Raw genomic sequence first — 107074 nt, forward strand, 5'->3', positions numbered from 1 at the left:
TGTTTCATCTAATAAGTCAAACACAAAATTCAGCTCAGGTACAACATATGGATGTTCGGCAGCCACCTTGCAACAATGAGGATGTCAGCATGATATTGAAAACCCAAAAGCCAGAGTTGTCAAGCAGAGAGCCTGAGCCTTTGAGGGCTTGAGCAGCTGAAACAAGGCTGCAATCGTCAGTTCATTTAGGGAGCAGAAGAAAGTGCTTTCTGTTGTGTAAGCCAGTTCTATTTTTGCAGCAATGAGAACCCAGCACACACAACACGTTAATCTTGATGAAGCCTGATTTAGACGATATTGGAGAGAGAACTTTCTTCTCTCCAGCAAACCCCTAATATTCATTAGTCATCTTATACATGTAACTTATTTTATACAGACATCAAGAAAGTTCATCATTTCAGTCTTTTCCTTAATGACACAGGGTTTTGTGTTGCTTCATCTGGGTAATGTATCAAGGTGTAATTCGTCTGGGTATGGAAACTCATAGCTCTAATTTTAGCAAGAGGGTCACAAGTTTAAGGCCAGCCTGGAGTGCAAATAGTGAGACCTTGTCTCAAAAATCCTATAATTAGGAACGAGAGAGATGGCTCAGCATTTTAAAGCAGTAGCTAGTCTTCCAGGAGACCTGGGTTCAATTCCCAGCACCCACGAGAGAGCTCACAACCATCTATAACTTCAATTCCAGGGGATCTGACAGCCTCTTCTGGGCTCTGAGGGTGTCAGGCACAAACATGGTGCATAGACATACATGCAGATAGAATGTCCATACACATGAAAATTAATACAATTAAATTTAAAAAATTAAGTCCTATGACTAGGGAGGCAACACAGTGGTCAGGTGCTAGCCTAGCAGGCCTAGAACTACAGGCACAGGCCTTAATTCCCAGAGTTACCAACTCTCCTTCAGACTACTTATTTTTTTTATTTTAGACAAGATCTCACTGTAGCCTGGGCTAGCCAGCCTCAGACTTACTGAGATCTGCCTATCTCTGCCACCTGAGTGCTGGGATTAAAATCGTGTGCCACCACACCTGTCAGCTTCAACAATTTATCATTAGCACGTGTGTATGATGTGTTTGTATGTTTGTTTGTTGCGTGTGTGCATGTGTGTGTTCATGAGTGAGCTAGTACCAGCCTGCATGTGGAAGTTAGATAGAGGATGGCTTCTTCGAGTTGGATTCTCCTTCCACTTTGGGATGCAGGGATTGAGCTCGGGCCACCAGGCTTGCAGAGCAAGCGTTTTACCTGTTGGAGCCGCAGGGCTTGTGCCGAGTCCCCATCAACACTGCTGCGTTGCTGCTGTGCTCAGATCAGTGCAGCGTCTGAAGCTCCTGCGTGCTGAGCAGGCCGTCTATCTCGGCCCACGCACAGCGCAGTCACACATCTTCCTGGATTAGTCTCCACCCAGCAGTTACCCACCTTCGTGGATCAGTATCCACACGGTGCAGTGGCCCGTCCTCCTGGGTCCATCCATGCATGGCGCAGTGGCCCATCTTTAAAATTCCCAACCTAAGGACTGGAGAGGTGGCTTACCAGTTATGAGTGCTCAGTGTTGTGGCAAAAGACCTGGGTTTGGTTCCTGGCACCCACGTGGTGACTTGAAACTCCCTGGGACTCCAGTTCCAGATCTGACCTCCGCGGGCTCCTCCCCACACTCCATACATATACACTCCATGAATATATACTCATGCAGGTTCATACACATACATATTAAATAAACAAACAGTACAAAAAAAATCCAACCCAGAAGTGGATGGGAAGTCCTCTTCAAAAGACAACACCACACTACAGGATCGGTAAATAGTGCAAAATTTCCTGGGTCGCCAAGTCATCTCTGACACCTGCCGGAATAATAAAAAGGCAGGAAGCACAGCTGGGAAGCCAGGCTAGGCAAGATCTGGGAGATTCTTACAGAAGAAAAAGGACTCCAGCCGGGGTGTGATGGCTCGTGTGGCCGTAATCTCTTGTTGAGTGGCCTTTTCCGGGGATACAGGAATACACGTCTATTTACACTAGGCTGGCTACTAATGACAAACCCGAGAAATGATTCCACACAAGTCTAGTCTAGTGGATCCGGGAGTTAGTGGGGTTACTTACGGAGTAGGGGGTCTCAGAGGCAGCTTTGTCATTGAGAAGACCAGCCCAGACGACTATTGGAGCCCTCCAGTGTCTTTGACACTGTGGTGGTTTGAATGAAAATGGCCCCCATGAGCTCATAAGGAATGCTTGGTCCTCAGCCGAACAATTGTTTGAGGAGGATTAGAAGAATTAGGAGGTGTGCCCCCCGCCTTGCAAATCAGGATATGAGGCTCTCAACTGCTCCAGCGCCATGCCTGTCTGCTTCCTGCCATGATGACCGTGGACTAAACCTCTGAAATGGTAAGCAAGTCTCCAATCAAATGCTTTGTTTTATAACTTGGCTTGGTCATGGATGTTGTGATATTTTGTTTGTGTTCTGACAAATAAAGTTGGCCTGGAGATCAGAGAGTGGAGCTAGCCACTAGTTGGCCATAGAGGTCTGGAGTATAGACAGACAGGAAGTGATAAGGCGGGGCCAAGACAGAATCTCAGCCCTTTTGGTCTGATAATTTGTAGAGGTAAGAACTCTAGTGGCTGCTCTGCTCCTTTGATCTTTCAGCTTTCACCCCCTGATATTTAGCTCTGGGTTCTTATCGTTAAGACTAATTATGTTCGTGCTTCAACCGTATCTCTTCACAGCAACAGGACAATAACTAAGACAAGTACCGTGGAGAAGCTGAGGTGAAGCTAAAAGAGTGGTCATCTCTGTCCCTTCTGCGGAGTCCTTCATGTCAGAGACGGGCACAAACCAATGAAGTGCATCACTCTCAAGATTGACAGCCCTGGCCGGGCGGTGGTGGCATACGCCTTTAATCCCAGCACTCAGGAGGCAGAGGCAGGCGGATCTCTGTGAGTTCGAGGCCAGCCTGGTCTACAAGAGCTAGTTCCAGGAAAGGTTCCAAAAAGCTTCAGGGAAACCCTGTCTCGAAAAGCAAAAAAAAAAAAAAAAAAAAGATTGACAGCCCTGCCTCTTGTACCTCCAACCACTTAGATTGCACCCACAGCCAACATCATCCATAACAACTTTGGCATCATGGAGGAACATATGGCCACATTTCATGTCATCATTGCCACCCAGAAGATCATAACAACCCCTCTGAGAGAGATGGTGAGATGGCCATGGGGCTCCCCATTCTAGCATACCTGAGCTAATGAAGCAATCACAGAATTGGATGGGAAACCTGCTAACATAGCCTTCTATGTTCCTACTCTTACTGTCCCTGTTATGGATCTGACCTGCTACATGGAGAAAGCTACCAGATATGATGACATCAAGAAGTGGCAACTGCCAGAAGTGATGGCACATACCTTTAATCCCAGGACGGGAGAGGCAAAGACAAGCAGATCTTTGTGAGTTCTAGGTTAGCTGGGGCTATAAAAGGAGACCCTGACAAAAACAAAAAAAGTGACCCAGGCATCTGAGGGTCCCCTGAAATACATCCTGAGCTATATACCAAGAGCTGTGTTGTCTCCTGCAACTCTAACAGACACAACCATTCTTCTGTTGATGCTGGGGCCAGGATTGTCCTCCAGGGCCACTTTGTCAAGCTCATCTCCAGAGTGTGGCTAAAGCTACTGAATGGGAGACCTTATCGTCCATAAGGCCACCATGAGGAAAGAGCCCTGCAGGGACCACCACCAGAAAGAACACTAGAGGAAGGGGGTGCCCCTTGACTGATGGGGAGTTCCTGGTCCAACTCAATCCCCAACACTGAGCATTTCCCCTCACACTCCCCATCCCAGAGCCCCAGAAGAATGGGAGGGGCTTAGGATACCATCAATAAAGCTCGCTGCACTACCACACCCCCAAAATCAGACTTGGTCCTATGGACAGAAATCTACCTGTTTCTGTTTCCCAAGCAAAGGGACTAAAGGTGTGCACCACCACACCCAACAGACCTTGAATTTCTGAACCTCCCGCCTTTATCTTCCCAGTATTGGAATTATAAGTATGTAAACCACACCCAGTTTTAATCCTGAGGATTGAACCCAGGTCTTCTTGTATGCTTAGGCAAGTGTTCTATCAACTGAGCTAAGTCTCCAGCCCCATAGGTATCCTGCATGAAGGATTTAGAGGTTTCGGGTAATGGGTATATTTCCTCCAGTGTCTCTTTAGTGACCTGTTCCAAAAGTACTCCCCTCCAACGCTTTTAAGATTTTTTTTCTTTTCAATTCTCAAGGACAGGGACTGTCCTGGAATTTGCTCTGTAGACCAGGCTGGCCTCAGACTCAGAGACCTGCCTGCCTCTGCCTCCCAAGTGCTGGAATTAAAGCCACTACCATTCCCGGCTTTTTTTTTTCTATAAGATTTTTGCATTTATTTCATGTGCATGTGAGAGTAGATGTCAGTGTCTTTGGTTGCCAGAAAAGATGGGAGAAGGGAACTAGAGTTACAGGTAGTTGTGAGATACTCAAAGCCAGTGCTAGAAACTGAACTTGGGCCCTCTTCAGGAGCAGCAAGTGCCTGGAGGCCATCTTTCCAGCCTAATGCCAATACTTTCGATTTTAACTGTTGTTTGCTTTTCAAGCCCTGCCCTCTGGCATGTCTTCCATTTCTTTCTTTTTTTTTTTTATGTTGATATTCTAGGGTTTTGTTGTTTGTTTTTGTTTCAAGATTGGGTGTCCCTATGTAGAGGTCTCTCCTTCAGGCTGGTCTTAAAATTGTGGCAGTTCTCTGATCTCAGCTTCCCAGTTGCTGGAATCACAAGTGTGAGTCACTACACCCAGAGGCGTCAGCCCTGAAGGTCAGAAGTCTCACAGTGCTCCGCGGTTGTGTGTGGAGGCTCTAGGATGGAATCTATATCCTTTTTTGTTCTGAAATCCTCAGCTTTGCTTGGCTCGCCTTCAAAGTCACGATAATAAGTCCATCTTCCTCATATGCATCGGTCTGGCCTCTTCTGTCCTCTTTTCCACTTCAAGGGCTCACCAGGGCCCCTCTCTATTTTATATGCAGTTGTCTAGCTCTATGTCAAGAGTATGCTCTGTGAAATTCCACATTGGGCCAATCTGAAATGTAGACCACTGAGCACATATCCTGGTCCTTTCAGCATGGTCTGTAGGCCGTTATTATGCTATAGTTAATTCAAAGGCCAACAGTTTAAGTTTAGATTTGAGAATTTGTCTTTATGCTGGTTAAGTGAACGTAGATTTATGAGCCTTTAATTTTAGGGCTTCCTGATCTCAATTGCCTGTGGATCATTGTGATTATGTCTTAACTGATCAATTTACCTTCATCCTCAAATGCTTTTATTTCATGGTTGCTGGGAAGCAAGAGAAATAAGAAAGGACATGGGAGAATAGGTTGGGTCTCAATATCCACTTCAAGGGCACATCCCTAATGACCACCCTTCTTTCCAGCTGGTCCTGCCCCCGCAACGGCTCCATTCAATAGTACACAGGCTGGAGGCACCTAGCCCCTTTGGAGAACATTATAGATCCACACTACAGCAGACTGTAAGCACTTGATATGAATACCAGGCCTTCACCTCTGCAGCCTTCCCCTCTCCAAGCCATAGCCCTGGTGCAAGGAAAATTCTGCCAAAGACCTGCTTAGCATCCCTCAAAATGGCTTAGATCATTAAAAAGCAAGCAGGTAAAACCTCAGAGACAGTAGTAGTGTAGACGCACAAACCCCAGGAACAGCAGCAGTGTAGATGCATAAACCCCAAGAATAGCAGCAGTGTAGACACCCTTAACAGAGAAGTCACGCCGGGAGGCGGTAGTGCACGCATTTAATCCCAGCACTTAGGAGGCAGAGAGACAGGCAGATCTCTGTGAATTAGAGGTCAGCCTGGTCTATGAGAGCTAGTTCCAGGACAGGTTCCAAAGATGTTAAGCATAGGGGAGCTGGGACTGGAGATGACTCAGCAGTTAAGGGGTTACTGCTCTCGCAGAGGACTGGGTTCAATTCCCAGCACCCACACAGTAGTGGTCAACTGTCTGTAACTCCAGTTCTAGGGGATCCAGTGCTGTCTTCTGACCTTCACAGGCACATACATACATGGTACTCTTACACTCAGGCACACACATAAAATAAAAATAAATTGAATAAAAAGAATGGGGAAATTGGGTATAGGATATAGGAAAATAGGTACTTCTACAATTTTTCTGTAGGTCTAAAACTTTTTCTTAAGATTAATTTATTTATGTATTTTGTGTGCACAGTCTGCAGGTATGCCTGTGTGCCAGAAGAGGGCATTAGGCCCCATTACAGATGGTTATGAGATGCCATGGTGGTTGCTAGGAATTGAACCTGGGACTTCTGGAAGAGCAGCCAGTGATCTTAACCCCTGAGTCACCCCTCTTGCCCCCAAAACTGTTTATTTTTCAAAAATAAAGATTAAAAATTCCAAGTTCTCAGCTGGGTGCACACCTTTAATCCTAGTGCCAAAGAGGCAGAGGCAAGTGGAGCTCTATGAGTTCAAGGCCTGCTTCGTCTACATAGTGAGTTCCATGACAACCAGAGCTACACAGTGAGACCCTGTCTCAAAAAACAAACAACAACAACCACAAAATCCCAAGCTCTCATTTTAAAAGACAAAGACTCTTGGTTTATTTCAATGTCACTTATAAACTCTTGTTAAAAAAAAAAAAAAGGTGAGGGCTGGAGAGATGGCTCAGTGATTAAGAGTGTTGCCTGCTCTTCCAAAGGTCCTGAGTTCAATTCCCAGCAACCACATGGTGGCTCACAACCATCTGTAATGAGGTCTGGTGCCCTCTTCTGGCCTGCAAACACGCATACAGATAGACTATTGTATACATGAAAAATAAATAAATATTTTTAAAAAAGGTGATAGGAATTGTTTAGAATAAATTAATGAGAATGAAAGTAGAAACGGATACAGAAAGATGTTCAATTGTCACATGCCACAAACTCACGGACTAATTCAATGAATGTTCTGTAAATATGAGTTGTATGGCTTCTTGGCCTTTGGTTAAGGTCAAGCGTGGTAAACATGAGCTTCTGTTGCAGCCAGGATTGGTGGGAATTGTAGACTGAGCAGCTTTCCACACACTCTGCTTTGGGAGCCACGCTGATTTTTGTTTTTCCCTCTCATCTTCTATGACTGTTTCAGCCTCTACTCAACAGTTGAAAACCAATAGGTTTTTAGTAATTGCCATCAGCTAACTAAACCATACATAGGGAGTAGGACCTTGAGGAAAAAGGATGGAAAATGGATATGGTAAAGGCATCTTGGGTCAGTTTCTTTTCCTTCCTTTCTTTTTTTTTCTTTCATTTTTCAAGACAGGGCTTCTCTGTATAGCCCTAACTGTTCTGGAACTTGCTCTGTAGACCAATCTGGCCTTGGAACTCACAAAAACCCACCTGCCTCTGACTCCTCAGTGCTAGAATTTAAGGTGTGCACCACCACCACTGAGTATCGGGTCAGGAGAAGCAGAAAATACTGTGTTGAGGAATGCTCACAGGGAAGCCTGGACACGAGGACAGGAGGAGAGAAGGCCAGAGCACAGGCAAGTCCAGGTTCAGCCTGCCAAACTCTGTGGGGGCGGGGGTGTTTCTTAGCGGAGCCAGTATCAAACTGTGTAGCATACCTGTTATTCAGTGGCAAACCCTGGGTCAGTGCTTCTTAGCTTTCTTAATGCTGTGACCCTTTAATACAGTTCCTCATGTTCTGGTGACCCCCAAGCATAAAATTATCTTGTTGTTATTTTATACCTATAAATTTGCTATTGTTATGAACCATAATGTAAACATCTGATATGAAGGATATATGATAGTCAACCCCTGTGAAAGGGTCATTTAACCCCTCAGGAGTCTTGACCCACAGGTTGAGAAACTCTGCTGAAGGTGAAGGTACGTGCAGATATGAGCCTTCAGCAGCTTCACCTGTACCAGCTGAGACTGTAAAAGGGATCCCAGGGGAAGTGGGCTGGGTAGTGGCAGCATCTGCTACAAAGGATGACTAATCCTTCCCATGATTTATGACAACGATAAAAGCCTAATTTGCATGTGCACCTACAAGAATGGCTGAAGTGTTACACATGCACGTGAGTCAGAACGCTTCCCAAATGTGGGTGGAGGCGGCGCCTGAAACTATCGTAAGTCTCTAGCTCAGTCACTGGGGAAAACGATTTGGCTGAACTCACTATAAACGTACGGAGACCCCACGATAAAGCCATTCTACCCTGTGAATTTGCCCAATCAAAATGACTGCTCAAATCCACACATCAAAATTGGGCCTGGTTCTCTCTGCCTAAATCCCAGCACTTGGGAGACTGCAGCTGGATGACTGTGATTTCAAAGGGAGCCTGGGCAGCTTGGCCAGACCCTATCTCAAAATTCAAGTTATGTTTTAAAGGGCTGGCCATATACCTCGGTGGTGTAGTGCTCGACGGGTATGCTCAAGGACCTAGATTTGATCCCTAGCACTGTCCACCAAAGACACAGACTCCATCATCTACTGGTTATGTGTGATAAGTACATGAGTCCATAATTACGCAATTATTTTAATATTTTAATTTGTTATTTAATAATTCTTTTTGGTTTTTCGAGACAGGGTTTCTCTGTAGTTTTAGAGCCTATCCTGGAACTAGCTCTTGTAGCCCAGGTTGGCCTCAAACCCACAAAGATCCGCCTGCCTCTGCCTCCTGAGTGCTGGAATTAAAGGCGTGCGCCGCCACTGCCCGGCATATTATTTAATAATTTTAATTGAAGCATAATTACACAATTTCCCCTTCCTTTTCTTTCTCCAACCCCACTCATGTCCCCTTCTTCCATCCTCTCTTAACCCTCCCTCAAATTGATGGCCTTTTCTTTGATTATTATCTTCACATATATATGTGCACAAATATATAAATACAACCTGCTGGTCCCATTTAGTGTAACTTGGGTCTATATGATTGAATAACCAATTAGGGGGTTAGCCTTGGGAAAAGTTAATTCATTCTCTCTCTCTCTCTCTCTCTCTCTCTCTCTCTCTCTCTCTCTCTCTCTCAGCAGTTATTAATTGCCCATGGTTATTTGTCTGGGTGTAGGACACTGAAGTTTTCCCCTTCGACATTAGTATGCCTATTGATGTTATTGTTCAGGTCTTGTTTAGATGCCTTATCGATTAGGCATCATGGGTGTAGCTTCCCTGTCTTCTCCAGGAGATACAATCTCACAGACTTCTCAATCCTTTATTCTTATAGTCCCGTCACCCCCGCCCCCCCCCCACGCCCGAAGATGTTCCCTGAGCTTTCGGTGTGGGAGTTTGGTTGAAGATGTGTATCCATTGGGGGAACTTATTTATTTTTGATACAGGGTCTCCTTATGTAGCCTTGACTGTCCTGGAACTCGTTAGATCAGGCTGGCCTTGAACTCACAAACACCTGCTCGCCTCTGCCTCTGGAATCCTGGGGTTAGAAAGCATGCACTACCACACCCAGCTTAATTTAATTTTTTAGCTGTGTATATGTGTGCTCATCTGTGTGAGCATATGCCACATATGTGTGGGTTGCTGTGGGGGCTAGAAGAGGGCACCAGCTCCCTTGGAGCTGGGGGTATAGGTAGTTATAAGCTGCCCAGATAGGAATGCTGAGGAAGGAGCTCTGATGCTTTTTGGGAGCACATGCTCTTAACTACTGAACTATCACCCCATGTGCTCTTTTTAAAAACTTCCTAAGTCCGCTAGCACTGCCAGTATGTGCGTGAGAGTTGAGCTGTCTGCTGTGCTGAAGAAAACGTATTCTCCCTCCCCCATTTACAATCTTCTTAGATAGATCAGAGTTGAGTGATGGAGAGCAAAGAGATTGGAGTTAAAGGGAGGGAGCGCCCTAGGGAGCTTTCGCAGAGGATGAAACTATAGTTTCATAGGTTTTGTTTGTTTGTTTTTTTTGTAGAGATTATGTGCATCTACACATGCTAAAATCTGTAGACTTCTACAACAAAAAGATTGAAACAAATACTTGTATTTGTTTTATTTTTAAGATATAAATAAGGAGCTGGAGAGACGGCTCAGTGCCTGAGTGAACTGCTCTCTCAGGGGATCTGAGCTCTGATCCTGGTACCCATCTCAGTGTTCTAGCTCCAGACAAATGCCTTTGAGAACTTACAACCCCACTTTACTAAACTAGTGTGATCCCTAACTATATTGTGAATATTTGTCTTTATACACACAGCTAAGTATAGACTTCGCCCCTCATCAAGAAAACTCTTTGCAACAGAGACAGTTAGAGAAAACCACAGCCAACCCAATGCAGAATTGTGGAGTCCAGTCTCAATGGATACATCTACAACACAACTGTTCTTAAGCCTTAGGAACCATTGCAAAAGAGGAGACAGAAGATTGTGAGAGCCTGAGGTACAAGGAATTTAATGTGAGATTGAGTCTGCTAGGAAAGTTAGAAGCAACACCCACAAGTCTCACCAACACTGCTGTCTAAACAGGAGCTGATAAGGAGACACTAATAGACTTGCTAATGTGTGGTTGGGGGGTGGGGCATCACAAGGCCTCAATCCTACACAAAGAAGAACTGCGGTCAACTAAGAATGCAAGGAATGGGGGAAATGGTCTTCCCCAGGGAAGAGCACACCAGTTGATTTTCCAATATCAAATTGTCAGCCCTGAAAACATGTGCATTCAAGTAACATTATACAGACTGAACAGGTTGCATTTATGTTTTTAGGAACACACACACACACACACACACACACACACTCTCTTGCGTCACTAATTAGTGAAAACAAGGAGGCCCTGAATTTATTTTATTTGAAAGAGAACAAGAAGGTAAATATGAAAGGGCTTGAAGGGAACAAAGAGAGGAGGGAAATGATGCAATTATAATTTCAAAATTAAAGAAATAATTAAAAACAATAAAAGAGTTGAAGAGTTGGCTCAGTAGTTAAGAGTATGAACTGCTTTTCCAGAAAACCTGAGTGTTCTGTGCCCATATCCAATGGCTCCAATTCCAAGGATATCGCCTGCACTTATGTGCACAAACTCACACACAGATACATAACTGAAAAAAAAATTAAGAGCCTAGAGAGATGTCTCATTGGTAAGGAGTACTTGTTGCTCTTACAGAGGACCCAGGTTTGAGTCCCAACATCCACAAGGTGATTCACAAGGTCCTTCACTCCAGTTCCAGGGATTTAATGACTTTTTCTGACCTCTGTGGGCACCAGGCATGCACATGGTACACATACATCCATGCAAGCAACACAGACGCAAAAATAAAACTAAATAATAAACATAATTTCTAATAGTTATACCACAAGGACATGTGCTCAACTATGTTCATAGCAGCATTATTTGTAATAGCTGGAACCTGAAAACAACCTAAATGGCCCTCGACCAAAGAATGGATAAAGAAAATGTGGTATGTTTACACAATGGAGAACTACACAGTGGAAAAAAATAATGACATCTTGAAATTTGCGGATGGATCCAGAAAAAAACATAGTGAGGTAACTCAGATTCAGGAAGACAAATATAATATGTACTCACTCTGAAGTGGCTTTTAGACATAAAGCAAAGAAAACCAGCCTGCTGGGCAGTGGTGGCACACGTCTTTAATCCCAGCCCTTGGAAGGCAGAGGCAGGTAGATTTCTCTGAGTCCAAGGCCAGCCAGCCTGATCTACAGAGTGGTGTCACAGAAAACCAAAAAAAAAAAAAAGTTTACAATTCACAACCCCAGAGAATCTAGACAACAAAGAGGAACCTAAGAGAGACATACATGGTTCTAATCTATATGGGAAGTAGAAAAAGAGTAAATTGGGAGCATGGGGACCTTGGGGTGGAGTAAAAGGGAGGGGAGTGGAGAAAAAAATATAGCTCAATAAAAACAACAATAACAAAAAATAAGAATGTTCATAGTGAGACTGGAGAGATGGCTGAGTAGCTAAACACATTTGCTACTCCTGCAGAGGACATGGGTTCGGTTCCCAGAACCCACATGGTGGCCAACAATCATCTATAATTCCAGTTCTAGGAGATCCATCTTTCTTTTCTGGCCTTGTTGGGTACTGCACACACATGGTGCACATATATGCTTGCAGGCAAAACACGGATACACATAAAATAAAAATTAGTAAATTTTTTTATTTATTGAGCTCTACGTTTTTCTTTGCTCCCCTCCCTGCCTCTCCCCTCCCCACTTCAACCCTCCCCCAAGGTCCCCATGGTTGTAGTTAGAAGCTGCGGCAGGCCACTTCCCACCACCCAGCTAGCTTTACCCAAAATAATTACACGGAAACTGTAGTCTTTTTTTTTTTTTTTTTTTTGGTTTTTTGAGACAGGGTTTCTCTGTGGTTTTGGAGCCTGTCCTGGAACTAGCTCTTGCAGACCAGGCTGGTCTCGAACTCACAGAGATCCGCCTGCCTCTGCCTCCCGAGTGCTGGGATTAAAGGCGTGTGCCACCACCACCCAGCGGAAACTGTATTCTTTTAAACACTGCCTGGCCCATTAGTTCCAGCCTCTTATTGGCTAGCTCTTACATATTGATCTAACCCATTTCTAATAATCTGTGTGGCTTACCAGGGAAGATCTTAACCTGCGGCTGTGTCGGGTGGGAGAATCATGCCGACTCACTGACTCAGCTTCTTTCTCCCAGCATTCTGTTCTGTTTACTCCACCCACCTAAGGGTTGGCCTATCAAATGGGCCTAGGCAGTTTCTTTATTAATTAACCAACGAAAGCAACAGATTAGAAAGAAATCACTCCCACATCACCCCATGCTCCCAATTTACTCAGGAGATCTTGTCTTTTTATACTTTCTACTTCCCATGTAGATTATATCTATCTAAGTCTCTCTTAATGTCTGCATTGTTGTCTAAGTTCTCTGGGATTGTGGTTTGTAAGCTGACTTTCTTGCTTTATGTTTAAAAACCACCTATGAGTGAGTACATGTGATAATTGTCTTTCTGTGTCTGGGTTACCTCACTCAAAATAATGTTTTCTAGTTCCATCCATTTTCCCGCAAAATTCAAGCTGTCATTATATTTTTCTTCTGTGTAGTACTCCATTGTGTAAATGTACCACATTTTCCTTATCCATTCTTTGATCAAGGAGCATTTAGGTTGTTTCTAGGTTCTGGTTATGACAAACGAAGTTACTATGAACATAGTTGAAAACATGTCCTTGTGGCATGATTGTGCATCCTTTAGATATGTACCTAAAAGTGGTATGATTGGGTCTTGAGGAATGTTGCTTCCTAATTTTCTGAGAAATCGCCACACTGACATCCAGAGGGGTTGTACCAGCTTGCATTCCCACCAGCAATGCAGGAGTGTTCCCTTTTCCACACAACCTCTCCAGCATAAGTTGTCATCAGTATTTTTGATCTTGGCCATTCTTACAGGTGTAAGATGAAATCTCAGAGTTGTTTTGATTTGCATTTCTGTGATGACTAAGGATATTGAACATTTCCTTAAGTGTCTTTCAGCCATTTTAGATTCCTCCGTTGAGAGTTTTCTGTTTGGATCTGTACTCCATTTTTTTTATTGGAAAAATCAGTAAATCTTAAGATAAAAGAATTTGACAGGCATTGGTGGCACACAGCCAGGAGGTGGTGGTGCATGTCTTTAATCCCAGCATTCCAGAGGCAGAGGCTGGTGGATCTCTGTGAGTTCAAGGCCACCCTGGTCTACAGAGCTAGTTCCAGGACAGCTAGAGCTATGCAGAGAAACCCTGTGTTGAAAAACAACAACAACTAGAATGCTTGTAGCAGCTTCGTTTACAAGGTCTAAACTGAGAGCCTTCCAAATGATCAACAGGAGAACTGGAGCTAGAATGTACTACAAAATAGCGTAAGTATTGCCAAAAATCCCATAGATGAGTCTCATAGACATAATAGTAAGTTAAGGGCTATGCAATGTTTGAAAATAGGCAGAATTATCTTTTTATTTATTTAATTATTATGTATACAGTGTTCTGCCTGCATGTACCCCTGTAGGCCAGAAGAGGGCACCAGATCTCATAGATGGTTGTGAGCCATCATGCGGTTGCTGGGACTTGAACTCAGGACCTCTGGAAGAGCAGTCAGTGCTTTTAACCTCTGAGCCATCTCTCCAACCCCAGAATTATCCTAAGATAACACAAAGCAGGACGTAACTAGAAGGAGAAATCAACAAATGAAGCTCCGTGAGAAATAATACTACAACAAGGAAATAAACCACACATGGTCATGGAATTTTGTTGTAGGTTGTTTGTTTTCTTTTGTTTTTCTGCAAGGACCGTAATAATTCTATCTTCATTGTCAACTTAAGTGTGTTTAAGGGTCACCTAGGAGACATACCTCTAGACATGTCTATAAGTGTTTACATAAAGGTTTGATCGAGGAGGAAGACCTGAATGGGGGGAAGAACCATCCATCGCTAGGGTGCTAGACTGAATCTAAAGGGGAAAAGGAGGAAGCCTGCTGAGCACCAGCAGTCCCCTCTTTCAGCTTCCTGTGGCACAAAGTGTACAGGCTCCTCATGTTTCCCTTGCCACTACGCCTTCCTGCCTTCCTCACCGTGGTGGAATGTGTTCTCAAACTGTGAGTCAAAATAAGCCCTTTGGTGCTGAGGAGATTTCTCAAAGTTTAAGAGCACTGACTGTTCTTCCAGAGATCCTGAGTTCAAATCCCAGCAGTCACATGGTGGCTCACAGCCATCTATAATGAGATCTGATCCCCTCTTCTGGCCTACAGGCAGAACACTGCATCATAATAATATACATAATAGTAAAATGCGCCCTTCATTGTTTTTAATTTTTTATTTATTTCATTTAATTTTATGTGTATGGCTGTTTTACCTGTATGTATGTATGTGTACCATATGCATGCCTGGTGCCCACAGAGCCAAAGTAAGCCCTTCCTTTAGGGTTGGTTAGCTTTTGCTAACACAACCATAGATATACCTGGGAAGGGGAGTCCAAACCGAAGAATTGTGATTAGCCTGGAAGCGTATCCATGGGGCATTTTCCTTTTATAGATTTAGTTTATTTATGTGAGTGTTTTGCCTGCATGTAGATATGTGTACGACATGCTTGCTTGGTGCCTGCAGGAGTCAGAAGAGCGAGTCAGATGCCCTGGAAGTGGAGTTATGAGCTACCACTTACATGGGTGCTGGGAATTGAGCCCAGGTTCTCTGGAAGAGCAGTCAGTGTCCTTAACCTTTGAGTCATCTCTCTAGCCCCAACCATTCCAAAGTTGCTTTTGTCAGATAGTTTGTACAGCAATGAGAAAAGTCATTAACGGGCTGGAGAGACGGCTCAGTCGTTAAGAGTACTGCCTGCTCTTCCAAAGGTCCTGAGTTCAATTCCCAGCAACCACATGGTGGCTCACAACTGTCTGTAATGGGATCTGGTGCCCTCTTCTGGCCTGCAGGCATACATGCAGACAGAATACTGAGAATACTGTATACATAATAAATAAATAAATAAACAAACAAATAAATAAAATCTTTAAAAAAAAAGAAAAGTCATTAACAGTGATATTAGTAGATGAGGGGTGGTTAAGAGTTGTTCAGTGGGTGCATTCTTCTTCTTCTTCTTCTTCTTCTTATTATTATTATTATTATTATTATTATTGTAAAGAGGGAGGAAATATTTCATGTGCTTAAATATAATTAAAGCAACTCTGAAAAGATCTCTAGAAAACCAAAACAAAGCTAAGCAGATACCTAGATCCCCTATAGCTGCTTGCTGTCAATCATGGTCAACCCACGGTATTTAACATCATGTGCTTGCTGAACTCTTGGTGGCTTCTCATTGGAGTAGTTTGCAGAAAGAGTTTCAAGCACAGCAGATAACTCTACTGTTCTGAACACCGGCGAGAAAGGACCTGATTACAAGGGGTCCCACTCTTGCAGAATTATTCCAGGATTCAGGTGCTAGAATGGTAACTTTACACCCATACATGTGTCACTGGCGGCAAGTCCATCCGCGAGGAGAAATTTGAGAACGAGAACATCTCCGGAAGCATACGGGTCATAGCACTTTGTCTGTGGCAAAGGCTGGGCCAAGCACAAACGGTTCCTAGTTTTTCCGCTCACTGCCAAGACTGAGTGGTTAGATGGTAAGTGTGTGCGGGTAAGGGCACGCGATAGCACGAGGGTTCAGTGTGGAAGCCGTGGAGCACTTTAGGTCCAGCCGGCAGGTGGGTCTCCACTGTGGACTATAGACAGGACTAATGATTTTGGCGTGTGTGCATCTTCAGCACCACACCACTCCTGCAGCTCAGGAGCGCACCTGCCACCCCATCCGCGGCAGCACAGGAGTGCACCCACCGTCACACTGCTCCTGCAGGTCAGGAGCGTACCCTCCACCCCATCTACCGCGGTATCGGGTAATCTTTGTGTTCTCAGTACAGTCCTTTGTGTTCCACGTTTTTCCTCATTCCTCTTCAAGTCTAGCTGGATTGCAGAGTTAAGTCTATGATTATGAGTAAGAACTAAGTAAGAAAACAGAAAGAAAACCAAGACAGAAGCTACTCAAGGGCCGTGGGGACGAACTGGGTAAATAGGAGGAGGGTTTTCGCTGAGTGCTCAGAAGTCTTGTGAAGTGGGTAGTGTTTGTTTTAAAGTATACCCAAGAGCTTGTTTTAATCGGGTGACATACTGAGATGTTGAAACGGTTGTCACAAGGAAGATGTTTATTGGGCTCAGAAATAGACCATAGCACACCAGGCAGGAGCCTGTGAGAAAGCTGCAGGGTCTGTCAGGAGACAGAGGGAAAGAATGTGGTTCCTGTGAGTCGGGGCCTGAGAGTTTGGGATTGATTGGTGTGGAAAATTGTATGTAGCGTGTTCTGAGGCATAAGAGACTATTCCTAGTTTTCTGAGGTGCGCAGAGCAGAGCAGGGAACAGTAGTCGTAGGTGTGAAAGGCAGAGTGGGGGTGGAGGGGATGGAGGTGTGGGGTTGTGGGGGGAGGGACAGTAGGGGTAGCATCTTCACAAGTGTGAAAACGCGACAGTGACCCCTGTGTTTCCCAGCATCTTCACGTGTGTGCAAACTTAACAGGGGCTTTGTCTTGTTTTACTCTTTTTACATTTTAAAAGACTAATGCATGCAGGAAAAACAGCAATGAACACAAAATAAAAATAAATTACAGACACACACACACACACACACACACACACACACACACACACACACACGAGCATTTGTAAGCCAGGCATGGTGGCACATGTCTTTAAGCCCAGCAATTGGGAGGCACAGGCAGGTGGATCTCTGTGAGTATGAGGCTAGCCTGGCCTACAAAATGAGTTCCAGCATAGCCAGAGCTAATAATAAGACCCTGTCTCAATAAACTTACTGCCTAACCAGAGGTCCAAATGTCACCCATACAGATTCCACACTCATGTTTGGTAAATATAGTACCTTCTTGGACGAATGAATAAAAGACATGTACCCAGTACCACTATATCAGAAGGTATCCCTGACATTTGCACCTTCCATTCCCTGATCCCGACTGCGATGTGCTCATTGTCAGCTTGACAGAACTGAGAATCACCCGGGAAATGGGCATGCCCATGGGAGATTGCCTCGATTATGTTCACAGAGGTGGGTAGTTCACTGTGGGTGGTACAATTCCCTAGGCAGGGGATCCTGGAATGCAGAAGCGCGAGGAAGCCAGTTAGTACAGCAGACATTCATCCTGGCTTCTTCTTCTGCGGAGACGGTGTGATGAGCAGCCTCAAGCTCCTGCTCTGTGAGAGAACACGGGCTGTCAGGCTTGGTGGCTATTTTGAGGTTTATTGTTGGCCCTTGTCTCTACTTTAAAACCAGAAACAAGGGCTGAAGAGATGTGTCAGAGGTTGAGAGCATTGGCTGTTCTTCTGGAAGTCCTGAGTTCAATTCCCAGCAACCACATGGTGGCTTGCAACCACCTATAATGATATCTGGTGCCCTCTTCTGGCGTGCCAACATACATGCAGGCAGAACACTATATAATAAATAAATAACACATAAAAAACAAATAAAACCAGAAAGAAGCGAGGCAGAGGAGACAGGAAAGCAGAGGCAGAGGCAGGAGGATCTCTGAATTGGAGGTCAGCCTGGTCTACAGAGTCAGTTCCAGGACAACTAGGGCTACACAGAGAAACCCTGTCTTGAAAAACCAAAAATGAAAGAAAAAAGATTATGTAATCCAATGCATTGTTGCCATGATTTTGAATAAACTGTTTTCTCCTAAATCAAGTACATATAAGAAAAAAAATCTTATTTTTTTCTTTCAATTACTGTTTATTTCATTAGGCTAAAAAAACTGTGTTTCATTTAATGTGTGTATGTGTGTTGGTGGGTTTTTTTTTTTTCTGTCATCTTGACACAAGCTAGAGTCATCTTGGACGAGGTACTCTCAACTGAGAAAATGCCACCACCAGATTTACCCGAGGGCAAGCCTGTAGTACATTTTCCTGATTGATGGTTGATGTGCGAGGGTCCAGCCTACTGTGAGTGGTGCCACCCTGGGCTGGTGACCCTGGTATAAGAAGGCAGCCCAGCAATTCATGAGAAATGGGTTACGGGAACTGAATGAAAATTTAAAAACATACCCAAAGAGACAGACAGAAGGGACCTCGGGGGACATCCTTGAGACAAGAATGCCAACAATGTCCACTTTATTGTGCTCAGAGACAGCTTACACAGGGCTCTGGCCATGCCCCAGCTCTTGGGATCTTTCAGCTGCAGACTCATCAGAACCCACTCCCCTGCCATCAGGGTCAGGCCACTCAGAGCAGAGGAAAACAAGTTGCTTACAGGAAATTCAGGGTCTGGTGGTCTGCAGTCCCCAACAGTGACCGAGCGTGCCATGACGCACGTGTGGAGGTCAGAGGGCACCTTGCAGGGAATGGTTCTCTCCTTCCACTGTGCCAGTTCTGGGGGTCAGACACAGGACATCAGGCTTAGTGGCAAGTGTTCTTACCCACTGAGTCATCTTGTCAGCCTTTGCTCTTCTACAGAGAGAAGATTATTATACTCTCAAAATGGTAGTAGTAGTAATAAAAAGGCTGAGTGTGGCACCTGGGATCTCAACACTCAGGACACAGAGGCAGGAAGCTCAGAGGTTGAATGTCATTCTCAACTACATAATGAGTTTAGGGTTAGCTTGGACTATATGAGACCTTATCTAAAAACAAAACATCAGTATAATTCAAGTTTATACATCCCCTTTTAATTTTCTACAGGAATTAAAAATAAATACATGGACTAGAAAGATGCCTAAGTGGTTAAAGGGCACTTTTTTTCTGCTCTTGCAGAGGACTTGGGTTCAATTCCCAGTACCCACCCAGTGACTTACAATTGTCCCTAACTCTGGTTTCAAGGGCTCTGAAGCCCATAGCCACCAGGCACACACATGATACACACGCATGTGAGCAAAGCACTCCTACACATAAAATAAATAAATCTAAAAAACTACAGAACTATAAATTTATGTTAATGAGAACAAATTGTATAAAGTCATAATTTTTTGTTTGCTTGTTTTTGTTTGAGACAGAGTCTCATTATATAGCTCTGGCTGTCCTGGAACTTGCTCAGTAGACCACGCTGGTCTCAAACTCACAGAGATCCATCTGTCTCTGCCTCCAGGGTGCTGGGATTAAAGGCGTGCACCACCGTGCCGGGCTAAATTGTATACTTTTTAATAACAGTAACAAAGTGGAAAGTTTTCTAAGAGTAGGATCTCAGTGACCAAATTGATTGTATTAATCCAAATCATATAACTTAGGTAACCTATGTGGTCCTCATAGCAACAGCAGCAGCACTTACGGAATTTGCACAAAAGCAAATGTGATAAGAAGAAAAACGTATTACTACACAAAATGAATTCCACACACACACACAAAAACAAAAAGACAAAACATTTTTGGACCAACGGGAATGGTTGTCAGATCCACTTAAATAAAGGAGTAAGACAAAAGTAAATATAGAATTATGGTCACGGAACAAAGCATAAATATAAATGATGGTGAGGGCAGTTGGCTACCAGTCAGCATTCTTTGCTGGGGTAAAACGTTCCAACCGAAACCAACTCCGGGAGGAAAGGGTTCATTTGGCTTACAAATCCCAATCAGAGTCCATCATAGAGGGGAGTCAGCGGGGAGCAGAAGCAGGAACCTGGACATGGAAACTTAAACAGAGGCCCTGGAGAAACTCACTTCTTAACTACTTGCTCAGCTTTTTTTTTCTTTAATACAACCCAGGACTACCTGCCCAGGAGTGGCACCACCCACTTCCGGCTGGGCTTTCTCACATCAATCATTAGTCAAGAAAATGCCCTCAGACTTACCTACAACCCAGTCTTTTTTTTTTTTTTTTTTTTGGATTTTTTCGAGACAGGGTTTCTCTGTTGTTTTTGGTGCCTGTCCTGGAACTAGCTCTTGTAGACCAGGCTGGCTTTGAACTCACAGAGATCCGCCTGCCTCTGCCTCCTGAGTGCTGGGATTAAAGGCATGCACCACCACTGCCGGGCTTACAACTCAGTCTTGACAGCACCACTTTCTCAGATGAACTTTCCTCTTTCCAGGTAAATCTAGCTTATGGTTTTTTTTAAAAAATATTTATTTATTTATTATGTATATGTAGTAGTTGGAGCGGCGGGCTGCGTCCCTGCACCCGGCCGCCCGCCTAGCTTTACCTGAAATAATTACACAGAAACTGTATTCTTTTAAACACTGCTTGGCCCATTTCTATCTAGCCTCTTCTTGGCTAACTCTCGCACCTGGACTAGCCCATTTCTAATAATCTGCTGTAGCCCACGAGCTGGCTTACCAGGAATGATCTTAACCTGTGTCTGCCTGGAGTAGGAGAATCACGGCGACTCCTTGACTCAGCTTCTTTCTCCCTGCATTCTGTTCTGTTTACTCCACCCACCTATGTTTTAACCTATGAGGGGCAAAGCAGTTTCTTTATTGCTTAACCAATGAAATCAACAGATTGATATATGACACTCCCACATCATGTATACAATATTCTGTCTGTGTGTATGTCTGCAGGCCAGAAGAGGGCACCAGACCTCATTACAGATGGTTGTGAGCCACCATGTGGTTGCTGGGAATTGAACTCAGGACCTTTGGAAGAGCAGGCAATGCTCTTACCCTTTGAGCCATCTCTCCAGCTCTCCAGCCCCTAGCTTATGTTTTGTTGACAAAAAAAAAACAAAACTGAGCAGCAATATTATGTTATAGCTAACAAGAGTTGAGTAAGAAAGAGACACAGGCAGGAAGGTGGTTTTTTATCATCTTTGGCCTTTATGCTGGTATTTTTATGTCAACTTGATATAAGCTAGAGTCATTAGAGGGGAGGGAACCTTAAATTTCTCCATAAGGTCAGGCTGCAGGCAAGTCTGTTGGGCATTTTCTTAATTAGTGATTGATGCGGGAGGGCCCAGCCTATTGTGACTGGGGCCACCTCTAGGCTTGGGGTCCTGGGCTCTATAGGAAAGCAGGCAGAAAGCCAGGTGGTGGTGAAGCATGCCTTTAATCCCAGCACTTGGGAGACAGAGGCAGGTGAATCTCTGTGAGCTTGAGGACAGCCTGTCTACAAAGTAAGTTCCAGGACAGCCAGGGCTGTTACACAGAGAAACCCTGTCTTAAAAAACAAAAACAAAACAAAAAAACCCAAAAACAAAAAACAAACAAAAAAAAAGAAAGCTAGCTGAGCAAGCCAATAAACAACACCCCTCTGTGGCTTCTGCATCACCTCCTGACCAGGTTCCTGCCCTGTTTGAGGGTCCTGTCCTGACTTCCTTCAGTGATGAACAGTGCTGTGGAAGTGTAAGCTGAATAAACCCTTTTCTCCTCAGGTTGTTTTTGGTCGTGGTGTTTCATCACAGCAATAGGAATCCTAACTAAGACAGACCCGGAGAGCACAATAAAAAAAATCATTTCAAGCTGATAAATCAAGCAAAGAGGTATAAATATATTTAAGATATAAAATATATTTAATCCTTTAATCTCAGGAGGCAGAAGCAGGAGGAGCTCTGAGTTTGAGGCCAACCTGATCTACAGAGAAAGTCCCAGGACAACCAGGGATACACAGAGAAATCCTGTCTCAAAAAAAAAAAAAGTGTACCGAGTAAGAGAGGTTTGATGCATGCTGGCAGGAAGGAGTTCAAGCTATGACAAGATCTGTTTCACAAACAGAAGAAGAAACCTCAACGCAGGATGTAGGGAAACCATACTGATTCAGTAACTGAAGAATGAATATGAGCCACAAAACTTTAGAATGATGGGATCACAAGATAATAGCAATTGGAACCTCACACCAGCATGGTAGTTAGCTGATAAAATTCTTACCATGGGGTGAAGGTTAAAATCCCGAGACCCTCCTCCACACAGACTGATTTAACAATTCTGTAGTAGAAGACGATAGACAGAGCCACATTATTCAATGTGGTGTTTGAAGGAGAATGCCCCCACCCCCCCATAGGCTTTTGTATTTGAGTGCTTGGCCTCTAGTGTCATGGCCACTCTCGTCCCACAAGGAATGACGCGACCACCAGAGCTCTTCTCACTGCAGTTTATTCCAGGACCTTTATTCACTCTCTTTCTTTCTTCCTCTCCTCCCCTCTCTCTCCGTCTTCTCCTTCCTCTCTCCCTTCTTTCTTTTTTCCTCTCTCTCCTCTCTCCTTGGGCAAACCTCTCCCAGCCCTTAAGTAGGCATGGGCTGCCAACCCCAAACTGCCAGGTGGGCACTGCCCATAGGTTCACGCATGTGCAAGCAGCTTATAATCATTGTGTGATCATAGCATAGGTCAGACGTTAGCCATAGGAGTTGATTATACATCTCCATCAGGTGTGACACCATGCAGCTCGCTACACTCTAGTTGGTGGAACTGTTTGGGAAGGATTAGGAGGCGGGGCATTGCTGGTGGAAGTGTGTCACTGGGCTTGGGATTTGATGTTTCAAAAGGCCATGCTAGGCTGGAGAGATGGCTCAGAGGTTAAGAACATTGCCTGCTCTGCCAAAGGTCCTGAGTTCAATTCCCAGCAACCACATGGTGGCTCACAACCATCTGTAATGAGGTCTGGTGCCCTCTTCTGGCCTGCAGACATACACACAGACAGAATATTGTATGCATAATAAATAAACAAAAGGCCATGCTATTCTTGTTACCTCAAGGTGTAAATTCTCAGCACCACGCCTGCTGCTTACTGCCATGCTCCCTACCAGGATGACCATGAACTGTAACTCTCTGAAACTGTAAGAAAGCCCCCTATAATAAATAAACTCAGTTAGGCAGTGGTGGCACACGCCTTTAATCCCAGCACTTGGGAGGCAGAGGCAGGGGGATCTCTGAGTTCAAGGCTAGTCTGGTCAACAAAGCAAGTTCCAGGACAACCAGGACTATTACACAGAGAAATCCTGTCCTGAAAAGAGATAAACAAACAAATTCACTGCTGGAGCCAGAGTTTAGAGCTGGGGACAAGAGAACAACTTACGTTTTACTGACTGTAAATTCAAATGGTTGCATGGAGAGATCATAGGGGAAACACTTGTACATACACAGGTTAGTGTGTATATTGATTTCCTTTGTTAAATGAAATGGCCTAAATAAGACTGTTAGATCACAAAAGGGGCCCTAAAGTGGCAGTGCTGGTGGCAATGTTTTAGGGTGACAGCGCAGGTCCCATTGGAGAAATGGCTGGCTCCAGGACTAGGGTAGGAAGCCGATAGGTCTGGTGCTCCTTAGAGTGCCAGAAGTAGGGAAGTATTTAGAAGCATTAAAGTGCTCACTTCAGCAGCACACATATGAAAGTTGGAATAGTACAGACAAGATTGTCATGCAGGGATGACGAGCATGTTTATGAGGCAGCCCTCTTTATTATTTATTTATTTGTTTATTTATTTCTGTTTTTTCAAGACAGGGTTTCTCTGTGTAACTTTGGAGCCTGTCCCTTGCACTCATTCTGTAGACCAGGCTGGCCTCAAACTCACAGAGATCCACTTGCCTCTGCCTCCCAAGTACCTGGACTAAAAGTGTGTGCCACCACCGCCTGAGCCAGTCTTCCTTTTTAGTTGCTGTTAGGAATATTTCTTAATATTAGCTCCCTGACGATGCAAAAATTCCCAATCAAGCCAAATCAAAACAAGCCAAATTAAAAAATATCCAGGTTTAATGGGAGATCTGCGCTCTCGGGTGGCCCCGAGGGGGAAACTGGGAAGTTGCAGGCACGTGACCCCTGGGAGGAAGAAAAGGAGACCACGTGTTCTTCTTTTGGGGGGGGGTCACTTAAGCCCTGTGGAGTGGGGGTCAGGACCTGGCCTGCTGTTCTACTGTATCACAGGTCCAAAACAGCTTTTTTATTAACCAATTGTATTCACAACATACAGAGGGAATCCCATATCACACATGGGTGCTGGGAATTGAGTGTGGGCCCTCTGGAAGAACAGACATTGTTCTTTTTTTTTTAATTTAACTTAATTTTATTACTTTGCATGTGAGTTTTTTGTGTGCATGTATGAATGTATACCACATGAATGCAGTACCCTGGAGGCCAGATGTTAAGTCCCCTGGAACTGGAATTATATATGTTGTTAGGCACCATGGGTGGGATGAGAATTGAGCGTGGGTCTTCTGCATGAAGAATAAGTATGTGCACCATAACTTAACCACCGCACCATCTCTCCAGCCCTGCAGGCATTGTTCTTAAGCACTGATCCATCTATCCATCCCTTACCTATTTTTTATTTGTGTACACTTATTTATTCATTTATTTTGGGGCAGGGTCAGTAGTCCTGGCTGTCCTAGAGCTCATTTGCTGGGCAGGCTTGCTTCACATTCAGATTCTCCTTCCACTGCCTCTTGCATGCTGGCATCAAAGGCATGTACACTAAGCCTGCCTTGCTTTACCTTATCTTTTAAGGACATATGCCTGCAGCTCTGCTGGCTGTGTGAATTGTGTAACGTTTGCTGGATTATGGGTCCAGGTGTACAGAGAGTTCCGGCTGTTCCATGTGTTAGCCAACACAGAGTATTGTATGTCAGCTGAAGTCAATACTTAGGTAAGCAATGGTAGATAACTTTTAAGTATATTTAAATTATGTTTAAAGGATCTAAGCTCTCTTTTTATTAACACTGGTAAAATTAACATTGTTTTCTAATGCTGTGAGTGGATTCTGAATCTGAAATAACTTTGTCAAATCATGTACAGAAGGCGTCTGACTTAGGATGTTTCCACCTACCGGTTTTGGACTTCGTGATACTGTGACATCTGAGTGACATCTGCTCAGTAAGGAAGCAACTGCCTTGGAGCCTAGCGTTGAGCTAAACACCCAGTTCCAATTTTGACTTTTAATGTTTTCTTGCAATCCTTTCTCATGATGCTAGTCGGTGCAGCTGTGGGAGAGCCTCACAACCATGAGGGGCCACTGACACATTACAGCGTGCAGTGCTGCTGGGCCAGGATGTTGGGTAGGTGAGGTACTATGCCACATGTGGACACCCAGGTTTTTCTCAACACCGTTTGTTGAAAAGGCTGTCCTTTTTTTCCCTTAAACTGTGATTTTGTCCTTGGGGGTCAGTTCTTGAAATTTGTGAGTCTTCTCACTCCAAAATAGAGAACCCTGATTGTGTTTGGGTAGTCTCTTCTGCCTTCTTTCTTATTGATACAGTTGTGTTAGAAGAAAGCTCACTGCCTATATATAGCTTTCTCTCCTTTGAGGGATGTGGTCCCTGGGATAAGCCTGTTATGGGGAGCCCACCAGAGAAGACCACTGAGACACAGTGTATAGGCAACTGAGAGTCTTTATTCCAGTTGGCTGGGATTTCACTCTGGTATTTGGGACCCTAGTGCAGCCCTCAGTGTTTAGGGTAAGGGGTTTTTAAAGGCAAAACAGCATCCTGGTATTTCACATGGCAACTTCAGGGGGAGGTTTTGCATAAGCACGCAGTTTAACACAACCTAAGATAAGTTAGTTGGGGCATCTTGACCTTGGGTTTCTAGAATAGTGTAACTTTGCACAGGATTCTCCATCAAGGAGTTCAAATTCTAGCTAAAGCTAAAATGGACATAGCAAGAATATAAGATGGAAGAACCATGCACTCTCGGGCCCTGTCACACGCCTTTCCAGCATTTCAGATGTGCCTCAAACATAGGAGTGAGCCGAACACATAAAATAATAGTTGTTCATCAGTGATGCTTTCTCTGAAAGGTCTTGACATAAAAGAGAGAAAACAAGAAAATTTATTTAGTAGAAACCTCAAAAATAAATACACTGTTTTTTTTTTTGCTTTTCTGTGTCTGATGGCATGCAGTCATTCAGCCACTAAGCTGAATCATAATAATTATACAAAACATCTTGCTTTGGTTTGTAAACAGTAGTCTACATTTTAGATACATCTTATTTATTTATTTATTCGGTTTTTTGAGACAGGGTTTCTCTGTAGCTTTGGAGCTTGTCCTAGAGCTAGCTCTTATAGACCAGGCTGGTCTCATTGAGCACAACACTTTAAAAGTTTTTTTCTTTTCTTTTCTTTTCTTTTTTTTTTCAAGACGGAGCTTCCCCTGTGTAGTGCTAGCTTTCCTGGAACTTGTTCTGTAAACCAGGCTGGCCTTGAACTCAAGAAATCTGCCTGCTGTTGCCTCCTGAGTGCTGGGATTAAAAGTATGCAATACCATCGCCTGGTTTGAAAGATTTTTAAAAGACAGAATACATTTCAAGAAGATAAATTGAAAAATTAATCACAATAAAATGAAAGCCTTCTGACTTTCTGGTGTTACTCCAAGTTTATTTATAGAGGTTTCACTCACTAATTTACTGGATGAAAAAAATCAGGGGTTACAACAAGTGGAAAGTATCGTGGCATAATTTTTATTTCTTTAAAAAATATGCAAAAACGTTCTGAATTACTTCTCATTCCAAAATTTACTAGGTCCAAACTCTATTTTTATATTCAAAGATACAACCTCCGTAGGGTGCTAAAATGCTGTGGTCAGTTAGACTGACATTTGCAAAAGGGCATTTTTCATTTATTTTATTTCAGTTCATAAAGTAGTATTTTCTTCATGCCACTTAGGTTCACTTAACAGAGAATGGAAGATCAATACTTTTGGTTTGTTTGTTTTTTGAGACTGGGTTTCTCTGTGTAGCAACCCTGGTTGTCCTGGAACTCAGTCTGTAGACCAGGCTGGCCTTGAACTCAGAGATCCACCTGCCTCTGCCTCCGGAGTGCTAGGATTAAAGGTGTGCATTTCCAACCGAGGTGAACGCTGGAGAAGCCCTGGGAAAAGCAAGATTAGCCCTATCAACAACATCGTCTATGGCTGTTTTCACAGAAGAAAGAAGAAGAAGCTTTGCATATGTATTTTCGTGGGCAGGAGTGATATTTAGTGATATCAGTTCTTCATTGGCAGCTCGGTTAAATACTTAAGAGTTCTCAGAAACCAAGCTTCTTTTTAAGGGGGAAGTGCAAATGACACCATCCTTAGCTTCTTGTGAACTACTCTAGTCTCTAATTTTTCTGGTTAGTATGACATAAGGATCTTGCATTTCTGGCAGTCTTCAAGGGGAATCAAAGAAAAACAGGATACACACTTCCGGATCCTTGCCTGACCCTTCGCATTTCCCAACTGGAGTTGTGAGTAGGCGACATGGTGTAGCGGAGGCTGAGGCTGAGGCTGAAGGATTGCGAGTTTGAGGCCAGTCTGAGCGGCATAGCAAGAAACCAACGACCCAGCTTTTAGAGTCTAAGAAAATCCAGGCTCTGATCAGTCACCCCATAACGTTGAGTTGTCCTCGCATCTACCCCACCCCCAACTCTTTGCGTCTCCAAGGCTGCCCAGCACGACTTCCTGGCGGAAGCGGTCCCGAATCGGGTAACCCCCTTCCAGGCCCCCACTAGAAGCGGCAAAGTGAAGTTAGGCAGGGACTACGCTCGGCGCTCGATTGCTTGAGCCTGGCGACGACAGAGCCCTTGCGACGGCTCTGCGCTCGAGGGGTCGAGCCTGGCCCGTTGCGGCGGCAGCGGCGGCGTTAGCAGTGGGGGCGTACGCGGGAGCGAGTTCGCGGCCGGGAGCGGGAATGTCGAGGAGCTCGAAGGCGGTGCTGGGCCTCTCGGTGCTGCTGACGGCAGCCACGGTGGCCGGCGTGCATCTGAAGCAGCGGCAGGACAGGCAGGTCGGTGTCACATGACCGCGCCTTCCGGAGCGCCGAGCCTGCCGCGGTCCCCGCGCGCGTGGCGGGCCGCCGGGCTTCAAGGGCGCCTTCGGGTTTCTGACTTCTCAGCCACGAGGCCTCAGGCTAGGGCGGAAGCCTCGGGGCGAGGGTGTACCCCTGAAGTAGGGCGCTGGTAGGGCGAGCACGAGGCCCCCGGCACCACAGCCCACAAAGCAATACCCCAGCAATTAAATCCCGAGATAACGCAGCTCACACCCAGCACACTCCCGGCACCCTTTGCCAAGGCAACTTGAGATTTCTGTAATTTTTTTTTTTTGCGTTCATAAACAATCTGCTATGGAAAGTAGATTCTGAAAACGATACAGGGTAGCTAGCGCCTTCCATGTTTTCTTTTGATGCTTTTATTTCGGGGAATATCTGGCTTATTGATCAGCGACTGACCGTCAGTTCTTCCGTTCTCATTCAAGTTTGCAACGGTTAGTGCGCTACGCACTTTGAGAAGGCATAGTTAATAATGGCCTCTTTAGAGTCTGTTGTTAAAACGGAGCTACGCTCTGCTAGCCAGTATCTGGGATTTGGCCTATCTGGCAACACCTTGACAGGTGAATTAAATGCAAGAGAAAAACAGCCCCTTTGACTTTGGTATTCACAATCTAGAAATCGGAGAGGAATCTTGAAATGTCAGAAGAATTTTGAGGAGCAGGGTGGGATAAACAGTGGTTTAAAGGAACACAAGAACTTAGAGATTTAGAATTAAAAGTATGGTGTATCGTTTCATAGGGGTATCTTTTGGAGTCAAAGCAAGAAACTTCCTTCTGAGGTAAAGGAAAAGATGGTGGTTCTGATTAAACTTGGAGGCTAAGACAGGATGTCTCTCTCATTATGGTGTGGGTTTTTTTTTTTTTTCGAGACAGGGTTTCTCTGTGGCTTTGGAGCCTGTCCTGGAACTAGCTTTGTAGACCAGGCTGGTCTCACAGAGATCCGCCTGCCTCTGCCTCCCGAGTGCTGGGATTAAAGGCGTGCGCCACCATCGCCCTGAATTATGGTGTGTTTTGAAGGGTTGGAATTAGATCTTTGTCTCAAATCAAGTCCCCGAGAAGTTTTTGTAGTGTGGCTAGTCTAATGGAACCAGATCTCTCTGAGCGTGGAGGCTCCTCTTTGTTCTAAAGCTGTGCCAAGGGCTTGAATGCAACTTGGTTGAGAATGGAGGTGTGGAAGAACAGAAAGATTTAGGTATTCTGTGAAAGTTAGTGATAAAGACTGACCGGAAAGCCTGTCCATTAGATCATCATTAGCAGCGTGCTGTCTAACGTTGAGGAAGGAACAATTGGTATGATGGGTTTGCTGAAAACTTCAAGGCAGCTATAAATGAAATAACGACTTGTTTTCTGTCTACCCCACATCAGGCATGGTGTCTTCCCACTTTATAGACATTGTCTTTAAGCAACTTAAGTAGAATCCAAGTCCAGATGGGTCCTACCTTACAAACGGTTCAGCTTGGTTTTGACTACGGTGATAGGAGAGCAATGTGGTTTGTATTTAGTGAGACATTCTTTGAATATTGAATTTTGGTATTTTCCCAGGCTGGGGATAAATGGCACTAGCCTTTCGAGATGCTGGACAGCAGAACAAGCCACAGTCCCCAGGGAGCTGCAGGATGCTGATGTTCTGTGGTATCGTTGCTGAGTCCTGACATTCCATTGGTTAGGTGGACTCAGTATGAGTTAAGACTGTTAGTGATTCTACAGGAATCACAGCTCCAGATGTTAGAATTAGGTTAGTAAAGAGCTGTCTTAGCTAGGGTTTCTATTGCTGTGATTAAACACCATGACCAAAAGCAACTTAGGGAGGAAAGGGTTTATCTCAGCTTAGAGTTTTATATCATAGTCCATGAAGCAGGGACCTGGAAGCAGGAACTGAAGCAGAAGCAAGCCGTGAAAGAATGCTGCTCACTGGCTTGCTTGCTCCTGGCTTGCTCAGTTTGCCTCCTTGTACATCAGGACCACCTGCCACTTGTCTGTGGGTAGGACCACCTGTCCAGGAGTGACACCACCCACAATGGGGTAGACCTTCTTCTGTCAATCATTTATCAAGACAGTACTCCATTGATTTACCTCTAGGCCAGTCTTAGGATGCATTCTCTCAGTTAAGATTCCCTCTTTCAGGGGCTGGAGAGATGGTCCAGAAGTGAGGAACACTGCTGTTCCCCTGTGTCAGGTGACTCACAACTGCCTATAATTCTGGCTCCAGGGAATTCACTGCTGTGGATTGACTGCTCTCTTCTGGCCGCTGCAGGAACCTGCGCGCGCGCGCACACACACACACACACACACACACACACACACACACACACACACACAGTGGGGGGAGAGAAATAAGAAAATTCTCTCTTCAGATATGTCTAGGTTTGTGTCAGATTGGAAACAGCCAGCACAATTGACCCCTTGTCAACTTGCCACAAATGTATCACCTATTAAGCTGTGATCTTTCCTTTTTGTTTACCCTCAAAATATCATATTAATATCAATATTACAACATAAAACATTTCTAACTTTAAAAGTCCCTGTATTTAAAAGTTCAGGTTCCCTCTCCATCTCCCCCCTCCCCCTCCCGCTCTCCCTGGACAGGGTCTCTAAATCAGTGATTCTCAACCTTCCTAATGCTATGACCTTTTAATACAGTTCCTCTTGTGGTGACTGCAACCATAAAATTAATATTTTTTTTTTTTTTTGGTTTTTCGAGACAGGGTTTCTCTGTAGCTTTGGAGCCTGTCCTGGAACTCCCTTTGTAGACCAGGCTGGCCTCGAACTCACAGAGATCCTCTTGCCTCTGTTGGTGGACAGCTAGGTTGATTTCAGTTCTTTCTTAGGCCAATCTTTAAAAATAGAGATAGGTGGGAGGCAGAGGTAGGCAGATTTCTGTGAGTTTGAGGTCTGCATTGTCTACATAGGGAGTTCAGGACAGTCAGGATTATATAGAAAGGTACTTTAAAAAAAAAAGACATAGGGAATGGAGAGGTGGCACAGTGATTATGAGCATTAACTGCTCTTGCAGAGGACCTGGGTTCGATTCCCAGCACCCATGTGGTAGCTCATGACCATTTGTAACTCCAGTTCCAGGGTATTGGATACCCTCTTCTGGCCTCTGCAGGCACGGTACTGGCATAACTTGTAGACAGAACACCCATACACATAAGATAGAATTAAAGTTTTTTTTTTCTTTTTTTCTTTTTGGTTTTTCGAGACAGGGTTTCTCTGTAGCTTTGGTGCCTGTCCCGGAACTAGCTCTTGTAGACCAGGCTGGCCTCGAACTCACAGAGATCTGCCTGCCTTTGCCTCCCGAGTGCTGGGATTAAAGGCGTGCGTCACCACCGCCCGGCTTAGAGTTAAAGATTTTAAAGTGAAAAAATAAAAATAATAATCTCATGGAGCTTCTTTAAAAATGTACTCTTGTGGACTATGAACTATAAAATATTCGTCGTAGTAACTGAGTGGGCATTTTAGATTTCCTGTTAGGTACCAGGTTCACACTCTGAGATTCTATTTTTAGTGTTTATCAAGATAATGACCATTGAGAGCTTACTTTTTTCCACTGGTAATTGTTCCATTCTTTTTTTCCCTAATCTGATTGGAAATTTTGTGGTTTTCCCTTTTTATGATATAAGTCCTTTATTTTCTTACATTCTTATTGCCTTTTGTTGTTGTTGTTTGTTTTCCAAATCAGGGTTTTTTTTGTAGCTTTAAAGCCTGTCCTGGAACTTGCTCTGTAGACCAGGCTGGCCTCGAACTCACAAAGACCCACCTGCCTCTGCCTCCCGAGTGCTGGGATTAAAGGCGTGCGCCACCACTGCCCCGCCTCTTACTGTCTGTTTATCTCTTGATGTTTATTGTCTGTCTCAGGTAACTGCTTATAGGAAGGTAGTTCACAGTTTTGCTGGACTAACTGATCACATTGTAAAAGTATCACTTAGCAATTAAATTTATAAAATATAGCATAGGGCTAGTTTTTTATATTTTACTAATAATTAAGTTTTCTGTGTTCAGGGATTTTTTTTTTTTTTGGGTTTTTCGAGACAGGGTTTCTCTGTGTAGCTTTGGAGCCTGTTCTGGAACTAGCTCTGTAGACCAGACTGGCCTCAAACTCACAGAGATTTGCTTGCCTCTGCCTCCTGAGTGCTGGGATTAAAGGTTTGTGCCACCACCACCCGGCTAGAAATTTCTTTTTTCTTTCTTTTTTTTTTTTTTTTTTTGATTTTTCGAGACAGGGTTTCTCTGTAGCTTTGGAGCCTGTCCTGGAACTCCCTTTGTAGACCAGGCTGGTCTCGAACTCACAGAAATCCGCCTGTCTCTGCCTCCCGAGTGCTGGGATTAAAGGCGTGCGCCACCACTGCCCGGCCCGGCTAGAAATTTCTTAAAACATGGTAAGAAGTCACTTCAGTATTAACATAACATTACCAGATTTACTTGGTGGTTTCTTTATTTACATTGTACGGAAGTTAAAATAGTAGTTGGGTATTTGGAATCAGAACAGTTTGAGTATATTTTGGTGGCGCTGTTATTTAGATTTGGAGGCGCAGGATGGGAGCCACCTGTTCAGGGGTAACTAAAATCTGCTTCTTGCGTTTTTAGAGGCTTCGTGATGGAGTGATCAGAGACATTGAGAGACAGAATCAGAAAAAAGAAAACATTCGTCTTTTGGGAGAACAGATTATTTTGACTAAGCAACTTGAAGCAGAAAGAGAGAAGATGTTGGAAAGAGGATCTCAAAACACTTGACTTTGTGAAAATTGATGGGGCAGTGCTGGGTTAATGTGTATATATGTGGGTTGCACGCATGTGTGTGTTGATAGAGAATAGCTAGTGAGATCTGTTTCCCCCGAAAGTCACTGTCCATATAAACTTTATTAAATAAAGGACAGTGGATCCCGTCTGTTGAATCACTTTTACGAGTCTGTTCTGTCTGGATAAAGTACTTGTGGGCAGACGCTCTTCTGAAGTTGTCTGGGGAATTCTTGCAGCAGTCCCTGTCAGGAGTGCTTGTTGCGCAGGGAAAGATGGAGAGTAACATCCACCTGGGTGGACTGCTAAGTCGGCATGATGATGAAGCCACAAGAACATCCACCTCGGAAGGGCTGGAGGAAGGAGAGGTGGAGGGAGAGACTCTCCTGATTGTCGAGTCAGAGGATCAGGCATCTGTGGACTTATCTCATGACCAGAGCGGGGATTCCCTCAACAGCGATGAAGGAGATGTGTCGTGGATGGAGGAGCAGCTGTCTTACTTCTGTGACAAGTGCCAGAAATGGATCCCAGCCAGTAAGGAACTTCTCAATTCCTTTGATTGGTCAATCCCTGTGTGATGGTTTGTTTCCCAGTCTGAAAAACACTAATAAAATAGACTTGAATAAAAAGATAATTACTATATTTATTATTATTAGTCTAGTTTACCAAATATAAATTTATACAAAAACACATTTTTTTTTTTTGTTTTTAGCTTTTTAAAACATTCATTTTATTTATTTATTTTTTTGGTTTATCGAGACAGGGTTTCTCTGTGGCTTTGGAGCCTGTCCTGGAACTAGCTCTGTAGACCAGGCTGGTCTCGAACTCACAGAGATCCACCTGCAACATTCATTTATTTTATATGTATGTGTGTGTGCCTGAGTGTATGTGTACCATATACATGCCGTGCTTGCAGAGGCCAGAAGAGATGTCAGGTCATGTGACACTCAATTATACATGGTTGTGAGCCACGTGTGGGTGCTGGGAACTGAACCTGTGTCGCCTGCAAGGGCAGGCAGTAAGTGTCCCTAACTGCTGAGCTATCTCATCTCTCCATGCTCACAAAAACACATTTGTATTAATAAAAATTGTCAACCACTCTCTCATTGTTAAAGCATTCTGAAGGGTAGCCCAAGAAAAATTAGGGATCCTATGTTACTTAAGGAATTTATATTTTTCTAACAAGATTATGCTGTGGGTTGGGGGGACACATTCTGTTGCCAGTATAGAATTAAAGTTCAAGTTCACAGAACTTACTGTGTTGTATTTGACATTTGTGGAGTGCAGCTCTTGTCTTCTCACGGGTAGTCAGAACTGACGGTGCAAGGTGATTGCTTCCTGCCTTTACACCAGGCTTTATTTCCCACCGTGGACCTCTTTCATCTGCTGGAAGGAGTCACAATGCACAGACCTTGAGGGTCTCAGCCCTGTTTCATAGCATGTTCTGCCAGCCGTCATGGTTCTTACCACAGCACTGGCCTTTAGGCCAGAGACAGCAAAAGGATGAGTGCCGGAGGAACGCTCTGTGCAGAGTTCACAGCTAGTGCAATGGAACCATGGTACACGTAGTCAGGGTGGTCGTTTTCTGTTAAAAATGGACTCACTTGTTCAAAAATAGTTTAGTAGAAAACAAACCTGGAATTGATGGTTTATCTGGTTTTTGGTTCTCAGCTATCTAGTAGAGCTGGGTTCTACCCGAAATCTCTGGCTTTCCTGCTGTCCTCACAGGGTAGATTTTAAGGTGACTTTCTTGATGGGGCCCTGCTAACTTTTTTAGGGAGGTAGATGAACTTTTCATTCTTTCTAAATAATGCTTTGTGATTCCTAGGATGTTGTACATTTTGTTTTCTCTGGAATATGGGGCAGCTTCCCTGAACTTCTTTTCCACAGGAGCCTTCTAGCCATTTCTATTCTCCCCCGAGCCCAGTAGACCCCTATCCCTCCCTAATGGGATTGGGCATCCATTTTTTTGCTATGCTTTACTCTGCCCTGTGGTGCACTTTATATTTTACTTTGGGAGTTTACATGCTGCACAAAACATCAACATCACCTAGGAGCTTTAATGCAGAGTCCTCACCGGGCTCAGAGACTGAAGCATTTCACTTTGGGAAAGAAAACCCAGGCACTCTGATGCTCCACGAGATTCTAGCTGCAGTGTAGTTGTGTTCACCTGTGACCTCTACTACCTCCAGACTGATAGCCCACGAGAGCAGGTGTGGCTCATGTCTGCCTTGGACATCGCATATCCTGTTCCTAGCCTGGCGCATGGCTGGTGGTACAAGCTCAGGTGTACTCATTCTTCTGTGAAAGAATGTTGAAACCTGCCTGGAGGAGTCAGGAATGTGGCTTCTGGGAAATCCAGTTAAAGCAATCATACCTGCTTTTCCAGGACCTTTTTCCTTAAAAGCTAAGGAGCCACAGGTTCTAGGAGGGGCATGTGCCTGACTTTAGAAGGAGAGACAGCTTTTTCTCTCCTCTGCTACTGTTCTGGGTCGGCTGCAGAAAACAAAAAACCCACCATGGGAAACTTGGAAACCTGGTTGATTAACTGAGCCTTTGGGTTGCCACTGCATGTGCTACACCCATGATGTGACTTGTGTTTTTTCTCGTAGGTCAGCTGAGGGAGCAGCTCAGTTACCTTAAGGGCGATAACTTTTTCAGGTTTACCTGTTCCGATTGCTCGGCAGATGGCAAGGAGCAGTCTGAGCGGCTGAAGCTGACGTGGCAGCAAGTGAGTACCAAGCTCTTCTAGATGCAGCAGGTTGGGTGTCCAAGAGATTGGAGTGATCAGTGAGGAACTTCGGAGTGCTTTGGGGATGGGGTACTTTACACTTCGCAATAAAAATGGGTACGGTGTGTGGAAAGAGCTTCGTGGTTTAAAAAGAAAATGCTTGATGCTAATTTAGTGAGTTCTTGAGAGTCTGAATCAATTTCATTTATGTCATACCAAGCTTAGACTCAAAACCAGGCCCACATTTTCTGGCAGCCGTTTCTGGCGTAATAAAACCAGAGGTGGCTACACTGGAAATAGATTTGGCAGAAACAGTTTGACTTGATAACCAAGACAAAGGAACCAACCGGCTCCTGCCTTTGAAATTGGAGACAAGTCTTTGTTGACGGATACTCTTAGCTATTTCAAATACCAGCACTCAATAACCTTTTATTGATCATCGGGTTCTATTAAGTCATATTAAGTTGTTTGGTTTTATTTTAATTTTAATATGCCTATATATAGTAGGGGAACAAGGTATAGCAGTCCTTAAGTTAAAAATAAAGAGCTTTATGGTAACCTGGTTTGTATTGGTGTTTGTGATGCTGGTGTCAAGCTCATGGCCTTGCTTCCATTAAGTGCTGTATCATCTGTGAACTGTGTTCCAGACACCCTAGGTGCCTCGCTTTTTAATTTATTTTTATTTATTTGACATCTACTGAGTGCTTACGGTGAACCAGGTACTTACTATTTGAGGTCCGGAGAGTGCTCTGGAGGGTGAGCCAACTGAAGCCTCCACCCTAGGCCTTAGGGGCCACTGACATTCCACAGACAGATAAAAGTGATAATTACCCAGGTACTCTCTCCTTTGAAGAAAACAAACGGGGAAGATTTTAGATGTGCTGTATTGGGCACTTGGGGTGTTTCTTATAGACTGTGGTTGCCATAACAACCTGAACGTTGTCTTCATCACCAGTGCTTATTAGGTCACCCCAGGAGACCCGTCTGTTAACTTGGGATGCTGCTTTGACTTGCCAAGAATACATAGGTAGAGAGTGTATAGTCTTGTGGGGGTCACAACTGCACTTTTCCCCCCTGTTGATGGCATACTCTACATAGGCTAGGTGTGTTTCTAGGAAGAGAATTGCAAATACACAGGTGGACTAAAGCTGTAAAATGGTAGAAAGCAAATATAAGTGATCATTTTCAAGAATGTTAGCTTTCTAACTAACATGTTAGAAATACAATGTTTTTAAGAGAAATTAGTTCTTATATTCCTCAGAATATGTAATATTATGTACTATTGGCTCCGTGTATATACTTATCCAGGTTATCACAGATTGAGAAAACTTTTCACTTTTAGACGATATTTTGGATGTGGATAATACCCTGGAAGGGAGAAGTGATAAATTACATATCTTGGATAGACATATAACTTAGGTATATGTTCTCCTAAGCTATCAACCAGCGTTTCTGGCAGCAACTGGAAAAACCTGTCTTTTACTGGAAACCTGAATGAGAACCAACTAGTCCCCAGTAACTTCAGTGGGAGTTCAGATACTTAGAGCATTATAGTTTGTTTTCAGCTTTTGAAATCTCAAACTTTGATTTATTGAAGAAGCAAGAAAGATACTTGCAACACACAGCATTTTCTTTGCATTACAAAATCCTACCAGTAAAGATCTGCCCTCTAGATTTGAAGACCACTTCCCTTCATGTCCCTCTGTGTCTTCTTTCTGGTGACTCCGGACTTGCTGCACAGAGGAGAAACCGCAAAACACTTTGGGGGCTAGAGACATTCACACATTCTTGTCCTGGACCTCCTTCTGACACAGGCAGGCATTCCTTGTCTGCATGCCTCTTTCTGGGTCCTTCAGCAGGCAGCTCCCAAGTGACCACTGTGTCTCCAGTCAGATAGCCCGTCGGGCCCTGGAGATACTTTGTACAGAAGACCAGCTTCCTTACGGTGAGCTTGGTCTGGCATAGTGAGTAGAAAACTGATTTGACATTTAAGACCACATTCTGGAAGAGGAGGAACAATAGATCTCTTCAGGTTAGTATATAGTGTGTCTGATGAACACTGGTAACAGAAAAGCCGTTTTCAAGTACATAACTTGTAATTCATGAAATATGTTAAACTGGAAACAAAGGCAGGCATCTATGCTCGAGACTGGCAGTGAGTACATGTTTCTGAGTAGGAGGAGTCTGAGAATGACAAAGCTTATTCCATAACTGAGGTGTCTGTTGAATGATAATTTTTTTTGTGTGGTAAGAGATACAGAATGTAAGATGTACTCTTTTTCGTTGTTCATGTGTAATCATCTCCAAAACTTTATCTCCCCAAACTGAAACTTCATGTCCATGACTCTCGATGAGTTTTAACTGTTTAAAGGGAGTCACTTGTTGACTGTTGTTGCCCTAATGTAAAAATAAGTGGGAGACACTTGAACAGTGTGTTTGTGGGGGTAAAGTGGTGGCATAGTTCCTGGGGCCCTTTGTATGGTGTAGATGCAGACATAGCTCTTCTTGTAGAGTCGCTGGGGTGGGGAGGTGGGGGATTAATGTGGTGACCACACCTGATGGTGGCTTTAATTGCAGTTTATCAGACCTCCTTGTAGAAAGGATTATTTAAGAATTCTTTTCTAGACTCTGTTCTCTGTTTGGTTTCTTAGACTTGGTTAAGTTAGGATGTTTAGAAGATTTATTTTATGTGTATATGTATTGTCTGTGCACGTTTGAGAGTGCCTACAGAGGCCAGAAAAGGGTGTTGGGTCCCCTGGAGCTGGAGTTAAGTTACAGGCAATTGTGAGCCACCTGATGTGGATGCTGGGAACTGAATTTGGGTCTTCTGGAAAAGCAGCATGTCTCTAGCTCCTGTGATTTTCATCGTAGGAAAAGATCTGGTTTTCAGTCACTTCTGCAGTTTTGTTCACTTCTACAAAATTGTATATATAAACATCTGTATAAATATAGATGCCAGGAATTAATTGTCTGAAAGCATAGCCACTGAAATGCTAAAAACTGGCTTCTTATTCTTTGTTATTATTTACTTCTGTTTTTGTTTGTTTGTTTTACTATGTATGTAGGCTGTCCTTAAGTTCAAACCCTACCCCATCCTCTTGAGTACTACAGTAATAGGTACCTAACTACTCATAGCAAAAGTGCATGCTTCTTTTTTTACATAGAAACTTCAAAGGAATTAAGATTTTATTTTATTATTTGTGTGTGTGTGTTTGCACACATGTGAAGGTGTTTGTGGAAGTCAGGGCTGTTGGATGCCCTGGAACTGGAGTTAAAGGCAGTTAGTTGTAAGCTGCTTTGTGGGTGCTGAGAACTGAACCCTAGGAGAGCAGCATGGGCTGAGCCAGCCCTGCAGTCCCCATCGTTTATTTCCTGATGGTGGATTTCAGAAGCTTTTTACTTCTTTCTTGCTCTCTTCTGTGGTATTGAAATCTATATTGATATATGTTTTTGTATTTCTGGACCATACTTCCCATAGTAGGCCAGGAATCATTGTCTATAAAGGTAACAGGATTGGACTAGATAGGAGTTGGAACACTGAGCTTCAGGGTGTCTTGGAGCCCTCTGTGAATGGGATGAACAGCCAGGCCTTTTAGTTCCCTGCCCCTTGTTTAGTGCTGACTCCAAATGGCTGTGTCCCTGAGTAGATGCCTGTAACATTGCCCAGTTCTGGAATTTGGAGTCTTGTCTTTGCCCTGTAAAAGGCTTAGAAAAGTGTGCATTCAGAAATGAATTTTAAAGCCTTGGATAAAGGCTTGCACCATCAGTCAGAACATGCTGTGTGGAGTCGAGCTGCCGTGGATAGCAAGGTGCCTGTGCTAGAGCCTCCTGACCGGCCCAGCCGCACACCAGCCCTCGTGTGTGACACATCCTGAGCAGTTGTACTTCATGACTGCGCTAGTGAGAGCTTACACAAGCAAGAAAAGACAGCCTGGATTATTGCAAGAGCCCATTCTGTGTCCTCCGTTCCCCCATTTCTACTTGGAATCTAAAACAGACCAAACAGCTTTCCCCATGGATACCCTCCCAGCCCGTCTTCCTTTTGTGTTTCAGGTGGTCATGTTGGCAATGTACAATTTGTCTCTGGAAGGAAGTGGACGTCAAGGTTATTTCCGGTGGAAAGAAGATATCTGCGCTTTTATTGAGAAACATTGGACTTTTTTACTAGGAAACAGGTAACATGATTTTACAACGTCTTATACTGGAAGAAAGATGTAAACAAGATATACAAAAGCTGAGAACCTAATGTAACTGATAGGGGTTTACAGTGTAGCTCAAAGGGGAACTGTATAGCAGAAAATGTGGGTTCCCACTGTTTTCTCATTCTGCTTCCAGGGGAGAGTTTTCTCTTCTTATCTTCCTTTCTTCCTTTCTTCCTTTCTTCCTTCCTTCCTTCCTTCCTTCCTTCTTTCTTTCTTTTTTTTTTTTTTTTTTTTTTTTTTGAGATAGGGTTTCTCTGTGTAGCCCTGACTGTCTGACTGTCATGGAACTGACTCACTCTATAAACCAGGTTGGCCTTGAACTCAGAGATTCACCTGACTCTGCCTCTGCTTCTGAGTGCTAGGATTAAAGGCATGTGCCACCACTGCATGGCTTTCTTCTTAGGTTTTTAAAAATGAGTTTGAGTAACTAACTTGAGGAAACAGGCTTGTGATGTCCTTTTAAAATGGGGGACATAGAGGTCCGAAGAGAAACACAAAGGCCAATTAATACCTGTACCCATTAGGTTGCTTTTATTTTTTTATTTTTTTAATATTTTTTTAATATTTATTTATTTATTATGTATACAATATTCTGTCTGTATGTATGCCTGAAGGCCAGAAGAGGGCACCGGACCTCATTATAGATGGTTGTGAGCCACCATGTGGTTGCTGGGAATTGAACTCAGGACCTTTGGAAGAGCAGGCAATGCTCTTAACCTCTGAGCCATCTCTCCAGCCCCCATTAGGTTGCTTTTAATTCGAGTCTTACAGTTTTTTTTCTCTTATTAACTCTAGAGGCACACTACCCATACTTTTTGCCCACAGTGCTAAGCAAGGTTTGCCACATTAACACACATATGGCTCATTTATTAAGTGTTCTTGCAGTACGTGTGTGTGCGTGCGTGTGTGTGTGTGTGTGTGTGTGTGCGCGCGTGTGTAAGAGAGAGAGAGAGAAAGAATTTAGGTATACTGTAGGCCTGCAGGTACCCACAGAGGTTGGAGGGTGTTGGATCCTTTGGAACTCAAGTTACAGAAGGTTGCAAGTCACCTGATAAGGGTGTTAGAAATTGAACCTCTGCCAGAGCAGTAAGTGCTCTTAACTACTGATCCATCTCTGCAGCCGCAACAAAATAACATCTTATTTTGTTTGATATTTTCTTTATGTTATAGTTTAATTGGTAACTAGCTTCTTATTCTCCTTAGTTGTACATAAATAGTGTATCTTAGTCAATGGGTTTTAGAGTTAATAGAATATGATAGAACATAGTCATAATAGTTACATTTTTAAAAACTATCTGAAAGCTGTGTGGTGGCATGCCACTTTAATTCCAGCACTCTTGAGGCAGAGTTAGGAGGACATCTGTAAGTTCAAGGCTCGCCTCATCTCTAAGTTCCAAGCCAGAAAAGGCCACAGACAGAGACCTTCTCTTAAAAACAAAACAAAAAGTGAACAGCAGCGTCTGGAGAGTTGACTCAATGGTTAAGAACACTTGCTGCTCTTACAAAATACCCAGGTTTGATTCCCAGCACCACATGGCAGCTCCCACTCATCTGTACCTCCAGTCCCAGGGACTCTGAAGACCTCTTCTAATGTCATGAGCACCTGGGGCACATTGTACAAACACACATGGAGGCAAACATTCATGCACATAAAATAATAAATTTAACAAAACAAAACCTCAACTACCTGAAGATGCTCCTGGGCCAATACTGTCCCCACCTTTTACAGACTCACTTGTAGAACTAGTTTAAGGAACTATGTTTGAGCTCTGGAGTTTAATAAGACTTGTATCTTCTAAGGATTCAGCGGTCAGTTTCAGTTCTTAGCATCATAGCAAGTCACGTGCCACCTACCTCCAGCCTGAGGCAGGGAGCTGTCTACACCTGACCTGTGGCTGCTTGCAAATAAACTATAGGACCCAGGGCAGCCCAAAACAACTTTCTACAAAGACTGCGTATTTGTGTTGTGGTCACAGTTACAGCAGACAGAGGCAGCAGCCAGTGTCACTGCATCTCCCCTCACTGCGAGTGTGGGTAATGAAGTTACAGAAGTGGTGAATAAACACATAAAAAGATGCTCAAAGTCACTAATCACTAGGAAGATGCAAGTAAAACTGCTGTGAGCAACCACCTTACCTTACAGGGCAGCCGTCTGAAAATAAATGGGCATGGTGGTACATGCCCGTAATCCCCATTCAGGAGCATGGGGCAGGATGATCATGAGTGTGAAACTAAACAGAGGCTATGTGGAAGTTTAGACAGCTAGTGAAAGCCTTCTCCTGTCTGTCAGTGAATGATGCCTGTAATAGCACACCCACATACCCTGGACAGGAATGTAGAGTTGCATGAACATACAGTCTGGTGACTCCTCCGAAAGCTAAATGTATAATTATCATAGCTAGCAGCTCTACTCTGGTCCTCACAGTAACTAATGTGAGGACACAATACCAGTCTATCCACACCCGAATTCATAGTATCGTATGTCCATATAATGAAAAGAGTGGTCTTAGAAAGGAAGAAGATTCTGCCATGTGTTACAGCATGCGTAAATCTTGAAAACACTATGCTGAATGAACTCAGTCATAAACACACTGTATGATTCCACTTACACTAGGCAATTAAAGTAATGAAATATATAGATTCAGGAAGTAGAATGTTTGTCATCAGTTACAAAACAGGGCAGACTTTGAGAGTTGTTTGTTTAATGAGGGTAGAATTTGTTTTGTACCATAAAATGAAGGTGAGTGATGGTAGTGGTTGTAGGATACGAATGTGCTTAGGCTACTGGACTGTGCACTATCTCCAAAAACAACAACAAACCCTCCCCCCAAAAAGAAAGGGGTGGGGGATCCTGTCACAGGCTACAAGAATAAACCTTTAGGACATCATGCTAAGGAAAATAAACTCCTCACAAATAGACAAGAACTGTGGTCCCACACAAGTGAAATACTAGCATGGTCAAAAACACGGGTGTTTGCGGGGCTGGAAGAGAGAAGGGAGAGTTGAACAAAGTGTGCAGCACTTCAGATTTGCCGGGTCAGAGAGTTCCAGAGATCTGTGCACAACAGTGTGAATATTCTTTTTTGTTTGTTTTTGTTTTGTTTTGTTTCACAAGATAGGGTTTCTCTGTGTAGCTCTGGCTGTCCTGGAACTCACTCTATAGAGCAGGTTGGCCTTAAACTCAGAGATCCACCGGCGCCCGTGAGAAAGATGCTATGTGACAGATCTCACATGGAGGGGTTTTTTACTAGGGGAAAGAGAATGTAAAAGGGGAAGGGGAGACAGGAACAGCAGAAGAGCAAAAAGGCAGGGAGAGGGGAGGGGGATCAGATCAGACAGAGAAACAGAGAGCGATGGGAAGTGGGCAAGGCCCTTTTCAAAGGGAACACAAGGAATGCTCTTAGTGACTGCAGCTGAGCACCTATCCTGTCAGGACCCCAAGGGCAGGCCAGTACAGATGCCTGGATACTAACATTCTTCTCTTTTTATTTATTATAAAAATGTGAGGCGTTAGAAATGGGTAACAGGTGAGGTGGGGACGAGGATGCTGTGTTCTCATGCTTCATGCTGACCTGGGGGTGTTGCATTTTTTGGGGGGTCTGAGAAAGCTGGGACAGCTAGCTGTTCACTTCATTGTCCAGGCTTTGTGGAGCCGTCAAGTGCTGCATGGACCTAGCAAAATGTTGTTCAAGGTGGATCTAAGTTGACTCCCTGGAGCTCACAAGAAACATACACACAGAACTCAAGAACAATCGCAGTGGGTTTTTGATCCTACTGCATGTACTGGCTTTGGGGGAGCCTAGGCAGTTTGGATGCTCACCTTACTAGACCTGGATAGAGGTGGGCGGTCCTTGGGCTTCCCACAGGTCAGGGAACCCTGATTGCTCTTCGAGCAGATGAGGGAGGGGGACTTGATCGGGGGAGGGGGAGGGAAATGGGAGGCAGTGGCGGGGAGGAGGCAGAAATCCTTAATAAATAAATAAATTTAAAAAAAAAGAAACATACACACAGAGGTAAACAGGAGTTAAGTAAATTAAAAGAAAAGGAAAATCGGTGGGTGTATGCTGAACAAGAGGAAGCTGGCTTCTCCATCTGACCCACACCTTGCAGCAAACAGGATATTTAGAGAGGGAGAGCAGGTAAACACAAGCAGAATTTGGAGCTTGAAAGAAAAAGAAAGTGGAGAATTCTTTCTCTGTTCCCTTAGGTAAGGCGGCATGGGCTGGACAGGTTAAAACAGTGAGGATGTAGGAGAGATCTGTGGGGCCCAAAGAAGCCTTTGCACATGGCCTAGGGGACCCATGTAAGCTGTAGCTCTTGGCTGAAGGTTTCCCTTCATTTTCTAGAACATGTTTGTTCCTTTTGTCTTGTGGCTGTTAGATTGTCATCTCTTGTGAAAGAGTTAGTTTTTGAGAATTTCTGGTAATTGATTTATATTTGCAAAGTGGAAATTGTGGCCATTAAAGTAATTTTCAGCGGATGAATAGTTGACCTTTGGCATGTTTTGTAGCTGAATGTTTTTCTCTGTCCCTCTGGTCCCCTGAACCAGTTTCTTTCCCACTCACGAGCTCCTGCAGCCACTTATGAAATAACCATTCAGAGGCTCAATATCAATTACAATTGTTTGGCTCTCAGTTAAATTAACCCATTTCTAACAATCTGTATTGCCACTAGGCTGTGGTTTCCAGTGATGCTCCTTCAGCAGCCACATGGCGGCTCCTTGACTCCAGCTTCCTTCACTCTGCATCTCTGTTTGCATTTCCTGCCTACCTATATTTTTCCTGGTCATTGGCTGAAAAAGCTTTATTCATCAACCAATAAAAGCAACCCGTATTCGCCTTGTACAGGACATCTCACATCAATGTTTCTTCACTTTGTTAGATCTGCTGTGTCTGAAGCATGCCTTAGAACCACTCTAGTATGTCAGAGCACACTGAATCAGACAAAGATGTGTTCTTCTCCGGGTGAAGCAAGCTATTCACGAGGACTAATGATTAACTGTTACCAGTGCCCAGGCTCATAGTCAAGAAAGCTGGCTTGCATTTTTGATAATCCTGCCATAATGATAGATAAGTCGCTATTTTTTTTGTGTGTGTGTTGTTCATTGTTTTTTCCAGACAGGGTGTCTGTAGCTTGACTGTCCTGTCCAAAACTTGCTTTGTAGAACAGGCTGGCCTTGAACTCACAGAGATCTCTTGCCTCTGTCTCCTGAGTGCTGAGATTAAAGGCGTGTGCCAACATGCCTGGCTACGATACTGTGTTTTATGTTTGAATTACTTCATTTGATCCTCTTAGTCACCCTATAATTCTGTTACCCTGCTTTCACCAATGGGAAACCGAGGCAGCTGGAAGGTGAGAGCATGGACTTGGAGCCAGGTGGACCCCAGCCCTTTCTCTGGGTCGCAGTGCTCTGTCTCCATCTGACAGCCCGGCACCAGTGGGAGTTTAAGTACAATATGCTTGCTGTGCTGTGATCAAATTGACGTGTCGGTAGATTTTAAACTGTCTGTATTTTAGGAAGAAGACGTCAACGTGGTGGAGCACAGTAGCAGGTTGCCTCAGTGTGGGAAGTCCTGTGTATTTCCGTTCAGGTGCTCAGGAGTTTGGAGAGCCTGGATGGTGGAAACTTGTTCATAATAGGCCCCCAACAATGAGACCCGAGGGAGAGAAGCTGTCTGCCTCCACTTTGAAAGTGAAAGGTAAAGTGTGAGAGCTGCCCAGGGCCCAAGCTGGAGACTCACCCAGCCTTCCAGTGGTGTCTGGAGCTGGAGACTCACCCAGCCTTCCAACGGTGTCTGGAGCTGTGAGACTGGACACTTTCCGTCTCGGGGCTGGGGGGGGCGGGGGGCGGGGTTTGCTGTATATAAACATTATACAAAACATTTTATCATTTCAATAACTAATCAAGTTTCTAAGTCAGGAACTAATCAGGTTACTAGTTTTATCATTTCCTTTGGTGACTTCTCTGCCCCCTCTTCCTTTCTGTCTGCCTGTCTTCACATGGTCTCTGTAGCCAGTGCTGCCCTGAAGCTCACTCTGTAGCACAGGCTGGCCTCTAACTGTGGACAGTCCTCCTTCCTCTACCTTCCAAGTGCTGGGCTTACAGGTGGGAACCACAACAAGAACAGAAGATTGTTTTCAGTCTGATTACCTTTCAGCTTTACTGTGGAGGTTTAAACACGTGGAGGTGGAGAGCCGCATGATGCACCTGGTCTCCCTCACTTCAGCAGCAGGCACCCGGTGCTGCCCTCCTCCAGTTCTCTGGTACTCGCCCCACCCTTGGTGTATCTAGAACCAGGGCTCAAGTGTCAGCATTTTATCCATAAATATTTCAGTATGTGCCTTCTGTGGCTCTAGAGATAAGAGTTCTTTCTTCCTTGTTTTGTTTTTTTTGAAACAGGGTTTCTCTGTAACAACACTGGTTGTCCTAGAACTCACTTTTTAGACCAGGCTGACCTCAAATTCACAGAGATCCACCTTCCTCTGTCTCCTGAGTGCTGAGATTAAAGCGATGTGCCACCACAGCCCACTAAAAACCTTTTTATTTTTTAAATATTTATTTATTTATTTATTTTGTATGCAGTTAGCCAGAAGAGGGCACCAGACCTCAATACAGATGGTTGTGGACCAACATGTGGTTGCTGGGAATTGAACTCAGGACCTTTAGAAGAGCAGGCAAAGCTCTTAACCGCTGAGCCATCTCTCCAGCCCTAAAAACCTTTTTAAAGCTTAAAAATTAGCTGGGTGGCCGGGCGATGGTGGCGCACGCCTTTAATCCCAGCACTCGGGAGGCAGAGGCAGGCGGATCTCTGTGAGTTCGAGACCAGCCTGGTCTACAGAGCTAGTTCCAGGACAGGCTCCAAAACCACAGAGAAACCCTGTCTCGAAAAACCACAAAAAAAAAAAAAAAAAAAGAGCTAGTTCCGGGACTGGCACCAAAGCTACAGAGAAACCCTGTCTCAACCCCCCCCCCCAAAAAGCTTAAAAATTAAAAAAATATAATTGTTGTATATTAATGGTGTATGTCATAAATTCCAATATTCTGAAGGTATAGACAGCTGGATCTCTGTGAGTTCAAGGCCAGCCTGGTCTACAAAGTGAGTTCCAGGATAGGCTCCAAAGCTACAGAGAAACTAGTCTCGAAAAACCAAACCAAGCAAACAAAAAAACTAAACAGATATTCCACAGCATAAACGAATGTAACACATCTTCAACTAATATTCCACCTCAGAGGTGGGGGTGTTTGTCAAATAACATTGAAGAATGTACAGTCTCTGATAATCTCTTCCCAGAATAGCTACTGCTACCTCTTGTGAATATATTCTCTCTCTTTCTCTCTCTCTCTCTTTCTCTCTCTCTCTCTTTCTCTCTCTCTCTCTCTCTCTCTCTCTCTCTCTCTCTCTCTCTCATATATATATGTATATTATACACACATACACACACAAAGTGTAACTCGGTATGATAGTAATAATATAATAATCTAACTTGGTATAATTACACTTGTAATCCAACACTAGAGAGGCTTGAGGCATAATAGTTATGATTGCTAGGCCATTCTGAGCTACAGCAAGATTCAAAATAAAATGAATGCAAAGCAGAAATATATTATAATATTAATCCCTTACATTTCCCCTTAAAATGCCTTGGACATCTTTCAGTTGTAGTGTATGTAGATTGACCATATTTTCTTTCATTTCATTGACTGCATTATATGACCACTTTATGGTAACATCAAAACATTCCCCTGTTATCTTAGTTACGGTTACTATTGCTGTGTGGCCAAAAACAACTTAGGGAGAAAAGGGTTAATTCAGTTTGTGATACTGCAACATTATTCATCATCAAAGAAAGTCAGGACAAGAGCTCAAATAAGGCAGGAGCTGGTGCAGAAACCAGGGAGGGGTGCTGCTTTCTGGCTTGCTCTCCATGGCTTGCTCAGCCTGCTGTCTTATAGAATCCAGGACCACCCTACCTAGGGGTAACACTACCCACAATGGGAGAGGTCTTCCCATATCAATTACTGATTAAGAAAATGTCCTATAGCCCCTTCTATAGCCCGATCTTATTGAGCCTCCCTCCTCTCCATTGACTCTAGCTGTGTCAAGTTGACAAAACTAGTCAGGACAACTGTCTCACACATTTTGGTTGTTTTCTCCTTTGTTGTTATTGTGTGGTTGGTTGGTTGAGACAGGGTTTTATGTAGCCAAGGCTGGTCTTGAACTCCTGATCTTCCTGCCTCCACCTCTTCAGTTCTGGGATTATATGTGCCACCCTGCCTGAGCTTTTATTTTTAATTCTTATTTTTAAAATAAATTTGTGTATGTAGGGAGGAGGGTGTGCCACATCCTCCTGTGGAGGTGAGAGGGTGACTTGGGGGAGTCGCCCCAGGATGGAGCTCTGGTGGTCACTTTAGCAGATGTCTGGGCTCTTTGAGGCATAGTCTGCTGCTAGGTACTCAACTATAGCCCCAACATCTGAGGCAGTCTCGTGTGGCCAAAGCTGGCCTTGACTTCTGATCCTCCTGCCTCTGCCTTCTAAGTACTGCAATTATAAGCATAAACCACTGCCCTAAACTTCTGCCCATTTTCATTGTCATTATTTTAAACTTTTTTAAATTTTTGTATATGTACATAGTATGATAAGTTACTAAAAACAGTGTTGATGGGTCAGAGGGTATAGTTAGGTAAAGATGTCAGTGGTAATCCCAAATTACCCTCTACAATGTACAATTTATGTTCTACAAAAAAGTCAGGAAGGCACGCCGTATTCTTGGTGATCATTATGAAATTTCCCAGTCATAGCATATGAAAGATAGAATTGATGGTGTTAATTTGTCTAAATTTGCATTGTAGCTTTTGTTTAAGAAAGTTCTTCTGAGCTGAGCAGTGGTGATGCACGCCTTTAATCCCAGCACTTGGGAGGCAGAGGCAGGCAGATCTCTGTGAGCTCGAGGCCAGCCTGGTCTATAAGAGGTAGTTCCAGGACAGGCACCAAAGCTACAAAGAAAGACTGTCTCGAAAAACAAAACAAAACAAAACAAAAAAGAAAGTTCTTCCTAGATAGGCTGGTGTTAACTTTAACTCACTGTTTACCTCTGACTGACTTTCTGGCTTTGTTCTTAAGACTCTCGTCCCTTCACTACTGGGATTATGGGTATGCACCATCACACCCAGGCAAAACTTTTTTGAAAGTGAGGTAAGGTTTTTTTCGTTGGGGTAGTCATTGAACATTTCTGTATATTGAAGATGGTGCCAATAGTAAATTATGAAAGAAATAGTTAACATTAAGAAGAAAATGAATAGCTAAGGGGATGGTTTTGGCATTAGGAGCCCTCTAGGCTTTTGTAGAAGGCCCGAGGTCAGTTCCCAGTACCCACGTCAGGATGGTTCACAACCACCTGGATCCAGCTCCAAGGAATCTGGTGCCTTCTCTTGCCTGTACGTAAATGCCCAGAAGCACATACATGTACATAGAACTGAAACATATTTTAAAAAGAGCAGTTAACATAGAAATTAGGTATTCTTTTCTGGCAGCCTCAAAACCAGCGCTGGATCCCATCATCACTGTCGAGGGACTCAGGAAACGGGCAAGCAGGAATCCTGTGGAATCTGCCATGGAATTGAAAGAGAAGCGGTCTCGAACACAGGAAGCAAAAGACATCAGAAGAGCACAGAAGGAAGCAGCTGGCCTCCTTGACAGGAGCACCTCCTCTACCCCTGTCAAGTTCATAAGCCGGGCCCGGAGGCCAGACATGGTTCTGGAGAAAGGGGAAGTGATTGACTTTTCATCTCTGAGCTCCTCAGACCGCACCCCCCTCACAAGCCCATCTCCTTCCCCCTCTCTGGATTTCTCTGCCCCTGGGACACCGGCCTCACATTCAGCCACGCCTAGCCTGCTTTCTGAAGCCGATCTCATCCCAGATGTGATGCCACCCCAGGCCTTGTTTCATGGTAAGACTTGCTGTGTTTTCTAGCTTGGGGGTGAACCTGTGCTCTGCCTTCCTGTGTCTTGACAAGAGTCCATTCTGCTTTGCACAGATGATGATGAGCTGGAAGGAGACGGAGTTATAGACCCAGGGATGGAGTACATCCCACCCCCAGCTGGGTCAGCAGCTTCCGGGCTGGTTGGGAGCAGAAAGAAGGTCAGAGCTCCCGAACAGATAAAACAGGAGGTGGATAGCGACGAGGAGAAGCCAGACAGGATGGATGGAGATAGTGAAGACACAGATTCAAACGCTTCTTTGCACACTAGAGCTCGAGAAAAGAGGAAGCCACCCCTGGAGAAGGACGTGAAGCCCAAGGGGCCCAGGTATACACCTGTGAGCATCTATGAGGAGAAGCTGCTGCTTAAGAGGCTGGAGGCATGCCCCAGTGCCGTGGCTATGACCCCAGAAGCCCGGAGGCTGAAACGGAAACTGATCATCAGGCAGGCAAAGAGGGATCGGGGTTTACCACTGTTTGACTTGGACGAGGTTGTGAATGCTGCGCTTCTGTTAGTCGATGGGATTTATGGAACCAAAGACGGAGGAGCATCCCGGCTTCCAGCTGGACAAGCTACATACCGTACCACCTGCCAGGACTTCAGAATCCTTGACCGATACCAGGTGATGTGGGGTGGAAGAGGGAGTGGGACAGGCAGCACCAGGCAGTGGATATTGTTGCAGTGTGGTATTTGATATCGTGAGTAATCTGGGGAGAAGAAAGCAATGCAAAACTTGGTGGGCCTCCTGTTCAAAAATAGCTCATCATTTATCTGAGTTTCTTTCTCACCCAACATCCAAGAAATAGTCTAGATATTTCTTATCTCTCCCTTGAGGGTAGCTATATGTGGTCTATTTCATGATTTTGACTGACAGGTTTGTTGAGGACATGTAGTATCCTAGACCCTAACAAGCTGGAGCTGTGGGTATGTAACTGTCTTTGTACTTAGGGCTCAACGTGAAGAACTCTGGAGTCAGTGTTACTCGTGGTGAGTTCCACGAGTACTCAGCATCTAATTCCACTAGGACTGCTGGGCTCCCCACCAGCAGCTGTGATCTAGTTTTGCTGGCATTTGACCCTCATCTGCCTTAACTTTTATAGTCATAGTCGATGGCTATGACTATAATCTCATCTCATATTTATATTTCTTTGATTATAAGTGAGGTTGAACATTTTGTGTTTCCTATTTGTTTCTCTGTGAATTGCTTGTTGAGTCTTTAACATTTTTCTGTTGTTCTTTCTGAACTGTCTTGGAAATCTCTGTTGCATGTCTGATTCTCAGTGGCATGCTAGGCACCAGGCCTCTTCCTCTGGTTCTACTTGGAGCTTGGTGTGGGATGCGCTTTCCATCTGATTTCCATCTCCTTCTGGAGTTCTCCCCGTTTCCTGTCCCCTGTTTCCTCTGTTCTGTCTTTTAGGAATTCCCTATTTTGAACTGGCACACCCCCTTCTGTGTAAGGGCCTGATAGTAAATACTGTAGGCTCAGCAGCCCCCCAAGGTCTGGCTTGTAACTGAGAACCCGTGACAGAAGGATCTGCAGTAGTACATGGCTCCAGCTGTGCCCCAGGGAGTTCATTTACTGAGATGGGCAAGGGCTAGGCTAGGCCTGAGGGTGCAGAGCACCCTGTGCTCTGATAGGTCCTGAGTTAACATATGTTTTTTTGGTGGCATATGCCTTTAATCCTAGCACTCAGGAGCATAGGCAGATAGATCTCTGTGAGTTCAAAGCTAGCCTGCTCTACAAAGGGACGGCCAAAACTACATAGAGAAAGACTGTCTCAAAAAAACAAAAAAGAAGTTTTTCTGTCTTGTTAAATGGTATGTTATTGATTGCTCCTCCCTCAAAGTGTCTTTCCTTGGTCTCCTCGCTTTCCTCTTGTGTTACTTATTACACGATAGTAGACTGATTTTTCTTATATCCTCCTTGTATTAATTTCTTGCTCAACTCTTTTTTTTAATATTTATTTATTTATTATGTATACAATATTCTTTCTGCATGTATGCCTGAAGGCCAGAAGAGGGCACCAGACGTCATTACAGATGGTTATGAGCCACCATGTGGTTGCTGGGAATTGAACTCAGGACCTTTGGAAGAGCAGGCAATGCTCTTAACTGCTGAGCCATCTCTCCAGCACTCTTGCTCAACTCTTAACAGTTCTTTACACCATCCACCATCCCTAAGTGTGGTCTTTTGAGATGTATCTTGGAAACCTGTATGCTTAGAATATCTTTAAATGCAGGAGTGACATAAAGAGTAACTTACAAAGGTGTAGTTTCGTTTTCTCCTTTGCCATTTTGAAGTATGTACTGTTGCTCCGGGAAGCCCTGTTTTCTTTTGTTTGGAGAGAGCCTCATTGTGTAGCACTAGCTGACCTGGAGCTCAGAGATCTGCCTGCCCCTGCCATCCAGGTGTTGGACTTGAAGGTATGAGCCACCATGCCTTGCTGTGAGGACCCCATTTTCAATCTGATTTTTTTTCTTTGTGGCCTCCTTTTAGCAATGCCCCCTGTTCTGGAAACTCTGAGTTTCCTGTTTCGGCATCAGTTTATTCCCAGTGCTTTGCTGCCCTTGTCTCACCTGACAGTTCTCATCCGGGTCAGCAGTTGTGTAAACTCTCCTGGGGAGAAACATCTCTGTCCTAGTAGGCCAAAGAGACCAAAACAACAGTCCACCCAAGTCTGGGTGGTGAAAACAGTTTAATTAGGGTCACTGTCTTAGTTTCTTTACCTATTGCTGTGAGAAAATGGTTTCTTTTGACTCATGGTTCCAAGTACAGATTCCATCATAGTAAGGAGGTTAGAGCAGCGAGAGCTGGTCAGATGCAGCCTGTTATCCGGAACAGAGAGCAATGCATTCCTGCTGCTCAGCTCCCTTCTTCTGTCATCCCAGCCAGGTGACAGCCCCACCACCCTGTGGGCAGGTCTTCCCACTTCAACCCTCAGCAGGTATTCCTAGAGACCAATCTCCCAGGTGCCTCTCAATCAGCCTAGATCGGCAGGTCTCAACTTGTGGTTTGCACCCCTCTAACGACCCTTTCATGGGGCTCACCTAAGACCATTGGAAAACAGATATTTACATTCTGATTCATAACAGTAGCAATATTAGTTATGAAGTAGCAACTAAAATAATTTTTATGTGTGGAGGTCACCACAACATGAGGAACTGTACTAAAGGGTCACAGCATTGCGAAGGTTGAGACCCACTGTGACCTATATTGAGTCTAGTTGACAGTTAACACTAAACAGTAGCTGCTTGCAGAAATGTGACGGATTTCTTATAGGAGCATGGGCAACGAGGAGCAGATACACCTTTGGAGGGGGAAGCTCTTCATTAACTGTTTATAGATCTGAGGAGAGGAGTGACCTCATTAGCCCCTTGTATTAACCATTTACTATCTGTAAATCCTTAAGGGAGGGGCATCGCCTCCTGTCCCTTCCCCACTCTCCAAGGACAGTTAATGATCCCAGTCTTGTTCAGGTCTCCTTCAGGTAATCACAGCTGCTGAGAGGTCTCGAGGCCACTGACCATGGCTTGCCTGGAGAATGGCATTCCACAGCAGAGGTGTCTGGTATTATCGGAGCTTCCTCGGTCTGTGGTTTGGTGTCTGATGTTAGAGATGCAACTGCTTCACGTGCTTTCTCTTCCCTTTTCCTTCCGTGTTCTCCTCGTCATACCATGTGTAGTTTCCCACAATCCCCGGCCATTCATTTTAATCTTTTTTTCCCCCTCTGCTTTTCGGGTTAGGGAAGTTTTATTGACAGATGCTCAAGCTTAGAGAGCCTCTTCTAAGCAATGTGCAGGTTATTGATTAGTCTGCTGCCAAAGGCAGTCTCAATTTCTGTTGCTGCTTTTAGCCCCTCAGCATTAATTTAGTTCTTTCTTGGGATCTCCAGCTCTGTTTAAACTACCATCTGCACGCTTGCCCTTAGAGCATGTAACATAACAACCACAACAGTTAAATGTCTTCCCAGGAATCTCAGTGTTCCTGTACTGAGTGTGCTTCTGGAGCTTGTTCTGCTTATTCTGGGGCAGCAGGGTGTGTGTGTGTGTGTGTGTGTGTGTGTGTGTGCACGCACGCAGAGGACCACTATGTTCCTGGGAATTAAGACTAGCCTCTCAGGGGAGGTAACCATGCAAGAATTGCTAACTAACAAGGAAATGCTAGGAGGAAGAGAACTGGAATGGAAAGCCAGATACAGGCCCTGAGGCCCGAGAAAGACTGGTAGATGTCATGGGACCATCGCAACACAGGAGTATGGTTCTGGAAGATGAGGCCTTGAAAAGGCACAGGCAAGGACCTTGACAGTGGGAATCCAGACAAGAATTGTGAACAGGGTGTGGGGGAGTTGATGTTTGATTTTTATTTATTTTTTTTATTTATTTTTTTTTTTGGTTTCTCGAGACAGGGTTTCTCTGTGGCTTTTGGAGCCTATCCTGGAACTAGCTCTGTAGATCAGGCTGGTCTCGAACTCACAGAGATCCGCCTGCCTCTGCCTCCCGAGTGCTGGGATTAAAGGCATGCGCAACCATCGCCCGGCGATGTTTGATTTTTAAATAGGGTTTCACTGTGTAGCCCTGACTGACCTGGTTCTCACTTAGTAGACTAGGCTGGTCTTGGATTCACAGAGATCTGCCTGTCTCTGTTTCCCAAGTGTTAGGATTAAAGGCATGAGCTACTATGCCCAGTTTATTTTTAAAAGAAGTATCTGGTCAAGTGGTGGTGGCTCACACCTTTAATAACAACACTCAGGGAGGCAGAGGCAGGCGGATCTCTGTGAGTTCGAGGACTGCCCGGTCTACAAGAGCTAGTTCCTGGACAGGCACCAAAACTACACAGAAAAACCCTGTCTCAAAACAAACAAACAACAACAACAACAACAAGAAGGCATCTGGCCTGTACGTGGAGGCTGTGTGGTGTGGGGTGAGAGTGGCCATAGAAGGCACTGGTGGTCTAGGGTTGCTGGGAGTGGTGTGGAGAGGAGTAGACTGTGGAGGGGAGTTCTGTAATATCCACAGGGCTCTCTCACCCTGAGACTGTTAAGAGCGAAAGATTAGTTTGTGGACTGATGGGTCAACAGAGTACCCGACACTGCATTGAAAACCACCCCAAACTTAATGGCTTGCCATAAGAACTGCTATTATTTCTTGGATTCTGGCCTGACTGGACCCAGCTGAATGGTTCTGTTACCTTGTGAGCTGAAGACTGGGTCTCTGGGGTTGTGTCTGTGGCTGCGGGGGAGCTGGTTGGGGCTGGACTGACTGGGACACTGCTCTTCCAGGTTCCGGCTCCAGGTCCTTGTTGGAGCCACCTGACAGCCATGCATCAAGGTGGAAGAAATTGCCAGTTGTCTTTAAGATTTGGGCTTGAAGTTCCTGGTGTTACTTTTTTTTTTTTTTTTTTTTGGCTTTTTCGAGACAGGGTTTCTCTGTGCCACTTTGATAGGTCAAAGTTCTTTACAGCTGGCTGGGTTCAGGGTAGACTCTGCCTTCTGATAGGAGGAGCCCTTATTATACCTGCAAGGGTGGGAGGAGCTGCTTGTGTCCTTTGGAAACTGCACACCACAGCTCTGAAGATTACTTTGAAATTCACTTGAAGCCTTGGAAGAATTTCAAAGCTGGCTTTTGAGGAGTTTGGTATCCAGGCTGGAAAAGTCTGAAGGCAAATTACAAAGGAAGAAACATTGCTCTTTCAACAAGTTATTTTCTGGGCTAAGAGCAGACTGGCTCTAAAAGACAACTCGATTTCTTACCTTCATCTTGGCACTCCTTTGTGAAGGTCTTTTCATCTTGGTTGGGGCTCTTTGTATTACAACCTTAATTGCAGTGTTGTGTTGCTACATGACCCAGGGCCCCAGGTTAGCAGCCACACAGAAGAATCAGTGTGGCCAGTATGGAGCAAGCATGTGAAAGCAACCAGTTCTGCCCCATACCTGCCTAGCAAACTAAGGCCAGGCCTTTGCCTAGTCTCTGTGGGGCTTCCTTACTGTGGTGACAGGTTTTGGGGCTGGTGAGCAATATAACTCCTATGTCTGCCATATTTACTTAGTGAAAAGGGGGCATAGTAAAAAAAAAAAAAGCTCATTGGCGCTGGCAGCTCTTAAGATGAAACTGTGGTCGTATAATAAATAGTAAATAGCCCACCCATGTTAGGTTTTTTTATGTTTAGTTTTAGGCAAAGACCTGTTAAGTTTATGTCAAAACTTGAGCTTTCCAAATAGGTAGTGCAAACAAGACCTCCTCCTGACATGCAGAAGGCTCATTAGACGTGGAAGGTTGCCATTTTTGAGTGCTTTTCTTTTTATATAAACTGTTTCTTTCCCACAGACTGCCTTACCAACCAGGAAAGGATTCCGGCACCAGACCACCAGATTTTTATATCGTTTGGTGGGATCAGAAGATATGGCTGTGGACCAAAGTATTGTCAGCCCGTATACTTCTCGGATCCTGAAGCCTTATATCAGGTATCCCTGATGTCAGGGCTGTCAGGAGGGGTGATCTTGTTGGCTTCTATACCCAGTCTATAGGGGTAAATATGTCCTGACATGGAGCAGGTTCATGCAAGGACAGACAGGGTGGTCCTTTGAAAGAAGTATAGAAAGCAAGAAGACTGAGTTAACTTTGGTTTCTTGGTCATTATTATCATCATCTTTTTTTTTTTTCCTTCGAGACAGGGTTTCTCAGTAGCTATGAAGTCAGTCCTAGAACTTGCTCTGTAGGCCAGGCTGGCCTCAAACTTACAGAGATTCTCCTGCCTCTGCCTCCCGAGTGCTGGGATTAAAGGCGTGCACCACTACTGCCCAGTTGGGTTTTTTGGTTTTTTTTTGTGTGTTTGTTTGTTTGTTTGTTTGTTTTTTGAGACTGGGTCTTTCTACAGAGCCTCAGCTGTCCTGGGACTCGCTTAGTAGACCTGACTGGCCATGAACTCACAGAGATCTGCTTGCCTCTGTCTCCCTAATGCTGGGATTAAAAGCATGTATCAACTACAACTGGCTTTTGTTCACAGTATCAAAATTATTTATATTTAATAGTCTGTGAACTGAAAGGAAAGGAAAGCAGTCTCAGTTGAGTCAGTATCTTAACTGAACATTGGGACAGTTTCTGTTTTCCATCTTTTTGTGTGTGCGTGTGTGTATGCACGTGTGTGTATGCATGTATGCTTGTAGGTGCATTCATCTGTGGAGAACTGTGGTTTGACTTTCATTATTACTCTGAACCATTTTTAATAAATTTAATTAATCAGTTAATTCTGAAACAGGGTTTACTGTGTGTCCTTGTCTGACCTGGAACTCATTGTATAGACCAGGCTACCCTTGAATTCACAGAGATCTGCCTTCCTCTGCCCCTTGAATGCTATGATTTAAGACCTGTGCTACCACACCCGGACCGCACTTTTTTTTTTTGAGACAGTCTGTTGTCAATCTAGAGTTGACTGTTTCAGCCTAGGCCAGCCGGCTTACAGGCAGCATGTTTGCTCTGCAGCTCTACCGTCACCCTGATCTGACCCCTCGCCTACCCCTCGGTTCTGGGCAAACCCATGGAAAGGCCATTTGTAGGCCCACTGCAACCTTTCTCTCGTGATCTCCAGCTGCCAGTGGGGTTGTGCAGCCCCTCCCTCCTCTGGCCTCTGCTCATGCTAGAGGAGCATCCCTGTGTCAGGCGCTTCTGTTCCTCACTTCACCTCATACAATCCCCGGTGGGTACCAAAGGAGTCTGGCTTGATCTGAGTTCTGAGTGAATTTAGAAAACATTAAGGCTGCACACTAGCTAGCACATAAAACTGTGTGATATTATAAGCAGTTTAAAGTAGCTGTGAGTCAGATAGCTAGAAGTAATGAGTGTTTTTCTTGACTTGAATTTGTTTATTTTCTGTGGTGCTGAAGACGTGATTATGAGACAAAGCCACCCAAACTCCAGCTCCTGTCCCAGATTCGTTCCCACCTGCACAGGAGTGACCCTCACTGGACACCTGAGCCTGACGCACCTCTCGATTACTGCTACGTCCGACCAAATCACATCCCAACCATCAACTCCATGTGTCAGGAGTTTTTCTGGCCTGGTATGTTCCTACTTCCACGCTAGGCAGATTGATTGTTCTGTATTTATCACCTGGGTCTGCTTTTAAATAGTGTCTACCATGTGACCGCAAGCTCTTTACTCTTGATTCCATTTAGTTGTCTTTACTAACAGAAATATTAAAGCATAAATGCCTCTCGCTTTCCTAAAACCAAGAAGCAAGCAATTAAAGTAATCAACAGTGTTTTTGTTTGTTTTTCTTCCCTGTTTGTCTCTGCTTCCAGAATAAAAGATTCATCCTGTTTTGCTTCTGCCTATGTTTAGATACCAGGTAATGTCTCTCCAAGATACACAGACTCATAGCTGGGCATGTGAACACTTTTGTTTTTTATCTAATAGTTCTTTGTGTTTTGTTGTTTAGCTATTTCTTAGAGAATGGTAGGACATCCAAAGGTGTTCTTAAGAAGCCAAATGCCCTCTGACTTCAGGACTCGGGGTAAACCAGGATGATTTGTCATTTCATCAGCTAAGACCTAGGCCGCCAATCAGCAATTTCATTGCTAATTATAGCTGTACTCTCTATGGACCTGCAACCTACAGGACACATCTGTCTTACAGATGTACGGATTTCATCAGGGCAGAGCCCTGCCCTGCTGGTGGTCTGACAGTGTGGTCCATCTCTTCTGGGGTGGCACTGGGCTGAAAGTCACATTCTGGGAGTGTCAGCTCCTTCTACCCTGATGTTAGGTATTTGTCACACATTATTCTCGCCACCTTTAGCATTTACAGTTTATTGTAAAAGCTGTAATAGGAAGATTGTCGGTGGTATGTGAGTGAGGTAAAGAAAATGATGTTAGCAGGCTCATGAGATGGCACAGCAGGTGAAAGTGCTTGCCACCTAAACCTGCATCCTGAATTCTTCCTCAATCCTACAGAGGAAGGAGAGAACAGATTTGCCACAGTTGTCCTCTGACCTCCACACACATGCTGTGACACATATGCGCTTGTATCATACATACTCATACACACAACAGGAACAACAATAGAAGAAAAAGAGAGAACATGATGTTGGCATTGTCAAGAACCTTTACCCCTGCCGTGTCAGGGCTCAGTATGTACCTCAGCTTAACAGATTGCAAGAAATGAGGCAACTTTAAAATGTGCCAAATCAAACACATGGTAGACGAGGCGGAGTCAAAGCCAGGTGTGGCCATTCTGAACCTGGAATCTCTCTGCTACCCAGCCTGTCCTGTCTCTCTGCTTTTAGCATATGTACTTAGAAAAGACTATGTTAATTTTGATATTTTCTAAAATGCATTTTTCTGATCTGAATGTGTGGTATCTATGGTAATGGCTTTGCCTCCAATTTGGGGATATTTTTAGCATGCAGGTGTAACAATAAGTACAGGCTGAACAGCTTGTTCATTAGTTCCAAAAAGCACATGGTCTGAATGTCTGGCTGGTTCTTTTCTTTAGGCATTGACCTGTCGGAGTGTCTACAGTATCCAGACTTCAGTGTTGTAGTCCTTTATAAAAAAGTCATTGTTGCCTTTGGCTTCATGGTTCCAGACGTGAAGTACAATGAAGCTTACATTTCATTTCTGCTTGTCCATCCTGAATGGAGAAGAGCCGGGATTGCCACGTTCATGATCTATCATCTGATTCAGGCAAGTTCCCTCTGCTCATGATTTACCTCTCAGGGCTTCCTGGAAAAACTTAGAGGAGCCATGAGGCTGAGCTGACTTGTTCAGCATAGCCTAAGCAAAAGGAAGCCATTGTCACCTCTCAGGATTAAACCTCCAGCCAGCCCCTAAAATAAGGTTCTATTCTTGGCTTCCGAGAAGCCCCTAGGTGAACATGTATCATAAATAAGACAGAAGAATACCATATGTGAGACTGTAAAAGCACACGCAGTGCCTGTGTTGGAATAAGTCTGTTTATAAGCGTCCATCACAGTTGAATCAATAAGCAGTGCACTCCAAATGAATGCAGTGATTTTTTTTTTCCCACAAGCAAAAAGATTGTTTTGCTTTTTAGGGGAGATATTGATATTAAACCCTGGTTGGCATGGGATTTACTGTGTCAGTATCTTAGTCAGTGTTCTGTTGCTGTGAAGAGACACCATTACCATAGCAACCCATAAAAAGAAAGCATTTAATTGGGGCGTTCCTACAGTTTGAGAAGTCCATTATCCTCACAGCTGGAGCATGATGACATGCAGACAGACAGGTAGCTAAGAGTTGACTGCTGGATCTGATGTATCCCACAGGAATAGAGAGCCACTGGGCTTGGCTTGGGCTTTTGAAACCTCAAAGCCCACCCCTCAGTGACACACTTCCACCAACAAGGCCACACCTCCTGATTCTTTCAAATAGTGCTTTTCCTTGGTGACTAAGCATTCAAATCTCAGCCTATGGGAACTATTCATATTCAAACCACCACAGTCACCCAGGCTAGTCTTGGACAGTCTTCAGAGGGCTCAAATTACAGACCTGAGTCACTACACTGAGCAAGGATTTTTTTGTCTGTTTATTCTGAGTCAGGATCTCACTGTGTAGCATTGGCTAGCCTTGAACTCCCAGAGATCTACCTCTTTGCCTCTCACGTATTGGGCCTTAAGGCATGTGCTACCACTTCTGGCCCAGCAATGATTTTTTTCTCATAAAACAATAAACATTTTTATTGTATGAACTAGTAAATGTGGCAACTTACGTGTTTCTTTGAACTTTAAGGTTCCTGAGGTACAAAACCTCCAAGCAATAAAATTTTTTTTTCCTCAAGAATTTTTCTGGTAAATTCTGTTTAGAAACTATTTGATATAGAAGATTATGCAAGGTGGATGGTGGTGGCACACACCTTTAATGCCAGTACTTGGGAGGCAAAAGTAGATAGATTTCTAGAGGCTAACCTGGTCTATACAGAGAAACCCTGTCTTGAAAATAACAACAAAGATTATGCAATATTGATTTGGGCAAAACTCTTTGTTTTATTTTGAGATAAGTTTTCCCTCTATAGCATAGGCTGGCCTGGAACTTGAGTCCTTGCCTCAAGAGAGGATGGAAATGATAAGGTGTTTTTCTAATGCTTAATCAAGTGTTAGTGAAATTCACTTAATAATTCCTAGATGTGGGTAGGCATCTTATAGCATCTTTCTAGAAATCACTTAAGGCAGAGACTGTAAGCTCTTGCCTAGTGTCCACACATGCTGTCTCGTGTTGATTCCGCATTCTTTCTCTCCTTGTGCCTTGTGCCCCTCCAGGATGCATCTCACTGCGTTCATCTCCCTCGCAGAGTGCCTGGGCAGTTCTCTGGCCCTTTGTTACTAGCAGGGCCTGGAAGAGGGCGGGATGATAACTCAGAAGGCATCCTTGGTGCTTAGTGTGAGGCTTGGCATGGAGGCGAGTCCTTGTTGATGTTGGCTCAGCTCATCTGTATGAGTGGGCACTTTGTATCCCAGTTAGACTGTAAGCCTGGGGCGCAAATAGGACCCAGTCTGTAGTACCTGGTGATGGCCATGGTTAGGTATCTATGTGGGCTGTCTAAAACCACCGCCATCACCCCATAGAATTGCCCTGTGTGCTCACACCATGCTGTTGTCCTTGGGGTAATAATCGTGTTCTGCCACAGGGAAAAAATAAATAGAAAAAGAAGGAAACTGTCTCTTGCCTTGAACTCATCATTAAATAGTTCATACCTTTGTGGGCTGGAGTACATCATTCTGTGAGGGCTAATTAAAGAATCTATGCCTTTATGTCCATAGAACCATCTCTGTTCCTTTTTCCTAAATGCAAAAGCCTCAGTTTTGGGAAATTAATTATGTCAGATTTAAAGAGACCTAAGGATATAGGTGGAGAAAACTTCAGGCTTTATAATTAAAATTTTAGTATTTAGAAGATTTTTATATAAGTTAGTATGTTTTCTAGCCCCCCATCCCCCCGAGACTGGGTTTCTCTGAAGCTTTGGAGCCTGTCCTGGAACTAGCTCTTGTAGACCAGGCTGGTCTTGAACTCACAGAGATCTTCTGCCTCTGCCTCCCAAGTGCTGGGACTAAAGGCGTGCGCCACCACCATGCAGCTGTTTTCTAGCATTTCTAAGAAAGGATTTATTATAGGTTGTGGGATAATATAACTGTCATCTATATGGAAAATAGAATTTCTTATTCTCTAGTTCTTTAAGCTTGTCATATTGTTGGTATTGATGTGTCTGATATTTAAACTTAATTAAATTATAAAATCCAGTAATATGGAGGCTGGTGGGCTGACGCAGCAAGTAAAAGCACTTGCCTCTGAACCTGGTGGTCTGAGTGTCATCCCTGGGACCACATGGTAGAAGTAAAGAACCGACTCCCGATAGTCCTCTTACCTCTGGTCTGTGCAGTATGACATGCATGAGCCCACACACATACCACCCCTGACACATAAAAGTAAGGAAATAAAATTTAATTGAAATAATAAACAGGGCTGGAGAGATGACTCAGCTGTTAAGAGCTCTTAACTTACTGCTTTTGCAGAAAAGCTAGGTTTGGTTCCCAGCACCAACATAAAAGCTCACAACCATCTGTAACTTCAGTTCCAGGGGATTAACACCTTCTCACCTCTGAAGGCTCCTGCACACATGTGATACATAGACATGCTTTCATCCATATAGTAAAATAAAATACATAGTATAAATAAATAAATGTAATTCTATAACAAACTATACTCTTTGGCCTTTTGCTTCAGGGTAAAAACAGTCTCCCTGCCCCTAGCACATGAATCCCTTTAGTCTTGGGGACGCACAGCTCAGTTGCAGAGTGCCCCTGGATTCCCAGATGTTGCTGGGTGCTACACTGCCCTGGTTCCAGCTGTTGTTAGGTGCTCCTGTACCTCAGCCCCAGTTCCCAGTACCCCACTTGCTTCCTTCTGAAGACTGTCTTCATTTGTTCATTCTCTTTGTCCCCGTGGCTTCACCTTGTGTTTTCCACTCTTTGGCAGACATGCATGGGCAAGGATGTGACTCTTCACGTCTCAGCAAGCAACCCTGCCATGCTGCTGTATCAGAAATTTGGCTTCAAGACGGAGGAGTATGTTCTGGACTTTTATGATAAGTATTACCCACTGGAGAGTACAGAGTGTAAACATGCGTTCTTCCTGAGGCTCCGCCGCTGAGGTGAACCCAGTTCTTCCCAGAGGACAGTGGATGCTGTCAGAGAATGGGCCTTCAGGAGTGTGCAGGCAGTTGTCCTCACAGTGGGCCTGGTCGCCTGTGGGTATTAGCCTCCACATGGCCCAGCTGGGCGAGTGAAGCCGTGTTCAGTGGTACAGGTAGGAAGCTTCTATCCAGAAACCCTCCAGCCCATCCTGGAGTGGCCTCCAGCAGCATCCTGGATTCCTCTTTCCACACAGTAGTGCATGAGCACATGAGGGCTGCTGAAACAAAGCCTTTGAGAAAGGGCCTGCTCGTCCTGGGTTAGAGCTCAAGAAACCTGAAAGGCGCTGAGGGCTCGCAGTGCCCACGTGGCCTTCTACTGTCTTGGAATGAGAGATTATAAGGAATGGTTCCTGCCCTGCTCCAGCCTGCGGTGTGCTGTCATGGAATCCCAGGAACTATGGGGCATGGAGTCCTTCTACCTCTTGCTGACTTTGGTCCCAGTCAGGAGGAAGAAATTCAATGTTTATCTCCATGCTTTTTGACATGGGCTACCTGTTAGCATCTCCTTGCAGGAAAAGTGGCCTGGTATAATTTTCCTTGGCATGGCCCGGGAACATAGCTAGAGAGGAATGGTTAAGCTCGACACAGTAGATGCCTGGCCTGGCCCTTGCCCTGCCCAGAACAGTTGCCTCACAGCAGTGGAGGTGTGGAGTGGTGCAGGCAGCACTGGAGGCCCCGTCAACAGGATGAAGCTGCTTCCTATGCTGCAGGTGTCTTTGGACCCTGGAAGTACATTTCCAAAAGCATCAGATATTCTCAAATAAAACCTTACCGAGTATCAGCTCACAGCCGGGCTTCAGCTCAGTCATTGGCGCTCATCTTGTTTTTAATTAGGAGCAGCGGCTGCTTTCTTTCCATGTGGACTTGGGTTGGGTTGAGAATCCCGAGAGAGCCGGATGCTTCCTAGGATGCTGCCATGCCGTTTAAAACTTCACCACATGGAACCTTATTTGGATCTTCTGCCCGTGGACTCTGCCTGCAGCTCGAACCCCTGTGTTGAGGGCAGTGTTTTTCTGTCACCTGGAGCAACAGTTGAGGCTCTGTTTCTTTGAGAATTTAGAGCAGCACCATCTAGCGTTTTCCTATTTTCTTCTTCCTTCTTCCCAAGCACATTTTAAAGGTTTTTGTCGATAATGGGTCATAAGCCCTGTTTTAGTTCCTTTTCTGTTGCTCCAATAAGACACCATGACCAAAGCAACTTATCAGAGAGTTTAGTTGAGGCTTGCAGTTCCAGAGGTTTAGAGTCCATGACCACCATGGTAACGGAGCATGGCAGCAGGCATGCAGACAGACATGGCGCTGGAACAGTGGTCCTTGACCACCATGGTAACGGAGCTTGGCAGCAGGCATGCAGACAGACATGGCGCTGGAACAGTGGCTGAGAGCACACATCTTGAGACAAGCATGAAGCAGAGAGAAAGCTAACTGACGGTGTGGGCTTTGGACATTAAAAAGCCCACTCGAAGTAGCACACCTCCAGCAACAAGCCCACGCCTAATTCTTCCCAGACAGTTCCACCAGCTGGGGACCAAGCACTCAAACATATGACCGATGGGAGCTGCTCATTCAAACAACCATAAGCCCCGTGAAGTAAAATTGAGGAAGTCCATTTCCCGAACCTGGGATCCAGCTTTCAGCTGTCTCGGGTGAATCAAACACCAGTGTGGTAGAGTGGCTTGGGGATATCTCCAGCTTCTGGTGCCGAGGAAGGCCATGATTATGGTTGCTTTAATTCTACTTCACACCCATTTTTAAGGGCTTCGCCTTTCCCCTTCATACAGTGCAGCTTTATCTCCCCCTATTTTACATATTTTTAAACATTATTTTTTTACTTTATATATATGAGTGTTAAAAGTAATTCCCAGGTCTTGTATGGTACACCACCACTTAGTTAGGTATTTCTGAAAATTACACGTTTTCCTATTACCTCACACTGCTGCTTACTGTCAGTCTGTATTGGTCAGGGTTCTCAAGAGGAGCAGAACTGCTAGGATGAGTGTGCGTGTGGTGTATGTGTATATATAGAACAAAATACAAACATTTGTCAGTTATGATATATACATATGTGCATATATATATTTAAGGAGGATGTAATACACTGGCTTCTGCGTAGTCTTAGGACGGAAGGGCTGAAAGTCTGGTAGTTGTCTAGTTTAGAAGGCTGAATGACTTTGCAGTCCCCATCTGGGGCTGGAGACCGAGAGGATTCCTGGAGGGCTACCAGTCTCTATCGGAGTCCTGAAAGAGTTGAACTTAATACCGGCCACAGCAACAGGGTAGGTGAGCTTGCCAGCAAGGGTGAGGGCAAGCAGGCAAAAAGCAAAGCTTCCTTCTCCCATGTCCTTTGATGAGGGCTGATACCATAAGTGTGCTCCAGATTTAGGGTGGGTTTGCCTTCTTCAAATAATAAGAAAATCCCTCACAGGTGTAGTCAGCTTTACAAGATTAACCATTACTGGTCCATTCTTTGTTCTGCAACCTTGACCCATTCATATCTCCTTATATCATGCTTAATTTCCAAATGAAAACAACCAGGTCATAACTCTGCTTAATATTATACAACTGTCCCATGTACAACTGCAAGCATATCATATATTTTAGAATAGGTGGCAAAGTCCTTTGAGGAATGTTTAGTCTTTTAATTATAATATAGATTTACAGCACTTAGCCACTAATATTATCTCAGTGTCACATGAAATGATAATAAAGGAAAGGATATAAATATTTGCTTAATATTATGTGAAACATGTTCTTAACAAAATAAGACCAAAAGTTGTCAATTACAGTCTATGTTTCTGCAATTAGTCTCATGACTTTAGCTGGTATTTGAATGAATATCACACTTCAGCTGCCTCACCTGTAAAATGTAGGTGGACTTTTCTGACCCTCCAGCCAGTTCCCAAATAACAACACAGAGACTTATTATTAATTTTAAGTGCCTGATAATTAAGGTGTGTTACTATTTTAAAATAACCCATATTTCTTATTTACACTATGCCATGTGATGATACTGTTTTTTCCACGGCTTGTCATGACTCTTGACTCTGCCTTTTTTTCTTCTCAATGTCCTTAGTCTGGTTCTCCCTCCTAACCTTAGCTTGCCTAGCTATAGGCCAGTCAGCTTCTTTATTAACCCAGTCATGGTGATGACTATTCACACAGTATAAAGGAATATTCCACAGTAAGATGAGGATAAAACCTACCTCAGAAACTAGTAGCAACAGGTACAGGTAAGAAAATGTAAAACATCTGGGGAGCATGTGGCTCAGTGGAAGAGCACTTGGCTAGAGTGTGCAAGCATTGGGGTTCCATCCTCAGCACTGCAAAACCAAGTACCAGAAATAAGAGACCTCTCAGTTCAAAGCTTAGCAAATTGACATCAAAAGCAGCAGACATGCTTACTCAGACTTTCCTGGGATGTGGGCCGTGGGCTATGGGCTGTGGGCTATGGGCCGTGGGGCGTGGGGAGGGCTGCTGTGCTGGGAACTGCTGGCTTGAGCACAGTGCACCTGCCTTGGTGAGCGGGAAGGAAGTGCTGCCGCAGACACTGGGCCAGGTGAGCCGCTGAACTTGGCCTCTTGCTCTGCTCACTCTTCATGCCTAGAATATTTCCTTGTATCACATATCGTCCCAGAGTGCCACCCCCTTCTCTTTGCCTGCAGAGCCTTTCACTGTATACAGGTTTCCCTCTGTATACAGTGCTAAGAGGACCTCTGTAAAAGTGAGTAAAGTCTGAAAAAGTTTGGTTTTCATGAAGACCAAAAGATGCATGATGGCTTAGCTGAGAAGCTGCAGTATTAGCAGCTGGAAAGATGCAGGTAGTTCAGTCCCTAGAGTACTTGCCACACAAGCAAGAGGCCCTGAGCTCAGTCCTCTGTACCCGTGTAGGAAGCAGGGCATAATGGTGCATACTCGCAATGCCACAGCTGGGGAGGTAGACAGGATACTCCGAAGGGCTTGGAGAATAGCCAGCCTGGCCCAGCCAGCAAGCTCCATGCCCAAGTAACAGGATGCAAACTTAGGACTTGACTCTAAGGCAGTGGTTCTCAACCTTCCTAATGCTGCGACCCTTTAATGTTGTAGTGACCCCAACCATGTCATTATTTTGTTGCTACTTCATAATTGTAGTTTTGCTACTCTTATGAATTGTAGCTATCAGATATAGAGATAGCTGATATGTGACCTCTGTGAAGGGGTTGTATGACCCCAGAGGTCATGACCCACAGGTTGAGAACCCCTGCTCTAAGGCCTAAGCAGAGGGGCTGTGAGGAAACCTGGCCTCCATTTGTGTTTCTCCAGAGGCACCCTGCTCAGCTATGAGGTCTGTTTTCAGCTGCTCCTCTTGGTCCCCCAAGGCCCAGTACTAACAGTACACTTGGCCCAGGCTTCCTTCTCTGGCTTCTCCGCAGCATCAGCAAACAGTTCTTGGTTTCCACCCAGTTCCAACCCCATTCACATCCCACAGAACTTGTTTGTGCTCCTAATTGTGAGGCTGTGGGCATCCCAGAGGTGTACGGTGTGATCGTAAAAGCTGCCCTGGATCTTTGGTCCTGACTCTTGCGTCTCTCACCACATCTCTAAGGTGGCCTTCCCTCAGCCCCAGAGCCCTCAGCTGTGGTCACTTACTTGCTCAGAGAGAGCAGAGGGAGCACCCCTCATTTCTCTCCAGGGAGACAAATAGAGTTCCGGGCCAGCTGGGACTCCATGAGACCCTGTTTAAAAAATAAACCAGACTAGCTGGCTTCTGTGCTCCAAAAGTATAAACCCTTGTAAGAAGCATAGAGGGCCACATGGCCAGGTGATGTTTGAAGAAAGCAGGTCAAAGATTCCATGGGGAAGGTGAGGAGGGGAGGGGAGAAGCTGGAAGAATACAGAGCTGAGTTAGGCTATAGCCTTTAGTCAGGAAACAGCAGAACCCCAACACAAGTTGACTTTAAAATTGGCCGTTACCAGCCGGGTGTGTTGGCACATACCTTTAATACCAACACTGGGAGGGCAGGAGCAAGTGGATCTGTAGGTTCGAGGCCAGCCTAGTCTACATAGCAAGTTCCAGGACAGTCACAGCTACACTGATAAACCGTCTCCAGAACCAAGGAGGTAGGGGAAAGGCCATCATCAGTAGTTACCACATCTGGGTAAACCCAGAGGCAATGTGTCCCCAGGCCACAGAACTCCGTAGCTGCTCATTAACAATGTGACTTGGGCAAGTAACTGAACCTGAATTTCCTGATCTGAAAGGGGATTGTTGGTATCAAAATGACTTACTGAATATACACAAAAATCCTTAGTGTCTGTGTTTCCCAAGTATTTTTATTTTTATTTTTTGGTTTTTCGAGACAGGGTTTCTCTGTAGCTTTGGTGACCGTCCTGGAACTAGCTCTTGTAGACCAGGCTGGCCTCAAACTCCCAGAGATCCGCCTACCTCTGCCTCCTGAGTACTGGGATTAAAGGCGTGCGCACCACCGCCCGGCTCCCAAGTATTTTTAGACAATTTTATTTTTTATTTTATTTTGTGTGTGTTGTGTATGTATGGGGGGGCGGGTGGTAATGTACCTGTGAGTGCAGGTACCTGAGAAAGCCAGGGATGCTTAATCCTCTTGGAGCTAGAGTAGCAGGCAGCTATAAGCTGCCATGTTGGTGCAGGGCACTGAACTCAGGCTTCAATAATGGTATGTAATCTTTTTCTTTTCTTTTTCTTTCTTTTTTTTCTTTTTTTCTTTCTTTTTTTTTTTTTTAGAGACAAGTTTTCTCTGTGTAACAGCCCTGGTTGTCCTGGAACTCACTCTTTAGATCAGGCTGGCCTTGAACTCACAGAGATCCATTTACCCCTGCCTCCCGAGTGCTGGGATTGCAGGTGTGCGCCACCACCGCCCAGCAACAGTATGTAATCTTAACCGTTGAACTTAATTTCCTTTCCTTGGGTCCAGTCCATATACATACAATTTCTGTGTCTTGGGGGAGTTCCATCTACTCTTTGTTACTGATTTCTAGGTCAATTCTCTTGTCACAAACAACCCTGGTGTGAGTTACTTTTACTGAAATGGATGCGGTGCTATGGTCGTGTGCACTTAGGAAGCTTGCCCTGGAACATCTAGAGGTAAACCACTATGGCAGGTGTATCTTACTCTCAAGTGGGTCAGAAAAGACCTGCACCTGGGAGTAGATAGGAGGGAGTGGAGTTGTAGGTTAGGAAGAGAAGGGAGGGAAACCCTCACATCCCCCATGCCTTGTCTAGTTCTCTGCTTGTTTTTCTTCCAGACCTCCATGCATGCACAAACCACATTAATATTTAAACTCTTAAATGGGTTTTTAGGTTAAAATAAGATCATTAGTTATTAGTACAGCTTGATCTTCTCTCTTAACAATATATCATAAGGGGGCTAAAGAGATGGCTCAGTGGTTAAGAGTGCTGGCTGTTCTCACAGAGGACCCACATTTGATTTCTAGCATCTTCATGCTGGTTCACAACCATCTGTAACTCCAGTTCCAACTCCCTCTTCTGGTCCTGTGGACCCCAGACACACTCATGGTTCACAGAGGCTAAAATGTTTGCTACAGACCCCTTCAGAATAAGCCAGCTGGTGGGGGGGGGGGGGGAGAAGGGAGGCGGGGAGGCGGCAGAAATTTTTAATAAAAAATATAAATAATAAGAAAAAAGAATAAGCTGGTTCCTGCCCTGAGTTCTCCAAATACTGCTCCCCCCGACAAAGATTTGTTGCATCTTTAACATAACTTAGCCTTACCAGGGAGGAAAACTGCCTCAGTGGACGGCTCATGTTCAAATGCCTGCCTGATCCCTTGAATCCCAGGGGCGTCCGTGGCTTTCTTCATGGCTCTGAGGGACACTTGTCGCCCAGCCTTTGGTGGCTCTTTGTTGGGGGAGGTGGGGTGGGCTGTGGTCTCTAGGTGTGGAACAGGTGAAAGGAAAGGAGACAGGCTCTGTGGGAATCCAAGGCCACACAGAGCGCCTGGCTGCTTCTCTCTGCCAGGAAGGGCACAGACAGCCTTGTTTGAAGGGAATTATTAAGTACTGGCCTCAGGGCCAAGCTCTGGCAAGCCTGCCATCTCCTCCAGAGCTTTCTACCACGGCTGCCGGTGGAGATTACTCTGGAAGACACCAGAGACAAGAGTAAGATCCGGTTATTATGTAAACCTAAGCCTGGTCTTAACGGCTTTGAGTTCACTGGGTTTTTTGCTCAGGGCCTTGATATTGTCGTTCTTGGGAATAGACCAAAAGAACTGGAAATAACAGCTTGGTGTAAGGAAAAACAATGGCAGGAAGGGGAACTCAATCTTCTTTTGTGTGTGTGTGTGTGTGTGTGTGTGTGTGTGTGTGTGTGTCTGTGCTACATTTTGGGCATCGTTCTTATAGACAGAGTCCCTATTGGCCTGGATCTTGCCAGTTAGGCTGTTGAGCCCAGGGATGTGCTTGTCCTTGCCTCCTCGGTGCTGGGTTATAAAGGCACAGCACCAACCTGGCTCTTGTACAGACTATCTCCCCAGCCCCAATAGGCTCAATCTGAATGTACTTATTTGGAACCACCTACAAGACATACTGAACCAAAAGGATAAAATTCAGAATAGTTTCCTCCTATTTATATTGAAAGTGGGGTGGTTGGAGGGTGGCTCACTGAGTGGAGATCCTCAGCACCCACGTAACAGGTGTGCACAGTGGCTCGTGACTGTACCCCAGCACGGGGGTGGCATGGGGTAGGCTCTCTTGCTCCAGTCTAGTCAAAACAGCAAGTACCAGATTCAGAATACAAGAGATTCTGTCTCAAAAAAGCAAGGATTAAAACCAGCTGTGGCGGCACAGGCCTGTAGTCCATCACGTGATTGGTAGAGGTAGGAAGATAGGAGTTCAGGGTCATCCAGCTATATGAGTGTAGTTGTTTTGTCTTGTTTTGTTTCACTCTTTGGAGGCCCACTACCCATCTCCCAAATAAATACATGCAGACTTAGTCTTACTTATGAATGCCTGGCCTTAGATTGACTCGTTTCTTGCCAGCTTTTCTAACTTAAATTATTCCATATCTCTTTAACTATGTGTTTCCTCTGGGCTTTTTATCTTTTCTTTATTCTCCACATCGTTCCTTTATACTCCATGGCAAGCTGGGTGGCTGTCCCCTGGCACCCTCCTCTCCTCCTTTTCTCACTCTTTTCTTCCCTAGATCTCTCCTATTCTCTCTGCGTGCCAGCCCCGCCTATCCTTGCTCCTGCCTTGCTATTGACCATTCAGCTCTTTATTAGACCAATTAGGTGTTGTAGACAGGCAAAGTAACCCAGCTTCACAGAGTTAAACAAATGCAACATAAAAGAATGCAGCACATCTTTGCATCATTAAACAAATGTTCCACAGCATAAACAAATGTAACACATTTTAAACTAATATTGCAGAGCATACAAATCCAGGACAGCCTGGTCTTCATAAGACCCTGTCTCAAACACATCCTCAAATATGTGTGTGTTTACAACACACACACACACACATACACATATGTGATATACATATATATGTGGTAGAGAGCATAGAGGAAGCATATATATACATATCATAGAACACACATAGAACATATATAATATATACGCACACATGTATATTCATTTATGTGGTGGAAAACATAGAAGATACCAGATGTTTACATCTGGCCTCCACATGTATTTATGCTAGCTAGCATACCTGCACACACACACACACACATACACACACACACACACACACCACAATAAACTCCAACTCTCCTATTTTTAAGAAGGCCTGCAAGGGGTAGTGGAGTACAATCCACAAAGAGAATGACGTTATAATGAAGCCAGTGTCTTGAGGTTGTGGACCCTTCTTTAGTGTGCAGGTGTGCAGCTGGGAAGGCGCCCTGAGCCTTAGTTTCTGATGGAGCGGGAAGACCTAATGCAGCTTTGAGGATGTTTAGTGGTGTCCAGTCTATTAGGAGGCACAGCTACCAAGATGGAGCCGCGGGATTTTGGGAATCAACTCGGACTTGGTGGCAAGGGTCTTACCCACTGAGTCCTCTTGCTGAACTCTGAAAGATGCTTTTAACAGATTGAAAAATAGCAGTTAATAGAGAGGACATCAGGAAGAAAGTAACTCACCCGAAAGCGCGGGCGTGGGCATCTCAAAGAGAGCTGACTCTTGTACACTGCAGAGAAAGGTAAAGCAGGTGCTCTGGAAGGGGTGAGTAGCTGCTCCTAGGATTCTGTGGATGGAGTTTAAAGACGTTTTTATGACTATTCATGGGGGCATATTCATGGGGGTAAGCTCACCCATTTTTTATCTAAACTGTGGTATGCCAGATTCTGCTCTCTTAATTACTTTGAGATCTGGTGTGGAAGTTTCTAGAATTTGGGCCATTAATGATACCAGCTAATTTCCTCCTTGCCCATGTGTCCAAACAGAAACTTTTAGGGATCATCCCATTATTTTCTTTAAGAACTATAAGGTTCAACTCTTTTCTAGAAAAGGTCTTAAGAGTTTAGACAGCAGGGGAAGTTGATCACATGGAGATATTTAGCATTTCTAGCTCATTTCTTTTCGCTGGGTAGCCTCTGAGATTCTCCCTTGTAGTCAGACTTTTCTGTCCCACCAGCCAGCTCCCAAATAACCACACAGAGACTTATTAATTATAAATGCTCATCCAATAGCTTAAGTTTGTGACTAACTAGCTCTTACAGCATATATTAACCCATTTCCATTCATTTGCGTGCTGCAACGTGACTGTTTTACCTTTGCTCTGTACCGTCCATGCTGCTGCTTCGGAGTCCTGGCATCTCCTGGCCATTCCTCCTGAGACGCCACCTTTTTTCTTCCCAGCGTCTTCCTAGTCTGGCCCTCCCACCCAATCTCTTTCTGCCCCACTATAAGCCAGTCAGCTCTTTGTTAACCAATAAGAGTAATACATATTTACAATGTACAAATAATTGTTCGACAGCACTCCCATCTAGTTTTCCACCAAATATACAACGTAATAATACAATATAGACCATAATTATGCCATAGTCCCTTGAACTTCTCTCTTCCCTCTTACTCTGCCTCACTGTTTGGGTACCATATCCATCTGCATTGCCCCCCTTCTCAACTTCTAGTCAATACTAGTTTTAAACATTTGGGTCCACTTAAACAATTTTTTAACTTTCTCAGGTGAGAGAGAGCATGGTATTCCTCTGCGTCTGGATTATGTTGTAACACAGTGGCCTCCAGTTCCATCCATTCTGCTGCAATGACGTGATGTCATTCTTTCTATGGATGGGTGCCATTCTGTTGTGCACATATTTTCTTTATCCGTCCATCCATCCGTGGATATGATGATTCTTTATCTTGGCAATTGTGGACAGTGCTGCAGGGTATGGGACTTCAGGTGTCTCTGCAATATGCTGATGGCATGCCCTTTGGCCATGTGCCTGAAAGCAGGACAGCTGGGTCATGTGATAGACCTGGTTAGATTTTCATGGGGCCTCCATATTCTCCAGAATGGTGGTAGTTAGAGAGCTTGCAGGTGCATTTTTCCATCAGCCTTGATCTCCTTGTGAGGGCTGCATCTCTCCTCAGCTTATATACACTCAGCTGGAATTTGCTGGGAACATAGCCAGGAACCAGTAAACGTTAATTGCCTCCATTTTAACTTGTCATCTTTCCCATGATTACTCAATCACCGTGAGCTTTAATCTCTTGCATATGTAGTTTCTCTTTTATGTGAATCTTTTTTTAAGATTTATTTATCTTACTTTATGTGGATGAATGTTTTGCTTGCATGTATGTGCACACCTGTTGGATCCTCTGGAACTGAACTAGGGGTATGGGTGACTGTAAACCACCATGTGGGTGCTGGGAGTTGAACCTACCAGAACGACTACTGCGCTCTCAGCTACTGAGCCATCTTTTCAGCCCCTTATATGGACTTATCAGAGGCATCTCCACATAACAATGGCTTAAAAAGTTATTCTGGGTTAGAGAGTAAAGATGCTCTATGCTAAGCCTGATGACCTGAGAACTGACTTCCTGCAAACTGCTCTCTCCCTACATGAATGAATGAATGAATGAATGAATGGATATTAAAGGGGATTAAAAGGTTGGAGCAGGGGAGAAGGGGGTGTCTGGAGGCGCCATGTCGGGCCGGGAAGGTGGCAAAAAGAAGCCCCTGAAACAGCCCAAGAAGCAGGCCAAGGAAATGGACGAGGAAGATAAGGCTTTCAAGCAGAAACAAAAAGAGGAGCAGAAGAAACTCGAGGAGCTAAAAGCCAAGGCCGCGGGGAAGGGACCCCTGGCCACAGGTGGAATTAAGAAATCTGGCAAAAAGTAAGCTGTTCCTCATATCTGAGATGATGGTGACCCTCTTCCATTCCTATTTAAACATCTGGATTCCCTGCCATAACATCTTTGCCATCTACAGCTAGGATGAAGTGTTATCCTGGAGCCTGTTAAACATCTGGATCCCCTACTATAACATCATTGCCACCTATAGTTAAAATGAAATGTTATCCTGGAGCCTGTTGTACATTGTAATAAACTTTTGTAAAAAAAATAATAATAATAAAATAAATAATACAATGAAAAAAAAAAGGTTGGAGCAGGAAGCACACAACTATAAACTATACAATATCAAGACAGAAGGATCAAGAGTTTATGGACGTTGTATGACACTATTCCTTGAAGACATGGCAAACATCTAGTTACTCCAAATAGAAAACCAATGGTAGACCAAAGTAAGGATAGCACCAAAGTGCAACTTGGTGAAACAAAGTTTTTTTTTAAATATTTATTTATTTATTTATTTATTTATTTATTTATTTATTTATTTATTTATTTATTTATTTATTTATTCTGTCTGCAGGCCAGAGGAGATCACCAGACCTCATTACAGATGGTTGTGAGCCACCATGTGGTTGCCGGGAATTGAACTCAGGACCTTTGGAAGAGCAGGCAGTGCTCTTAACCACTGAGCCATCTCTCCAGCCCCCACAAAGTTTTATTGGGTTACTTGCAAGAGTAGAAATGACTCAAAGGCATCACCAAAGCCCACACCATCATGAATAGCAATTCAGAATATCTGGAACCTGGAGCACACTTTGTAAACTGTAGACAGCTCAACACGTTGGAGAGTGTCCTTTCCAGGTGGTTCAGTTGATGTGAGCCTTTCCCAGGCAGCTCAGTTGTCTTAGAGCGTGTCTTAATATTCCTTACAGCAGTTTAAGTTGTATCAGCCCCACAGCTTGACAGTCTGACCTGGGAAAGGAAATCCTAGGACATTCAGGGCTTGGATTTAGTGTCATCAAAACCAACAAAGAAATGAACCCTAGGGAAACGACATAGACCTTCCATCTTAATGGGAAAGAATTTGGGCCATTTAAAATAGAATGCTGGTGGACAGTGAGATGGCTCAGTGGGTAAAAGCATGTCCCCTGATGACACGAATCTGGTCCCGGGCACCCTCATGATGTAAGGAGAAAACGGACTCGTTTAACTTGATCTCTGATCTCTACACGTGTATGTGTGTGCACGCACACACACAAACTCAATAGATAGTTGTAGTCTTTTTTTTTTTTTTTTTGATTTTCGACACGGTTTCTCCATAGCTTTTGGTTCCTGTCCTGGAACTAGCTCTTGTAGACCAGGCTGGCCTTGAACTCACAGAGATCCGCCTGCCTCTGCCTCCCGAGTGCTGGGATTAAAGGTACGCCACCACCGCCCGGCTGATAGTCGTAGTCTTAAACATCTAAAGTGTAATTGTATGGTGGTGGCACATGCCCAGTACTCAGGAGACAGAGGCAGGTGGATCTCTGAGTGCAAGTCTAGCCTGATGTACAGAGGGAGTTCCAGGACAGCCAGGGCTATTCGGAGAAATCCCATCGTGAAAAAGAAACAACAACAAAAAACAAAAAATAAAATGTAATGTTGTAAGAATTGATACAGTTCAGGGGTTGGAGAGATGGCTCAGAGGTTAAGAGCGCTGGCTGCTCTTCCAGAGGTCCTGAGTACAATTTCCAGTAACCACATGGTAGCTCATAATCATCTGTAATGAGATCTGGTGCCTTCTTTTGGCCTGCAGGCATATATGCGGTCAGAACACTATCTACATAACAAAAATAAATCTTTTTTTTTAATTAAAAAAAAAGAATTGCTATAGTTTAGACGTTGAATGAATTAGGTTGAAAGGATGTTGGTACCCTATCCCCCTTTCTATCCTGGAACTTGAACCTAGGGCCTCATGTATACTAGGCAAGGGCTATTCTACTGAGCTGCACCCCTAGCTTGGCTCCTTCCTCTCTCTTTAACTGCCTGGTTCCCATGAGATGAGCAGCCTCCTCTACAATGCATGTTCTGGTGATGCACTATTCAGCTCCAAGCCCAAAGCAGCAAGGTTGAATGACTATAGAACGGAACCTTTGAAGCTGTAGGGCTAATAAACCTTACGAGTCAACATAAACCCTTTCCATCGTTAAGTTGATATTTTTCAGGTGTTTCAGTGATGGAACGCTAACACAAAGTCAGAGTCACCTGAGCTGCATGAGAATTTGAGTTAGCTATGATGTTGATACCAGGCCTATGAACAAGGGGTAACTAATAGTCATATCTGTTAAAACAGTGAACAACTTGAGTGCACAGTCTGGTCAGTCCTTAGGGCTTCCTGTAGTGTCTCTTCATGAGATGATGTTTAGAAGACTCAGATTCTAAAATAATGATATGAGTGTAGGTGACTCACTAAGAATGTTTTCTAGGAAGGCCCTTGTGGAAGGAAGACCACACAATTGTGTGATGTCAGGCAGAGCCTATGGCTTCTGCTAGATCCCCGGTCCTGAGGTTGATGCCTCTAGTTTCTCTGATTCCAGGCCAGTGAGTAGCTGCTGCATTGATGCATCCTTCAAGTCTCAGTCACAGCTACCCCATTTGGAGGGTGTCAACTCTTAGCCACCATTGGTAGTTTGAGTACGGAAACTGTCTTCAAGAGCCTGAGAACAGACCATTAAACAAGATCTCAGATGTGAACCATGAGATAAGCTCTGATGTCAAAGGGCTCCAAGGGACCCGAGTCCTTCTGGTGCACACCTTCCTTATCAGATATTAGGGGGAAACCGAGCTCTGCTGAGGACCGCCATGGTGCTGTGGTCCTCTGTGGGGCCCTGCACAGGCGAGATGTGTGCTCTGTGCTGTGTTCACACCCTGCATTTAATAGGAAAGCTTTGCACTTACTTAAAGCTGAGAATGCTTCCAGGATAGTTAGGCGGTTGCCCAGAGTTACATAGCTGATTGTGAGTCTGTGATTTGTGCTCTGTGTGTGTCTCCCAGAGTCATTCCTGCGGTTTTGCCTGAGAAAGAGATGACCTTCATGAACCCCAGAGGACCTTCGTTTGGTCTTTCCAACACAGGATGATAGATGCGCTGAATTCACGGCTTTCCACTGCTGTACCAGTTTTGTGTGGCTGACAGGACACATCTGTTAACCGCAAGGCATAGTATGGCTTGAAAAGATAAAACTCCAAAATCAAGGTCCTGGCAAGCTCAGAGTTCTCTTACACACCTTTACACTCAGGAAAAAAAAAATCAGGCATCCTTGATCTCAAAAGACAAGCCAATGATTTCCCATCCAGCAGCCTCTCAATGACTGGAAAAAATATCTAAATTCGAAGCTTCAGACAGCTGAATCTGGTGGGTTAATCTGGAATGTCATACTCTTGCGGTGAAACATCTTGTTGGTTAACAGGATCAAAGATGCTACCTCAGAGCAGACAGTACTGTCTACCTTTGTTTGTGACTGAGACAAGATCTCCTCGTGTAGCCCACACTGGCTCCAAGCTCGCTGTCTTCCTACCGTGGTCTCTGAGTGCTGGGATTACAGGTGTGTGCCACCACCAGGGCAAACTTCCCGCCCTCTCAGAGTCCCGGCTGGCTCACCTGGAGGACCTCTCACCTCAGTCCCTGTGGTTTTTAAACTTGTTTTCTTGGCGTCCGTGTACTCCTTGGCCCCACTGAGGTTCCCACAGGGCGTTGCCTGGTCACACCTGCCCCACACTTCTGCTGCATGCAGGCACAGCGCTCCAGGGGAGCCCCGAGGGCCGAGATTGTACCACCTCTAACTTTTTCACCCTTGCCTGCAGAAAGAAAAGCCTCTGAGCCAAAGGGCGGCAGGCCCTGGCCATGTGATCCGTCTCGAGTTGTCTCTGTTTTCCTTGGCTGGAAGCCTGGGCAGAACTGTCCTATCCAGGGAAAATATTCCCAGCTGTGTTGCCTTGGTCTTTCTCAAACTAGGACTAAGGTTGAGCAAATGTAAGCAAGAGCAGCTGCTGCTGTAGAGAGTAAAATATGATGGTGCATTTTCAAAAGAAAGAAGTGCCTCGGGCAGCTCAACGGTATGAGTTGCTGATAAGCGACCAGCACCCGCCTAGGTTTATCTTCCATGAAGATTCTCAGGCAGCTGCATACGTGACTCAATCCATGCACCCAACATCCAAAATGCGGGTATCCACCAGAGAAGACTGCTTAGACATGGGCTAAGCCAATAGAAAGTCTTTATTCGCTGACCAGCGGCTACACTGGGTGTAGCCCCGAGCCTTTCTCAGGATGAACTTTTAAGCCAGGTAATAATGCTAGCCAGAAGCAGAACTACAGAACCAGAAAGCAAGGTTAGTACATTTAGAGACTTTCCCAAAACTGTGGTTTTGATGGATTAGGGTTTTTTTTTTTTTTGTTTTGCTTTGTTTTGTTTCATTTCTTGGCAGTGGTGCTGTCCATGTGCTGAGTTTTATGGCCTGAATGGCACTTCCCTCATGGAGTCAGTTGTGCTAAGATCTGGGACCCTATCAGGGTCTGTTACAACAGGATGCAGGGAAGAAGGGAAAGGTTAACTGCATGACCCCTCCCCGCCCCCACCCCCGCCGCCGGAGTTAGATACTGCAGGGCCCTGTATTATCTAGCTATGTGGTAAATGGTTGGAAAGCATTGAAAAATCGACCATAACTCAGTCGGAGATAGGAGAGCTGAGGAGAAAGCTTTTCTATGCTGTCGTGTCTTTCCCGGTTACATGACTGGATCTCCCTGGCCTCTAGTTTGCACACCCCTCCTCAGCACCTCTCTGTATTTCTGGATAAGAAACTAAAGCCTGACACCCTGGCTGACTCAGCATTAGCTGGTCATATTACTTTTCCAGGTTTGTACAGATGGCCCCATCTCCCAGGACTACAAATAATCACACTTTGGGGTGTGGTATATACAGCACCTTGTTCTAAACAACAAATCAGGGCAGGGCTGTGACTGAGGCTGAGACCGGGTGACAGAGTGCTTGCTTACAGTGCTAGGCCCTGGGTGGTGCCCCAACGCTGAACACCAAGACAGCGTGGAGCCTAGTACATCATATGAATCAGTTTTCTTGAAGTCATTACCTCTACCTTTTTGGCTGTAGTGCATGTATGTGCACATACGTGTGTATGAGCGCATGTGGGGGATCATAGGTTGAGGGCAGCTGTCTTCCTTTATCACTCTCTGGCTCGTGTTTTGAGATATCTCTCACTGGACCTGTAGCACACAGGTTGGTTGGAATGGCTGGCCCAAAAGCTCTGAGGGTCTGCTTATTTCTGCACACACACACACACACACACACGCACGCACGCATGCACGCATGCACGCACGCACGCATCCTCATACTTGCTCAGCAGCCATTTCACCAGTCCCTGCTTCCCTGAAATCACATGCCATGTTGGCCTGACATTGTTGGAAGCCATGTGGGTCCAACACAGATTACCTCTTCCCTAACTGGACTGGAACAGAGTCGCGAGGAAAAATCAGACACAACTTACACAGTCATCATGGAAGGGCATCTCAGGGTCTTTTCTCCTGACGACCTCCCTCGTTTATTATCCAAACAACTTATATACCAACACATCAATTGAACGGGAAAATACATTAGATTGTCTCCTAGGAAACCAGGTGAATGGCCTTCTGTCACGTATGCATCTACCTGTATGCTAGCTGTCACGTAGGCCTGAATTAGCATCTCTATAAGACATCCTCCAAATTACAAAAGAAAGGAACACCAAACATCCTGACCAGCTTCAGCCAACACCTCTCCTCAGGCAATCTACATTTCTAACAGTAGAGAAGGAGGAACACAACCTGGCTACTGTTAAGCAGAGACAGCTTGTCTGCAGAGCTATGTGACCACCTCAGCTCGGGCCTATGGCTTTTGTGCCATACAGAAATATGGACCTACATGACATTGGTGGGTTGACGTTGGAGAGCAGGTCAGAGAGGCCCCATCCGTTATTACATGACTCACTAGGAACCAGGTGATGAGCGGAAATAGAGAAAAAGGGACTTCTCCCTACTGTCGCATCTCGTAGTGTCTTCCGAGATGGAGGGTCAGCGTTCAGGAACCCAGGACATCCTGCATATTGTTGTGGTTGTGAAACAGCCACCCTAGGAGGGGAAGTAGCTGAACAACATCCACAAAACAACCGAAAAGAACAGATCTTGCTCGAGTGCGGTTCTCAGGGAAAGCTGCTTAAGGAAGCTGCATTAAATTAAAAATGACTTGCTTTATGTATTTTATTGTTTATTTTCTAATTTTGAAAGGCAGTGTAGCGCATGCTGGCTTTGAATTCATGACCCTCTGCAGAGGCCTCTGCCTCTCAAGTGCTAGGATTTACAGACATCATCATCACACTCCCTATAAGATAATGGAATACAAAATATAACCCTGTTCTAATTGGAAAGTGAGGCTAAAGCCGCATGAACTGTTGCACATCACCCGCCTCGGAAACTCCCCAGCTGAGGGGCAGATGCAAATGCCAATCCTTCTTCTCCTCTGTTGCCCCACACAGCTCGGCTTGTAACTGCTGAGGGGGTGGATGCCCTCTCCAAACTACCCAGAATTGCCCCTGGCGCTGTCAATGGTGTGTGTGTGTGTGTGCGTGCATACACGCGCACACGCATGCACACGTGTGAGCACTAGGTGGAAACAGAAGATTTGAAGGTGTAAATTCTGGAAAGACGAAAGAGATTTTGATGACTTACGACTGCTGAGAACGCAACCGTATGATGACCCAAATCTTTTTTTAAGTCCGGCTTATCTATCAAAAGTCTAAGACTCGGCTGTCCCAGAAACCTACTTACACTCTTCAGACATTCTTTGGAAATGTCCTGGACCCATAAAAAACAGCTATCTGCCTGCACACACACTGGGTAACTTCGGCTAAGGACAGCTTACTCTTCTCTCCTTTGTTTCCTACGTTTATAGCGCTGTTCTTGCTATTGTTGCGGTGCGATGAGCATAACATACAATTTACCATTTTCACAATGCTTCGGTGCAGGGTTTGATTTCATTCAGCATGTTGTGTGGTCACCTAGCTCCATAGCTTCCCTCACCCCAAAGGGAATCTATCTCTTGAACAGTATTTTTCCAAGCCCTCCTCCCACCCAGGCCCTGGACACTACTGCTCGACTCTCTGACGCTATGGCTGTGGCTGACTTCTTCCTAAATGGAGCCTAATGCTGCATTGATTGCATTGCTCTTGCTGGGACAAAACACGTGACAAAGCCATGCTTACACAGGGAAGGGTTTGTATTGATTTACAGTTTATGAAGGCACACTGTGGTGATTGTTTGTAATCTAAGAAATAAAGCTTGCCTGAAGATCAGAGTGCAGAGCTAAACCACAGAGGCCAGGCAGTGGTGGCACACACCTTTAATCCCAGCACTCAGGAGACAGAGGCAGAGGGATCTCTGTTAGTTCAAGGCCATCCAGGGCTACAAGAGATTGAATCTGTCTAAAAGAGAAACAGAGCTCACACAAAGGTGATCTCAGCATTTGGGACCACATGCCTTTAATCCCAGCAGCACTAGGGAGATGGAGACAGGAGTGATATGGTTGGGCAGAGAGGAATCTAAGGTGAGATGAGACAAGAGGTCAGATGCAGTCTGAGGATTAAATCTGAGCATGCAGCATGAGGTTTCATAGAGACAGCATTCAGTCTGGGGATTCATAGAGACGGGATCGCCAGCCTGGTCTTCAGAGTGAGTTCCAGGATGGCCAGGGATAATCAGAGAAAACCTGTCTTCAAAAACCAAAAATCAAACCAAACAAAACAAAAATAAAGAAATAAATAAAAATAAATAATTTTGTTTATTATGATTAGTCTGTACAATGTGTGTATGTGTATTGAGGTCAGAGGGCAACTACATGGAGTTAGTCCTCTCCTCCCACCTCTCCTTGGGAACCAGGGATGGCAGGAACTGAGGAACGTAAGGCTCGCCATTTTGCCAGTCCTTGAAAAGCTCTGAGAATGGGAATTTAATATCCGTCAACATATGTGTACTAGCATGTAGAGCCCTTTCTGTGATGTCTTCTGGGCTTTAGACATGTCTTCCTGAGAAAGGTCTTTCCTGTTTGAGTTTTGGAATCTCTCAAGCCGTCTTCTGGTATCCCACACGTTTTCAAACTGCTTCGCCATCTGGAATTGACTCTGGTGTAAGGAGAAAGGGACGGCTCCAACTGGCAGTCAGCTGTCCCAAAGCCATTTATTGAATAATCCATCTTTCCCACGCTACTTTGAAATGCCGCCGTTCCATATGGATTTGGATCTTGTTGTCCATTGATCTGGCTGCTGTCACGCAGACAGACTGCTCCAGGCTTCCCTAAACTGTGGGTGTTATGATGCCTCTGGCTGTGTGGAAGACAGAGTTACCTTGTTAGTTTTCTTCTCTGGCGTTTCCTTGGATGATTGTCATTTGTCAGTTCACTTTCCACGCTAACTTGAGAATCAGCTCATCTCCTAAGACATTGGAGTTAGTTGAGAGCACATTCAAGTTTAGATGGATTCTAAGGGGAAGTGTGCTATTGGCTTCTTTTCTTTTTGGCATTTTCTACGTTTAGTTTTTAGTTTTTAAACTTTTTAAAAAATTTTTCTTGGGGCTGGAAGGATGACTCAGCGATTAAAAAGCATTGGGTGCTCTTTCAGGGGAGGGTGTGTTCAGTTCCTGGGACCCACAGGTGGCTCGCAACTCTGTAGCTCCTGTTCTAGGGGATCTGATACACTCTTCTGGCCTTTAAGGCACACACATGGTGCATTTACAAACATGTTGGCAAGCACTCATATATATATATAATGAGTTTTTATATATTATAAATATATAAATAATAGATAAAATAATATGAGTATGTATATATATAATAAAAATAAACATATCTTATTAAAACATGTTTTCTTTATGGTACTGGGTATGGTTGTCCACTCCTTTAATCCTGGCAGAATCAGGTGGATCGTTGTGAGTTCAAGGACAACCTGATCTACGTAGTTCCAGGCCAATCAGTCAGGGATATATAATGAGACCCTGTCTCAAAAATGAAAAGAAATTTTTAGTTGAGTTTATTGCCATATATTTTATTTTATTTTCTTGATTGTTTGTTTTGGTTTCTGTTTGTTTGTTCCATTTTGTTTTTTGAGACAGGGTTTCTCTTCATAGCCCTAGCTGTCCTGGAACTAGCTCTGTAGATCATCAGCCTGGCCTCGAACTCACAGAGATCCTCCTGCCTCTGCCCCCTGAGTGCTAGGGCTAAAGGCATGTGCTGCTACCACCACCCAGATGTATTTTATTTTTTGTGTGTCTTAAAAATAGAATTTTGAGGCAGGAGAGATGGCTCAGTGGTTAAGAGCACTTACTGTTCTTCAGATCCTAGGGACTCGGAACTACTTGTTGCTTCGGTTCCAGGGATCTGATTTGTGGTCTCTGAGGGGACTCCTGTGCATACACTTCCTCACAGACTCAAACACACATACACAGTTAAAAACAAATAGCTTAGCTGGGCGGTGGTGGCACCCAGCAGTGGGAGGCAGAAGCAGGTGGATCTCTGTGAGTTCGAGGCCAGCCTGATCTACAAGAGCTAGTTCCAGGACAGGCTCTAAAACTACAACAAAACCCTGTCTTGAAAAATAATAAATAAACAAACAAATAAAACTCTAAAAAAATGAAAAAAAAAACCCTAAGTCTTAAAAAATAAGTTTCTGTTGTTTATTTTGTTGTTATTTGTTTGGGTTTTTCCATTTTATTTTAGTTTTGTGTGAGTGTGTTCATGTTTGTGTGCTGCAAGCCTAGCTCCAGGTTCAATGAGAGATCCTGTCTCAAGCAAATAAGGGAAAGAGTGATCCAGCAGGTCCCTGGATGTCTTGCTCTGGCCTCTGCATCATACAGAGAGTACACCTGCACATGTGTGTGCCCAGGCCTCACACTCACCTCTCCCATCCTTCAAGGCCATGTCTTTTCTCCATAGTTTGTTCCAGATGCCAGAGCCACCTCACTGGAATTCTGGACTGTGGAGCCGTTTCAGGTTGGCACTCTTCCACTTAGTAAACTACACCTTGACTTCCTCCGTTTCTTTTCATGGCTGACTATTATGTCCTTCTCCAGTACACCACATCTTGTCACTCACCTAGTGGTTTTGACAGGTGAGAACAAGGCGGCTATAGACATTTGAGTGCAGGTGTCTCTGTGGACATGTTTTTGAATTGCTTTGGATAGATGCCAAGGAGTGTGATTTTGTAGTAAGAATACTTTTGCAAGAAAGTACCAAGGTGTGTTCTGAAGTAGCGTTCTGTTTATATCCCACAGCCTTGGCTGAGTTCTGCTTCCTTCACCTCCTTGTTCTGTAGCTGGTGTTGTTGGTGTTCTAGATTTTTGGCAAGCTGGTAGATGTGCTTCTCATTATCTTTTAAATTTATATTTCCCTGAGGAAAAGTATCTTTTCGTATGTTCCTTTGTCATTTGTGTGTCTTTTTGGGGGAGTTATCCAATCAGACCTCTTGCCTTCTATTTTCATTTGCTTATTTCTGTTTTATTGTTAGAAGTTTCTGTCCTGCCTGGTCACGCAGCCATTCAATCACAAAGAAGCGCACAGAGACTTATATTTATTATAAACTGTCCTATTAGCTCAGGCTTATTATTAACTAGCTCTTAAAACTTAAATTAACCCATAATTCTTGTCTATGTTTAGCCACTTGGCTTGGTATCTTTTCTCAGTAAGGTATTCTGATCTTGCTTCCTCTGCATCTGGCTGGTGACCGTGTCTCTCCCTTTCTCTTCCCAGAATTCTCTTAATCTGGTTGCCCTACCTATACTCCTTGCCTGGTTATTGGCCAATCAGCATTTTATTAAACCAATACTATTGACAAATATTTACAGTGTATCCCACAGCACTGTTTTGTTACGTTTTCTGTAGCAAGTCTTCAGAGTTCTTAGTATGTTTCAATAACTATTCTTGACCAATATATCTATATGTCTTAGAGTTTCTATTGCTGTGAAGAGACACTGTGACCACAGCAACTCTTATAAAGGAAAACATTTAATTGGGTGGCTTATAGTTCAGAGGATCCGTCTGTTATCATCATCGTAGGCCATGACAGCATACAGGCAGACATAGTGCTGGAGAAGAAGCTGAGAGTTTTACATCTTGATATGCAGGAAACAGGAAGTGAACTATCATACTAGGCATGGCTTGAGCATGTGTGAGACCTCAAAGCCCACCTCCACAGTGACTCACTTCCTCTAACAAGACCACACCTACTCCACCAAGGCCACACCTCCTAACAGTACCACTCTTTCCCTTCACACCACCACACTTTAGTAGGATGAATTTTCCAGACACACCATAGATACCCAATTAGCCAGTAAAAGAGTTACCAACCACCATCTGGGCCTCTGTGATGGTTAATATTAGTTATCAACTCGACAGGTTCTAGAATCGCAAGGAGGCAAACCTCCAGACATGTTCTCTTCATTAGGTCAGTTGGAGTGAGACGACCCATCCATTGTGGGCGGCACCATTCCCTAGACTGGCTTTCTGACAGGTATAAAAAGCAGAAAGTGAGTGGAGCACAATCATGCATCAAACTCTTCTTGCCTTTGGATGAAGCGTGGCCGCCTGCCTCAAGTTCCCGATGCTGTGACTTTCCTCTTGTCACAGGCTGTCCTCTGTGTCCTCAGAATAAACCTCGGTCAGGGAATTATTTTAAATCTCAGCAAGGTAACCAAGATGCATCTAACAGTATACATGCCCTGCCTGGTTTCAGACCACACATAAAGGTAATCCCAGAGTGGGCACTATGCTAGGAATGGGTTTGGTTCTTTATGTTACAATTGTGTGCCCCATCTATGCTGTGCAATTCACACACACACAGGGAACTTTTTTTAAACCACATTCTCATTGCTGCAAAGTATTACACTGAAGTAACAAACCTTAATTCATCCTTCCATTCTCTTGGTAGATATTTGAGTATTTTTCAATTTGGAGATAGCACAAAAAGACATGTTTTGACTCTCTTCCCTCTCTGAGCCAAACTGCCACCATCTTAATGAGTTCAGCCGTGCCTGTTGGCAAAGGATCGTCACAGCTGGGATTGCTGACTACTAAGTTTCCCTCTTAGGAGGATGGGGCAGGAAGGGCCATGGAACCTTCACCTCCATATCCAGCCACTCCTCCCAGCCACTTGTGTGCAATGCTGCCTTAATTGCTCATGGCCTTGGGGACTTAGGGAGGGCTGGAGAGCCAGAGGACTAGGGGAAGGGACTCCATCTGTGCAGTCATGGGGGTCATCATCATGCTGGGTGCAGACCTTCCTTTGTGACTGCTTAAGGTTGCCTATGCTCCTTCCTGTAACCCCCTACCTATATGTTCTGTAAGGAAGCCAGATACACTGATTGGTTCCCGAGGTGAACTCTGATGGAACTGAACCTTGTTCATTGGAACCTTGTAAGGAGGGCCAGGTAGATGTTGCCTAGTCTCCACCCCAGGGAGGAAAGTAGCATATCACCATGCCAACAATATTCTCTTCTTTAAGTACATTCACATTTTTCTTTCTTTCTTTTATTTATTATGGAATAGGATGTTATTAGAAAGTTTTTCTTTTTTAAAAAAGGATTTATTTAAAGCATTCTTAAAGATTTATTTTTAATTACGTTTGTGTGAGGGGTGGGTATTTACACATGAGTGCAGCCACTGTGCAGAGTCTCAGATTCCTTGGGTTCCTTGAAGTTGGAGTTATAGGCAGCACTCTTAACCGCAGGGTTATCTCTTCAGCCATTTTAAAGTTCTCGTTCTTTCACTGGTCTCTCATAACTGTACCCACTCATGGATAGTGTGATGGTACCACTGTATATGTAATACTGACAATGCCGTGTCATCAAATCATGAGAATTGGCATAGCCAATATTTTGTATGTTTATTATTGCTCTGCACTGAGAACTTTCAAGATCTCTTTCCTGTTTTGTAATATACAGTTATTGCTAGCTATCATCCCCTTCCTCAGTCCTATACAGGCAAATCCTTGTACCTATCACCTGTCCCCTCTCCTCCCTTCCCCTCAGTCACTCGTTAGCACTATTTATTCATATTCTATGGAATTAGCTCTGTTTTCTCTGGGTGTGTTGGTGCACACATATGATCCCAGTGTTCGGAAGGTAGAGGCAGAAGGATTAAAAGTTTAAGGTCATCCTTAGCTACATAGCAAGTTTGGGATTAGCCTGGGCTATATAAAATTGTATCTCAAAAAGAAGCAAATGGGCTGATGAGATGGGTCAGCGGGGAGAAGCACTTGCAGCCCAAGTCAGGACCCACGTCCAATCCCTCAGGTTCCCATGGTGGCAGGAGAGAATCGGATCCTGAAAGTTGTTCTCACACCTCTGTGCGTGTGCTTGGGGCACATACACTCAAGTACACACACACACACACACACACACGAAAACAAGTTGAAGGGACTGGAGAGATAGTTCAGTGTTTAAGAGCACTGGCAGAAGACTGGGATTTTGTTTCTAGCACCCACATGGCATATCACAACCATCTATAATTCTTGTTCCAGGGGATTAGATGCCCTTTTCTGGCATCCACAGTCAACAAGCACGCACACACACACACACACACACACACACACACACACACAAACACACACACACAGTAAGTACATTTATATATGTGTGTGTGTGTGTGTGTGTGTAGGCAAAATACTCATACACACAAAATAAAAATAAGTATCTAAAATATTTAAGTAGAAAAAACATTTTAATATCTTCTATCAATGAGTGGGAGTGTGTCACATACGCCATTCTGTGCCTGGCTTATTCCACTTGACATAGTTTTGTCTACCACGGTTACTTAGGTTCTGCAAACAGCAGGATTCTAGTCTTCTTAAAGAATTGATTCATATCCTATTGTGTATGTATGCCACTTAAAGATGCATTCGTCAGTGTTGCTGAGATGGCTCAGTGGTTAAGAGCACGGGTTGATCTTCCAGAGGACCCAGATTCAATCCTGAACACCCACATGTTGGCTCAGTCATCCATAACTCCAGTTCCAGGGGATCTCACACTGTCTTCTGCCCTCTGAGGGCACCGCATATATGAGGTACACATACATGCATGCAGGGAAAGCACCCGTGCACACAAATAAGTTTTAAAAATGCATTCATCTGGAATGGATGCCTCCTTTTCCCACCTCAGCCAATGCTGGGATGAACAGGAAGTGCAATAAGATTGTCGTGTAGAATGTCGGGTCCTACTTCTAGTTCAGAGATGAGAACGGTTGTTAAGTTTTGAAATAGGATCTCATGTTGAAACAGGAGCTCCTGTTCTTCCTGCCTCAGCATCCTAAGAGCAGGGATTACAACCTATACTACCATGCTTGGCTTTGGCTGAGAACACTCTGGAAAGAAATCTCTGAGGACACAGAGGCTCCGTGTAGTCAGTGTACGTGTGTGAAAGTGGAATTGCTGGGTCAGAGCGTGAGGCTGTGCTCAGCTTTCGGAAATCATGCCCCGAGGGTTTCTAGGTGGCTGTACCAGTTTCATCGCTGCCTGGAGCTAAACTTAAAGGGTACAGACCTGTGTTTCTAACTGAGTGACGGCAGTGTTTCAATTATCCAAATGAGGCAGTGCCTTGTAGCAACTGGACCACCTTCAATTTCAACAAAGATTAAAAAAAAAAAAGCCACTGAGGGCTATAATTCCTTCCCTTTTGCTTCTAACGAGAGAGATCAAGTTGCTCACCAAAGCCCCAGAGCTTAACGAAAACAGCACTCTGAATACCTTTCAACTTTTTAAAAGATTATTTTATTATTTTATGTGTATGGGCATTTTATTGGCATGTATGTTTGCTCACTACATGTTTGCCTGGTGCCCTCAGAGGACGGAGGAAGGCAATGAACCCCTGGGACCTGGAGTTAAGGACAACTGCGAGCCGCCACGTAGGGGCTGAGAATGGGACTAGAGCAGCTAATGCTCTTTCCCACTGAGCCGTCTCTCCAGCCCTTTTGAACATCTTCTCACTGTGTTATTAGTTCATTAACAGATGCTAATTAGGGTGTAGGGCTCTGCAGCTGAATCCCAGGGTGCAGGCCTGTCTTCTCTGCCAGCTTCTGGACCCCGGGGCAGAGATCTGGTCCTCACCTGCCTGGGTCCTCATTTATAGCAAAGGATATGGTTTTAGGAGTAGCTGCTTCCTAGTGTTGCTATGAAACTGAATGATACTATATATATATATTGACTGAAGGGATAGAGTTTCTATAGAAGCTCAATAAGTATCAACGATTGTTCTGATGGGGGTTTTTTTGTTTTTTTGTTTTTTTGTTTTTTTAAAGTGAGGTGTGATGGTGCATACATTGGGAAGCAAAGGCACTGGATCTCTGTGAGTTCAAGGCCAGTTTGGTCTACATACCAAGCTCACATCCACCTCACTCATACCCCCCCCAAAAAAAGAAAAGAAAGGTGAATACTTAAAAACCTGACTTGTAGCAAGAATATTCAAAGGATACTGTTAATACCGTTGTCTGTTTCCTTGTCTCTACACTCATCCCCCACTTGGCGGCACCAGTTCCTATATGCACCACCCATGAAACCTAACCTGGAAGGCCAGGGGACGTCAACAGAGTCAGGCTCAGATTTAAGATCCCAGCAAAGCTTCTTACATACACTTGCACAGCACACTGGGTCCCAAGTGAGCAGCTCCTGCCAGCCCACTGCTGGCTAGGGAAGAAAGGGGGTCACTGCAGGCAGGCCACCAGAGGCAGAAAGCAAGGACCAGCAAAACTGCGGCCAGTAGCCGCTGGGACCCTGGAATGATTTCCTGCCTAGCAGAGGTGGGCAGGAAAATCCAGAGAACACCAGTAACTGTGGTCTATCTACAAAGCCTTGACCTTTCATTATTCTCCTGATAAGAGAATTTAGGTTTATTCAAAAGAAAAATTATTTGATGAAAGTAAAGACTAAAGACTAAACTTTTAGGACTTTTACAGATCATATCACGGCTGATAAAATTGCTCAGTGGGTAAAAGGTCTTAGCGGTGCAAGTCTGAGGATCCGAGTTCAAATCCCCAGCCCCCTTCCGTAGCTGCTCGCAGTCAGATACAGGAGGATTCAGTGGATATAGCCAAGGAGGAGGCCCTGAGCGTCCTGATCAGCTTCTGGGACAGGCGGGATATGGTGTTTGTCTTCCAAGGCTTGGTATCTTCATCCACACTTCCTGATAATCTGTGACAAACCGTGGGAGAGCCCGGGGCCCACTGCTTCTCCCCAAGGGCGTTGCTAGGTGCTTAGTCATCTGAGGAGCCTTGGCCCATTTGTGCAACTCCTGCAACCAGGAATGGTTCCACACCAGCCCTTCTTTGGTGCCGCTGACTCTGTCATCTCTGGAAGCCACAGCAAGCAGTTTTGGATCGGAACAAAGAGCCAGAAACATGGGTGGCGACCTACACGGCGCACGGGGCCATAGCTGCTGAAGGGCCCCTGCAGCTTTCATGCCTGGATACTTGGCTGTCTTTCCCAGGTTTACAGGGAACGGCTCCTTTCTGTTCATTTGCTTAGCAAATATTTTTTGGCTGGTGTTCAGAGATAATTAAAAGAGGTGTATGAAGAGGTCAGACGTAGTCCCCAGAGTGGCTCGGGAAGTTTCCCAAAGGCGTCAGAAAGGGTGTGCAAGGCTGGGCTGGGTGAGTTCTGGCTGAGTGAGGGTGGAGCCACAAATCCGTGCCCCCCCCCCCCCCACGCCCCAACCCTAAGTCAGGCAGCAGACAGCAGGCCTCCTTTGTGAACAGACCCAAGTGAACCTTTGAGTGCTTGCTGGAGAGAATCCTGCGTCCCTGCAGACTGCCCAGCCCAGCGAAGCTGTCTATTGTCACTTGTAAAATTTCCCAAAATCTCACGTCAACCACTCACGGGAAGCACACCTAACAAGGAAAGACTCATAACTGCTTATCCGCAAAATGCAAATCAAAACCAGTGAGAAGGCAACTAGCAAAACAAAACAAACTAGCCAGAGCTGAGGAGGCGGGAGGGAAATGGGAGCCTGCGTGCGCACTCTTGGTGGGAATGTACGACGGCACAGCTGCTGTGGAAAACAGCGTCCCTGTTCAGAACAAAAAGGGACAGCATTATCTGGGGGGGTCCCACAATGCTACTTTTGGATCCAGACCTGAAAGAATAAAAACAGATTTGAAGAGCTATCTGCATATCCATTTTCTTTATTTTTATTTTTCATTTATCTTTGTGTATACTCCCACAGAGGTCAGAAGAGGGGGGCGGATTTGGAGCTGGTGTTACTAGTGGTTGTGTATTGGTATCAGTGTGTGTGTGTGTTCTCTATGGAATATTATTCAGCCTTAAAAAGGAAGGGAATTCCAACACATGCTGTAACTTGAGGACATTATGTTAAGTGAAATAAGTCAGTCACAGAAGGACAAATACCACATAATTCGATTTAAACAAGGCCCCTAAAGTTCTCAGATTCACAGAGATACAAAGTAGATAGTGGTTGCCAGGGGCTTGGGAGAGCATGCAGGAATTTCAGTTTGGGCAGATGAAGAAAGTTCTAGAAATAGGAACAGCAATTAATGTAGTTAATAACCCTGAATTATAGAGCGGTAAAAAGCAACCCATCACGTCTGTATTAATGAATCTTACAGCAACAGCAAAAATATAAGAAGGGAAAACAGCTACAGTAAATACAGCAAAAACTCTTGGCCTTGCCCCAGTGTGGCCTCAGGCTGCTGGCTGGTCCCGCCTGCTGTTCCTCACTCTCCACGCTAGCCCCCTGGCTGTGCCCACTTCCCGGGCAGCCCACTCAACAGTGTCTCAGCAGATGGGTGCTTAGAGTTCTGGCTCTGCTTCTTATTGGTCATGAATGTGGGTGGGTCAGGGGTTAAAGAGCCATCTTTCCAGTCTCCTGCTCTACGTCTCATGTTCAGGCCACTCACATACTAACACTCATACATGCAGTCAAACACCAAATGCACATGCAATAGAAATAAATGGTTATTGTTGTGGTTAGATTAACAACTACCTATTTGTTACAGTTTTCTGTTCCCAGCCCTCATTGTTTGCTTCTCTTTTGTGTTTTTCTTTTCTGCCTCTTTTGTGTTTAATTGAGCATTTCAAATGATTTCTTCTGTTCTCGTATCAATGACAGTGGTTTTATGAATATCGTTAGTGGCTACTCTGGAGTTTGTACTTAAACTAATCCAGGTCTATTTTTAAATAACAATATAACATTTTATTCCTGACTAGAAAGAGTGTAACAGTCCTTACATACACACACATACCACACACAAGTATTGTTGGACTCTAGTATCCAAATACCAAGGAGGAGTCGCCCCCAGAGACTATCTCATACACCACAGCCGATGCAAAAGCATGAGGATTTTATTAATTCTGTCATGACAGGGACCCCCAGCATTCGGGAAGCCAAGGGACCTCGAATAGCGGGTACAGTCTTCCTTTAAAGGGGCCACAGAAGCAAGGGGGGTTGTTCTTTGACTATTCTGATTGGCTTATTGGAAAGGGCTATTGCCAATAATTGACTGGAGAGCTGTTGCCAGATCAGATGAGGTAAGAGGTCATTTTGACCCCGTTTCCCAGGGGACCGAACCAAAACATACGTATATGAGTAATTGTTCAGGAACTGAGTATGTGCGAGTGTAGCTGTTAGGTCCTTGGTTCCCAGGGGAGGAGGGGAAGCACTATGGCACAGAGGCTGAGAGGATTCAGAATTGTCAAAAATGGCTTCAGGATTGTCTTAAAGTCTTACAACACACACACACACACACACACACACATATATACACACACACACACACAAACATACATTGTGTGTGTGTTTTCAAGACAGGGTTTCTCTAAGTTAACAGTCCTGGCTGTCCTGGCATCTGCTTAGTAGACCAGGCTAGCCTCAGACTCACAAAGATGCCTGCTTCTGCCTCCTGAGTGCTGGGATTAAAGGTGTGTGCCACCACACCCGGCCACATAGTATATATTTTACATTTGAGAATTGTGAGATGTTTTTACTTATTCTGTCCTCACTGTAAGTACATATGTGAGTTGACAAATCTGCTAATTAGCTGAATGTAATAATTTCACTATATATAATATATATAGTTATAACATGTATAAATATATATTACATTATGGTGCATATTGTGAATATGATTAATGTTAACTGTGTCTTGACAAAATTGGAGGAAATTAAAACTGAGTAAAATATCTTAATTATTAGATTTTAAGCTTCAGGTTTAATATTTCATTCTCAAAATCTGAGTTGGGGAAGCAACAATGTGGCTAAAAGCTAATTTTATGGAGCTCTGCCCTTGAACCCAAACACAGTCCCAGTTACTAGCAAGATGCCCTCAGCACAGTCCTTAGTCATCCCATGGAACAGCTTCTCCTGCTGGTGTAGACTTCAGCCCTAAGGCGCATGGACAGTTAAGGAAAGGGTCCCACCTAGAAGTTTGGAAATGTACCTAGAGCCTCCTGCTGGGGAGACTTCACTTTAAGGACACAAGGCTAAGCTACTCCACAGAGGAGAGGGCTCTGCTCCAGGGCACCAACATGAGAAAAGTCTTACTTGCCCTAGATGGTATATCGATTTTTGTTAGGAAGAATGTGGTGGTGTTATATAACAAGAAATTTCTTGTGCGCAGAGACATTGGAGGAGTCTTTTGATCTAATATGGCCTTTGCCCCCAGCTCCTGAGACCTTTGTGGTTTCCTGAGTGATAACACGTGTGAGCAGAGCTTCTAACCCCTTTGGAATTTCCTGGGTGATAGGAGCAGCCTTTGTTCCAGTGTGGTGGCTTTTGGTGGGCTTCTGCAGCCCAAGGGTGGGGTCTGATTGCCAAGGTGCTCTGGGATAATCCTCTGTACACTGTAAAGGTTTGTCATTCAAATTAGTTTAATAAAATGCCAATTGGCCAGTAGCCAGGCAGGAAGTATAGGTAAGGTGACCAAACTAAAAATGAAGAATGGAGTCAGGAGTCGCCAGCCAGATGCAGAGGGTACAGGAGAAGAATGTGCCATGTTAATAGAGGTACCATCACATGGCAGAGCATAAACAAGGATTATGGGTTAACTTCAAGTGTAAGAGCTAGTTAGTCACAAAACTTGAGCTATCAGCTGAGCACTTATAAGTAATATTAAGCCTCTGAGTCAATTATTTGGGAAATTGCCACTGGGAATTCGAAACAGGAGGGCGGGAGAGAAATATCTGCTCCCACCTGGGAAATCAATTGATTAGAAAGAAGACTGGGACTTTCAGCCAAGTCCCATGTACACACCGCTGGCTGCTGGAGGGAGATGAAGGTTGAGCTGACCACCCGTGTCCACTGATTAGATAGAGGCCTTGTAATGAAACATCCACAAAAACTGGGCGCTTTGAGTGTGTGTTTTTGTTGAATAAAGTACCGTTGTAAGCAAAAAAAAAAAAAAAACCCAAAACAAAACCAGAGGACACAGACTGCGGAGGAAGCCTTGAATTTAATTCCCAGCACTATATAAACGCGCATGGCAGCATCTCCCTCTGCCTCATACTGAGTTGGAGCTGGATGTGGCGATGCATGTCTTTAATCTCAGCTCGTGGGAGGCAGAGGGCAGAGGACTGAGGACGGGCCTCTGAAAGACGGATGAGTGAGTGTAGGCAGCTGGAGGCTAAGCCTCACTTAGCACCTCTTTGCCTTCATCTGGCTGCCATTCTGTATCCTTCATGATGCTTTTTGTTTTGTTTTGTTTGATGTAGTTGGTTGGTTGGTTTTTCGAGACAGGGTTTCTCTATCTCAAAAGAGAGTGGCTATCCTGTTACTAGCTCATAAACCAGGCTGGCCTTGAACTCACAAAGATCTGTCTCCCTCTGCTTCCTGAGTGCTGGGATTAAAGGCATGTGTCACTACTGGCTAGGTTCTTTATAAGTAGCTTAAACACTTGTGCTACGAGCTTTCCTAGTGAATGCAAGGAGGGGACAGTGGGTACCATAAGTCTGCATCTGAGCTGGTTGATCAGAAGCCTAAGTGACAACCCAGTACTTGCCCCTGGCATCTAAAGTAGAGGCAGTCTGAGGGATGGAGTTCTTAGCCTATGGGACTTGATGCTGTCTGTTGGTAGACAAGGTCAGAATTAGATTGGAAATGAACAGCCAGCTAGAGTCTACTGCAGCACAGATATGTGGGGACCCACTACCTCCCATCGGAAGTACTGTGTTGGATGGTGTATGAACATACACTGGGCTCTTCCTTATATCTTTATATGGCATCTCTTACATTTATCCCTGTTACCTTTCTCCCCATTTCCTTACCAGTAAAATGCAGACAACAGACTTTACCTGTAAGGATGAGTCTGCAGATTCCAGAAGACAGTGCCTGGAACACAGGAGATAAGCAGCTAGGGGTTTTCAGGGAGGTGAGTTCAAGATTACTGTCATGTAATCTTATTGTCATGTATGATTGATTCAAAATGCCTGCTGAAGTACCCCGTGGCACACCTGACCAAGACACAGTGTTCTCTTAGCCATGAGGGTTTACGGAAAAGCCAGGCCATATATTAAGGTGTGTGACTACCATCGGAAGGGGGGTTCTACTCAGAGTATAGGTGGAGATTGACAGTAATGTGACTTTCTGGGTCCACATTCACTTTCTTCCTGTTCTCCTTTCAAGGCACTGGAAATATGCCTAGCCTAGACTGCAGAGAGGTGCCCTCCGCAAGTGGGGATTTGATTTCTAACACAAGGATGCTCTTCCTGAGGTTAAGACCGAGCAGTTAATCACAGCCCTGGGTTCTACTTCTCTACCCTCTCAAAAAAAAAAAAAAAAAAGGAGTTGCCCTCCTTGGGACATTGTAGGACCTCCTGAAGGGCATCAGGAAGTTAGAGGAGTAAGGGGAAGGCATTCACTGGGCATGCTAAAGAGTCGTCATCCTTGTGTGTCCCTGTAGAACACCACGGTGATTTCCTTTAGGAAGCTCCCCGCTCTTAATAACCCAAGGCAGCAGGTCTTGTTACCCTCAGCCATCTTTGGTTGTTGTCGTCGCTGACGTCACCGCTACGTCTTCTTCCCAGGGTGAGGCCATTTGCAGCTGTGGCTTCAGGGGTTAATCTGTGCGGGCACCTGGGTAACCTCACCCAGCAGTGTAGACCTGCTCTTCCAACAATCACTGTGAAGGGCAGAGCTAGAGCCAGACCAGAAGACTCTCGTGAACCTGTTTCTCCTGGAATTTCTTGACTGAGAGGAATTCACTGTGTACCTCTTATTTTCCTTTTGGGCCACAGCTGGGCCCAGTTTGTGTCTCTCTTTGTGACATGCACCTCAGGATTACCAGAAACCATCCAGCCGAACTCTGCACAACAACAGAATATTGAAGACCTTTCTCTACTTCCTCTGTTGCTTTGTGGATTGTTTGTTTGTTTTTTTTTTGTTTTGTGTTTTTTTGTTGTTGTTTTTTTTTTTTGCCACACAGCACCCCCTACACACACACCAGCCATAAGACTGTGGGTATCTTGGGTGCCAGGGCATGGTAAGTCCAAGCTGACCAGGATACACAAAGTGTCAGCAAATGGCTGTCAACTGTCTCCGTTAGAATAGATTATCAATCAATAAGCTGTTCATCCTTATTGCTCTTGGGAGGTGTAGACAGGAGGAGCAGTTTTAGCAAGATACTGCTTAGTAAGTTTGAGGCCAGCTTAGGCTACATGAGACCCTAATAATAAAAAAGGGTTGGGAAGTTGACTCAGTTGGTAAAGTGCCTGATGTACAAACCCCAGCACCCATGTAAAGAGCTGGCGCGCACGCACACACACACACACACACACACACACACACACAATCCCAGTAGGGCCAACTCAGTGAGCTCCGTGTTCAGTGAGAGATCTTGTTGCAAAGCATAAGGCAGATGATGGACTGAGGGCTGACTCAGTGGCTAAGAGCACTTGTTGCTCTTGCAGAACAGCTGGGGTTGGTTTCCAGAACCCACATGGTGGTTCAGAATCATCCATAACTCCGGTTCCAGAACATCTGGGGCCCTCTTCTGATCTCTGAGGGCATGCATGTGGTCCACCTCCATACATGCAGGAAAAACTCATACACAGAAAGCAAAATAAAATAAATAAATCGTAAAAACAAAGAAGGTGGTTGAGTTCAAGGCCATCCAGAGCTATGTATTGAGACACTGAAGAATCAAAAGCCAAAGTGGTGGAGAGGAATTGAGGAAAGCATCGGATACCAGCCTCCCTCTCCATGTGTGTGACTGTGTCTACATGTGCATACTATACACCTGTATGTTAATTTTAACAATGACATAGAAATTAAGCCATTTGTAGAAGAAACTTGTCTCTCTTTTAAAAATTAATCTGTTTAGTCACAATCTAAGGTGACATTTTTGTTTTTTAAAAGAAGTTTTGAAAAAATCTTCTTCATTGTTTTTCCAAAAGACTTTCTCATCAGTGAATTTAAGCAGTGAAACCTAGTTATTTCCCTTTCAGTAGAATCTCCAACTCCAAAGAACTCAAAATCTATAAAAAGATTGAACTCACCTTTGTGACAGTTTAAGGCACTATGCTGGAAGCGAGGAGAGCAGAACCATTTAGTAGCTGATGCCCCTTAGGTGCCCACCAATCCCTTGTGCGCGCTCTCAGCTCACTGGGGTCCTCGACTGTGAGATGACACCCTCGGCAAACCAGCCTATCAGGAGGAAGCTCTTAGAGTCACGTGCCTGCCTATCACTGCTACCTTTCCATTACAAGCTCCAGGCCACCACTGAGCGCTCTGTGTCTTGGACACAGGTGGTCCTGGTGCCTCCCTGGGAGGAGAAGCCACGGTAAACATGGTGCAATATAATAAGACAAAAACACTAAGGCAGCCATTGTAAAAAGTGCTAGGGAGCAGAAGGAGGAAAGGTGGGATGCGAGGGCTTCAGAGAGCGGCCCTTGGGCTGCAGAAATGGCTCAGAAGTCAAGAGCATTTGCTGCTCTTGGAGAAGACCTGGCTTTGGAGAGGAACGGAACGAGGAGAATCTGAGACACACTGAGGTGCCTGGTGACCATCCGAGCAACGGCAGAGTGTGGATCTATGGGCCGGAGATAGCTATTGTATTTTATTGTACAGGTAAGGAGACCTTGTTCTGACTCTGTCTTGTTTATTGTCGGAATCTTAGTGTCAAATACAGTGCGGGGCATATAGAAGGTGACCAGTAGATGATTTGGCTGGCTAAGCAAAACTTTTTGTCTTTTACTCTAAGATTGAGAAGAAAGGAAAATGAATTCAGGAAGTGAGACAGTTAAAGACTTTATCTATCCCTGGCAGGCCATGTTAATATTTATTGAGCAAATGCCATGGTTTGAGATACTTTAGACACACAGACTCATTAAACGGTCACATGACCTAAGGAACCTCACATAAATTATGGCAGCATTCACAAGGGGGGGGGGGGCAGCCTAGCCCTGGGACATGGGCCATTACTAAACCAGATGCCTTAGCTGCTGCCATTGGCCCAAGTGCCCTATTGCTCACTTTAGTCCTGGGACTGATAGATAGGGACAAGCTTTATGTCACCATCTGTCTTTCTTCTAATAGCGATGTGTGTGAGTATAACTCAGCCCATGGCCATGTTCTCAATGACCTCTTTCTGCACAGACAAGCACCAGTTCTGTCCTCCACCCTGGCTCCAGGAGCTTTGTTTGCTACACAGTACCAAACATTCTCGGTCCAGAGCAAATATGGTTCCACGTGTGCCCCAGTGCCTAAGGCTATCTCACCATGAAAATGCCCGGATGATCCAGTTTCAGGGCCTTGTTTTGTTAATACTAGAAAGGAATAGTAGCTGGCACTAAGTACCCACTTACACATTGAGTTGTCCACGCGGAGAACCCAAGGACAGTATGTCCTTCGTCTCCCGGAGCTGAGCGGTAGTATTAACTCACCTGGAGTTCACTCTGGAGCAGTGAATTACTGCCGAATAGTAGCGGTGCCCCTCCCCCACGGACTTCAGTAATACCCTTCCTTAGAATGCAATTAAAAGTTTTCATTCACAGATATTTGGAAAATTGAAAAGTCAGCTGATTTCTCGGAGTTCTTGGCTACCCATACTGCCCAGGGGAAAGTTGAATAACTGAATCCTAATGGTTGAAAAATTAGCCTGCTGGGCGGCAGAAAGGGTGCGAGGCAAAGAAACAATCACTGTGTGTAGGGCGACCCCTGCTGTCCAAAGGGCAGAAGCAGATAAGAGAACCAAGTCTGTGACCATATGGCGCAGGGGAACTACTAATTTCAATCTCTTGCCTTTGTAAAAATTAGCAAGCACATCATAAATCCACTATGCCCGGGTCTCTAAAAACTTTTAAATTACTTACGTGTGTGTGTTGCCATGGCTTGTGAAGGTCAGAAGACAATTTGTGGGGTCGCTTCTTTTCTACCACGTGGTCCCCGATCAACTCAAGTCGTCAAAGCTTGGCAGCAAGGGCCTCTACACAATGAACCATCTTGTCTCAGCTTTCCTTTTTAGGCTTGGGCGCGTGTGTATATGCATGTGTGTGTGATGAAGATTGGGTATCTTTCTTAATCATTTTCTACCTTGTGTATCTGAGTTAACACGGGCTGGCTGATTTGGCCAGTCTAACCAGCTAACCAGCCTGTTCCACATATTTCCTGTCTCCGCCTCCTGCGTGCTGGGACTGCAGGTGGTCACCATGTCTGCCAGGCTTCTGTGTGGATGCTAGAGATCTGAACTCAGGACTTCGTGCTTGAACAGTGTCTTAATCAAGGTTTGTACTGCTGTGAGGAGACACCATGACCGCGGCAACTCTTATAAAGGAAAACATTTAACTGGAACTGGCTTACAGATTCAGAGATTTAGTCCATTGTCATCGTGGTGGAGAACATGGTGGCGTGCAGGCAGATATGGTGCTAGGGCCAAGAGTCCTACATCTTGCAAGCAACAGGATATCTGACAGCCGCACTGAGGGAAGCTTGAGGAAAAGGCCTCAAAGCCCGCCCCCACAGTGACACACTTCCTCCCAAAAAGCGACACCCCCTAATAGTGCTACTCCCTTTGGAGATAATTTTCTTTCAACCCACCACTTACAGCAGGCACGTTTCCAACTGAGCCATCTCCCTAGTCCTGAAAAAATACCTTTTATTATAAAAAGCCATTATCAAAGAAAACATTCTCCCATTTACCTCTAACTGCTCGTTCCTCTTGCTTCTGGCTACACTTTTGAAATTAATACTTAAAGTAAAATGTGAGTTTAGATACGAAAAGAGAATATTAAACTACCAAAAAGGATCCTGTCCTAAAAAATACCATCAGAAAAGAAAAATAAAACATATAAACTTTTTGTATAGGAGCTAGGAGTGTGACAGTGAACCCTAATCCCAGGCTGGGACTTTTACTAGAAAGTAGAGTGTGTTACAAAACACACGAACATGGTAGGCTCAATAAAGAAACTGTCAATATTCAGTTTTCTGTCCTTGATTGCTGTGGTCATATAATAAAGTTCCTTTTTTTTTTTTTTTAAAGAAATGCTTACTTGCTACATTTCAGGGCCTATGGTATGCACAACTTACCCTCAAGCAGTTCAGGGAAGGGTATGGATGTCTGTGTGTGGAGAGAGCGGAAAAGCAGTGCAGAGAAAGCCTGTCCACCTGGGCACCTCCAAAAGGCTCCGCACTAGACACTGTAGATTCTTGGTTCCACTTGGTAGGATTTTGCTAAGCTTGAAATTACTTCCAAATAAGTGATCTCAAGTAGATGGATGCAGCAGGCCTGTGTAGCGCCAGCGCTCAGAAGACTGAGGCGGGAAGACCTCAAGTATAGTGCCAGCCTGGGCCGCACAGTGAGGCTGTGTCTCAAAAAACAAAACAACAACAATGACAATAACGGAAACAGAGCTTGTAACTTAAGGAACTAAAGTTTATGAAAAATATTTTTCAATTAAAAATAACCATTTTGACATATAAAAACTGGATGTGTATGCGCCTCCAGCTGTGTGCACAAGGAGGCCAGAGGTGTATCACATCCGCTGCAGCTACAAAAAAAATTTATGAATTAATAAAACCATTTAATGCAGTGAATATGATATAAGAATATGGGGCTTTATGAAAAGTATTTTTTTTTTTTTTGGTTTTTCGAGACAGGGTTTCTCTGTGGTTTTGGAGCCTGTCCTGGAACTAGCTCTTGTAGATCAGGCTGGTCTCAAACTCACAGAGATCCGACTGCCTCTGCCTCCCGAGTGCTGGGATTAAAGGCGTGCGCCACCACCGCCCGGCTATGAAAAGTATTTTTATCTGTGTTTAGTGTAAAACAAAAACTAGAGGTTTGAGTTTACCAAACACACAGCTCAAAAGATTTTTTGGTTTGGTTGGTGTGTTAAACTGGCAGGTTGTGTTCATTAAGAATTGAAAGCTAGGGGCTGGAGAGATGGCTCAGAGGTTAAGAGTGTATGTTGTACCTAAGTCCTGAGACCCCCAAGAAAACCACCATGGAGCCACACATTTTTGAATGCAAAAGCAAAGTTTCATTTATTAGTTACAGGCTAGCGTGGCCCTCTACCTCACAGTCAGACACAGCAGATGGAGGGAGAAGGACCCCATCTATTTTTGTAAGGCATTTATAAAGACAAAAACCACAAGGCAGTCACAAGATTACAGTCTCAAAATACAGATTGCTTATCCTACATCCCAACTGGCTAAAGGTTAGGTAAAGCTCAGCTGTTAGTTTCTGTTAGGCTATTATTGTCTAAGGGGGATAGCAACAGCCCCCTGGTCATGTCCTCCGGACATCTGCTGACCCTTTGCTAACCGCAGGGGCTGTTTGGAATCCTATCTGATTGGTCCATCATTACTCAATTGATAGGTGAAGTTAGGTGGTCAGCAGTTTTGTGTAGCTTGGGTTTTCCCATTAGCTAATACTTTCCCGAAAAGGGGGCTAGTGACCCCCAGCTTTCCTCAGGAGTGGGGGTGAAGTTCAAAGACCCACAAGGTCCCAGCACAAAAATGGAACCTTTTCCAGCCTCACAAGAGCACTGGCTGCTCTTCCAGAGGTTTTGAGTTCAATTCCCAGCAACCACATGGTGGCTCATAACCATATAGAATGAGATCTGGTGTCCTCTTTTGGTGTGCAGGCATAGCATACATGTAGGCAGAACATTGTATACATAATAAATAAATAAATCTTTAAAAACTGAAAGCTAGCACTTGTTATGTAATAATCTTTTTGTACACTATGAAGATGTGTCTTTACCAAGGTAGCTTCCAATTGGATTAATAAAGAGCCGACTGGTCCATAGCTAGGGGAAAAAAAGGTTAGGTGGGAGAGCCAAATAGAAGGATGCTGAACAAAAGGGTGGAGTCACATGGAGTTGCCAGGAGACTTGGAGATGGCAAGATGAACATGCCATGCTGAAAAAAACATACTGCCACATGGTAGAGTGTAGATAAAAAATATGGGTCAACTTAAGTTGTAAGAGCTAGTTAGTAACAAGTGTAAGCTATCAGCTGGGCATTTATGATTAATATTAAGTCTCTGTGAGTTTACTGGGGAACCAGCGGTCCCACCAAAAAACTCCATACAAATGGCTCCCAATGGGGGGGCTCGAATCCACAGCCCTGAGATTAAGAGTCTCATGTTGTACTGATCGAGAAAGTCCACCTACAAATGATGCCCAAACATCTGGATACACCTACATCCACATTAGACCTGAGAAAGCTTAGACGATGGTTCTAAACACACACACAAATGGGGCTAAATGTGGCTTCCTCGCCTCCCAATCTCACGCCAGCCACAGAGACTCGTTTCCCAGCAGCTGCCTGCAGAATGCGTCCAGCTGCCATACACTACTGCCATGAACTAAGCTGAGTCATGCTGGCAGCTGACAGCAGCTTAAGATTTGTCTCATGCGATTAAAGAATATTGTAGGTGTTCAATGAAGACAGATCCAGATGAAATAAACCTCTAGCCAGGTTACAGTGGGTTTGAAAGTATCCATAGGCTTGAGAAGGAAAGGAGAAAGGAGATATATATTTTACTTTATTATTTTTATTTATTTATTATTTAATATTTCACTTATTATTTACATTATTATTTTAAAACTATTTTTATATGACTATATATATTATTTGTTTTATTATTTATGATTTTATTTATTATTTACCCTATTATTTTTAAACTATTTTTCTATGGCTATATATATATATAGTTTAGTTTAAAATAGAATAGTTTAAAAATAATCCTTAAAGGAATAAAATAATATAAAAGAAAAAGCCTTGTAAAAATGAAAAATAAATTTGGAGTCTGGATCCTGTATGTTATAGTGTTGTCTTTAAATTTTTGATTGCTGAGGAACAAGTGACAGCTGCTAAGACATACTGGATTATGGAGGCTGGGAAAAAGAGGGTCAGAGTCGCATGGAGTGACACGGAGATGTGGAGAGAAGCAAGATAAATATGTCATGTTGAAAAAAAAGGTACCGCCTCATGGTAGAGTGTAGATAAGAAATAGCGGATAATTTAAGTTGTAAGAGCTAGTTAGTAATAAGCCTAAACTATCAGTGATCATTTATAATTAGGTTTGAGTCTTTGTGCAATTATTGGGAAAGGCTGTGTTCCCTGTAAAAACTCTGTTTTATAAGCACTCGTTCCATAGAATTGCTATAAGACTAGTTAAAAGGAACTCTATTTTGGAGGTCAGGAAAAATAATTGAATCCGATCCCAGAAACTTAGGCTTCTGAGAGTCATTCAAAGTTCCTCTTTTTTTTTTTTTTTAATTTTCGAGACAGGGTTTCTCTGTAGCTTTTGGTTCCTGTCCTGGAACTAGTTCTTGTAGACCAGAGATCCGCCTGCCTCTGCCTCCCGAGTGCAGGGATTAAAGGCGTGCGCCACCGCCGCCCGGCAAAGTTCCTCATTCTTAATAGATACAGCAGAAGGGGACTCCATTGCTTAATTATTTGACAACTAAGGCTGTTGTGACTTTTTTACTTTCCCTTTTTGGGGGCTGTTCCTGAAATAATGGGATGAGCACATAACAGCCAGACGGTCAGTCAGTCTTCCCTTGGCTCTCCCTGCTGGGTTCTTCGCGGTTCTCACGGGAATTCCTTGTTTCTGTTACAGTTGTCTCAATCTCCTTTGGAGGAAGAGTCACCTGGGGTTTGAACTAATGGGTTGCTAGCACAGCCCAAGTGTTAGTACCCTGATAAGAATACACCGGACAACAGCAACAACTGGGAATAAGGAGGAGAACTACAAAGTGTATGGGGTTCTTCAACCAGCTTTCTATCCAGCCAAACCAAATCACATGAAAGAAAATCCAACCGTTGACTTTATTCTCCTGCAAGAACCAAATGACTTGCTCTTTAAGTTACTGTTCAGAGGCAGATATCCAGATACAACTGAAAGCGACAACCTGCATATAAATGCCAGTTTTCAGCCCATAAATGCTTTCAGATAATTCCTTGGTCCAGCAACTTGGAGCACGGAACTTAAAAGCATTTCTGTTCCATTTGCTTACCGACACCAATTACATGTGCCATGACCGCCACATTTCACAGTGTTTCAAATGTATCCTGTGGGGGTTGCAGGTACAGCTAAGTGGTTAAGCATGAGCTTAGCATGTAGAGGGAATCCCTGGGTTCAGTTTCTATCATGACAAAGGAAGCAAAACCTGTATCCTATTAAATTCATTCATTCAATGCTAAGGAAGAAACACTGGCATAGAACCATGGGAATCAACGAGAGAGCATTAAGTTATTTAAAGGGTCACCAAAAAATATAGGTACACTAAGCCAAATAATGACAAAACCGATTTCTCAGGGACAAACTCCATCCTCTCTCCGAGGATGACATTGTGTAGTGATCACAGCTGACATGGATACATCCAGTAAGGAAAAGTAAAGCCAAGTAAAGTCCATGCATGCTGAAAGTGTCTTGGATATCAGTATGACAAAGCACACTATAATTAAAAGGTAACTGCAAGCAATTCAACCAGCACAAGGACATGGATTAGTTGGGTATAAAGAATATAAATATGTCTATAATTTAACCCAATTATGCTAGAAAGCTTTACAGAAAAGATAAAATACTGATAACTGAAACATTCGTGATGCATTCCCGAGAAAAACAGTAATACCAAACACACACCATTAACATTTTTAAACACGGAACCCGCTTCTGCTGCCATACCATATGTTCCCACCGTGATGACTCCATCCCTCTGGAACCCGAAGCCAAATCAGCTTCTTCTTCTTAAAGTTGCTATTGGCGGTGGTATTTTTATCATGGCAACAGAGAAGTAACAGATCTACTAGGCAAGAACCACTACTGTTTCAGCTACATCTCTAGCCCCCCAAATGAAATAACAACAACAACAACAAGAAGGCTTCTCTGTGTAGCCTTGGCTGTCCCAGAACTCACTCTATAGACCAGGCTGAAGCGAACTCAGAGATCCAGCTGTCTCTGCCTTCTGATTGCTGGGATTAAAGGTGCACACCACCATTGCCTGAACTTAATTCTTTAGATGAATCTTATCACATTGTGACTTTTTTTTAAATAGGATATTCTACTGAAAGTACCTCATTGGTTATTTGGAGGGAGTAGGGAAAGGATAATAAATCCAGTTCATTTAAATTTACGTATCCATCTGTGACCTTACTGACTCTCACAAATTAGTTCTATAAGGATTAGTAATATAAGGATTAGTATATAAGGATTAGTAATATAAGGATTAGTATATAAGGATTGGTCTGAGCATCAGGATCATGAGAAAAATAAACAAAAATGTGATTTAAAGTAGTGTCTGATAAAACAACTTGCTTCCATTTTAGGCTTAAAAGTCATCCTATAGTAAAGAAAAACGAGATTCATTCATGTTTATGATTAAATCTGTTTCTCATGGATTGGATTCTCTACAGCCTGTTCCAGGAATGGCAACCGCGCCTGTTTCCAAAAGTCATTATGACCACCTGTTGTTACGACCACCTTGTTACGATTACCTTGCAAATATGTCTTTGTTTCAGCAAGTTGCTATAACCAATATGTTATGCTTAATTTCTGCTCCTGTAACCCCACCGATTTGTTTGCCAACTCCCCCATTTGGAAACCCCCACTTCTGAGCTATAAAAATCTTTATCTACTCCATGTCCAATGTTGATCTCCTGAACCCACTTTTTTTGTTGTTGTTTTGTTTTTCGAGACAGGGTTTCTCTGTGGTTTTGGAGCCTGTCCTGGAACTAGCTCTTGTAGACCAGAGCTGGTCTCTAACTCACAGAGATCCGCCTGCCTCCGCCTCCCAAGTGCTGGGATTAAAGGTGTGCGCCACCACCGCCCGGCTATCCTGAACCCACTTTTTTTTTTTTAAAGATTTATTTATTGGTTATATACAGCACGTTTTCCTGCACACCAGAAGAGGGCTTCAGATCTCATTACAGATGGTTGTGAGCCACCATGTGGTTGCCGGGAATTGAACTCAGGACCTCTGGAAAAGCAGTTAGTGCTCGTCACCTCTGAGCCATCTCTCCAGCCCCTGAACCCACTTTTTTTTTTTTTTTTTTAATTTTCGAGACAGGGTTTCTCCGTAGCTTTTGGTTCCTGTCCTGGAACTAGCTTTTCTAGACCAGGCTGGCCTCGAACTCACAAAGATCCGCCTGCCTCTGCCTCCCGAGTGCTGGGATTAAAGGCGTGCGCCACCACCGCCCGGCCCTGAACCCACTTTTAAGGAGAGTTTTTGCCTAAAATACACATGGTCCTAGCTCCAAACTCTCACAGGTTCCCAACCTC

The 107074-nt window shown here is 44.4% G+C and overlaps 3 protein-coding genes and 1 long non-coding RNA gene across 5 annotated transcripts; 3 read left to right on the plus strand and 1 right to left on the minus strand.

Annotated features, from left to right (window-relative positions):
- Positions 1 to 25738: 25738 nt before the first annotated feature.
- Positions 25739 to 27856, minus strand: LOC142844053 (uncharacterized). The gene is made up of 2 exons (XR_012909716.1): positions 27432 to 27856; positions 25739 to 26156 (listed from the first exon to the last, which is right to left on the minus strand). It is a non-coding gene; the product is annotated as an uncharacterized LOC142844053 (long non-coding RNA).
- Positions 27857 to 28008: 152 nt separating this feature from the next.
- On the plus strand, positions 28009 to 32904 carry Pet117 (PET117 cytochrome c oxidase chaperone). Its single transcript, XM_075962354.1, has 2 exons — positions 28009 to 28128; positions 32757 to 32904. Exons 1-2 carry the CDS (start codon positions 28033 to 28035, stop codon positions 32901 to 32903), a joined length of 243 nt encoding a protein of 80 aa, XP_075818469.1. The 5' UTR covers positions 28009 to 28032; the 3' UTR covers position 32904.
- Positions 32905 to 33180: 276 nt separating this feature from the next.
- On the plus strand, positions 33181 to 64954 carry Kat14 (lysine acetyltransferase 14). Of its 2 annotated transcripts, none has more exons than XM_075962351.1 (10): positions 33181 to 33440; positions 35519 to 35637; positions 39691 to 39812; positions 45357 to 45538; positions 49373 to 49789; positions 49877 to 50442; positions 56145 to 56281; positions 57701 to 57876; positions 59310 to 59500; positions 62807 to 64954. In XM_075962351.1, the coding sequence occupies exons 1-10, from the start codon at positions 33182 to 33184 to the stop codon at positions 62978 to 62980; spliced, it is 2343 nt and encodes a 780-aa protein (XP_075818466.1). In that variant the 5' UTR covers position 33181; the 3' UTR covers positions 62981 to 64954. The 2 variants fall into 2 exon arrangements, with proteins under 2 accessions (XP_075818466.1, XP_075818467.1); XM_075962352.1 differs by lacking the exon at positions 62807 to 64954 and adding an exon at positions 58118 to 58164 and having other exon boundaries at positions 59310 to 59447.
- Positions 64955 to 74096: 9142 nt separating this feature from the next.
- On the plus strand, positions 74097 to 74546 carry LOC142844052 (translation machinery-associated protein 7). The gene has a single exon (XM_075962355.1). The coding sequence runs from the start codon at positions 74141 to 74143 to the stop codon at positions 74333 to 74335; it is 195 nt and encodes a 64-aa protein (XP_075818470.1). The 5' UTR covers positions 74097 to 74140; the 3' UTR covers positions 74336 to 74546.
- Positions 74547 to 107074: the final 32528 nt, after the last annotated feature.

This window comes from Microtus pennsylvanicus, chromosome 2 (assembly GCF_037038515.1).
Source record: "Microtus pennsylvanicus isolate mMicPen1 chromosome 2, mMicPen1.hap1, whole genome shotgun sequence".
In the NCBI taxonomy this organism is placed as follows: domain Eukaryota; kingdom Metazoa; phylum Chordata; class Mammalia; order Rodentia; family Cricetidae; genus Microtus; species Microtus pennsylvanicus.

Excerpts from the sequence above, each read along its gene's own strand:
- LOC142844052 (XM_075962355.1), top strand. The coding sequence starts at position 74,141 with ATGTCGGGCCGGGAAGGTGGCAAAAAGAAGCCCCTGAAACAGCCCAAG.
- Pet117 (XM_075962354.1), top strand. The coding sequence starts at position 28,033 with ATGTCGAGGAGCTCGAAGGCGGTGCTGGGCCTCTCGGTGCTGCTGACG. Across the intron at positions 28,129-32,756 it reads AGCAGCGGCAGGACAGGCAG|AGGCTTCGTGATGGAGTGAT; the intron begins GTCGGTGTCACA and ends TTGCGTTTTTAG.
- Kat14 (XM_075962351.1), top strand. The coding sequence starts at position 33,182 with ATGGAGAGTAACATCCACCTGGGTGGACTGCTAAGTCGGCATGATGAT. Across the intron at positions 35,638-39,690 it reads TGAAGCTGACGTGGCAGCAA|GTGGTCATGTTGGCAATGTA; the intron begins GTGAGTACCAAG and ends TTTGTGTTTCAG. Across the intron at positions 57,877-59,309 it reads TCAGGAGTTTTTCTGGCCTG|GCATTGACCTGTCGGAGTGT; the intron begins GTATGTTCCTAC and ends TCTTTTCTTTAG.